At 41.0% G+C, this 116,863-nt stretch overlaps 7 protein-coding genes across 16 annotated transcripts; 3 read left to right on the plus strand and 4 right to left on the minus strand.

The window, feature by feature from the left end:
- Positions 1-4,239: 4,239 nt before the first annotated feature.
- Positions 4,240-8,358, plus strand: LOC118771264. The gene is made up of 3 exons (XM_036519212.1): positions 4,240-5,226; positions 5,971-6,647; positions 8,286-8,358. The coding sequence occupies exons 1-2, from the start codon at positions 4,240-4,242 to the stop codon at positions 6,538-6,540; spliced, it is 1,557 nt and encodes a 518-aa protein (XP_036375105.1). The 3' UTR covers positions 6,541-6,647; positions 8,286-8,358.
- Positions 7,483-12,219, minus strand: mydgf (myeloid-derived growth factor). Its single transcript, XM_036554881.1, has 6 exons — positions 12,030-12,219; positions 11,024-11,074; positions 10,724-10,785; positions 10,430-10,511; positions 9,201-9,273; positions 7,483-8,895 (listed from the first exon to the last, which is right to left on the minus strand). Exons 1-6 carry the CDS (start codon positions 12,201-12,203, stop codon positions 8,816-8,818), a joined length of 522 nt encoding a protein of 173 aa, XP_036410774.1. The 5' UTR covers positions 12,204-12,219; the 3' UTR covers positions 7,483-8,815.
- A 7,012-nt stretch (positions 12,220-19,231) lies between these two features.
- Positions 19,232-23,029, minus strand: loxl5a (lysyl oxidase-like 5a). The gene is made up of 7 exons (XM_036521561.1): positions 21,828-23,029; positions 21,576-21,684; positions 20,532-20,669; positions 20,088-20,244; positions 19,852-19,947; positions 19,413-19,528; positions 19,232-19,309 (listed from the first exon to the last, which is right to left on the minus strand). Exons 1-7 carry the CDS (start codon positions 22,855-22,857, stop codon positions 19,303-19,305), a joined length of 1,653 nt encoding a protein of 550 aa, XP_036377454.1. The 5' UTR covers positions 22,858-23,029; the 3' UTR covers positions 19,232-19,302.
- Positions 23,030-35,705: 12,676 nt separating this feature from the next.
- LOC118772844 (muscle-specific beta 1 integrin binding protein) lies at positions 35,706-40,105 on the minus strand. 3 transcript variants are annotated; one of them, XM_036521472.1, is made up of 8 exons: positions 39,922-40,105; positions 38,725-38,815; positions 37,365-37,413; positions 36,952-37,126; positions 36,280-36,351; positions 36,078-36,184; positions 35,870-35,955; positions 35,706-35,769 (listed from the first exon to the last, which is right to left on the minus strand). In XM_036521472.1, exons 1-7 carry the CDS (start codon positions 39,945-39,947, stop codon positions 35,870-35,872), a joined length of 606 nt encoding a protein of 201 aa, XP_036377365.1. In that variant the 5' UTR covers positions 39,948-40,105; the 3' UTR covers positions 35,706-35,769. The 3 variants fall into 3 exon arrangements, with proteins under 3 accessions (XP_036377365.1, XP_036377367.1, XP_036377366.1); XM_036521473.1 differs by having other exon boundaries at positions 35,721-35,766; XM_036521474.1 differs by lacking the exons at positions 37,365-37,413; positions 39,922-40,105 and having other exon boundaries at positions 38,725-38,775.
- Positions 40,106-43,216: 3,111 nt separating this feature from the next.
- On the minus strand, positions 43,217-59,550 carry atcaya (ATCAY kinesin light chain interacting caytaxin a). Of its 4 annotated transcripts, none has more exons than XM_036521616.1 (13): positions 58,556-59,550; positions 56,131-56,238; positions 51,835-51,893; positions 51,110-51,346; positions 50,559-50,738; positions 50,360-50,462; positions 49,925-50,056; positions 49,110-49,196; positions 48,677-48,775; positions 48,422-48,457; positions 47,690-47,755; positions 47,516-47,580; positions 43,217-46,569 (listed from the first exon to the last, which is right to left on the minus strand). In XM_036521616.1, the coding sequence occupies exons 2-12, from the start codon at positions 56,205-56,207 to the stop codon at positions 47,547-47,549; spliced, it is 1,110 nt and encodes a 369-aa protein (XP_036377509.1). In that variant the 5' UTR covers positions 56,208-56,238; positions 58,556-59,550; the 3' UTR covers positions 43,217-46,569; positions 47,516-47,546. The 4 variants fall into 4 exon arrangements, with proteins under 4 accessions (XP_036377509.1, XP_036377508.1, XP_036377507.1 ...); XM_036521615.1 differs by having other exon boundaries at positions 43,217-46,572; XM_036521614.1 differs by lacking the exon at positions 43,217-46,569 and having other exon boundaries at positions 46,805-47,580.
- Positions 59,551-60,243: 693 nt separating this feature from the next.
- On the plus strand, positions 60,244-88,636 carry zfr2 (zinc finger RNA binding protein 2). 5 transcript variants are annotated; one of them, XM_036520680.1, is made up of 19 exons: positions 60,244-60,322; positions 64,455-64,707; positions 65,760-65,877; positions 66,080-66,295; positions 66,440-66,750; positions 68,252-68,434; positions 68,602-68,821; positions 69,046-69,194; positions 69,452-69,571; positions 70,016-70,161; positions 71,040-71,166; positions 71,438-71,643; positions 72,342-72,513; positions 80,037-80,211; positions 85,508-85,602; positions 85,830-85,925; positions 87,202-87,313; positions 87,722-87,819; positions 88,047-88,636. In XM_036520680.1, the coding sequence occupies exons 1-19, from the start codon at positions 60,270-60,272 to the stop codon at positions 88,218-88,220; spliced, it is 3,024 nt and encodes a 1,007-aa protein (XP_036376573.1). In that variant the 5' UTR covers positions 60,244-60,269; the 3' UTR covers positions 88,221-88,636. The 5 variants fall into 5 exon arrangements, with proteins under 5 accessions (XP_036376573.1, XP_036376575.1, XP_036376574.1 ...); XM_036520682.1 differs by having other exon boundaries at positions 71,453-71,643; XM_036520681.1 differs by having other exon boundaries at positions 65,763-65,877.
- A 2,454-nt stretch (positions 88,637-91,090) lies between these two features.
- matk (megakaryocyte-associated tyrosine kinase) lies at positions 91,091-102,415 on the plus strand. Its single transcript, XM_036520686.1, has 12 exons — positions 91,091-91,148; positions 92,326-92,439; positions 92,553-92,668; positions 93,029-93,248; positions 95,911-96,004; positions 96,102-96,167; positions 98,345-98,444; positions 98,605-98,689; positions 98,935-99,008; positions 99,292-99,487; positions 99,573-99,659; positions 101,471-102,415. Exons 1-12 carry the CDS (start codon positions 91,140-91,142, stop codon positions 101,660-101,662), a joined length of 1,353 nt encoding a protein of 450 aa, XP_036376579.1. The 5' UTR covers positions 91,091-91,139; the 3' UTR covers positions 101,663-102,415.
- The last annotated feature ends 14,448 nt before the right edge of the window (positions 102,416-116,863 follow it).

Here is a 116,863-nt window from a genome sequence, read left to right on the forward strand (position 1 = left end):
ATGTATGTGTACTCTTTTTAAAAAAAAAAAAAAAATTCAATAAATTGTTTGTCTTTTCTTTGAGGTAACCTCAGCTGTCTGTGTGCTGCTGAGCTCATTTAGGTTTTGTAAATCTTGCACTGCCAGGGAGGGCTGAGTGCTGTAAATCTCTGTTTACAGCTGGTCTTTTCCCTACGGTTAGGCTCGTGTCGGTGTTAGAAAAGTTGCTTCCTAGCGACAAAGCCTCTTTTTGTTTTGTTTTGTTTTCCGAGGGTTTGGGCTTTGGTAATCTCGTTTATCAGAGTCCAGCAAACAGATGCTAGTCACAGGTCAATACCGAATGGCAGTGAACCGGAAATGAAGTTTGGAAATTCACTGATGGGACCTGAGTACTTTCCTCTCTTGTGTCTTAACCCCAGCAGGAAATGAATTCAGCTTTAGACAATCTTTTGCGTTTCTTTAGAACAGGCCTTGTATGAGCTAATGATGTCACCAATTAAAAACAGGACTCATCTTTGCCAATCTGACATTTTTATATTCCCAGACATTTTTGCAAGGTGTGATTAAAGGTTTGAATGGTTTCTCTCAAAAAGAACTTTAAGTGGCCAATTATGAAGGTTAATTACCAAACTGTACATTGCTGTGCAGTTTAGTGCATTTATGAAAAGTGGTTATGAAACTGGTTTCCATAGAAACATGATTGTGAAAATTGCCAGTATTTCTAACATTCTAGATAACGCCCTCATCCTCTGTAAATAACTAAAGAAGATTACTCCTGTAGTCCCTGTTTGCGGCATTGTCCATGTCTGATGCCCCCCAAACGGGCACACGCTCTTTACCGTTATTATTTTTGTAGCTTTGATAAAAGGCACGGATGTCATCCTGCCTTTGTTTCCTCGCCCCTACTCATCCCTGAATGGATGACTAACTGCGGTTTTGCCATCTTCGTACTCTCCCCAGCACCCATTCATCTTTCATTCCAAATATAGAAAGTTTCTTTAAAAAAAAAAAAAAAGAAGAGCTATTTTAGTCTCATCTTTGTGTGTGTGTGATGTGTTAAAAGTTATTGATTGTCCTGGTTTTTTGTCCAGAGTGGTTCAGGATTAGTTTAGATCAGGGGACACTGCAGCAGGGCCTTTCAGTGTGTAGCAGACCTGACAGCTTACTACAGAATAGGGATGGAAACCCTGAAAGGCTCAGATCTCAAATCTCCTACAATGAATGGTTAAATTTGTTATTTAACAGAAAAAAAAACATTTTAAGCATCCTGTTTTATGTCTGGTGCATTTTCCCTTCACTTTTGCATTCAAGGTTCCTCATTGACAGATGATGGTAGATATCATTTCACCTTTGTCAGCTTTTGTCAGTTAATGTAAGTTTTTAAAGATGAGTACATGGCTTGTGTTAGTCTAAAAGACTGGGTGTTGAAACGTTAATGTCGTAGGGTAGGCTATCAAATGCTGTGGTGTTACGAAACAATGCCAGCAGGGTGTGATTAGAAATGCACAAGAGTTAGCAGCACCCACTATAGCATAATACACTGCACAGTGTTGGTATTAATTTGTCCAAGTACACAACCAACGTTGGACTGTGGAGAAATACAATAATTTTAGCAGTGGAGGTGTCACACCAACAGATGTCAACACTAACATTATTACTGGTGAATATTGTGTGCTTACAATAGTAAAATGCTGTTCTTTGTATCTCCTCTAAGTGGACTCATATTAATAAATATATGTGACATGTTTTTTGAAGATGAAAACAGCAAGCAAACCAAGCAAGGTTGTTCAGAAGCAAAATAAATCTCATTTCATTGGTCTAGGACATGAGTGTGTGGGTGTGTGTGTATACCAACAGGCAGATTGATACAGAAGGACCATCTGATTAGTTTTGAAAAGTCATTAGCCTTAGCCTAAGTAATTAGCAGATTGAGTGGTACATTTTTTCTGCATTTCTGAATGCATTTTTAAGTACATTTCAGGGTGCCAAATGCAGTCAGGTTTGGTCCCCTAGCTCTACCACTTTGATTTAAAATCAGATGAAGAGCTTGTTGCACTTCAGTTTCTGCACACAGAGTGGTTGGAGTGGTTTTCTTACATAGGACTGCGAAGATGAAAGGTGTCTTGAGGAAGTGTAAAAAGTTGCTCCTTACATAATTGTTGGATCTCAGTCTCAAGTGTTCTGTACTGTCGTCTCCAGGCCTCAGCTATTGAGTTAGGATGTAAGCGCAGATACTTTTTTACCCACTGATTTTTGAGGTTTCAAACTCAGTAGGAATATGTTCAAACTGAACATATTTCTACTGAGCCACGTCGAAAACAAGTGGGGCCTGTACACAAAGGTAATGGTGTGAGCTTATGTAAGCCCTTCAGTGGTACTTCATTCACGGTGGAGTGTGTGTACAAAGGCAGGAGTCTGTCTTTGTACCAGGAGAGCCCTGATACTGTGTAACACTTGGATATGGGTGGGTTTAAGCACAGAATTACGAGAGTCATAATGGATGGAGAGGAGGTCCACCTGGGTGATAGATGCACTGTTACTGTTTTCAAAAGGCGACTGCTTCAGGTACTCAGCTGTCCACGCTGAGTACAAAATGAGGTTTTATTCTAGATTTCTCTCTTAGTCATGCACAATGCACAGCAGGCTGGCTGGTGTGTAGTGCCTAGAGGCTGAAGGAATCAAAGCTGCACAACTCTCGAGTCTAGCACAGACAAATTCTGTCATCTACAACTGATACAGGTGTATGTGCGGAGAACAATGAGAAAAAGACCATCTGGGGGGACATTCTGTGTGGGTGTGTGTGTGTGTGTGTGCACACGTGTGTGTGCATGCATAGATTTTTTTTTCCCTTATCTGATCCAGATGTGACAGCATTTCAGTATTTTTAAGTAAAGCTTAGATGGATTAATCTCCCTTGCTCCTTGTTGCTCCAAGTTCGTTTTTATTCAGATCATTGGTGAGCTGAGCATGTCTGCTTTGCACATATCACCAGTGCCTCACGATGTATTTCATTTGTGAAAATAAGTATCTTTGAAATGTTTTAAGGCATTAAGTAGCAATTTTACCTTATCCTTTGATTTTGTCACTGTGTGACATCAAAGAGAATTATTCAGAAATGGTCTGGCTTGCTGTTTAATTGAAAGAGAAGCACTTTAAAACAACAGGAGAGTGGGCAATTGAGGCTGTTCTAAGCTATCCTGTGAAAAACGCAACATTGGATGCAGCTAGAGAGGGGCTGGTGGCGCAGGAGAGTGAGTAACAGACATCCAGGGATCAGTGAGATTGTCAGAGCCTCGCAAAGTAATGCTGATTGTTGCAAAGAGGAGGTGTGACTTGAATCGCAGAGAGAATGGCAGCTGCTGCAGGAGGGATGGACTCAAAGCAAGCAAATCAGAATGACTTCATCCAGCAGAGTAGGCAATGCAGCACCTACAACCAGCTAGTAAGGGGGACAGGAGTGATTTTGAGGGCATCTGTGCTTTCACTATTAGGACGTGTTTCTTCCTCTTGCGTGGAACTCTGCCCTGCCTGTTCTGTCCCCAGCTAAAGCCCCACCTCCCCCTCCTCTTCCCCCCCAGTCTCTCGCTCTGGAATCCCAGGCTGTGTTTAATTGGTGCGTGCTGAGCCAGAACAGGAGTAATCAGATCAGAGCTGGAGCTGGGGGCTCACGTGGAGACGCGGCGTCTACCAGGGATTAAAAAGCAGGGAACTTGATTGAAGGTAGACAGGAGTCTGTAAGTGAGTGAGTGAGTGAGTGAGATAGAGAGAGAGAGAGAGAGAGAGAGAGAGGGTGGGGGGGAACGGCAGCGAGAAAGAGTGGGAGGAAGAAAGAGCGAGAAAGGGAGACAGCGCAGTGCAGGAGGGGGAGCGAGAGAGAGAGAGACAGGAAGCGAGCGAGAGCGATTGAGACAGAAAAGCAAGGAAAGAGAGAGGAAGACAGAGGCCCACAGCAGGAGAGAGGGCAGCCGGGTGAAGGAGTGAGAGGGAGGGAGGGAGTGAGGGAGGGTCCAGTAAGAGAGGGAAAAAGCCAGAGGAAAACATGAACAGGCAAAGCAAGGTAATATGAGAAGGGGGCAATTCTGAGGCGAAAAAACGGAGCGGAAGAAAGTTTTTGGGAGAGAGAGAGGGGGAGAGAGAGAGCAGGAGAGAGAGAGAGTGGCAGATGAGAAAACCAGCCTATGCGAATGGCTTGGGCGGGAAGAGGGAGGAAAACGCTCAGTCTTTAAGAAGTTCTCCTCATGCGACTGGACTGTTTACATCATGTTTTCAGACAGCAGACAGCTGGGGAAGCACAGAGTTTTTCAGCACAACAACAATCCCCAGCGCTGGCTCCACAATGGGGTCACGGTCCAGAGGGACACGGGACACATGGGGCCGAGCAGACAGGCGGAAGCCAGCCTCCTCCCGCCGGACAGGAGGAGAGAAACAGCTCCTGTGGAGGAAAAGGGAAATGCTCAAGAAAAGGAGAGGACTGAAACAAACTTTGATGGACAGAATATTCAGAGAAAGCTGCTTTTAGCCCAGCAGAAACGCTGCACACTGCCAGACTCTGTTGGCCAGAGTGTCCCCAGGGAGTCGAACACTGCCAGGTGGAACCAGGCTCCAGAACCACGTCAGAGATACAGCGTGCCTGTGAGGGAACACTTCAGCGACTATGCCTGCACCAGCCGCGGCTACCAGACTGAGCCACACCCCTCTGGAAGGAAGTATGTGCCACCCCCACCCATAGGGTTCAAAGGTCACCAAAGCTATAGAGTGCCTGGTTATATGGTGCGGAGACGGTTTTGGGGCTATGCAAGAGAGGACTGCCAGAGGGAGCTAAATTCATCTGGGCAGGCAAGTGCAGCAGCACATGGATTTGACAGACACTATGGCTCAAATTCCACCTTTCACCGTGGCCAGGAATATATCAAGTCTAATCATAGCCTTAGAGATTTGACCAAACCAAAGAATCAACCAGAGCAGGGCTGCAATGGGCCTAGCTCTGTCCAAGGACTTATCTTCTCAACAGAAGTTCCTCAAATAGAGCTGGACTGCACCAGACAGAGAGGTCTGTGTTGGCCCAGTAGTAACACAACTGACAGCCAAAATAAACACGCCAGTTCAGAGCAGGGACAGAGCAGGGAATCAGGCTTTGATGGGCCGAAGATGAGCCAGGCAGCCATCCGGGACCAGATACGACGGGTGGTGGGTGACCTCGAGGGGGTTTTAGGGGGCCTGAAACAGGTCCATCTGGAGATGAAGGAGGTAAGAATGTTTATGCATCCCTTTACTACACTGATATCGAACTTTTATTAAAGGATTAGCAGCAAACCCTCAGAGGGTTTGCAGTCACTCGGTAGACTTCTGCTGTGGCTGTCCTTCGATACTTCAGTACTTCTTAAGTTTTCCTCTTGCATCTATTAGTACCATGACATCATTTATCATAGAATTTTCATAAATACAAAACTAAAATCTTCCTGTACTTTCTGTCAGAGCGAAGGAACTGTGCTCCCTAGGAGAAAGCTAGCACAGAATGATCTGTTTTTTATTAAAAACTATTTCACAATCTCTACTGTATATGATGCTGCCAAGTATGTCCATGCTGGAGTGTGGCCGCATGCAACTGCAGTGAAGTGAAGACTGTCTGAAATATTAATAGGGGTGTCGTTTTGTTGTTTGATATGCTCCATTTACCAATTGTATGAAACGGTCGAAAGTGATGCTCGGCAGCACCTTTCGCTCACTCACTTCACCAACGGATGCTGAGAGGGGAGCAGCTGGAATAACATGGACATAATCTATTTATGGAAAAGCCTCTCTGCTTCACGTTCACCTGGTGAAACTGCCATGTCACTTGCTCTTTTCGCTGCATCTGCATCTCATTAATACAGTCTAATCACTTTTAGAAGACCGCTTGGCATGAGTGTTGCCTTGGAGGGTGTTAGGAGCGTGTGGAGCAGTCTGACTGAGTAAATGTGCACTGACACTGCATAGCCATTTCCCACACAGGTGGTCCAACAGATTGAGCTGCTGACCTCCAACATTGACCTTGGTGAAGAGGAGCCTAGCAACAGTCTCCCCAGTGACACGCTTTGCAGCAGTAGCTCCAGCGGGGTCATGGTGTCCAGCCACAAGATGATCGAAGACCGCACGTCAAGGCAGGCGGATGCCGACCACACCTCGCTCAAAAGCACCCCGACTCGTTCGACCCCCCCTGCACTCAATCCATCTGTTGTCGTTGCAAACCAGGCAGCGGCACCAAGTACAGGCGAGGACCCTCTTCAGGATCAAATAAGTGCGCCAGCCACAGCAAACCCTCCCCAAACCCCACTCAGAGGCCAAGACCAAGAGTCTCGCAGGGACAAAGATGGATCTTGTCCAGCCCTTTCCAAACCAACCTGTCAGCCAATCAGTCAGAGTCAGGCGGTCACACATGAGCCTGGAAGAACTGCTTCTAGAAGCAGGAAACCTCCTCCGTACCCTTACAACGGTCAGGTGGCCAAGATGGGGAAGGGAAAAGAGTCCTTGAAGGCGCCGCCCTACCCCACCAAGCGCAGACTGCTCTCCACCATGGTGTGAGGGGGCGGCAGAGAGCGTCAGGGCCATGGAGCTCCGCAGCGGTCGGCGAGACGGGCCTTGCCAGATGGACAGAGGGCCAGAGAGCACAAGGTGACGGGCACCTCACGGTGAGTACAGCACCAGAGCCACCTGCTGTGCCCGTTCTCTGGCTGTGCCACGCAGCTGATCCCCACTGTTAACTGGTCACATAACGGCACAGCAGCTGGTGGCCTCGCTGAGGCCATAAATGTGCCTTGTGCAGACGCTCACACACTAAGATGCTTACGCAGCCTAACAGGAAGTGAAAATAGCTTGTTGTTGTCACATGATTTTCAGTTAACGCTGTCATCAGTGCCGGGAAATTTTTTAAGATGTTGACAAAGGCTGACCAGGAATGAATCAGACCCTTCCGAGGGCCTCTGCTGGTGATGCAATCTCATTTCCACCGCATGTCTCGACCCTACCACAATCTCCATCTGCGCTCTGTAAACATGAGGTATGGATGAGTGCCTTCAGAGCACAGACTTAACAAGCGCACAGCCCACAGTGTGGATGTAAACATTTACCAGAAGTTCATGACTCACCTTTTGAGCCATTCTGCAGTGTTATTTAATAGATACAAATACCCCATGTGCACTATAATCAATTTTTACAATTGACTCGTATTTACTGCTCATTATTTATGTTGCTGTTTTTGGTCACAGTCAAAAAGACATTCTCAGTCATAATACATAGTCATTTAGAAAATATTCAAAATCATGTTAAGCACAATGTTTAAACAGTTGCCCTCTAGTGGAGATTTTTTCTCATGACAACAGCCAAGTTTCATTTTGTCCAGCTCTTAATCTGGTTTTAATCATGGAGGGCTGGAATGTATTCTAGCCCTGTATTAAACAAACTCTGTTCCTGTTACAGTTATGATGGTCACATAAACACAGAGAGACTGAAGGTAAGCACATGGAGTGATTGCAGATGGCCGATAATAATGACAAATTTGTAGTTAGGAGCCAGACCAAGAAAGCTCCAAAAACTTGTCTGTGAACTTTCTTCAGAACACGTGAGGTATACAACTGACATCTTTTCAACAAAACTATTTCTCCTTCCCTCCCAATTATACACAGATGATGGTCTGCAATATTTGTGTACCAATATGTGTACTGATATTTCATTGCTACTGAGATTTGATAATTTGGAGGAGTTGAAGGGTACAAATCAATATGAGGTTTAAAGATTTTGTGTAATATGGGAGAATATCATTTCTGTAATATAAGGAAAAAAAACTATTAGTGTTAGATTGGATGCTTAAGAATCCTGGCATCTAGCAGGTCCAGAGGAGTTATTGGAAAAATGCTTGAACAGTGTACACAATGAATTTCATCCCCATCAAAATCAAAGTCAGAACCGAAAGAAAGCTTTTACAATGTAACTTGCTTCAGTGCCTATCCATCTCTGCCCTTATACAATCTGATTGGTTTCTAATCATACCCCTGGAGGGAGGGAAATTACCACATCAAAGCATGGGAATTTTCCTGCCCTTTTTGAAGCTTGAATCAAAACATGCTGACACCCACAATTTAACCCATGAGAAATTTGAAACACACAAGTCAGTCACCCAGTCTTATGACAATATTAATTTATTTGGGATATCAGTTTCTCCAGTAAATCAAAATAACAATGAGTAGAAAAAGGAAGTAAAAAAAGAAAAAAGAATGGACTGTCCTTCTTAATGCCTGCCATTACTAAGCAGAACGTTGTTGTATCCACAGTGATGCTTACTGGTGTAGGATAAGCGTGACACTGTCATGTGATGATGGGGATTTCTGGACCGAAGAACTCTGTTCCTTGCCACAGAATGGTAAGCATATGCATAATGACTGGGTTTGCTTAAATTTGAGGCAGATTTTTCAGACACTTTGCATATATATATGTTTTTGATGTGTGTTAATTGAAAAACTAGAGATTACAAAACATTCCCAGAGTTTGACACTAGACATGTCCCCTCACATCTATTCCTAAAGCCCCAACCCGAAGCATCCCATTCCATCCTCATCATTCAGAATGCAATATACTTCAAGTCTTATTATACAGCTCAATATGAAAACAACATTTCAAATGATTTAATCTACAGACAAGCTGAAAACCACTAAGTTCAGGTGTCCATATATTTTCTGTTGAGACTGAATAACACCCCTCCTGGACCATGGTGCGCACCAGGGAGGAATGGAAGAGTGTACTCAGTTCCTTGTCAGATGTGCTCTGAAAACAGGCTCTGAACTCAGCCAGACGTCCCCGCCAGTCAGAGTTCATCGTGGCGTGTCCGTCCGATGATGGTCAATTTAGAGAGTTCTGCGCGGAACTTCCCATCTTTATGGGTCACTGGAGGAGCAAGAGAGGATGGAAAACAGTGAAAACTCAGTATCACTTGGCACAATGTTTGAACAAACAATAGGTGCACGAACGCATTAGTAGGGGAAACATAAAGGGTCTAAGCATCTGACTGACTGTTATAAATACTTTGTCAAAAAATGCCCTGGACTGATCTACGGACTTGAGAAGAGACCCTCAATAAGGCCACAATAAAGACTGGGAACCAGGGACAGAGGGACAGCTTTCACAGCCTAAGTGTCAGAGGCGGCCAGAGAAAGGGTCAGGGTAGCGACAGTGGGCAACGCTGGTCTTACCTGTGTGGTCTCCCACAGTGTACTCCTCCTCCTTCAACGGCACATCCTTCTGTCCTCCCATACCTGCCTGTGACTGGGAGGGGAGGGGAAGAAGAGGAGATGAGAGGAGCGGCTGGGGAGATGAGATGAAAGGGAGAAACTGGAGCAAGGGGGAAATGAAAGTGAAGAGTGACAAGGGCAGGGAGGGGTACTTGTGCCTCCTGAGTGCTCGATTTTTTTTTTTTTAACAGCTTGTCAATTAATTTGTCAATTCTCTTTGTGCAGGGAACGATGCCAGCAAAAAAGAAATTATGAATGGTCCCTGTGATACGGATTTCATCCTGGAAATGGAGGCACTTTAAAAGGGAGCGCTCTGAGACCACAGTACACGACACCTGATCACTCCTGAGCAGTTCTGCTGCTCCTGGACACTCCTTTAAGCCTGCTTTTTAGCTCAGCTTGACTGAAGCGAGAGCCGTCTGTAAAGCCTGGCGGCATAACCCATAGATTCTCTGAAGAAATTCAGGGCAATCCAAGAAAATTTCAGAAGCTTAGCACTTGAAAACCTGTAAAGCTACACACTGACTAAACAAACCTTTCTAAAACACTCACTAAATGTCTCGGTTCTTTTATTTACCCATTATCGCTACATTTCTGTCCCTACTAAACAGAGCTGTGAATGCACATATTAAATGGAACCATGTTCTTAACTGTAAGGAAAGGCTTTCAGAACATGTCTGGAGGTTGACAGACAACGCTACAGTCTGTAATGTTAAGGGAAAGCTGGGAAACGTACAGTGGGACAGGAATGAGTTACATTCGTCACCGACTCATTCAGAGTCCAGTGAATCGGGGGTGGTGTGGAGGGGGGTTAGCTAGATACATCCGTTGGGCTTGCACAGAAAGGCAACATCTACTCCCTAGCTTATCTAAAAACAGACAGATTTCTATTTAAGCTCTGAGGATGCGTGAACTCCCACCCTCTTCAGTCAAGTGTCTTGAGACTGCATACCCCTCCACGGTCCACTCCTATACAAACCCTTGCTGTTGCCACTGTAGAGCTGCACGAGCCACAGCAGATAAATGGTACATTCCTACTACACAAACTGTTATTGCTAATACTTTATAGCTCCATGTGTCATACAAGGATGTAATTCCAGATTCAAGCTTCAGAGTAGTACAGAGAGAGAGAAAAAGGATTAAGTCTGAAATTCCAGTCATCAGCTTCTACCAATCAATGCTGTACTTACATATGCGCTGGCATATTCGATCTTGGCTCCTTTCACCTCGGCTTTAAACTGTGTGAAAAACAGGTAGGACTTCCCTTGGGGTCTAGACAGAGGAGGAGAAAGGATTTACAACTGAACCCAGTTCAAACATCCCAGTTTTCCCCCCTGAGAGTATTCAAAGTAAGACAGGCTTGTGAGGGAATCTCAAAGGGGCACCACACAGTCACTCACCAAGGACAAGAATTATAAATATCCCAGGCTGTGTGTTTTTATATTAATGGATAGATGATTCAACACTACTCCAGCAGCACTTACCTCCACACAGAGCAGGAGAAGAGGCTGTCGTCATCACTGAGGCCCACGCTCATTTGCCATTGCTGCAAAAACATCACATCAGTGTAGCTGTAAAAAAAAGACCTCTCGTCTCCTGGACAGAATTTCTGACGCATACAGCTACCATTCTTCCTTTTCCAAGCTATCAACTTTGGTAGGAAGGAGAACTGCATTTAAAATGTATCCAAATTTTACATATTAAAATTCAAGGGCATCACTGACCATTACCCAAGTGTCACGCAAACCAGAAAAGGACCTGGTGGAGGTTGTTGTATAACTCACCTCATTGGTCCCGCCTTGAGATGCGTACGTGAAAGAACATTCATATTCTCTCTGTGAACAAAGATGCACCGGGGCAAGGTAAAACTGTTAACCAAAGTTCACCCCACTGTCGACCTGAGTAGTTAAGATCATTCTTAGCTGCCTACAACTGGAAGCAGGGTTCAGGCATGGAGGTTTACACAAACTTTCTTGATTCCACTTCACATATTCACAACAGAGTAGACCTACAGTCTAGCTTGAATGAACTCACAAGCAGCAAGACGGCATTATTAAACTACTAACATCTAACTTTGATACTATCATAATGAGGGCATGTGTATCGGATAGCTACGCCCCTAACCAATGAAAAGCTGCCCTGTCAATTGCGCTTCCGCACTGACGTGTCACTCTCTTCGTGGGTGATTTTAATTCATTGTTATCGGCTTTTCTGCTCACAAAACAGAATATTCAACATGAATTATCTGCATCTTCAAGAATTTATTGCTGCAAGAAAAAAAACATATTTTGTTCTTGTAATATGGCAAAACATAATGTCTTAAATATCATGACCACAGATAGGGAGCTGGCTAAGCGCTATCTAGCTAGTACCTCCTACAAAGTGATTCTATGGTTACAAAGATCACAGTTTTTACCAATAACTTAAAATCACTGACCTTATTCGCCTGCATAGAGTACCGACACAGAGATACCGAGTATCAACCTCACATGTATTTCACATTCGACATAGCAAAATCTCTCAAAAACCTACGTACCCATGCATGCGCATCTACTTGCTAGCTTAGCTAACGTTAGCAAAATGTATGACTTCCAAACATAACCTCAGTGCCTGGCTTCGTGCATGGTATTATGGTTACAGCAACTTTGGTTAGCTGCCGAAGCCAGCTAAAATTGTCTTTATAACTGTAGCCAGATTCCTCTACAACCAGATAGTCTTACTATGTACACTGAATGAGGAGTGGATAGCTGGCTATCTATATTAGTAGTGGATTCAGGTCCCCTCACTTACGATTTTCTCACTGAAACTGTGTACAACTCCCCCCGGTTTTACGTTGAATTCCACCGTTTTGGTTCTCTCATTCGAAGAAGATGCCAATGCCACCGATAGTATGAATATTAGCGAAACTATGAAGAGAGCTGAGGGTCCGAAACGACTAACGCTGGGAGAGGCCATTTTGGACATTTGCAGAAGTGATTTGCCACCGTATTGGCGGTAGCTTACGTGCATAGCTGGTATTTGCTCTACGATGTGCGCATGCACCCGGCAATTGAGTTGCATTGAGTTGAAATTCGTCGAAGCAAACAGGGTTCATAGATATTATAAGTTTATTCATACACCACCTCGTGTAATCTCACACGTTCATGATTCTTTTTTTTTTCAATAAATCCGTACGGCATATTTATTGTAGTAGCGTATGTTAAGATATGATTTTGCGTTTTTTTAAATGTTTGTCTCTCTCTCTCTCTCTCTCTCTCTCTTTTTTTTAACAATAAACAGTACACATCAATAAATACAGAGGCTATGCTCTAAAGGAATGTAAATGAAAATGAATGTAATGTAATGTGAAGTGTAAGAAATTACACCACTAACAGTGCATTGTACATTTTGCCCACAAGGGGATGTTGTAACTCTTCACATTAAATTCCGAAACTCACTGTTTGGAATCGGGATGTCACACACACAGACATATGGCATAGACGTTGTGCTGAAGCAGAACCCATTAATCACCTTACTGCCTGCCAGTCATACACCATAACGAGCTCCTGTGGATGCTCTAGGAGAAGAATGCCTGCGGGAGGAAAAGTAGGTCAGGAGGTCAGCAAAATAATGTCATGTACAAACTGCCACTTGTTCCGTTAACGGCCAAAGTTCAAGGTGCGTCGAATTCAACATACTTGTAATTTACTAAAAAGACACGTTTTTTGAATACGTCTGTGTGTGGACTGTGATTATTTGTCCCCATACAGTATTCTGTCAGCTGTGGGCTCACAGTGCAGCATTATGAGGAAGCTGAAATACTTTGTATGCTTTGGATTTTCATTGTTTGAAATACTGACACACAAGAACATTTTTGAAGAAATTCTTCTTAATGTAGAGGATTTGTGTGTACAGTAACAATGGATTTTGTATACCAAGTACTATGAAAAATATGTATTTCAATGCATCAGTGAAATTTAATCAGAGCATTTAGTTGCAAGCCTCTAATTAATAATAATAATAAGACTGTTCTGTCAGAACAGACCGAAACTGCATGAGGTACACAAAATAACAGAAACACCAAATGATAAAGGACTTCTATTTTGAAATGACTAAATTGCAGGTAGAAAGGAGGATACTACACATGTGTGACATTACTGATTACCAGTATGTTTCTACAGTAAAAGACACCTTAAATCAAATCTTAAGTGTGTGATTTTTTAAAGCAACAAAAGAGATCTAACAGATTTTGAAAGAGGTCAAATAATTAATAGTTGGTGCATCAGTCATAGAAATGGCAAAATTATTTAATGTGTCAAGGTGAGCAGTGTTGAAAATCATGGTGACACATGTCAAACAAGGAAAGAGGAAAACTGTTAACAAATTAAAGCTCACCAACAAGGACAGATGGACAATTAACAGGATAGCTGCTAAAAACCACAAATCTACACCTCTGTGATTCTGTCTCAACAAAACTGTACATTATGACCTTCACAGTGGGGCTTAATCGTAAGGCTACCATTCAGAAACCTCCTGTAAACAAAGTCAATGTGCATCAACACATAACCTGGTGTAAGGAGTACTAAACCTGGACTTTTGAGCAGTGGAAGAAAGTAATAAGGTCTGATGAGTCATCTTTTACTCTTTTTCCTGAATCTGGACAGGTTTATATCCGGAGAAAATTGAAGGAAGCTTTCAACTTACATTGCCTGTTCCCGACTCTTAAACATGGTGGTGGATTGGTTATGGTATGGGCAGTCATCTCCTGGGAGTGATTGGGTCTGATTATTACTCCACAGAATTACAGGAAAATAACACAAAGTCATTTTAGGTGTGGTGCAGACATTGTTTCCTCAAGATGTTGCCATATTCCAGTATGATAACATCCCCCATAAACACTGCAAAATGGATGCAGGAGCGGCCTCATGAACACCAACTGGAGGCTTTCCACCCTGAAGAATGGTCCAATATTGCACAGTTTAAGATTGTATTACAGCAATAAGGTTTCCAATAAGTTTTGAAGCCATTTTGAAGGCAGCTCATACATTGTTTTGTTTTGTGTTTCCATTATTTTATCTAACCCTGTAGTTGTTATTAGCATGATGAAATTAAATCATACCTTAATTTGACCTACGAGGAATCTGTCTATGCGTGCTAAGAGAGAAGTGCAATGTTTGAGATTAGAACCAGTTTGAGGTTGGAGGTGTTGGGGGGGGGGGGTGATGTGGAGATTTGCTGTCGAGAAACAGGGGGTTGAAGGCAAGCAAGGGCACAGTTGTGTATTGAGTCGTCTCTAGGGTTTTCATATGTAGCCTATACGCTTGACCCGGTGAGTCACCATTTATTGAGAGTGTGTTTGGCTGACTTGTGCTTTGTTGCAAATGTCTTGTTTTGCCTTCACACAGAAGCTACCCCTTTCACACACTATACTTACTGTTGGATAGAATATTGTTAGCTTGGAAGTTAGTCTGAGGGTGTGGGATGGTAGAGAGGTTGTAACACATCCTCTTTGCTGATGGCACTTTTAAAAGATGCTTTGGCAAAAACCTAAAATGGAAACAAACAAAAATATTCTCCACGCTCAAAGTGTGATATTATCAGGTGTGAGTGTGACAATATGACGCACTGTGTAAATGCGTGAGGCTCGTGCTCTGTGTCTGTTGGCGTGGTTACCGTGACAGAATTTCACAGTTGTCAGTCGTGTGAACAGCTAACGTTGACTGTGAAGCACGAACTCATCTGAGGGCATCTATCACATCTGCTTGTGCACATTTTTGTTGGGTTGGTCAGACAGATGGTGCTCTGAGAGAGTTTACTACCTCTCATTTGTGGACCGAGAGTGGAACAATGCTGGTATTTAGGACTGTGCGTGGACCAAAACCAACAGGATAGCTTCAGTCTAATAACCCCCCACCCCCACCCAATCCGGCTTGCCTCTCCACCCTGTCCCACCTGCCTGCCCAAAAATAATAAAATAACAGGATCTCACATAGCTAAAAATGGGTATGTGTTGCCCAGATGTCATACTGACTGCTAAGTATTTGCTTAGGAGCTGTGAGGGAAAAATACATGTAGGAGCGCATTCTTCTGTTTCAGACAGTCCCCTTATTAAACTATAATGATGTGTAAATGGGCTAACTACCACACTGAGGAGAGCAGGAGCCTCTGTTCTGCCCAGGTAAACACTGATCTTTCAGAACTCACAGGCCTTCAGCTGTAAAATTGTAGGGAAATGAAAAGGAAATTGAGAGTAATGTTAATAATGAGCAAACATATTTTGGTATACCTATCTGTTAGCCCATTAAAAATAACAACTTTTTTTGCTGAGATTTATAGTCATTAAGATGTATATCGCCAGTACTACTGTTTACCCTAATGTGTACACAGTCCTCTTTGAGACCCATAAGAGACCAGGACTGGGCTCCCTGCACTCTGCGGTTTTTGGACCATTTGCATTCTGCAAATGGCACTTGGTGTTTTTTTTTTTTACCCTGAATTGACAGCTATAGACAAAATCCAAGGTGGCATCCAGGTCAAGTCGTGTCTTTGGCCGCTAAGTGATGTTTGCAGCCTGGCAACCATGTGTCTGACACGGCTGTCACTGAAGGAAGATATTTTTGTTAACTGTTCCTCAAACTTTTATGGATTTTGTTTTCAGGTTTTCAGCAATGTCTATAGTTTGACATAGTTCTGCACTTATTCTAGGCGACAGAGTGACATTCTATAGATACCTGAAGGTGTGAATTATTTTGTCAGTATTATTTGTCAGTATTATTTTGTCGGAATGTTGTAAAAACAATTCTTTCATGTAGCACTACTGGCCAAACATACCACAGTCAACATAAGACATTTGCAATATAAGTAATGTAGCATGAGTCGCTCCTGGATTTATCTAATCTTATTTTTTTGTAGTAAAAGCATTGAGAAGGATCTGGCGACTCTATTGGGAAAGCATTTGTGATCGTTGGAGAGCTTTCATCATGAATCAGTGAAGTAGAAAAGGTATTGGAAGGATTTTACAGGGTAATCTTTTTGACACTTTACATGTTTACATGTTACTTTGAATACCAACTTTGATGTAAAACAAAAACTTGTATCAATAAATAATTTAAGAAATAAAACAATTTACAGTTATTTAAAAAATGTGTGATGTTCATTTCAAATTTACATTTTTTCATTGATGTAAGCAATGTGTCTAGTTATATCAGTGCCCCACACAAGTCTGTGCTTTACAGAATGTTATGGCGGGTGAGCTGTACTGCTGAACTCAGCAGTATTTGGCTTCTTTCCCTGGATGACAAGTTAGCTGTGGAATTTCTCTATTCCTTGCCATCTTAGCAGGGAAGGCTTAAAAAACCTGCTACATGACAGCCTTGAGGCTTAGCACGTTATACTACTTGACAAAACCCAACTGATCCTGTTAAAGCACTTTGTTATTCCATCATTTACCAATAACCCCCAATAACTCACCCCCTCTACAGATTCATCTTAACCTAACTTGCAGTGCCTGACTTAAGTGACTTTTTTGTCTAGTTGTCTAACACTCAGGACCTAATGTTAGCAGCTTTCTCTGGGTGACTGTAAACGATCTGTAGCCTTTATGTGTACTTACAACTGCTTTATCTCTGTCAGTGTTGCCTGGGTCATCAGTGCTGTCAGGCTATGGGCAATACTTTGTGCCAACACAGATATCTTACACTGAGAAATATGGCCTGGAGAGTATAACATGGCTCATTCTTCAGTCACCTGTTGTCTGAATGTGACGCATTTAGAGTGAAGTAGGGCATGGTGTGTCCCGGATTTTGTTGTCTTGTAGTGTTTGGCAGCAATTAACAATCCCATTCTGTGTGCTTGCTGGATATTGGAGCTGTGTGTCCTCCACACAGCTGCTCAAACAACAGGCCTTTTCTTCTTGACGCGGCATGTTTAAAATGGCAAAAATATCAAACAAGGCAATGCCCCCCTGCAGGGTGTTCTTCAAGGTGCACTGAGCAAGACACATTTCCCTGTGTTCAGAAAATTTTCTGTTAAAATGAAAACAGTGCATGATCCAAACTTGCTGTCTCTGTTAATCTCTGGTAATGGTGAATGATTGTAATTCGCAAGACACCATTTTAAATAAATACCTCAGAGGCTTGGCCTTGGTTGACTTTGTCACTGTGGGTAAATATAGGTCTGGAATTCCTAGACAGCTAGCATGGAGTTGACTTGAGGGGAGGGGGTCCTCCCAGACAGTTTAAATAACATACTGGAGCTAATCTGGCAAGCACTGACTGGTGGATAGTCCATGGTAAACCATTTGAATTTGTCTTATTTTTCACATTTTTTCAATACCCTGATGCCAACTGATTCATTATTTCACAGAGAATGTTTATTTGCTTGAAGGTGTGTGTGCCACATTCTACGTTAATTACATGCATACACAACTAGGATTGGATATTTACAGTAGATATAACTTCTTTTGAGATGTGTCCAAATGTGTTATGGTTTTGCTTGGTGTCATAGTCAATATGACAAAGAAAAACAGAAAAATAAATTACTGTATCTCATTTGCCGCTGCCAAGAGCCAATTAATTAATTACAGCGCAAGGACATACACGTTAACATTTTAAAGGGTTTGTTTTCTTGTATAGCCTTCTTTACACATTGTGTTGTACATATAACATCTTTCACTATGGCTCATAACAAGTTTGTGGTCAAGGGCACAAAGTTCAAAGTGGCATCTTGGAGGACAGCCCTGAACAGAACTTGTGGAATGTCTACAGCAGAAAGGCAGCATTTTTCAATGGGACTATAACAACAGTGACTGAGTGTTTTGGACAGAGGATTGAGCACCAAACCACAGAATGGACCAGATTGCTTTATTTGGACGAGATATGAGCAAAATAAGAAGTGCCTTATGTTAAAAATGTGAGAAATGTGAATTAGTTGGAGGCATCATTTAAAATTGATTTAGATTAAAAACAGGACATAGTTGTGGTTAGATGTTTTTATACGGTTGTACATTTCATCAGAGATATATTGGTACAGAAGACATTGCCTGAACCTGGGGAAAAGTATCTTGTTAAAATTTAATTGGTGTGGATTTTTACTCAAACCACTTCTCCCTAGCATTAGCATTTGTGCTTTTAGATATAAAATACTTGTATCACAGCTGAGCTATTCATGTAGCAAGAATGCAACACATGCATGCGTTCATGAAAGACCAATTGCCAGTCAGATAACCCAGTCTGAACATGGTTATGATCAAAGGCTCAGGCTCAGTTTTTCATTTTCATTACCACTCAGTTTTAATGTCAGTGTTTCTTGTACACAACATACTCACTTTAAAAGATCATAATTATTTCATACAAAAAACTAAGGAAAATAATCTCACTATAGTTAACCACTTGGAAGCAAAACTGTTTTACAGTATAAGGATTCAAGTTGTAATATCTGCTAAAGCGGTCTGGTTCCTTAAAGATTTTGTGGGAAATAAAGTCAACCAAACATACATGCATACATGAAACATGTTTTAAAGGAATATCATCATCTCCTGGCCATTATTTAAACATGGATATGGTATTCAGAATGCATATGCAGCCAAAAGGCATTTGATCTGATGTTTAAGGTGAAAGACACGTTTAAATAAAATGTGATCTTAAACACATTTAACCATTGTCTACCCAAAAAGTAAAATGCAGTACATTTACAAATACAGTATATTCGTTTATCATATGCTTATCAGTTTCAATTAGATAAATCACACTATTCAAATGTCAGCTTCCACAATATGTCAACGGACCTCACTGCTGAGTGGAATGATGGCAGCTACCCTTCAATAACAGAGTGAGCTAGAAATTCCAACTTTCCAAAATCCAAAAAAAAAAAAAAAATCTGTGCACCCAATGAAGGAGAAAAGTACACAGCAGATAAACACTGGGAAGCATTGGGCAATGATGAATGTTCTTTGGATTTCCTTTGAAATATTCCTAAATTTAACTTCTACAAAAAAATCTGTGTTAAAAAATCTGGTGAAGCATGTGGCACCAAAAAGTTTGTATGAAGACCTACTTCAGAAGACCTTGTTAGCAGACTGTTTTGATTAATTGCTGTGGAGACACAATGAAAGAAATACAATGATTTAAGGTACAATATCCTCTTTTTGGTTATGCTGTTCGGGCATTTCCATGCTTGCAGTAAAGTCCCCCTTACCTAGTTATCCTACAGTTGCGTGCTTGGACGTGAGATCCAGTGTATCTGATGTCACACCTCACCACATTGTTGGAAAAATCTGATTCCTGTACTTGGAAATTAGGGTTCACTGTCACCTGTGAATTGAAACAGCAGTCAAACGAACGCCATTGTCCATTCAGTGTACCCCAATTATATCAGGTGATTTATACAGTATTTGGTTGCAAAGTACTAATAATAATGTCTGGCAGACTGCCTGGCACAGTGTTGATTAACTGTATTCTTAATGAATATTATACTGTCGCAGGGTATTTATGTGTTTAATTTCGTTTTAATTTAAAATGTTATGTGTGTACAAAGCTATAATCTATGAATCAATTTGTCTGATACTACTTATTTCTTCCTGCTAAAAACATATCTCAAATTATTTACACCCACTAACTACAGGTTGTAGCCTTACCTTGAGGATGTAATTGCCTGGCGGCACATCCGTGATGTCGATCCACTGACAGTCAATATTGGCATTGTAGGTGTCATAGCAACCAGGACCCAATCCCTGCCTCACATAAAGTGCAAATTAAGCAGAGGAATTTACACCCACTTTCGCAGTGCAGTGTGCACTAATGTGCCAAGCCAATCATATTCAGAGCATTCGTAAGATGCGATTGAATTTAGTCATTAAAGGCTCCAGCCCACCTGTGTGTGCGCTGTGCAGGCATAGCGTCGACGGAAGCCTGGGTCACAGCTGGTATCCTCCAGACAGAAGCTGGCTTTGTGTCCCTCAGCCACCTTTCGCCCAGTGGAGACATCAAGGAGGTCATAGTTGCTGAATGCCTCCATGCTATGGTAGTGCCTGAGAGGGGGATGTCAAAGATGGGGATGGGGAGGGAAGAAATTTTACATGATATCTGTTTGTGTAGCTGGACATTTACTTCAGCAATTCAGGTTAAGGACCTTGCCAAAGGGCACAACAGCACTGCCCTACTGAATCAACCTTTGGTTTACGAGCCTTGCTCCTTACAACTACGCTGCTCAACTGCCCAAATTGTGCAGTAATTATAGTACAGTACAGTTACAGCAGGTGTTCCCTTTGGTTCATTTCCAGATATGCTTGAAGACGTGTGTTCAGTGTGGACTCACTGATGACAGCTATGCCATTCCCACTGGTGCCTTGGCCTCACTGGGAGGAAGTCTGCCGTGCCTTGATTCTTTACCCTCTGGGGGAACCGAAGAAGCACCCTGTAGTTAATGTCTCGGACACTTGGCTTGTATGCTGACCTTGAAAACAGTAAATGAAAAAATATATTGCAATTCCAAGGTTTTAACATTTTATGTGATTTATAGATGTTTAACTCTCACACACTGCAAAAATGGAAACAGGTTGGCACTGATGTCAGTCACCTTTACTTCAACTGAAACAATATCTTACTAGTAAAAAATGACTAATTTATTTGACAAAAAAATCTGTCATTAATGAATGTATCGTGACATGGGTTTCATTCTACAAAATGAAATGCTCGTCTTCAATACAGCCCAGAGGACAGTTCCACTTTGAGACGCATGAGAATTAATGGCAGGCAGAGCTGGAGAGACCACAAGAACTGTGAAAGCCCAGGCCGGTTGCCAGACCGTGCGCTGTTCCCATGTACTCCATCATCACATTTTACACTACACCCTACAATGCCACTGCCAAGGAAGTCTGCCAGACACATTGCCAGCCAGTCATTACATTGACAGGCTATCTGTTTTAATCAAACAAATGAGCATACAGGCAGACCCGTTTCCCCGTCATGTTGCATTTCTCACTAATTTTCACTGACACACTTATTGATCCTCTCCTAAAAGGTTTACACTCTTGTTCACTGACTGGTGACAAGGAGTTTGTGTACACTGTGGGATGATGGAATCCAATACCAGTAAAACTGGCCAGACAGACATACTGTTACTTCAAACTAGGCCCAGCGCTATGGGGATACTTAGGGGTGCATTGCACCCCCAGATGGACCTCAGTGCACCCCCAGTTGTCTCCTTATATCCCGATGTCTACACAGTATTTATGACTTTTTGTGCAACCCCTGGATTGCGATTGCGCCCCTCTGCATTTTCTCCTGACGCCGAGCCTTCTTCAAACGCACAATCACAAAATTAGAAAATCTGCAACACAAAGAGAGCAATGGAGGTTACCTGGCTAGACAGTTCTCCTCAGCCGCACACCTTAAAGCATACATCTGCAAGCGCTGGATATAAGTAGCTGCTTGAATGTAGTAAGGGTCCGGGACAAGATCTGGGAGTCCTGCAAGATAAATACGAGCATGACGGGAAAAAGTAAGATGCAATGCTAGTCGCCCGCTAGTCTCCAAAAGGTATATAGCCATTTTAATTGCATTCTGGAATAAACTCATGTTTAAAGTGATGAACCGAGATATTACACCTTACCATTCTGAAAATACCTCGTGCCGTAACCAGAGCCAGATGGACGGCGTGCAGGAGTCCTTTGTCTGCCGCTAGGTCGGTAGATGTTGTAGAAAACGGTGTTCCTGTGGTTTTTGAAGGGATTCCGTGGATCATCCCCAGCCATGTCTTCGGGATCTGCTGTTTCCTCAGAAGAAATGTCATTTCTTCCAGCAACATTGGTATTGTTATTGACATAGTTATTGACATTGACATTGTTATGTTCAGAATCGTCCACATAACTTCGAGGCTCAGCACTTTCTCTTGCGATCTCATCTTCAGAATTGTTATTTTCCGCCGTTCTAGATCCCCCGTGCCTATACGCATGGCTGCCCGGCTGCATATGACTACCATCGCGACCCTGTGTGAACTCAGTGGTTCTTGACGGTAACGCGTAAATTCCTCTTGGGACTGCTGCGGTGCTGTGATGCCTTGTCCGATTTCCTCCTCCTCCTCTTGGGACTCCGCTGCCCGAGAGCTCGGAAATTATCCCTGGAGCTGTAGCATTTTTTCTGGAGTGCGCCCGTGAGGACGTGCGTCGTGCGCCAGGGGGATCTGCAGTCCATCCTCTAGGTGATGAATCACGCGGTTGACTCCTCGCGCCCGAAGCGCGACCGGTGGGAAGCAAGTAGCGCCCAGCTTCAGACCTCAGTTCCCTGGCCTCTGGGTTAAATGCACTTTGTTGCACTGTAACAGAACCATGGTTTCTATCAGGTTCTCTGGTTTCTATTTCTAAAGTTGTTTCTCTAATTCTGGAGGGTCTACTTGTCAATCCAGATAGAGAGTGTCTATTAAATTCTCTTTTGGTGCTCAGGTAAATTTGAGAGTCCCTTCTTCGCTGTATCGGCGCGTGGTATTCGGAACCGGTGCTCAGTAAGCTATATACCTGACCATTATTCTCCCATTCAATCCTGTGCTTCCATGGTCCCACTAGCCCTGGCATCGATGGCTGTCCAGTGATCAAATGAATAAAACACTGAAGTAGGCATAGATGCAAAACAGAAAACTTTCCCATGGCAAATAAAGGTTTTCAACGAAAAACTGCTCACTTCAGCATCAATGCTGTCAATGTGAGTGTCTTCTGAAAAGTAGCGATTCATAGAGTGTGTATCATACGCACGCAATCGAATCTGTCATGCAGTTAGGCAGCATTTCCCCATCATCAAGCAGTTCGAATGTAAGTATGAAAAGGCAATGCGCCTACTTTTCATGAAATTAGAGTTTCGTGGCAGACTGGGGCTACTTTTAAAAGGATTAGTTGACTTAACTCTTTCGTTACCAAATAGACTAGTTGTGCAACGTTATTTGTTCAGTGAAAGTCAATTTTGCGCGTAGGTGATAGGCTATTCGGAGACTGCGCTGACGGATACAGCACGTGGCCGAATATCGCCAAATTAAGACGCGGCTGTTTATGATTTTAGAATGATACCTTGTGCAACAACTATGCACGAATTTATACCAGATTTGTATTTATATTTCCATTTTCATTATGGGCAAAATCTCGATGCATTCCCTGAAGGCTGTCATCATTTTATAAACATTTACTTCCATATTATAATTTCTAAAATAATTTTTATATTAAGTTGTAACTAAACAACATGGTCATCATGCGTTCTTTCTGATGTGATAAACAGATTGATATGGGGAAAATATTCAAGAGTTCTCAGGATGAATGATTTTCACGACTTTAAACTGATAGCCCAGAGGTATTTATTCTGAGACAGATGTAGAGTTAGTTGGCTAACTTGGCTAAAAGGCTACATAAGCGTTTAACAAATAGGGCAAACACATCTGGATCCGATGACTTTGTTCCTTGTGAAAAGCGCAAACAGACTGTAACATTCACCCGCAATCACGCAGACCCGTTTTAACAGTAAATCTCTGATTCTTCAACTCATCCGCCCACTACATGCGCTCTAGCTACTTCAAAGATTTCTTTCCCCCCCATTTGCCTCATGACACAGCTCCTGTTTTTAGGCAATGAAGCACTAAATTCTGTTTGCCCGTCCGTTACATCCGCTCATTCAAAGCCTCTCTGTTTCTTAATAGTCCCCAAAACACGGTTGTCATTCTTCGGTATATTTTCTAACGGGAAATAGCTGTTGCCTTGAAGATAGACTGTGGAAGGCTGCTGGCTGCTGTCATTCAGTATTTTCAGCGCCGATTAGGTCAAATGTAAACATAAGCCAACATTTCCATTTTGGTTGGTCGTATTCAACCTATTCAGTAGAAAATTGTCATTTCAAACGTAACTTAGTGGATGCAAAAAGAAATATAAAATCAGGACGTAGTAAAATGGCTATTACTGCATCGGTTGATTAAGGTTAAAATCCCAAAGGAACTGGTCGACTTGTTGGAACAGCGTCAAACCTGCATAGAGAAAGTAGGCCTACTGTATGGACACACCATCCCTTGACGTGTTATGCACCGTCTCCATCATGAAATAAGCACAGCAGACAGGGGTGCAAACTATTTCTGGGTTAAATGTGCTAGCTTGTGTCAGCGCTATGAAAGCCGATCATGCGTGTTTACACTAACGAATACCATCAAAGAAAACTAGACAGTAGGCACTGTGTTAGTCCTGGCTGCCACACTGAAACGTGGTTGTTTCATTCAAACACTAGTAAATGGAGAAAGTTCTGAAACACTGAAATGGTGGCCTTGAGGTGAATACAGTTCGGCTGTCTTCACTCTCATTTGCATAGACTGCACCGAGACTAAACCGATGGATTCAAGTCACTAATCACACATTCCAAAGATTGCAATTCGAGTCAGTGGACATCAGACTGTCCACATAGTGGCGCTGCACATTCACCAATCGTTTTGACCATTGGGTTTCACCACAATTTCGAAGACAGTTGCTTATGTATGAATAACTGTCACATAGAGTAGGCCTACATGTAACTGTTGTTGGTAGACTTTGTGAAGCGTCCAGATCCATATCTAATATTAAACCTGTATCTATTCACTTACAATAAATAAAAAAAAAAATCAGAGAAAACATTTTTTCCTGATGTGGGGACCACCAGAATGTCCCGCATCTACTCTGATATTGCTAATCGCATTATTACATTAAAGGCAAATTTAATGGTAGCTTTTTAATGAAATTTACTATGAAGATGAGGGTAACGTATTACATGGTGAATGCTCTATTCTGTCAAACAAACTATGCATGTATTTATTTGTGCTGCGCTGTTATATATTTATATGACACAACAATTAATACGTAAAAAGAACAAGTAAAACAACTGAGATAGTTGTGAAGATAGAATTGTGAAATGAATTAGGCCCTAAAGAATATTAATGTAAAGAATATAATATGTTAATGCTATATGGTAGCCTAGACCCCTTTAATTGATCCATTTAAATGTTGTATTTTCAGTTCAGTGTTATCTGCTGTTTAAATGACTATGACACTGTTACAGCCTGGCGCTATTACAACTGATCTCGACAAAGATGTCTCTTACACCCTCTGACCTACTACCTTAGGAGTAGTCTAAGGTTAGACACAGTTCTGCAACCCAGAACTAGGTTACTCTTACACAAACGGCAACATGTGTGCGTAGGAACAACTTCACGGCCAAATATTCTGTAGGTATTCCGTAACGATTTCTTAAACTTGCCATTTAAGTTGAAAGGAGTGTCACTGTTGAAACAGTGTCTGCGACCTCGTCCGCGCAAGATTGGCACTGATTGACATATATACTTGTATCACAGGTTCCCTGCAGTTTCTGCCAAATAAGGCGATAAACTGGCAGATGGCTATTATTATCTATAGTGAAACTCATGACGGCAATTGCTCCCGAACCGCCCCTTTGCCCAGCTGTATAAGAGCAACGGATCTCCCTCTCGGGCTCGGCTCAAGACGTTCCACATCGCGCTGAATGATAAATGCAAAGTGTAGCATACTGTAAGTATACATGATGCATTGAGAGTTTATTTTATGGGTGAACAAGAATCATTTGAATGAGCAAAACAAAACACCATGCCAAAAGTGTTTCCACAAATGTTGAAAGTATCTGATCATTATTTGTAAATAAAAGTATTCCATTTGTTTTCAGGTTAAAGCCTCCTGATTGTTTCACGAAACCCCGTTGCTTAATAAAAGGGGCCAAAATCAAATGGTGTTTGCTGGTGTATACATGGTAAGAGTCATTACTGTGTTGCTTTAAAATATATATTTCATTTCACAAATCTAGGTGTCCAACGCCGCTCTGATCTTTGCTTCTTGTGTGATTAAGCGAAGATGCTCTTTACTGGTTTCACTAGAAGAAAACCCAACATGGAATAATATGCTTGTCCCTTTTCATGTTACACCTGAAGGCACTTAAGGGCAACGCTAAACAGCATTACTTTCAAAACAGAAGACTATAAAATATTTTTCAAGTTTTTTCCCAGATGGTCCTCTGAAGGGCATCGTTACACTGGTCATCTTTTGGGGGAAATTTGGGGGAAAGACGACAAATAAGACATGAATCACTTACGATCGCAAAAAATGGACTTGCGAAAGTTACAAAGTTAGTCTCTGTATGTGACCAAGCTGGGTTTTTTTTGGTAAAGTTTAAGGTTCAAGTGAGAGGCAAATGGCAGCGAGGCACTAACCATGGATTTACAGACGTGGACGTACAATCGCAGAGGAAGAAATCTTTTTGAAACAAGCTCGGATCTTATGATTTTTGTATGTTTTTTTCCATTTTAAAGGTACAGTCAAATAATAAACGCCAAGCTCACATAATCGATACAGTGTGACCCGTATGCTCCACATTTGACATTTTATTAATCATTATTATTTACCAGAAAGCCTGGAATCGTTGTTCGTTTCTAATTTCCCTGTCTAGGCTATGCAGAACCTTTGACATTCAAATGAATGTCTTTATGCTTTATGAGCCCACATCTTCTTTTGGGGATCTTCTGTGCTTTTAGTTGAATTTACAGGACATTGGCGTTTTTTATTTCGGTGCTTGTCCTATTTTAGATCTTGGAAATACACGTGACTAATTGCCCCCGTGGTGAGGTTCAGATGTAAATAATCTCCTTGTTTGCCCTTTAAAAGGAATGCATGACCCACTTAACCTAGTAAGTGTTATAACCACTTTTAACCACAGGTGTCCTTCACACACTTCACCGTCAATGTTCAAGCAGCTAGAACACTGAAACACTGCCTGGGTAGTTTTCAAAAGCACTGTTTGATCCGCAGCTGAGAATAATTCTCTCAATATTAATTTCTAGATGAAGTGATGTAAGGACTAGGAACTATTCACTGTGTTGTAGAATAACAACATTTATGATAAAATAACTGCTACATTCATTTGGTGGCAGGCACTTGAGAACACCCTTCATCACTGCAAGAATGTGATTCCAATACAAGACCACATGCATCAGCCTTCTCATTTATTTTCAAAGGCATGTACTCTATTGGGATGATAACAGTATACAATCTAGACACAGACCTCTAACTTTTACAAACTTTATCCAAATTGGCCAAAAAACATGCATGTTGTGAATACATCTGCACCCATAAAATGAATGTATGTTCATGGGCCCTTGCCATCCTCATTTTTATTGTGATATTTGACAAAAACCATGTGACCTGTTGAATATTGCTAAGCACCATTTGTGACATGTGACAACATTCATCCATGTTCTGCAGTCAGTTTAAAGAAGCTGATGTTTAAATAGTGTGTGTGGATTATTTAATTATGGTTCCCAAAGATGCACCACATTTTGCATTTTGTGCATTATACCCCTCTGTAATGTTTCAAAATTCCCAAGATTCTAGGCATTCACATAGATGTCTTACATTCATTTGTCCAAAAGAGTGTAAAAACATACAATAACGTTACAGTAAACATTTATAAGTAATAATAAGTATAAAGACCAGTACCCCAAACCATTAGATATACACAAAATGACAAAGGAATATTTCAAAGGATCATGTTGTGAGCCAGTGTAGAACTTTGTTTTTATTTTTAAATGTAAGGAGTCAGATGATCTTGGATGGATCATATAGAGCAATACAAAACAAAAGCCAGGAAGTAGGAGGAAAGTGTTTGTGTTTAATGCATGATTTTATTCAAATGATCAAAATGTGAAATATGAAAACCATTTATTGTGTTGTAGATGAAATCAATGTAAATTGTTTCAGAATCAGTTTAGCCTGAATATATGGTAACGGTTCTATATGACCTTGGCCTTTGTTGATATAAATGCTGTACGAATATACATATATATTGCATAGTGCTTTTTATTAAAAAGCAAAGTCCGCATTAATTCAGAGAAGTGGACAGTCAAGAAATAAATGGGCAATACTGTAAGACAAAAACTTGGTCACTTCATCATGGATAAGAGCGCTCTGTGAAAGTAAGGGGAAAAGATATAAATAATTAATTTCCTGTTTGGTTAGAAAAACATATTTGGCTTCTATCTTGAGATAATGTAGTCAAGAAAAGAATTCAAAGTGTCTCATTGTGTGAGAGCCAGTGCATCCTGCAAAATGGTTATTCACTGGACATCTGTGACATGCTTTCTTTGAAGAGCAAAATAATCTAGTAAGTCTTTATAAAGTAGGTTGCACCCCTGCGCCTTGGTCTCTGCCTGCTCTCTGGGGGGTCACTCCCAGCATTTTTCAGACATACCTCCCTGCAACATTGCATAACATGTTGAAACTGATCAGGGCTTCATAGAGAGCCTGTGAAGTTCTGTCATGATAGTTCTTCGGCCTCTTTGAGAAATCTTGCACTTCTACTTGTCAGATGGAAAAGTCTGGGAATAGTCTTAACTGAAGTGTTCAAATTGTTATATTACACCTCATACATACGACTGTGTACTAAGCCAGATAATGTTAGCATCTGAATATTTTTTATTTTACAGAGGCATGATTTCATTAACAATGGAGAAAACCCAGTAATATTTGCTCAAACCCAGTCAGTGCTTAATTTGCACAGCCTTTTGAAATTACACACTCTTAAGGAGATAGTAACCAAATGGCTAGTCAACTGTAGCTGTTATATCTGTAATATTTGAAATGCTGACCATTATCCTAGCCTTAATGTAGTTCAGTGGTTCTGGGGGGAGATGGACGGAATTTTGGTGGTGGCTAAAAGATTATTAACATTTATTTAGCAGTAACTGACAAACCCTGCCAACTGGTATGTATTTTAAACAATTGAAATGGTTTATTTGGCAGTTTTTTTTTCATTTAAAAAGGGCAAAATATGATGAATTATGAAATATGTTTGAAATTTTAATATTTCAAAGGAAATTATGATTCTTTTAAATTAATTAAATTAATTAAAGACACAAACTGTTTAATCTGTTGTAACTCTTTATGCCCAAATGTAGACATTAATGGCCTCAGGCTCATGGCAGGATGATTGATGTCAACAGCTACATAATTAATTATTCAGTGTCCCATGGCAGTATACTTAAAGTTTAAAGTAAAGCTTAAAGTATGCTTACTCATAAAGGCTTTTTTAATGAGTGAATGAATGTACATAATCTTTATTGTGACTTGGCGATTTGTCCCTGAATGGTTCCTCTGAGGTGTCATTCACTGGTGTGCAGGAGGCATTTTTTATTGGCTACACTGCTGAGTGCAGAAATACAGAAGGATGCAAGAGCCAACTTCTAATACCTTTCACCGCTTCTGAGAAATGGCTCTCACCCACTTTTCTGAGATGTAATCGTCCTTGTAATTGTATACAAACTGCCATTGGTTAACAAACCCCACCGGCCTGATTACAGGCTTATTATTCACACGTGTGTGGCTGGAGAAGAGAGCTCTAATCTTGTCCAATGTGAGATTAACACACACAGCTACACAGCATCCCATTCTTTATTATCTGACTAAAATTACTTAAAGCAACGCTAAACTGTAAAACAAACATATATCCAGTTGTTCCTTACCTAACAATTTAGATGTGCTAATACAGTGCACACAACTGTCTCAGGCAAGAGAACCGTATCCTCTGTTTCTCACTGTTTACTCACCCTAAACATCAGAGTGTGACATTATCCCTCCCCCATTAGTTCTTTGTGCCTTCAGTACCCAGCATTCACAGTGAAGTTACTCAGTTCAGAGAGAGGGAGAAATGGTAAAATTCATTCTGGGGCTTGTACAAGACCTGGTTGTGGAGTTGGTTACAGGATGGTGGAAGAATTTCAAATGAGTTAGTTTTTTTGCTTGATAAACAATAATGTCTCCTACCAAAGTGACGGTGAGTAACTAGAAATACATTTACAAATTCAAGATTCAAGATTCAAGATTTTTTATTGCCATGTGTAACAAGTACAATGGAATGCTTACTCCCCACTCACTCCCGCAGTAACCCTCCCTAACATAAATTCTAAACTTCTAAACATAAATTCTAAACATAAATTCTAAATTCTAAAAATGTAGTAAAGTGACGTACAGTGCAGTGCAGTACAGCGATAATAATAGTGTTATAAATATTAACAATAAGGTGGTAATGGCAAAGAAATGTGATATTGAGTAACAATATAATGAAAAGGTATACTGATAAATGATAATGATAAAGTGACCAGTGCAGTGCAGTGCAATATAATGATAAATGATAAATGATAAGTGAGTGGGTAACAGTACAGTAGGTGCACTGCCTGTGGGTAAAAGCTGTTCTTGAACCTGCTTGTCCTGGTACGAATGCAACGGTACTGGCGACCGGACCGCAGCGGGGGAGAACAGTTGGTGCCCAGGGTGATTGTACTTTAAGAGGCAGCCTGAAGACTGAGCTGAAAGACATGTGTTCAAGGAAGGACAAGGAGGAGTACAGAGTGACCCCCAGGTTTTTAGTATAAGGAGAAGAGGACAGATATTTTTATATTCCCAAGATAAAGTCAACGTTACCTGATCTATTCCTCCTTACCCTCCTTTCAACCAAATTAGGAAAGAAGGTGGCTTACCTTTTGTGTCTTTTTGGGTTGCCACTCTGCAGTGACGTTATGGAGAGAATGCTGGGGGACACTGACATTAAGGCTCTCACCTTTCACCTGTTAGTCCTCAGGCACATCGTGTAGTATGACTGGACGTGAGGCAGAGTAGCGGCCAGTCAGGGGGGCATGGGCAACAGGCCAATCATGTAGCTGATCAGAGAGTATCCATCTTTATAAAAGACTATATTTACTCCCCTGACACTGCAAGAATTTTAGCTAAATATATACATGGCACACCCCCATCGGCCTGGCCAGCCTACGTCTGCAGGCGCCCCAGGCCTTTCAGCAATGTGTCACCAGAGGAACAGCTTACACAGAGCAGACATTATGGGCAGCAAGTAGGTGTGTGCGTGCGTGTGAGTGCGTGCGCCCATGTGTGGACAGAGTGCAGTAGGACGGCTTTGCTACAGGTGGGACTTGCAGAATTACCTGTTGTTGAACGCATAAGACAAAGGAACAAATAGGATCACAGAAAACTTGCATTTCATAATTATATATTGAAGTCAATACAATATAAACAACAATTCTAATTCTAATTTGGGCATTCATAGCACCACAGGTCACACATAAGGAATATCCCCTCTCCATTTCCATATTATTGGGACTACATATTGTCAAATATAAGTGACTGATTGTGTTTTTGCAATGATTATGAGGAGACAGCATTAAAACCATCTGGATCAAGGTTCACTCTTTAATTTAGACTAGACATACACAGCTGTCAGTATGATAGTTATACAAATTCCATTATATTTTAGATTTTTTTTGCAAAGGAGTATGTAGTAGACTCTTACATTCACATCATTTGCATTTCACAGATGTTTTCCTGATTATTTTTGTGCTTGCCTCAGGTGACCTATTCTCTTTTATAGTAGACACCATGCCTGTCTAGCCTGCTGTGTTGCAACAACATGCTGACAGGGTTACTCAATAAAAATTATGAACAATCATAAAGAAATAAAAGCATGTGTTCCACATGGGGTATTAAGAGATTACTGTGTTGCGAACACAATGTGCTAGATGTACAGCGTCTAGATGATACTGGTTGTGTTTTAAGACTGTGCGCAATGTGGTATGACTGTAATGTGGCGTCTGCTTGTCAGATGTTATGTAACTAAATCGGTGTTTCTTTCATTGTATTTTCACATACAGTAGGCTGCCATAGACAATGGCCAACAGTATATGCTTTCTCCTGTTGCATGTACCATAAAATGCTAACCCAGACCTGTTTAAACGAGGTCAAGAATTCTGAGGGAATTTTTTCTGCAAATGTAGGTTAGCATTTAATGGAGGTCTCAACCCTAATGCCACTGTGAGTAATTCTTGCACTGTAATGCCACTCGTGAATAGAGGCTGGGTGTCGAGATGTTCTGGGAGTATTTCACCATTCTCACACTCTCATTCTCGACTGATAGGCTGGAAGAAATCAAAAAGCACCGAAAGCCTTTACGTTTGTTTATACATTTCCTTAGAAATTTCTTAAACATGTTACATCTGAGCATATACAATAAAAGAACATTGCCTTATAATGTACATAAGAAGTCAAGCTGTATCACTTGTGGAAAAGGAATAGTGTGTTTCTAGCTACAAGGGGCAAGCTGAACACAGTTATGCAGCTTACAGTGCTGTTTGGCATTGTGGAGAGTCCAGTCAGCACGACGGCACCCTCCCAAGATGGGTTAGTTCAGCTGTCACGTCCGCACTCAATTGTCACCAGCTTACACAACATCACCGTCAAACATGTGGGACTGCCATGACAATGACAGGGCCAGCAGGTTCTGGACTGCCGAAACTTGTCTGCATTTACCAGCTCAAAGGTCAAAGCAACAATTGGACCACTCTGGGCTGGGTTTGATGAAAGAGATCTCACTTTTTTGTAATCAACATATGTAAACAAGTGGGCTCTTAAAATTTCACATTAAACTCAAACACAGCCAGTGGTAAAAGAAAGAGGGAGGGAGCACAAACAGAGAAAATGAATATAAGTAGAAACAATAGTTATACCTATATATACATATAGTGTATAATGCATGTATATACAGTATGTCTATATACAAGTATTATACATACATATATAATTAGTTATATATATATGATGCTGTACAGTACATGCATCAACTACTGTGAAGTTGGACATTTCCACTGTGCTCAACTAGCAGGCATGCCATGGAGTTATTAACCAGGGTTATTCCAGTTGCCTGTCAGCCAAGATCAAGTTTCACCTACTAAGATTCTGTACCACTGTGACCCAGTCATTACATCTGTGCAACATTCCATCTGCCACAGGGTATGTACACCCATATCCTGTGCCAGACACGAGTATGGAAACTATCACATGCTGGCTTTATCAGTATGATAATGCCTACAGGCTTTATGCATCATATTAGTAATTTTATTTACTCTTATTTGTTTGGAAGAATAAGGTCCTGAAACTAACTGTTATCCTTACATTTTACCCTTAAATATGTAATAATACACATTACAACTGTCATCATCATCAGTGTAATTGTACTGTTATATTTCATATTTTCAGAAAGGAATTAAAATTTCACTGGCCTTGGCTTTACTTTTAACATTATTTGTACCACTCATTTATTTCAGCATGTCAACAAGATGCAGACCTAGTGCACAATCTTTCACACTTCATCAGCCTTTCATTCCCTGTTTCTTCATGTATTTTCACTTGATCTGTGAGGTCATATAAGTTCCTCTTGAAGGGAGACCATACTTGTGGTCTAGGGGTATGGCAAACAGAGACAACCAGTCAGCTGCCAAATCAGAAGAATAATGTCTATGAAAATAGCACTGGAGGATCTTAATGTAACAGAACAGGGCTTGTGCAAGTAACTTTGGGTAACACATTTAAGGAATTTGTTGTAACTTGCACAACAATTTTGTCATTTCGGCAACTGTACAACTCACAATGTTGTACAAATAAGGAAAAAGTAACACTTCCTTAAAATAACATTTAAAAGTTAGGTGTATTCTACTGGAGTTTAGAGAGAATCCTACCCTTCATCAATATAGTGGTAGAATAATATTTGACAAAGTGAAAAGCTAGTAGACACAAACTACTCTAATGTGGATGTCATGCATTATTAAAAGGACACCTTCAAGATAACTGAATCTTTAAATGTAACTCACACATGAAAGCCACATTTTAAATCATGTGACTATATGTCTTATAATAGATTTACACTCCATAGTAACTTTCCATTTGTGAGGAGGGATGGAATTCAGATAGGAGACATGCTGCCTTTTAGGCATTCCTGTGTTGGAAATGGGGTATTGACTGACCCTATTTATAAATATGGAAAATCTTGTGGAAATACTTGCACGTGCATAGGGGCTTGTGGCTTGCCTAATAACCTAAAGCTTATGTTTAGTCTGAGTGACTCACACTTCTGAAAAACTAATGCAAAAGAAAAAAGTTTTCAGCCTTCTTTGGGGGCTGGGGGTACGGTGACACACAGCCAGAGAGATGTAAAGCGTCCATATTTCACACTTCAATTAAATGGAGATGTGAAAAAGATGACCCATGAAAATATTTCATATAGTGCCATTTCCACATAGAATTTCAGAGCTAAAGTTATAAATGAGAGGGTGGAAAAATAAATTGCTCAGAACACATTTTTAAGAGATAAATTTGGGTGAGGTGTTTTTTATACAAGGATTTTATACAAAGATTTTGTGATTTTTAGTCTGTTACTCTTCTGTTGATATTTTCTCAACCTACAGTGTCTGCAAATTCCTTATCACCCTACAAGGCTGCCCTGGTTCCTACTTACATAAAATGCTGAAAAGCAATGAGCCATATGTATAATAAATTCACTGTCAGGCTACTATATACACTTCTCCCGTTTTTATTTGGGAAAGGGAATTCTCTGCATCACCAATAGCTACCATACTACAGCTATGTGACCACATGCAGTTTAAAATCAGGTATGTGCAAGAGGTGAAATGTTTGCTGGGAACCTATATACAGAGTGCTTGTGCAGGTTGACATTGCATGTGGTTAAGTTTAAAAGTCACAATAAGTGAGCTCAAAATTTCACTGAATATTGAGATCAAAGCAAAACATGCACAATCACTTGTGTGCAAACTAATATAAAATTTCCTAAAATGCATACTGGATGGACAGGACTGAGATTTAAAATATTTGGATTAATTAGTTTAGGATAATTGTGATTAAGTGCCATATTTGCACCACAAACTGCAAAAGGATTGAGATATATTGGCAGTTGTATTAAAATGTTTCCACTTTGTATACTTTCAACTTTTTAAATGGAGGTGACCTTAATGAGACATGTGCTTTATCAAAAAGTAGTCATTTTCAATCAGGACCTGAAACCCATGGCCTACATCTGTTGGCTGCTAACACAGTAGGTGCATAGTGCTGGGCTGTACTACACAAACATCCTGTAAACTGCTTAATCTTGTTGCATATATATTCAACTGTACTGCATCCAGACAACTGACAACATTTTCATATTGGTACAGGGTACTGCAAAAATCCTGTTTACATTACAGATCTTACTATTCAATACCCCATGTGTAAACCTCACTGCAGCTATAATAGCATAGAAAAAAGACACGACACAAGTCTGGTTTAAGAAATTTCATTCAAAGGAGTGATAACCCCATTCAGTTGGGGACGGCTTGCTTTTACAAGAAATATATCCATTGTTTTGGAAAACACAACTTGGCAGAGCATTTACATGTCAAAAACACAGGTGGACTGTGCCATTTATTAAAATTGACTGACACCAAGGAAGATGTAACAATACAAAAATCCTGCCATCAGTTGTGATAAGTTAATGATCCTTGAAAATATTTACAAAAAAAAAAAACAAAAAAAAACACAATTACATCAAATACAATAAAAAAATACTTAAAAAAACAGACATGAGTTTTATTCTCAAAACAAAGATGCTATTTACAGCTCTATACACAGGTCTTCAGAGATGCACAGGCCCTGCTGTAAGCAAAATAAAGAGAATATGTGAGATACCAGTTTAATTTATAAATGGCACAGCAGAAACACACACACACAAAAAAAAATCTGGATTCTTTCTTACCTATAAACGATTCAACAGTGTATTCTGGATGTCTTCATACACCTGGTTATAGATCTCATCTTTAGATTTCAAACCATCCAGGTATTCTGAAATAATACATTATGCATAGCAGATTAACATTCATGGTAGAAGACATCACTGCCATAAAAACTGAATTTTGACATAACCAGATATCAAATACAGTTTGGAGTCGTTTCCCTTTGCTTACCAATGGCCAAACCACTGTTCTCCATTTCTTTCCTGTGTTTCAAATACATGGGCCACACATGACCGTCAAAGAGACCAGGGGGGTCAGGAACTGTGTACGTCCTTGTACTGAAAGTAAAGAATTACTAGGTCAGGAATTCATTAAAAAAAAAAAAAAAAAACCTGAATTACATTTTTTAAGCCGCTCAAACATAGTAACCCACCTTCTCCTCGCCTTGCACTCTTCGTATGGAATGCTTATGTAGTAGCACTTGTCATAAACATCAAGTAAAGGCCTGAATGGAACAAAAACAACTTTTAAAACTTATTCACATTTTAAAGGAATTCAAAATGAAATGTAGTCCTTGTCAAACTTTATTGGAAGTTCATTTCATAAAATGAAGAAAGGGGTATCTTTGTCCAGCATGTTGTCTAAAGGTCTCTAGTCCACATACTGTACTTATGCCATGTCAAAAACAGCCCATAGTACCTCAGGGAGCCTCCACAATCCTTATCACCTGGGGCCACCATCAATGTGTGCACTTAACAAGAGCCCAGTCAGCTACTTAAAAGTGCTTACATGTGACTGACCACATGCAGTCCAAGTATCTTTTGCAGCCCAGTCCCTGGAATCTAATCTGAAGGCTTCCTTCCACTGCCTTGATAACTAAATGTAACATTCAACAACTAGCCAAGTCCTTATGCATTACTCTGTCAGAATTCAAGTCCAGGTCCTTTCAGTAAATGAGTGGTTACTACAGATCTTCATTGCTTGAACCATTTGATGTTTATTAGGATACAGTAATCTGGGGAAAGGCACATGTCTATCGTCCGGTTTCACACTGCCATGTGGATTTAACACTAGTGGTGCATAAAAGTTAAGGAAGAAAGCTCACTTGTGGTTGTAGAGAAGGAACCCCTCGACAATCAGTATGTGAATTTCCTTCTCTGGATCAGACACCTCGGCCAGCGGTGAAACACTGACACCGTGGGAACGGGCAAACTTCACTGGATTCTCAGCCCAGCCCTTGATAGTGTTAATCATGGCCTCCATGTCCAAGGCTGTGATCACTGCAATAGAACAAAGACAAGCAAAGAAAACAGCATGATTTATTAGACGGATACACAGCCAAATGGAGAAATGAGCAGAGAAGTCACAAAACACAAGGGCTACAATTAGTACAAGCAGAAAGAGGGGGAAAGAGAATGTCTATTTTTAGTTAGAGTAATGTCATACTGCTACAGAATATTTTAAAGTGCATTAGTGGAAAATGCATTATTGGTTTCCTACAGTAAAATCCATTCTTACCATCCCACTGTCTAAAGCCGTCCTCCCCGACTTCTATCTGATCTTGTGGCTGAAATAACAGTGACCAATAAAACATTGCTGCAGTCTCAGGGTGATCAGTACCCTGGCAGATCCGATCACATCCTGAACATGAAAAGCCAAGCACATATGCAAGCCAGCAGGAATAAGGCAAGCCAAGAGTAAAAATGGGGGATGCCCATGCATGGCTATTTTAAAATGTATAAAGATTTTACAATGAAGAATAAATTTGCACTAGACCATGTATGAATGGTATTCACAGATTTAAATTAAGTGATGGGCATTACTTTGCGTCAGCAATAAATTCATTATTTTGAGACACATAGAATTGTACCAAGGTTATCTATAATGGCTAAGAAGACAACACATTTACAAGCTGGACTTTAAAGCCACCAGGATTTCTGGATCCAGTTCAGTTTTAATAAAAATGTGAGCATCACAGAAATGCTCTCATTTAAAGAATTCTGGGGCTGCCTGGACAGTGAAAGAAACAAAGCATGAGAATGTCAGCCACTCAGTTCCAGTAAATTATGATGAAAATCGGGTGCTCTGTAAAATGTGTGTGTGTGTGTGTGTGTGTGTGGTGGGGGGCTCAATTAAGGACTAAAGACCAGCATGCAGTATAGGAACAAATCACTAAAAGATGGAGTGTAAAACAGACCGTTGCAACATTTGGAAGCTAGTTGAGTCTGATTAGTTTGACGCAAATTAGACAATCATTTCCTAATGACATGCAATCAAAAACTAAGTACCCCACCACCATGCATAAGGAGTGTGAAAATCTCCACATGCAACTTCATACACAAAGTTGTATAGTTTCATTTAGGAAGTGATCCCACTAATAACCATATTAGGAAGCAACTAAGCATAAGTAGTCCCCATTTACATGTTCACTATTTGAGCAGCTCCTCCAAAGTAATGACAGTACCTTGGCCTTCCCACTAAACGGGCAAAAGGGCCTAATAACGGGGACAATTTAGCCGGAGCCTTTAGTGCCGATTCTTAAATATCTGTTACAGTCCAAATGGTTCCAGCGAAGGGACAGAACAGTTGCTTCCAAATTCTCTTAAATATTGCATTTAAGAACATACAAGTTGGCCTCATACACAAGTTTGACCAATGACTTCGGCAGATATCGCTCGGAATAACACTGAACTGATGGCTTTACTGTGCAAGCAGATACTGTGCCATCACTACTGCTGGTGACTTTTGCGCGTCACGTGACAGAGCGCGTGTGAGGCAAAAAGCATTAGTTTAGCAATGACATACAATGCACTCACCACATTGAAAACGCAACATAAAATTTTAAGTCACTACCTAGATTAGTAGAGTTGAAACTTACCTTGAAAAAGTCGTCTTGATGTACCACGCAACAGTTAGGCAATTCTTTGATAAGTCTATTCGTCAAAGTGGTTTTCCCACCATTGGTCACGCTAAATTGGAATTTAAAACAGCAGATCTGAATTAGTGCACAATACATATCAATTACACGACGCGACACGATAAATCGATTAGACAGCAAGCTAATGTTAGACTGCATTTAGTTACTGTAACGTTAGCTTTTCAGTCATTTCCCCTCTACACGTCACATGATGGTCAGCTAAATCAGCTACATAAATATATATACTCTTATACCTACATATTATATATATATATATATAGATTGTCATCAAGCTACAGCAACGAACACTAAGTTGCTAAATTATTGAGACCAGCACCTAGAAGGATTGAGCTAGCTAGCTACATTATATAATGTTAGCATCCATTTAGCGAAGCAACAAGCTAACCAGCCACGGTCTACAGTAGCTAAATTAATTTGCTAGTTAGTTAGAGCGTCCAATCAAGCCAAGTTTTCAGCATCACTTTTTTTGTAATTCTTGTTTAACAGTTTGATAAAGAGTGCTGTGTAATTTTAACTAACGTTACATGCCTAACGACATTTAACTAGCTTATCAGAATACCTAGTTAATAGCAACATTTAAGCACCAATGTACTGAATCGGTTATATAAACCAGTTTAATCAGTCAATGCATTTTACAATGTTTTACGAGTCAACAACCCTAGCTAGTTCAGTTAGCCAGGCAGCCAACATGAGCTACTTTTTTAAAGGGAGCCGAGAGCGGACTTTCTGTCTCGCGTAGAGGTCGGTTTGTTAGACTTTGAGCGGGAGATTTAAACAGCTGCGCGCTCTCGCGGATAGGAAAATTGAATGACTCGGTCAATCATATAGAACATGTAACTAATAAACCATATAATCGGATTCAAATATAGCTGATAAACTGATGCACTTATTTTGTATAATACAAAGGAACGTTTGTTGCCGAGATAATCTGACACGATAGTTAGCCTCGAAGCCTTAAGAATTCATACATTCTAAAAGAAGTGGAAATGGTAGCTAACTTAAGTTAGTTAACTCCCCTAACTAATTGTATTGACAGATTGATAGCTAACATTAGATCTTTATTTTGAAGATCTGTATCATCAGTGGTCAGTTTAAAAATATATGTAAAACTAATAATCTGTAAACATGGCTACTTACCCGCCAATGCCTATGATATATTTCATTTCTTCGATTTCTTGATTTGCTTTACAAAAATAAAATGGTTCTAGGGTTAACAAACCCGATTAAACAGTACTTACAAAACAATAACAATTTAAAATGATTGGTCAGTGGAATTTCAAGTTTTCTCTTCTCTACTCCTTTCTTCTCCTCCAGAGTAACCCTCTCCTTACTATTTCATTGATAAACTAGCCGTGCCCCTTTTACTTTATAGCGAACTCAGTATTGCGTCACTCAGATGCAGAGACCGCGTGGTTCGACGCGCTCTCTTCTCTCCAATGTGTCCTTTCTGTGCCGACCAATCACTGGCCTCTGAACGCTGGGTGGCTCCAATCATCGCCGACGCTGCCTCTGCGGAATTTGCATGGTGGCAAAGGCCCTCTTTTGCACCTGTTTTTCCATGTCCATCATTGCACTTACAGTCCCGAAAAGCCAGACTGTCCACCTGACCATTTACACCAAAAATAGCCTTAGGGCTTATAATAAGGAAAATTTTCAGAAGTCCCCGGTGTGTAACCAGTCTAAGCTGCATTTCCCCATGTTAAACTGCTGTAGCACAAATTACTAATGATACTCACTAGCTCAGTTAAACAGAAGCAAAAAAAAAAAAAAAAAAAACAGAGTTAAAAACCATGGAGGTAATTACAGTCAGTGCTAGAGAGTGGGAGTGAACTTATCAGAAGTGGATGTTACACCATTACAGAATAATTGCAAAGATAACTTGAGTAAAACAAAAATTATACATACACAGGCAGATAATGCAGTTTGATTCAAACACCTGACTTGTTTTCCCCACCAATGTGTCCTTCATGTACTGTAGTACTGTAAGGGTGAACGTGAGAATGTGTCAGGTTCACTGACAAGGGGAGACAATGACAAAGCCTATGTGCATGTGAAGGAGGGCTTAGCACACATACTAGAATGTTTCCTGTATTTAGGTGAAGTGTGCCAAGGACACAGCTACACAGCTACTATTGTCGAACTCTGAACATCTCCCAAATAACTCAGAGGCTAAAGCTGCACGTGTGTGTATGTGTGCTAGTTTTGTATTTTGGAATTTACATGTTTGGCACTTTTCTTCAGTTCTAAAAATGGTTTTCGTAAACAGGGAAAATCTTGCCCCTACCAGCACTGATACTGTCACCTTCTTGCAGTGTTTCTCCAAATAATACTGTATTCAGTCATGGTAGGCCACCTTGGCAAAAATGACAGCTGGCTTTGATACAGAGTTTACCTCATTTAGAACTTTTGGACTTATGTCTTTAAAAATCTGTGATAACAATGAATGTTAAGTGCCATTCAATGCCTCTCCTCTCCCTCTGCCTGTAAAATCGACAGCACCCCTGTGACTGACAAAACTAAATTATACTTTTGTAAACTGTATATGGACAATTTTGATATACATTCTGTATATTGGTATATGTAGCCATTGTTAGATATTCATGAGTTACATCACGTCAGCTGGGTTCCCCCTTCCATAGAGCAAGAAGAGAAACTGAAAGAATATAAAAGAATCCCAAGAAGAAAAATCCATCTTAATTGTGCCATTGTGGCTGGATATATTATCCCCAAAACTCACACTTTAGGCAGTCTGACCCACACAAAATAGAGATGAACTGTCTTCACCACCTGTCAGATTTGAGATTTCAGTCTCATATAATAGTCAAAATGAGAGACACATTTCAAACTTCATAGATGAAAATAGCAAACTATCAGATATATCCTCAAAAGGAACCTCCTTGCTGTTGGTTGCTCATTCACTCACTCATTTTGAAATATTTACAGTGGCATGACATCCATTAATGTTTGTTTGTTTTTTTATAAAAGTTAAAGTATATCATACCTCTCAAAATACCATCATCCCTTCTTTCCAATGTCAGATCAGTCATTTGTAAATGTGTCTGAAGTGGCAGAGACCTTAACTGCATCTGGTGCCCAGTAATATTTTTTATAGATTTCCTCCAAATGTACCTCTCATCACAGTACTACACAAAGCTTGTAGACACTGTCAGGTGAGTAATGAATCTGGTCACAATTATGAAGTCAGTGAGAAGCTCCTCAAATGGGATGAGCTCAGCTAGGGAAGCCAGACACTCAGAACATAATGAAAAGGACGTTTATTCTGCATTTCCTTTTAAAATAATCAAAAGAAAAGTTTGCAAAAGGAAAAATGAATGTATTTAAAATTAGCGTCATTGAATGTAAGGCTAATCGATCATCAAATCAACTTATGTACTGTGGTATGATGATGTGAATGTGAAAATCACTCCTGTCTCTTTAAGAAACATCCTGCCATCCTGCCAGCTTGGAACAGGGGTTTGGACCTTACTCATGATGTAATCTTACATCTACTTCAAGGACCTTTTTATTTATGTTTTCAAGATGTTCTACTGTGGAGAATACATGTGGAGAATAACTAAACCTGGGTCTCTGAAAAAGAGTAGTGGAATGTATTGTTGTATCAACATTTGCAACATTTGTTTGGCATTTCTTGTACATTTTAGAGCTAATGTGAAATCTGAGCAGACTGTTCTCATCTCACAATCCACATTTGTATAGGTATAGAGACCTACTCATTTCTCAACTGATTTATGTAATTGACAGCAGATGTTAATTCCATATCAATGGACAGCTCAGTTAACTCTACTAAATAATGTATATATTTAATGGCTCTTAAACCGGTTTGGAAAATTTAACAGAAATTTAAAAAAAATCCTGAGGAAACACTGGATTAATCAGTTTGAAGGCAAATTAGGCAATTGATTTTGAAAATAATCAATTCACCTAATAAGAGGAGGTGCTTTTCAATATGTTCTCTCAGTCCCAGGTACAATGGTCTGCCTGCTGTTCTGTCCTCTTACTGTTCTCTAGCGGTGAAGGATATTCTCTGTTTGGTCTGGGTGTGTGGCTGCTTGACACATTACAAATGCTTCTGATGTAATCATCAGGATTACAAACACAGTGGTTGTTTTTTCATGTGACTGTGTGTCAGAAAGCACATGAACGGTACTTGTTAATATGAGAAGTTAACTGCCATGATGTGATTCAAGGACACTGAGCCACTTATGTTTCTGCCCTTTAAACCCAGTGAGCACATGATTACACTTAGAAAAGCAACTTTAAAGCACTATGATTCAGAACATCTTGCTCTGCATATCAGACACAAATACAGTATTCAAATGATAAATTAAGTATTTTAATAAGGAGAATTGCTCTCAGCGACAACAACAGTAACAGCAAAAAGTGACATCAAGTAACAGACTGGCAAATGTAATCTTGAACATGAAAAATATGACATGGGAGAGTTATGTTTTAATTTGTTGACATTTTACATTGCTTTCAATGGTACCATAAAATTATTCCATGAGCATGAGGCTTTCTAGACAGATTTCCATCAGGAAAAGCAAATACTAGACATGAGTGGAAATATTAACTCTCACAACTTGGGTTTAATCTGAAGCATTATAAGCATTTTTGGAAAGAGTGTGAATACACATCAGTTGTGAAAAAGCATGCTCAAGGATTGCTTATTTTGAAACCTTTGAAACCCGATGTGACACAGACTATAGTGGGTTGAATGTTGGGGTTTATTCAGAAGAAATCCAACCAGTTAAATACAAACATTTTGATCGAGCTCATTTGAGTACATAGATTAATTTTTCTATTTAAAAATAAAAACAGTCACATTACAGCCAATCAGATAATCCCAGAAACCCTGTTTCTTTCATGTTCAATTGAGTCTGTATTGTATTGTAGCCTTCATATTTTATGTATTGAACTGAGAAAATGAATCAAAAATACATTTATAAGTTGCTTCTTAGTACTGAGAGTGTTCTTAAGCAGATTTTGGTAATGTTTTTAAGCCTGACATTTATCAAAGACTCATTTTAAATGGCAATTAAATGTGGTGGTAGCTCAGTCCTATTAGAACATCTGTATGAACCACACTGCAGATGTGTTTGATTTGTGCATTGCAATCCCTTGACAAGAGAAGCAGAGATCTCCACCACTCCTGGCAGTAGACTGCATTTTGAGAATACTTACATCTTTCAGCAGTAGGACCAGGTCTTACAACCCATTCACTGTTTGTTTTGGCACAGAGGCACAGTTCCAGTGAGGTCCTTTAAAAAGGGCACTTTTCAACAGCAGCAGCATGAGGAGTGTGCAAGAGTACATCATTCCCATCACAGAGGGTTGGGGTCAATTACATTTAAGTTGAGCCAACTCATGAAATGCATTGACATTCAATTAATTAACTGGAAAAAAAATGTTCATAAAATATGATGGTTGATTTTCAGTTCATGAATTAAATTTCAGTTCCATGAATTGACTGAATTAACTAAATTGACCCTAACCCTGAATCACATCTCACCAGCTGTCTCTATGCTATATCTCTTACTGAAGACTGATGGCATAACTGAAGCCCTGCACCATACATAAAAATTTAACACTTAGCTTCACATTTAACACGTTCAATGTCAGTTGGCTGTAGTGCATCATTACTGATGCAAACTCTTTTCTCCCCATTGAACAATTCCAATTGCTAACTCTGTCCAACAAAGGGAGTAAAAAGAAAATAATCAGATAATTTCAACAACAGAAAATCCCAGAGGCGCTGGACATTTATAGCAGAACCAAATAGAAATAGGTTCACACCCTGCAAATATCCATTGTCTTTGTGCTATATGTACCTGCAAAATAACTGTCTCCTTCTGAAGCCAACCATCTCACTGCCATGAGTGATTGTGTGAGATCAACAGTTATCTCTTCTCATACTGAAGATATACACAGGCATGTTCCATCAGACAGAAAGGTTCTGGAATTCTGCTTGGTCATTCTAACAAAATGCAGATAATATACCATCAGCATATCCAGAGATATTGGTGCTGACAAAACATGCCATGTTTGTTAGAAGGCTTCTAAATTTAATAACAGACAAGATAAAAGACATAATAAAAATGGTACAGGCCATACAAATGTACCAGGAATTTGACAGCACAATGACTTCATAGAACATGAACTTGTTGTGATGGAAAAGTTAAGCTGTCACACAAAAACAAAATTCTCACAGTTACATTCTATTTTCACCAAAAAATAACTCATTTAGACAATTAATTTCATAGTGCAAATCAACATTTAAAACACCCTATATACATTTATAATTGATAAGAAAAATAAAAACTATATTTTTCTACTGCCAGTTGGTCAAAGCGAGAAATATTTACAGTAGGTGATGACAATCAAGGGTAAAACATGCTATTATCCTGTCCAGATGGTATATTTTCCTACAGTGGAAATCAACAGTTAAAGATGTCAGAAACACCAAGCATCAGTAGCACTCTAAAATACAATCAATTTTTTACAGAAATTACCACATAAACTGAGGGCTACTCTATCTGATTTATTTAAACGGTTAGCTTTTGCACTCTGTTCTCTTACATCAAAATGCAATGCAAGTCACAATCCTCTTGTATACAACATGTTGCAGTGTATGAATACAACATTAAGGTTTGTATGTATAACTGCATACTGCTGTGTCTCACTTTACATTTATCTTTGAGCAGGCAATGTTGATGTAATACCCAAAGTGCACAGATGCTCATTAAAACAGAATATGAGGTAAACTTGATGACAGACCAAAGACACCATATAGTGTGATGGGAAACAAGCACAAGTGGTTTGAATGCTGAACACAGATGCCACCTCTCATAGTTTCGATGATTACAGGGCAGATGACAGTATCTCCATCAAAAGGCTTCGTTGATCATGCAGTAGGCCAGGTGGGTCAGAATCATCACTGAATGTGTATTTGTAAGGATGAAGTGCCACAGCAAGGATTAAGCACAGGCACCAGATACAATGGTTTAAGAGTCAATTTTGTGGGATTGGAACTCAGTAGGTGGTGCTTTTGCTTCTGCTGTTGCAGTGTGATGATGCTGTACACTGGCAGTAGGGGGCGTTTTCTCTCTCTCTCTCTCTCTCTCTGTCTCCACTGGGAGCGTTTTTTCCTATCAGCAGAAAGTAAGCTGCCTTTCAAAGATCTTCAGGGTAGGGCTAAGGGAGACAGCTCTCCCAAAACACACCGAACTGATTTTCCTTTAAGCACCTTGCTAGAATTACATATAAAATCAACATAGGTTGGAACAGCTTTTGCCCAGTACACTTCAATAAAAGGTGAGCAGTTCACCTTTTAACCCCTTTTTTATTTACTTTTTAATTATTTGATTACTGTTTGAGTCTGCTTCAACAGGAGTTGTAACCTATATGAATTTACCACCACTGTTGTGAGCAGTTAGAGGTAAGTCATGCCTTGAAGCATTGAAATTGGTGAGGATTCTTCACAGGAACACACAGTTCTTGTCTCCAAGAATGGATATAAGGGGGAAGTGTGCCTTCACTGGAATGCCTTGTGTTGGAATTTTGGGAGTAACATAAGACTCAGATTGTAAAGAGCTTTTAGGCATGGAGTCTGAGTGGTATATGGAGTAAAAGTGTATAAACCTTGTGGGCAGAAAACCATTTTCTCTTATGTCACAAAAATGTCAAAATGGAGAAATTATTTTCTTGTTTGACTTCCACCAACTCTCAGTTCCATGTAAATGTGTCTTTGTCACTCCAAACTTCTTCCTGCTATTCAAAAAATTAAGAAAAACATAACTGAAGGATGCCTGCTTTGTTGCCTCAGAATGTATGTTTTTTTCATAATCCTTACAGTATTTTTCTTGCAAACAGGTGGCAAATTTAAAGTAATGTTACCTTTTGATTGTAATCTGACAGTGTTTTATGTATTCCTTCTGATTTTCAAACACGAAAATTATAAACAATCTCATGAAACAGGAAATGTATGAGGAAGTCTGTAAGCATGCTTTAGTTCCTAGGCTATAAACATATTTAAAGCTTATAGAATGGTTATTGTTTGCATCATTTGCATAAATCCATGAACTGTGGAAAAAGGAGTGCTACTCAACTATATTACTGCATTAAATGTCAGATCCTTTGATGCACCCACTTTGAATACCTCCTGTTTCCTAATATTATACTTATCCCACAGCAACACCATAACTAGAGGGAAAATTTGTCAGATATTTACCCAAAAAAAATGTACAGTCACTCTTTAATAAAAGTGTCAAGGTCGCAAATGACAACGCCCCAGCACTCTAGTACAATTCCAACTGTGGCACATATATTTGGGTGACATATGATACAACTCATTGGTCAGCACAGCCCTGCTACTATAAAACACTGTCTGAAGCTGCTGCCAAAATCATACCCAATTGTTTTTCAGTCTGGAATGGCTGTGCTTGATAAGGTATTCCTCAAAATAACACTGATCGGCGGTGCAGGTCTGGGTGTTAAAGAGCGCAGCAGGTGTGGTTTATGTAACATTGGGGCTATAGTTTCTTTTTAAATGGCAGCGGTGAAACATCTGCTTTGGCGATTGAGTACTCACTACCCAGCCAAACCAGACTATGGGCTACACAGTGGGGGAGTGTCATCTGGTGGTCAGTAAATGAACTGCAATAATCCCCAGGTGGTGGTTTGATCTGTAGGGCTTTGAGTACATAGTGCTTACCTCATGTGAGGCACAGAGCTGCCCATTTACCTTACAGTCCTTGCTCTTCAATCACTGACATCGGCCTGTAAACACAAAGCATTTTGTGTAACTTTGAACATGAAAATGAGTATGGCCCCACCCCCCCGGAATGGAATCTATGCTGCCTGGAATGGAATATATTCTGTCCTTTACCGTTCTGTATTGGCTGGAGCTTGGGAGTGCGGCTGTGGTTGATGCTGTTGCTGCTCCTGCTCCATCCTGCAGGGGCAGACGATATTGCAATATACTGTAAGCAATAAATCTATATTTCAGGATACATTCACGTAGCGTGTCTAGTTTGCATTAAGTCACAGGCTGACATGCACACCACACTCTCCCACAGCAGGGGACTGGTGAATTTCAGTTCTTCCAAATATAACAAAGGAAAACAAAACAAAAAAAGAAATAAGAATATGCATGCTAATTATGCATTTGACCCATTTCTTCATTCAGAACAAAAATATTCAGTTGTTGTAGACTTTCACTTTTCTGTGTCCTTGGTTTAATTCTGCTGTGATTAGTCCATTTAGAAAACAAGTATCTACTGAGGGTTTACTGTGTGGTAAACTGCTCCAGTATGTGTGACCTCAAACCATAGGGCCACAGTGAGCGTCTCTGTTCCAGTGTTTAAGTCGGGCACTTCAGTGGGGAATGCTGCGGTATTGTTACCACGCACTGAGCTCCAGCAGCTTGAACTTGAACTTCAGCGCTAGATAAATTCTTTTCAACATCTGCCCATTTTCCATTATAAATGAAATCTCAGTTATCTTATGCTTCAGGATTATGACGTAACCCATAAACAGGATTCAGTGACATTTTTATCATGATTATTAATTAAAAAAGGCACATTTTTAAAAATCTCAAAATTAAATGGACATATATTACCTTTCCTTACGGGCTTTAATTCTTTCCTCCTCATACCTGAAAAGGTATAAAAATGACTATTAGGAACACTGCAATACTAAAGACACAGTTCCAAAGCATGCCCTTTGAGAAAATACTCACATATGGAACTGACTATCACATTAGCTGGAAAGGATTCTGTTGTTATATTTGATAACTACTGTACTTTTCGAATGTGTAAGATGAGGCCATTCGTGTTAGTCTCAATTGCTACCCTTGGTGGTAGTCAGGACTTACTGCAGCACACACTCTGGGATCTGTACATGCTCCATAGGAATGATCTGCTCCAGCTCCTCCAGGCTGTGCACGTAGCGGATTTTGTTCATAAATTTAACACTGCACAGAAGCAGAGAGAACATGTCACTAGTGTTCAATCAACCACATAAACGGATTGGTCTAATTGGTTTTCAACTTGGAGATTATTTTGGATTTGCTAATTGCTCTCTGGCATTCAATGTTCCACTGCTCAGGATGGTACAACGGATGGGTATGACGGATAGTACAATGGAAGGGATGGTACGACTCTCCCCTGGCCTACTGCACATCTGAGGTGTCTGACACACTGAAATAGTACCTATGGTTAAAGCCCAGGGCCAAATAACATTTGTGCAATACTAGCACTGTAATGCTCCTGGCTATGAGTGTGGTCCAGTGGCATTTGTGTTCCTACCTGATGAAGGGCCTTGAGATGGCCAGCACAGTGCGGATGAACCAGGAAGGGTGAGTGATGATCAGAGATTTCAGATTCTTCCTTAGCCTACAAGAAACATAACCAAAAATAAAAAAAAACAATAAATACATACAGCACCTGCTGACACTCAACAAGTTTAAATGTCATGAAAAAAAAAATGTGAGGGATTGCAATCTCTGCCTTTAGTATTGTATTGATCTGTGTTTTTGTATAGCAAGTAGCACTATACTGTATTTCATTAGAAAAAAGAGGCTTCTTATTCTAGATGACCATAGATTACCTCAAACCTCTTTTTGGTTTAGAATCCTTAAATATCTGCTGGTATTTCTTCAAGCAAAACATTTTTTTTAATTTATTTTTTTTCTAGTGGTGCGTGTGGCCGCTAGGGCTAAGTATAGTAAAAATGGAACACTTACACAACAGTCAAGATGTACCACATAACAAAATTTCACTAAAAAGAATACAAATTTACAGAAGTGGCATGGACTTCAGTTACAAAAATTAACTTTATGTTGGTGTGTTTCCAGGCAATCCTCTCAGAAATAACACTTGCTGTTGGCACAAATATCTCATTATGTTTGACAGGGTTTTCATTTCTTGTGCCCTTCAGGATGCAATTGCCGGTGATATTCCTTTGACAATTGCAATTACTTTCCATTGACTTCCGTAAGGTCTTGGCTGCACTCAACAATACTCAACTGCCAAGCGTGTCCTTCTTAAGTGCAAAGGTCATTACGCACTTAAACATGACTCATTTTTGATAGGTGGAGTAGTAACATTAAGATCTTACATACCTCCTGTCAATCATCTGGTAGCACTTCTTTAGCCAGCCTATCCCAGGCATTCTTCTCCGTGGTGTGGCTCCATTCATGTAGATGATCATATAGTCTTCAGCCACCAACATTTCTAAGCTGCTGACCACATATCTGGGGGGAGGGATAGGGGGCACTCAGTCCATGAAGTAGCTCCTCACAAAACAAGCACAGCTCTTCCCCTTTCCCTGGTGCTAATGAACTCTAACATCTACAGATAACATGAAGGACAGACATTTGAGACTTCCTCTTGAAGGACCTTTTTCCTCTTGAATGATTACAAGTAGATAGTGAAAGTCTATATAAAACTAAACACTAAATTAGTCAACTTGAGTTGAGTCTGCTCATTTTTTAGAGAAGGTTGTGACCAAGAATATTTCAGCACAATCATCTGAGTAGCTGACAGTATTCACTTACAGGAAAAGGTTCTCCATAATATAGTGATAATCTGCACAGTTGCTGTCAGGAAGGTGGCAGGCTGCAAACACAATGATGGCATTCAGACCTTCGCCGTAGTAACCTGGGGGGAGAACACGGCAGACACGTGCTGCTATGGTTACCCTGGAAATCCACTGAGTCACATTCCAATTGATTCGGCTTGACTTAAAGGACAGACCTCCGTGCGTGATGACGCGCAGGTATGGCCGGATGACCTGCATGTCGATGCGATGCTCCTGCTCCCCGATGATCACCGTCCTCCACAGTCGCCCGTTTCCGCTCGCCCCCTCCCCATCCTCCCCCGCCTGGCCTGCCCTGTCACCCGGAGGAGCTTTGGCTGAGGCCACCGGCGTGTCGTCTGAACACAGCAAACCACGGCTGTTCACCCACGTCCAGTCCAGAAAGGTCACATTCCAAGCTCATGAATTCATACCATGCCTGGTCATGTGTGACTAATTGCACAGTTTGCAAAAGTGTGACAGTAATTAGAATTGCAGTAGTTGAATGCATTAACATTTTAATGTGGAGTAATAATGTAACCTCATTTGTATGACCTTCAGTCTCTAGCAATGATGATAAAAGGAATTCAACACTAGCTGAATTTTGCTAAAGTGATCTCGGTCCAAACAACCTTCTTCCCAGTGTGTGAATGCCCAGGCCTGACCTCAGATATGTGGTGTATGCTTGCTCATCAACCCCAACCTCCATAATCCCTGGCTCTGGACTGACCTTCCCACTCCAGCTCATTGCCGTTGGTGATGAACTCAAGAGAGTCTGTCTCATCGGGCGTCTCAATGTCATCCACATTGATATCTAGGTCGTCAGGCGTATCCAGGAAGTCGTCAGACAGAAGAGAACCCTCGCTGTGGTCCAGGGATAGGTTCATCTCAGGGGCCACAAGTGTGCGGCGCTTCCGATGGGCTGACCCCCCTCCTCCCCCACCCACATTCAGAGAAGCGGGCGGAGCTGCACCAGAAGAGATAAGACCCTGTGTCAGAAAATAGCTCTCAGTGCTGAGTTTAGCTTTGTTTCACTAGATCCTGTATGATTTTCACAAATACCTCTCTAACAGTGATCCTCATCTTCTAAGGATCCTTATATTTGTTTCTTCACAAGTGTGTAGGTTACAGTTGATGCAATGTACTAATGAATATTCAAAAAGGCACGGGTCCACAGCACACAATCATACTTCCATGTATTCAATTGTTTTCTTTTTTTGCAACATGAATAATTGTTTAGTGAAACAATTTAGCTGATTCTCAGTAAGGTTACTGAGATATGCAGAAAGCATGCATAAACATTATCTAACGCCTCTCAACACACCTCATAATTATGTATCGCATGTGTATGTTTCTTGGGCAATGACACACTTCACAGTTATTTACTGCATATTGAACTTGGTTGGGTGATTGCACACTTCGCTATGTACTGCGTGCGGACATCGTCCTACTCACAGGTCCTCTCATCAGTGAGACCGCAGGTGGACTCCATGTCTCCGTCCTCTGGAAGGGGCCTGGAAGAGGGGCAGAGCGCAGTGTGACACCGCAGCACCTGCTGCTGGAAACCACCCAAAAGCAGCAACATGCCGCCTGACACCAGCACAGCATGGTGCAGGATCATGGCAGCCATGACTTACACAGCTGCTTGGTCATTTACTAAGGAAGCTACACTTTACAGTATACAGTATGTACAGTATTTCCAGCACAGTGGCACCACTGTCACTGGTACATAGATAATAGCTACAATCTGGCTACTCTGTGGGTAGTAACTATAGTCTACACACAATTACAGCAGCTAAAGAGAAAGGTAGTAATCAGTATCTCTCCGAGGAGCTCTTCCACTTCCAGCAGTGCCACAGAATGAAAAGAGAAAGGAGTAAGCCGGTGGCCCTCTAATAACTGCCTCTGCTGGGCCGAGGCGGACACTCCTGCCATTCCCACTCAAGAGGAAGAATAGCTGGAGAGGGAAGTATTACTAGGAGGCAAAAACAGCAACAAGAAAGGGCATGACAGACAAACAAATGGAAAGAGCCAGAGAGACATTCACCAAACAATTCACCGCTGTGCACAGCTTCTACTCACCCCCCCCCCCCCCCCCCCAGCCTGCTAGATAAAAACTGTGTGTATCTGAGTGACGGCAGGGTGATGTTTTACCAGAAAAATCAGCATCACTGGCAACAGCACCAGCAGTAGCCTCAATGCGCTGTGTAGAACCGCACAGTCTGACTACCCCTCTGTACCAAAGTACACAGACTGATTATTCTGCTGGGCTGAAAGGCTGTGCAGAGTGAGCATCCCTTTACATTAAACTATACCCCGCAGACTGATTATCAATCTGTACAGAACCGTACTGCGCAGGCGGATTATCACTGTGCACAGAGCTGAACTGTGCTGGCTAATTATCACTGTGCATAGAGCTCAACTGTGCTGGCTGATTACCACTGTGCATAGAACTGTACTGCACAGACTGATTATCACTCTGCAAAGAACTATATTACACAGGTTGGTTATCACTGTGCAGAGAGCTGAACTGTGCAAATTAATAATCACTCTGCAAAGAACTATCTGATGCTGGCTGATTATCACTGCGCATAGAACTGTACTGCACAGAGTGACTATCACTCTGTATAGAACTAAACTGCGCAGACTGAAAATCCCTCTGCATAGAACTGTACTGCGCAGGCTGATAATCCCTCTGGGTAGCATGCTGCTCTTCTCACAGATAGGCTTCTCATTACAAAAAATATTTCTCAAGTTTAAACACACAATGCAAGAAAGAAGAGGGATACAAACAGCATGAAAAGGAAAGGTTTGCAATGTTCCTACAGCATAAGTAGGCCATGTCAAAGCAAGGCAGTATATGCAATTTGGAGCAGCCTGTACTCACCTACAGATTGAGTCTAAAGATGATTCACGTTTCTTTCCGTCTACAGTCTTAGCCTAAATTTTGCAGCGTCTTCTCAGGAAACTCAAGTTGCGAAACGCACACTTTGTCACATAAACACACACACACAGATACACACAGGGCGCACACAGAGGGACTTGGCCGTATGATGCATCTGCTGCTCCTTTTCTTCCTCTAAGCCTGTCCTGCCTCCATTTTCCTCGGATGATGCTGTGTTGTTAACTGCTGACTGTGTCACATGATGTAGGGCAGTACCATTTAAGGGCAGAGCTGCACCTGCTCTTTTCTTACACTGAGGGAGCCTCATTCATCTGTCTCCCTCTCGCTCCCTCTCCCTCTTCTTAACACTTTCCCTTTCTGTGTTTCCTCTCTTCCTCCCTAGTCTACCAGTTATTCCCAGTTGGCATACACAGGGGATGGGTGGTGCATGATAAGTACGGGGGAGCAAGGCAGCCCTACCGCTCCAACCACTGAGCCAGGGATGCTGGCAGACTATCACTTTTCCCTTGAGAGAGTCCCTTTCATAATCAATACTGAAGCTTGTTAGATTTGGCATGGATCTATATAACCCTTTTTTTTTAATGCGATGCTCTCTCTCAAACAAACTTTGTTTCTGAATTTTCATGTGATATTAACATGGCCAAATGGGTGAAATAATAAAAGTAGGAATTACTGTACTGCATGCATGTTTCTTCTTTGTGTGCTATAAACAGGCACAACAGATGGCAAATAGATGTGCAACGGCTTAAGCTTTATACTGTTTACTTTTAATGAATATAGCCCGCTGCTGCCATCACTTTGAAACTCACTAAAAGACCCCACAAGGCAACGGATGGAAATTGTTCTCTCTCCCCCTGGCCTCTACATCTGAAGTGCGTTACTTGGAACAAAATCTTCCCTGCAATCCTTCAATGATCAACACCAAATGATTCAGCTATTTCCCAACTCCATCATCGTCTGCCTCTAAAGGAAACAACAGCTTTGTGGCAAACATTTTTCAAGGTCAAGGTTCCTTCTTTTTTCTTTTGGCAAATAAATTTCTGAATGTACTTGTTATGACATTCAGCCCTCTAAATTCTCCACCACAGGATGAACTTATATTTTGGGATATTTAGATACTGCACACGATTTTGCACTGCTCAGACGTTTTGGTTTAAAGTAAAAAAAAAATACACCAGCATAAAAGAAACATGGTGGCTCTACATTAAATAATTTCCAACTGTGGAAGAAGTATAGATCAAGTACATCACTGTGGACCAGCATTGCCAGCAAACCACATCATTCTCTCACTGCTGAGATCCATGATTCTGATTTTCGCAGATATTCCGCAGTTATTTTTATCAGGAGGACAATTAAAGACATTATCAAATTATAGGTAACTACATATATATATGTGGCCTGCACAGAGCCCTGACCCCAACCCCATTGAACACCTTTGGGATGTATTAGAACGCCGATTGAGAGCCAGGCCTTCTCGTCCAACATCAGTGCCTGACCTCACAAATGCTCTTTTGGCTGAATGGGCACAAATTCCCACAGACACACTCCAAAATCTTGTGGAAAGCCTTCCCAGAAGAGTGGAGGCTGTTATAGCTGCAAAGGGAAGGGGGGGGGAGGGGGACTCTATATTAATGCCCATGGTTTTGGAATGAGATGTCCAATAAGCTCATATAGGTGTGATGGTCAAGTGTCCACATACTTTTGGCCATATAGTGTGTGTGTGTGTATAAATTTATATATATATATATATATATATATATATATATATATATATATATATATATATATATATATATATATGTATGTGTGTGTGTGTGTGTGTGTGTGTATAAGAATTTAAATTATTCCCCACACTTCCAGTGTTTTTCACACATTAACCATCATGTTGTCATAGCAACCAACAGTCTCCATACTTGTACATACTTTTTTGTTGCCGCATTATTAGACACAATTTTAGTATCTTCAGTACCATACATTCTGTTTTATGCACATTTACATTCGAATGACTGTTGACATGCATTGTCTTATTACATTAACCACTCATAACCACACTATATAAAGTTTTCTTAGGTCACTACAAAGCTGGCCCAGATGGGAATGAGTATCATCCCTCATATCTGGATTATGACTTACATAATCATTTGCTGCTAGATATGCATTATAACAAGTAGAATGAAAGTAGTGCTGCTGATGTGCATTCTATCATTATGAATGTTTACAAAAACAAACAGCAGCTGTGACTGCCTGTTGCTCATCATTCAATTATTCTAGCATTTCTAAACAACACCGACTACAATCACGAAAGACACACACAGGATATAACTGTATTGTATATAATTATGAAGTATGTTTCAGCATACGACCTTCATCAGGAAAAGGTGCTGTTTTGTTGGCAGTCTTGCCAACAAAGGTTATTATAAGGTTATTAATGAGTTCCTATGCTGTGGTAGCAAACACGAAAAGACCTATGATCCTTCGGTATGAATGGATTGTGCCCTTCTTCAAGCCTCTGTCAAAAACAGGGGATCAAAAGGATTTCAGCAACTAAATTTATTAAAGAACTGCAATCAATATTTCAGTACATAGAGATGACTTCAAAAAAAGGAAGGTGTTCTATTGGAAATTGTTACATATGCACCTCTGTAGTTAACTTACAGGCTTACATGAAAGTGCAAACTCTTCCTAAAAAAATTTTTGGTTTATCAACAAGAACAGCACCATGAACATTCAAGACAGCCTCTGTTTAGAAAAGCCGCATGAACCCCAACTCAACTGAAAATTCATATAGCAAAATGCTATCCGTCCCCTAAGCCCCGGCCAGTCAGAATGGAAATCAGAGGGCCCACCTGGGGAAGTCCTCATCCTGCCACTCGTCTTTCACTTCCATGTTCTCCATTCGTAATGTTGCCTCTGTGGTGCCCATCCTCCGGTGAGGAGGGATGGGCTTTAGAGAGCTGCAAGACAAAGAGAGATCGCATATGAAAAAACAAAGGTATGGCACGTGGAAATCAGCACTCGGTGACCTTCAGAAAAAAGACTAAAGAGCCCTGTTTAACTTCCTTCATCTGAAAGAGTTCAGTGAAGTACTTCTGTCTACATGTGATAGGGTAAAAGGTGTAACATCTCGTAATAACAAATATGCTTTGTGGAAAAGCACAAAACATCAATGGTAATGATAAAAAAACATCAAAAAAGGTACGGTAAACAAAGACTACTCATTACTTTTGTTTGAGGAAAAGAAATTTCCTTTGTGTCATTTTTCAAATGGGTCCCAAAATGCAGGTCATAAGACTGTCGCATGAAGACCATGTGAAATGCATGTGACACAGGTACCCACCCCCACTTCCCTCAATGCTGACCAGAATATGAGCTTCCTACAAAATCCTAAGTGAAATTCCAGAGGCCAGGAAAAACCAGTTATAATCCTTCTGCATCTCCCCCTAATCCTCACAGAAGTAGGCACCTTTGAAGTCTTCAAGCTTATCCTTTATGCCACCCTGACTTAAGGAGACAATGTTTCTGTTTTGAATAACAGTTTGACCTATTTCAAGGACATTGTGCTTACTGCCTTCATATGTGATTTATGATCCATCATGGGGACGTCATTAGGGCATCACCCTGTCTCAAATCACCACAGACTGATTACATCTCATTTACTCAATTATTTTCACTCTAAAGTGCCTCTTTGTCTGCTGCTAGCTGAAGCATCATCATTATTCCATTATAAATGCTTATACCTTCCATGATGTAACTCTGTGACAGTAACTTTAACACAGCTGCTTCAAATAAAATGTTGAATTTTTTTGATGCAGTGCTGTGATTCAGCACTTAATTTACAATAATTAAATGCTCTTTTGTACACAGCGTCATGTCAATACGTATTTTGACGTACAGCAGTGTGTACGTGAACTCAAACTTCAAATCCAAGTATCATCTAGATTGGACTGGAGTGATGGACAGATTCCTCAATGCTTAAATAACCCTGCAAATGAAAGTATTTTGTATGTTGTAAGCACTTCTACATTTGAATGCTGCTGATGCATGTTAATTGAACTGAAGCTCTGTTTTCTCTTAGCACCCCTCCACTCATGTGGAACAGCATCAGTGCCCGACTGAAAGGCACTTAATGGCCAAGGTTCCCCAGGTCAGTGGTGGAGGTATTTTTGGTAACAGACATTAAGGGAAAACATTGCTAGGCACACATGTGCTCCTGCAATTGCATGTCTTTTGTTGGGAAGAGAGGATCTAACTTCATCTACACCTGAAAATGCAAATTTGGCCAAAAGAAAATGTTGATTAATATGAACTACATTTTTTGACATTGCTGGACAGATATTGTTCACAATAGCTTACAAATTGGGGAGGTTGGGGATTCGTAAAGTCACAATACCTTACAAATGTCATTAGTAAATGACACCGGCCAGGTCTGCAGATTTTTGTATTTGTTGGTCATGCATTTTGTCTTCTTTCTCTTGAACAAGATTTAAATCATATCCCCACATCCACTGGCATATGATGGCAGTACATGTTTGACAGTAAAAATGGTCACTGTATAATATGACATGATGCTGATGCATGAAAGTCCCAAAACTGAGACGTGTCATTGATGCCACATATTTACTCCAAGGGCAAAATAATTGAATTGAGGTCAAGTATCTCTATATGTGATAAATGGCACATGGAGATAAAACTTGCTCTTTATGAGGAATAATTACAGTAGAGTGATATTGCAAGTTCCTGTTCTATGACAAACAATGACAGCAACATAAACAATGAGGGAAACACAGCCCCTTAGAAATGTCATTTTTGAACACCAGTGACGTGACAAATGTGGCAATGTTCTTATAATGTGTGCCAGCTACTGATACCCTGCAGATTTAAAATGCATATAATACAGTATGCTAATATCCATGGAAACAAATGAGTAGGAAAATCAGGACAGGAAGGTAGTGCTGCTGGGGCAGAATTTCATTTACAAGTGTAGAAACATCTCCTCACTCTGCTAGATGGAAAAGACACTGTCTCTCTCATTAATCCTGATTAGCAGCATTAAATGGAGCATTAAATGTTATCTAATCAATGGAGAGCGGCATGTATTTGAGATGCATTACACAACATAAAATAAGTATGTCATCCACACAGGCACTAGCTTGGTTTAGAAATGAGTGGCAGGTCTGTGGGGAAAAAGACAGTAACACAACATGCTGTCACAGAACGATTGTTTTAATATGAGGAACAGAATGAGGGTCTTGAAGCGGAGGCAATACTCACATTTGCTCTGCTTTTTCTGTCTCTCCTTCTTCAATTCCTGTTTTTCCCTCTCCCCTGTGGTTCAGTGACGCTCAGCCTGGATGGTGGACAATGTTCTCGATTCAACCCGGTGGTAATACATGCTTTGTTTGGAGGTGTTAACCCCGCTCCTGGGCCCCGGGGATAGCTGGAGGCAGCAGCAGGTGTGCGTAGAGAGAGGGCAGCTTCTTTCCACCCTGAACGGATGAGGCAAATGCGTACCCTCCTGGCGCGTGGGTGGGAGAGCGTGAGAGAGACTCGGAGTTGTTCTCGGCGGCAGCAGCAGCGGCACTGAGGGATTTTTCAGAATACCACGCGGGTCCCAGTGCTCTCTGAATGCACACCCCTTGCCACTATCACAACTCTGTTTGATTCTCTATCTGTCCATCCGCACGAATAAATGCTCACAACCCCTATCTACCTATCTCCGCAGGTAAGAACCCCAACACGTCAGACTGAATCTTTCTTTGATCATACTGTTAAATATATTAATGATGTTATAAATTCCTTTCTCTATTCTCCTAATCTCCCCCATAGACCCCCTGTCATTCATTCTTAGAGCTGGTAAATGAAAAGAACGTCCAATGTCTTGTTCTGTATTCCCCTCACTGTTAATTCAATTTTTTATTCCCATGAATGTCCTGTATTCCAGTTATTCTGTCGATGCAATATGTACTTACAGATTTGTTCTTCATTGCAACTGTTCCCAGGCAACGACACCGTGTTGCCCCCCCTCCCCAACACACACACACACACTCACAGAAATCCGCTCCTATCAAATCTCTGCCTGCTTTCTCTGTCTCTCATAGCCTCCATCCCTCCCTCACACCTCCCCCTTCTCCCTCCCTCACTCCCTTTCTGCCCAGCTGCAGGGTGCTGTGGGTAGTGTCAGCCAGCAGTGGGACTCATTCCCTGCTCATGAAGGCTTCTGAAGCGGAGCAGCAGCATCCTTTCTACCCCTTCCATTGGCTGATGGATGTATCACGCTCTGCGGTGTGTTTCCACAGTCTATTTATACATCGGGCCGCAGAGCTCTACAGCGTATCCACGGGGTGGCAGTGTACATACCAGCCTCCTCCACCCTGCAGTTGATAACGTAAGCTCGGCACGAATAGCGTTTTTTTTCTATCAACGTTTTACATTCTGCTGCAGGAGTACGGGAACGAGGCAGAATGTGTTCTGTTGTGATTTGTCAACATAAAATATTACTTTAAATTCCATAAGCACTCTGGGGTCCTTTCAGTTATAACGCTGTTATTTATGTTGCTCGGGTTAAAACAAATACTTCGAATCCTTTAGTAAGCCATCTATATCACGCTGATATTAAACATCATATTTCATTTTTTTTAGAAATACCTGACAATCTTCTAAAATGGTACCTCGGCTGCAAAGTAAGTTGGCAAACCAGTAAAAACACAATTAAGCTCATGTGCCGGTGAGTTAGCTGGTTTACAGCGGCAGACTGAACCCTGCGCAACTTGCTAAACGAAACCAACATATTCGTAAATACAGGGGAAAGGATCCGCGTGTAAAAATTACATTTCTGTGACTATGTGGTTTAGCTTTCAGATAAACCAGTGATGATACTATGCACTCCTGAAGTTAAAAAAAAAAATCCACGAAACGCGCGACCGGGTTATTGGTCAGACACGTGACGGCGAACGGACCCAGCTCGCTCTTGCCTGAAGATGCCAAGATGGCGGCGAGCAATTATTATGGATTCACGCATGGTGCCGGTCCGCAGTACAGGTATTGAAAATATGCCGTGTCAGGACAGCATGCACGCATCCACGATGAACAAGGGAGGTCGTCCTTGTAGTGTTGTCAGACCTTAAATCATCTTTCGGGAATAGTACTGAGAGGCCGTGATCTGTGAGGAACGTATTACTTGCACACTTGACAGATATCAAACCCAGTCAGCTAGGTAGCAAGCTAGCCATTCAGCAGGATCCAGTAGCAAGCCGGATTGTTGCAAGAAAATATACTCGTGGCTGAGACACGTTTGCAGAGTTGTGAAATATGGACAGGCTGCCTTTTATGAAACTTCAGTGTAGTTGGAGAAGAGGCGCCGTAAAACAGTCCAGCAAGCTGGACAGCTAGCCAGCTAGCTATATTATATCGCTTGGAAACGGTAAAATGGCGGTACGGGTGCATCCAGCTGTGGGTCAACATCCTATTTGATAACGTTATTCAGATGGTTGGCTATCGCAATTAGCTCACGACTCTATCCAGTTTGAATAATTGATTCGTTTTGGTAAACCCGTTGCTGTAGCTATGACGTTATCCCGGTGGATGACTGCATATACTTCTATTAGCTAGATGCATTGTGTAGCTAGCGAGTTTATCAGAGTTAGCAAATGGTGCGGTCTGGGTGCTAATAGTGTTTTGAGGGTAGGAGGCTAGCATTCAGAGAAACTTCATTCGCCCAGCAAGCTGATTAGGTACCTGTAGTGATGTTTACCATAGCCACCTCCCTGGGCTACCTCTTCACCAGCAAATTACCTTCGCGCAGCAATTAAGTCACGTGGCGTATTTGCGAGAAAGGCGAGATGGCAAACTTGGCTAGTAGCGAACTACTTAGCCAGCTGCTGTGAAAACGACCTATCCATACTGGTAGATAAAATGTTGTACCCCAGTATTGCCAACAATTGCATGTAACTAGCCAATAGCCTTAGAGATTGCAGCTTTGCTGATTTTGCGGTTTGTTGACCATAATTCGTCATCAATAATAATATAAAATATGATGATGTAAAATTCAGTGGAAACCTAAGGTGAGGGGATGTGATGATACTTCTGTGTCGGCAAGGAAAAGCAAATACTTGAACTGTCTGTGTGTAAGAACCTGAAGCAGAATGCACTGCATTCAATACCATGGATAGTGGTAATACTCCGTTAAATCACCCTATTGCCACCTCCGTGCAGAGTTGCTGCGATGCAGATCGTATGTCAGTGGGGAAGGACGGTCTCAGTCGGTTGCTGGTGTCTTTTATCGAAATATGGATCTAAGAGGGATTCAGATCTTTACTGATTTTGCACACACTGCCGAGTGAATATAATAATTTTATATGATAACTGTGCTTCATGTTTACAAATACTGAAGTAGTTAGCTGTCCATACTGAATGTCAGTTGAACGTTCTGGCAAGTATACAGGAGAATATGTAATTTAACTTGTAAATTGTCAAGTGGTTATGGTTTAACGTCGTTGCATATGTGTTTGTATTTAAATATAGCTGTTGTTGTTTAATTGTAGTTTTTTTGAACAAATCTGGTTTGAATATAATATATAATACAAAACTAAAAGACTAGACAAGACTAAAACTCCATTACTGCCATTTGCTTTGTTATTCTGACAAGACTACAGTACCTAATAATGTCATTTAAAGGCTATCTTACAGAGGCATTTGCAACCTGTTACTTTTAGATAAAGGGTTCCTAATTTGCAGTGACATTTTTGAAGTCCCTTTCTCCCTGACCATGGCAGCATGCTGACACAGATTATTTTTGAAAATTTGCAGTCAGCTATAGCTGTCTCTTTGTATCATATTTTTGGATAAAATATATTAATGATGTGACATAATTTTTGCTTTGATAATTCTGTGCTCTAGCAAGGCAGGTTCAGAACTAGGTAGTTTTTTCCTCTCGCAGAGTTCAGATTCAGGGGCGCTGCTTCATGATCGAATCTGAAAGGCAGTTGGCTTGATTTCTGAGAATCTGGTGTTCCTCAAAGAAACCTGCGGAACTCCTGGAATATATGCCACAGATTCTTATCCAGGAAGCCTTTTGAGTTGGGGTCAGATGACTGCTATCATTCAGGCGGTGAGAGAGGGCCTCAGAGATGGGCACAAATGGGGACATTTAGTAATGGCTGGCACAAAGAATGGGCAGCCGGTGCAGCTGCAATCGACAGACTAGTGTAATCAGATCAAGACAAAACCAGTGACTTCTACAAAAATGTGCTCATCTGTTGTGGATATGCATTCTGTGATGTTGGATCAAGCTTTTTCCCAGACTGGAAAGGGCTGTAAAAATGAGTTTGATTTTGGAGAGTGGAGATATTTCTGGTGAATGTCCTACTGTTTGTTAATTGCATGTGACATTTTGAGGAAATGCTGAACGCGAGTGTTAAGTGCCTGTGGCATGTATCGCGGTATACCAGAGCCTCTATAACGCAATGCCTGGGGCATGCATGTTTAAGAAAGGGTGTTGTCCCTTGTCTGGTCTAGGGGAATTTTGTAGTGTCTAGACCTATTTATAGATTCACTTAACTGGTAATGTGCTAGACATGTACACTGAAGCCCAAATTACTGTAGTTTTTTTATTTCAGAACGTACACGTGGAATAATGTACTGTGAGACAGGTATCTTTCCAAAAGAGGAACATTAACTCTTCAGCAAGCAAAATGCACTCAACAATCCTTTTGTTATAATCCTTTACATATATAAGGATTCAAGAATCTTTGTGTAAACTGTACCCATATTTAATATTTTGTTGACCTTACGGAATACCTGTGTCCCATTTGATTTATCCTTGCTGCCCAGTTAGGTGACCTTTCTGCAGGTATTACTCTCTTTAGTAATTTATCCAAATAGACAAAAAGACACATGTGAAGATGCTGTTTGTTTCCATTCCCATGGGGTGACAACTTTGGGAATGGGTGCATTCTCTAACTTGTCATCATTGTCAGAAGGATTTTAAAGCTACTTTAAACCAGTGTGTCTTGCTTGAAAACGCAACTGCAGTCAGTGTTTGTGCTTGTACAATGTAGGAATCATTGTAGGCTATATGAGAGATGTTGTACAGTAAAATCTGAGAGAGAAACATGGCAAAGCTATTGGCATGATCTTTCTTTCCTTCCCTGTCCTTCCTTCCTACGCAAAAATGAACAGTTACTCTTCCTACCACTTCCTACTACAAACCTTATATAACAATCTCCACAATATTGTAGTACAATTGTGAATCTTTGATTACTTTGTGTTGGTTTTCTTGATAAACTTTAGACTTTTTTGAAAGTTGAACATTGTGACTTGCGATTAAACTAAGTGGATATGGTGATGCAAAGTGCACCCTGTACTGTTCTCGTCTACAGAACTTGTTTACATCAGGGATTGTGACTTGCCAGCATTGTTGCATATTCATGTGCAGAACTGTTGAAGTATAGCCTGCCATTACAACTATTACACTTTACGTGAAGTTGAAATCTTTACCTATATCTGACCTTCCTGGTATGCTTATCATTTTGCCATGCAGGGCTAATGACTGAATGATACAGACCATGCAATACATTCAGAATGTCTGTCAGGACATTTTTTGTGTAAACTGTTGTAGCCTGAATTATTTATAATTGTTACAAACCTTAATTAGCGGCAGTTTCTCCTTCCTAATTTTAATGCATCTAAGTGTGTCTGCAGCCTCTTGAGGCATGGTCTAGCAACCACCTGTTGTTAGGCCTGGATCTGTGTTTAAATTATACTGTCTTCTCCGGGATGTTATCGTACATATTTCTCTCTGAGGAACAGGGAACTGAAGGTTGTGTGCATGGGCAAAGGCTGCAACGAGAGCACTGAGTTCTAAAAGGATTCAGAGGCTTTGAGTCAGGAGCATAGTTTTTTGTTCATTTCTACTTTCATGACTTAATTTTTGAGTTGGTTCTACTAAATTGCGCAAAATGGGTCAAAGATTGAGGTTTCACTTGGTTTCATACTGAACACTGAGATCTTGGAATCAGCCTTGCTTAACTTGAAAGAGAGAGTTGAATTGTGCCAATTCGAAAAGATGTTGTGCTGAACTAGTTTCATTTACAGGCGTGCCTGATTGTGCATGTTGGCCTTGTTGCTCATACGTTTCAGTCTGACTGGTTGTTGTTTTGGCCTTCTCCTGCAGCACCCAGCCCGCTACTGCCTACTCCCACCCAACAACAGCCAGCTACAGCGTCCAGCCGGCTCCTGGGGTGGCCCATGCTGTGACCGCCTCCTATGCTCCTGCCACTGCACAGACTGCCCGTCCTGTGGCATCTGCCCCCTACCCAGGCTACCAGACCCACCCCGCCCCTGATTATGGCTATGGGGCCCGACAGCAGGACCCGGCACCTCAGCCTACCACCACGCCGCAGACCTACCAGGTATACACTGAAACGGTCAGTCCCTTTTCCATTCCTAAGGCAGTTTGCTGTCTCTGTTTCCTGTATTCATTACTGTGCTCCTTGAGGTCCCCAGTTAGTTTTGCTTATCAATATGTGGTTGTTAAATGAATGGGTGTTTTGTGAGAAACAGATTTTTTTAATTCTCTTGGAAGAAGTTGGTCTTTATGCTAGTGTTTCCACTAGCAGATGGAATGGGATAAATGACTATCACTTGACTGGAAATGTTTAGTTTTATTTGTCACAGCAAAGAGGAGTCAGAGAGCTCTATAATCTGCACACATGCTACAGTTACTTGTTCTTTGCACACTTTTAAATATGAGATTGACAATTCATCTGGCTACATTATTATGCTATTTTGTGAACGCTTAAGTTCGAGAGACCAATACAAGGTGATTTTGAGAAAATTAATCATATTTGATATGGCTGTCAAATGTGCATTTCTATAAAAAGCCCAGCTAGCTAGCCATTCTATCACATTTTAATGTGATCAAATACAATTGTAAGGTAAAATGACAGTCGCTGAAGCAGCTAAAAGCAGCATGAACACCCTAAACTAAATAAAACTACAATAACTACAACTACAACCAATAAATGCGTTGCACTCTGTGTATGTGTCTATACACTTGTTTTAAAAAATGGAATGATTAACAGGAGTCAGCAGGTTTTGCATGAATAAATGAAAATATGCAAAAACTTAATGCTACATAAACACGCTCTCTTATAAAATGAATTGGAGCGCTCCCCCACATCCCTGATTACATATGTCTGAAAGGTAAAGCCAGTAACAGATATGTTAGGAAATTCCACTTTGAGTGCCACTGTTTTAGAGTAGACAGCGGAGCCTTTGAGGGATAAAATGGGTTGATTAACAAGAGACGTTTTCTGTTGTGCTGATTCCTGAATGTTGAGTCAGTAACCGAGGATCCATATCACTCAAAGACTGATAATTACCAGTTACAGATACACTCTTGTACACTTATTCTCAGTTGTGTGTTATCCTGTATAATTGTATTGCAAATAATGAGTTTGCATCCTTAAAAAATCAGCAGGACAACTACAGTTATGGACGTGCAGCATCTGCCACTAACTATGAAAATAAACAGTACTATCAGACAAGCGCAGCACCCGCCCAGCGGACACCAACAGAAACCTACTACCAGACAGGTGAGGGCCCCCGTTTGATCTCTTGCCTACCTGTGTCAATGTCCTTGGTTTTAAAAGACAGCACAGTGTAGCTGGGCATCTGATACTGAGTTTTTGTATTATTAATTTAATGTTGTGAGTGTTTGTCACAAACAGTCCCTGTTATCCCACCACCAAGTTGGCTTTTGCCTTTCTTTGTGTAATGATGCATCCTTGCTTGCAGGTGCTAAAGGTGGTTACAGCCAAGCCAGCACAGTGTACAGCCAGCCTCCACCCCAGAGGCAGGTCACGGCCTTAAAACCCATCGCCCCCGCCAGCTCTGTGTCCACCACTTACAACATCTACCCAGTGTCCACAAGTGTTCAGCAGCCTCCTACGCCCATCTCCTCTTACGCACCCAGCTCCTCCTACAACTCCACTGCTGCTACTTCCTACTCGGGTAAGAAGGCAGGTCTGTCCCCCTTAGCTTGCTGGTGGTACTCTCCATCTACAGCCTAGGATATGTTTGCGATCACTTTTTGGGGTTTACTGTAGCCTTTCAGATGAAAGTGCTGTTTCTACAAACTGCCTCCTTTCCCATCAGGCATCAGCTACTCAAGCTATGACGCTAGCGGCTACACCTCCAGCCCCTCCTACTACCAGCCTGCCCAGCTGCCCCCGCCCCAGCCCCAGCCTCCCCCACAGCAGCCTCAGCCGGCCCTGCAGCAGCCCCCCAAGCAGCTCACCAGCTCGTCCTGGAGCAACGCAGGGAGCAACATGGTGACCACACCCACGGTCAACACCTACAAGAAGCCCATGTTCCACCAGAACAAGATGCAGAAACCCAAAGGTCCCCCCAAGCAGCCCCAGCTCCACTACTGTGACATCTGCAAGATCAGCTGTGCTGGTCCACAGGTAAGCCACAGCATCCAAAAACCTAAACCCATAACTTAAAGAGACTTTTGTCTGTGAGTTTGTCTGTGATCTGTGGTTGAGTATACATGCCCGTGGTTTATATTAAGAATATATTACAGTGATATCTGCCTCTGATTAGAAGCTAACAGGGATTTTACAGGGATAGCCATGACATCACAGAACACCAGTGCTGATTGTGTTTCCCTGTGCCACTGAGACATAGATGATTGAGTGATTGGACAGCAGGCTTCCTCAGTCTTTCTTATGGTGTTTGGTCTAGTGCTCCTGGAGCACTTTTCATTACTAGAGCAACAGTGGCAGTTTTAGCGGTACTTCATTGGCTCACAGAGCTAATATGTAACAAAATTACATGCGGGAGCACACCTCCAGTTTTCCGAGGCCATGTGAAATGCTTCTGGGGGAAAAAACGCCACTCGTATCTATTCAATGTTGATATCACAGCGACAGCACTATGCTGCTTCCATGTGGTAGATAGAAACACATGGCTACAAAGATAAAGAGTGAAAACATACGCTATGTGTTTTTCAAAACTAATAGGTAAGCTAACCAACATATAGATACAAGTGATATTTTTCTGCCTCGGAAGCATTTCACTGAACTTTGGAGGTGTGCTCCCGCATCAGGTTTGACTAAAGGGAAACAAATACGGGAGGAAACCTAATGCCACATATCCGGGATAGCTGTTATTGCGCTAAGAATAGCTATGCAATGTATCGTGACGGCTATATTGCACAGCCCTATTGCCTTGTTGCATTTACTTGTTTGCTGTATTGATGATACTGTATGTTGTTCTGCACTTATGTAGTATTCCGACGTGCCTTTGTTGACCACACATGAGCGTGTTGCTTGTGTATTACTTAGTGACTATGCACTGGTTTATCTCCTCCAGATCTTTGACTGAATTTTGTTTATAAAGTATTTTTTCTAAACTATTATTGAAAATAAATTGAAATTTATTTTAAAAAAGTGTTTTTGGGTTGAAATGAATTATTCCTGTTTTTGTATTTAAAATGTATACTGTTGTGGGTTTCGTGCATCTGTTATTGTAGCTACTGTAAGCTTATATTTGGCAGTGTTGTGCAGGTTTGTTCAGGCAGGCTATTACAATCATTATTACATTACATAATTGTCATTTAGCAGACCCTCTTATCCAGAGCGACTTGCACAGGTTACAGTTTTATACATTTAAACAGCTGGATATTTACTGAGGCAATTGTGGGTTAAGTACCTTGTTCAAGAGTACAGAAGCAGTGCCCCAGTGGGGAAATGAACCAGTGGGCTTTCGTTTATGAGCCCTGCTCCTTACCATTGTACCACACTGCCACCTCTATTATATTCCTAGTCTGACTGTGCTGTAAAAAGTATTCTAGAATGGGGATGAAAGTTTTTTTCTTTCTTTTTTTTTTTTTGTTTGATGACCATTGATGTTTGTTTAGCTGTTTTGTATTGAACTGACCTGATTTATTCCTTTGTCCTAAAGACGTACCGGGAGCATTTAGAAGGTCAGAAGCACAAGAAGAAAGAGGCGGCCCTGAAGTCTGGTACCCAGGCGACCAACGGGCCACGAGGGGTGCAGACCCAGCTGCGCTGCGAGCTGTGCGACGTCTCCTGCACCGGTGCCGATGCCTACGCTGCTCACATTCGCGGGGCCAAGCACCAGAAGGTACAGTAACTGCCCAAACGTCTCCTGTGTTGAACTGCCCTCTGCACAGTGAGCTAGCGTTACCACAGGACACAACTGACAGTCGGCTTCACGGTCTACCCCATCCGATCGTATTGATGTATCAGACATTTCATCTCTTTATGCTTATGTTTGTCCCACCCCTCCAGGTGGTCAAACTCCACACAAAGTTGGGGAAGCCCATTCCCTCGACAGAGCCAGTTTTGGTTAACTCCGCCCCCGTTGCTACAACTACAACAGCTGGTAAACCTGCCTCTACTGCTGTCACGCCAGCTGCTGCTGCAACGCCAGCGAAACCAGTGGTGGCAAACCCCAGTAAGGCTCCTCCGCCGGTCAAGAAAACCACCGCCCCAAAAATTACCTTTGTTGGTAAGTCTCCTCGGGAGCAGTGTCATTACTTCTTATTTGTCCTGTACAATGCTGCACAAACGTGAATAGAACAGAACTTGAACTGTCCTTAAAATTTGACATCATCTTTAAATTGCCATTTGCTATAACTAAATTGATCATATATTTTTTTTTTTCCCCTTAGAAATTTGTCTTAATTTACTGCAAAGTGATAGTGCCCGTTTTGCCCTTTTCTTTGTTTTAAGCTAACAAGCCTGCTACACCGCCAGTACCAAAGGTGGAGGAGGTGAAACAAACTGTGACAAAGTCAGATCCACAGAGTGATGATGAGGATGGGGATGGGAATGGGAGCCAGGGCGACGTGCAGCCCGTGGGGCACGACTACGTTGAGGAGGTAGGACAGCTCTACCTGTGCCACAGAGGAAGTTACACTTGTCATGCTAGTTAGTGTGTTTCACTGTGTCACTATTTAGGATTTTTGGAATAATCAGGAAATGTGAGAAAAGGCCTAGGCCAGGTCTAGAAAAGGCCTAGCTAAGACTTGCTTAGCTACTATCTTAATGACCCCTGTTTTATGTCAAGTAGTTCTCTTTGTGTGAAATTTCTGATTTAATGTTCATGGTGTTTTGATCGCCAATGTGTTCTCTTCAGGTTCGTAATGAGGATGGCAAGGTGATTCGCTTCCACTGTAAACTGTGTGAGTGCAGTTTTAATGACCCAAATGCAAAAGACATGCACCTGAAGGGACGCAGGCATAGACTGCAGTACAAGGTAAGAGGCTTCACGGGTAATTCATGCACAAGTTCTGTTTTATTTTTACCTTATTGCAAAATTAAAAGCTTTGCACAATGTAGTCATGTTTGTGCAAATGTATGGTGGTTGGAAGATGAAGTTTGTGGGTTTTGCCAGAAGGTGGCAGCCTTGCTCAAACATGGTGTTTAACAGTGGCTGACATCATTAATGTAATTTTTATTGATAAATATTCCTTATTCATGACAGTGACTACATATGAAAGGACTACTGCAGCATTTTGAATATTAGCTGCTAAATATTTTCAGTTGTTTATTTGAAAACCAGTGGTATGGTATTGCAGTGTTTTTTATTTTAATGTAATAATGAAAGCTCAGATGTATCATTGTTGAATTGTGTGGTAAATGTATGTATTTTGGCCAATGCTGGCAAATATAACATGCCGGAATGCCTTCCTGTGTGTAGAAAAAGGTGAATCCGGAGCTGCCGGTGGAGATCAAGCCCAGCAACCGCGCACGGAAACTACAGGAAGGCAAGCTGAGGAAACAGAAGCAGAAAGCTGTGCTGAAGAGACAGCGTGATGATGAGCAGCGCTGGCACATGGAGATGAGGTCAGACTAGCAGCTCTAGCGAATGAAGATGAAGTCAAGTGAATATCACTGACACCTGGAGATGAGGTCAGGCAAGCAGCTCTGGTACACGGAGATGAGGTCAGACAAGCACCACTGGTACATGGAGGTGAGGTCAGGCGAGCAGCCCTAGTGCACAGAGATGAGGTCAGACGAGCAGCCCTGGCGCACAGAGATGAGGTCAGACGAGCAGCCCTGATGCACAGAGATGAGGTCAGATGAGCAGCACTGGCGCACAGAGATGAGGTCAGACAAGCAGCCCTGGTACACAGAGATGAGGTCAGACAAGCAGTGCTGGCGCACGGAGATGAGGTCAGACGAGCAGCCCTGATGCACAGAGATGAGGTCAGACAAGCAGTGCTGGCGCACGGAGATGAGGTCAGACGAGCAGCCCTGGTGCACAGAGATGAGGTCAGACGAGCAGCACTGGCGCACAGAGATGAGGTCAGACAAGCAGCCCTGGTACACAGAGATGAGGTCAGACAAGCAGCCCTGGTACACAGAGATGAGGTCAGACAAGCAGCGCTGGAGCACAGTGATGAGCAGACAAGCAGCGCTGGCTTAGGGTGAGGAGGTGAAAGCATGGGAATTCCCTACGGTCAGGGTACAGGCAGTTCCTGTTCCCCAGAATCACATGCTGACTGCCACTGGGGCCTTCCCAGTATATAAAATTAGAGAGCAACTGACCATTACTATGGAATTGCCCAGAATTTCTGTAATTTCACTCAAAAATCCATACATAAGGTGGCTGTAGGCCAGTGTATCTGTTGTTTTAATCCCTGACGATGCCTAGACTCATGACTCTTAGACCTGAAGAGTAAGGAGGTTATACTGAAACAGGCATTTTTTCCCCTGAACAGGCGCTATGAGGAGGACATGTACTGGAGGAGGATAGAGGAGGAGCAGCTCTACTGGGGAGAACAGAGACGCAGGATGGTCCCCCCTCCACTGATGAGTCGGCCTGGAATGCCTGTGCCCCCCCTTCTGGTATGTGTCATTACCCTGACGCTGAACTACATACGACCGGGATCAAACAATGTATTACATTTTTATAGAGACCTATAAACCTTTAGATTTTAAGATTGTAGATTTAAGATGTCACGTTTGTTTTTGTCTTGTGAAAACACGCTTATTCCCTCGTATATAAGATTTTTGGCCTTTTAAACCTTCATTCCGTTGTTCAGCACTGCTAACGTCTGTGTCGTTGTGGGCAGTGTAGTAGTGCCGGTTTGCTCTAAGAGGGCCTGGTTTTATTCAGCTCTTTTCCCCTAAGCCCGCCCGCCGGCCTGACTCCCCTGACGACCGCCACATCATGGCCAAGCACTCCACCATCTATCCAGTGGAGGAGGAGCTTCAGGCCGTGCAGAGGATTGTGTCACACTCAGAGCGTGCCCTCAAGCTCGTCTCCGACTCTCTGCTGGAGAAGGAGGGTCCAAAGATGGACGAGGAGTCCAAGGACAAAGTGTAAGAACTCTCAGGGGAGCGTCCCTCAGCTCCTCGTCTTTCACTCTTAGGTTGTGTCCAGCACACGTAAAATTTGCTGTCAAAGGAGCTTTGATAGGCCTCTCGTCTTCAGACTGTGGCACATGCTGTACATTTCCAAGAGGAAGTGCAATGTGCCTTGATGCAAAAGTTGGCTAACGATTTGATTGCAACTGTTCTAACCCGCCCACACTGGTTCTGTAAAGCACTATGGGCCCATGTTCTCACAGTAAGTCTGTGAGCTCTGCATTTGGTTGCGTTGTACGAGAAAAAGGAATAGAGAACAAACAGACAGTCACTCATTGTAGTGATCATATTTTCCCTCTTACTATTCCTGAGCCATTCTTCTTCCTCTTTGCCTTCTGGTTGGGGGAAAACTTCACAGAGGTTGCTTTTAAACGTCTATGACACCGGCAGTGGTTTGTTTGCGTAGATAATCTGAAGATAATAACTGCATGAAGATGATGCCTCTAGGTTTGAAGATACACGTATAATGTACCTTTGCCTTATTATAGTAGTCCCTTAGATTAGTTCACCTAGCAAGGTACAGTGAGTACTGGCCCCTTGATGTTACTGGTAAATTACACTTTGCAAGCATTGACCATGGTAGATGTCAGATATCACTGTCATAGGAGTGGTCCAGTGGCTCATGCTGCCTGCTGCCTGTCCCTTCCCTGTAGCAAAGTGGACCCCCAGGCACGGATGTTGAAAGGGGTCATGCGAGTGGGAATCCTGGCCAAAGGACTGCTCCTTCATGGAGACAGGACTGTGCAGCTCATTTTGCTGGCAGATAAGAAGCCAACCACCTCTCTTCTCAACACCATTGCAGAGCAGCTCCCCAAAGAGCTTGCGGTAAGGTTCTCCCTCTCTCAGTGCATTTGTGGGATGACTAGAGAAGTTGTCTTGTTGGTATACTTTTGCTTCTGTAGGTAGTCACACTGTACAAGACTCTACCTAAGAAATGTGATGTGTGTTTTTGGTTGCAGATCTGTTTTTTCTCCCTCTAAAAGATTGATTTATTCACATTAAATCCAGAGTAAATAAGAGGCTTAGAAAATGAGGAAATTTTCAGAAAATATGGAATCGCTGCAGTACAGTGCCAGTTCAATATCAGACTGTTTTCATAAAACTCCAGTATTCACCTTCAGCAAATGGATAGTTTGTGACCGGAAGCTTAGTAATGTAACTTGAGTAGGCTTAGCCTCTGGTAAACTGGACTTCCAAACCTTAACAAAATGTTTGAAAAGACAGCTATAGCATAACAATGTCCCTATATGTAAAAGGAGTAAAACCTGAATAATCAATTTGACAGTCCACTAGGGTGTTAAGATATTTATGTAATGTTTAAACAGTAAGAATCTGAAGGAAATCTAAACTCTATTTTTAATGTACTTTCTACCAGTGTGGCAAACCTATTAGGCAAGCTGTCACAGTGTGTTCCTGCATGTCTCTTCGAAAAGAGGAAATTAAAGGCTCCCATGAGCATAACAGCCACTACACTACTATGTATGTGTAGTGTTTCCTCTAGTTCTATTTTAATAGACATGTGACAGACAGGGAGTGCAGTGGTGGCCATTGTGGAAACACTGTGTGTGCATGCGTGCGTGCGTGCGTGTGTGTAAAAACATTGGAAATGTGAATGTCGGAAAGGGAAGCCAAGTGGGTTGAATTGTTAATGGCATGTTCTGTCAAAATATTTGTTCCTTTTAAAAGCCTTGATTTCCCCCCCCCCAAAACATAAAGTATAGTTTAGGCTGAGGGTTAGGGACAGTATATTTTAAATGCAACTGTCAGAAAAATCATAATGTCTAAACTATATTTCTGTTGAGTGCTTGTAGGCATTACTCCACCTGAAATTTAAAAATTCACAGAATGTCTTTTTTCCGTCAATAGTTGGAAGTAGAGGTAAACATAGAAGAGTGTTTGTAATCTGGAAAGAGAGAAGAACTCATTCTCACCTGAAATTATATTTTTGTAAAGCAATAAGGTCAAGACAACCAATACATGTGTGCAGTAGATGAATATTTATTCTGAGAAGCATTCATCTTTATGAAACGAGGCTTGTTTGGGGACTGTGGCCTGCCTCATCCCATAGGTAGTCATTCATTTTCAGTTATTATTTTGGCACCTTTGCTGAAAAGGTGAAAAATCTCACATTAAATTTTTATTTACATTGTTCATTTAGCAGACACTCTTATCAAGAACAACGTAAAAATACATACAAAAAGTATTCAGTGTATTGAAATGTTTCACTTATTGTATTTTTTTGGTGTCAGTGGTAGTTATATATCAGGTGACATCTGGGGAATTCTCGGTAGTTTGTAAACAGAGTAAAGCAATACCAAACTGACTGAGACTCGGGAAGCCTATTGTTCTTACTGGAATTTTTTCTCTGGAAACTCTGTTTCTCTGCCGCCACACGTAAGCATCACCTATCTGGATGACATTTAGTATGAATATGTGCGTGTTATTTTTGGGTGCTCATGTCTAGTTTGGCCACCAGTGTATTTTTAGATGAGTGTACACCACTCACGAGCTGAAGACGGCAGCAGACCTGATGTGTATATACAGTGCCCTCCATATTTATTCACACCACTGACTAAGTGGGAAACAAAAACATGCTGCAGAAGAAAAAATGTTCATATTGCTGTTTTTCTGCTTAAAATCGTTAGTAGTATTGCACATAACATATTAATGTTGTTCTCATGTAATACAGTACATCTGATTCCAGTAAACATGAGAGTTACATTTATTCACTCCCGAGTAGTTAACATGCTGTCAGTCTTCCCTGGACTCATTCTATTTGTAAACTGCTTCTGTGAGTTTGAACCATGAATGTTTGTTGGGCTTAAGGTCAGGTGATTGAGATTATCAGTTTATAGCGTATGTTCACAAATGTTTTTTTTCTCCAAAAAACACAGGATCACACTTATTCAAGGCCCTGTAATTAGTATTTTGTAAGTCCTTTTCAGGCAAGATCCTCTCTCTAGTGTTTTAGAGGAAGGATTTAAAGGAACCTGAACCATAATTTCATTAAGTCATAAAAACGATCCAATATGTACATTCTTTTAATTTTTTAATATCACGTTTTTGTTCCTAGGTAATGCTCTATAATAGCCACATTCACACTGCTGGGCTACGCTTGTGCCTACCACTGACTTTTCTCATGGAGCTTTGAGAGCAGCTCACGTTGCTTCAGCGATCCAGCTGGAGTAGGGGCATGGGTCCTCAAATCTGAAACTGATACACAGTCACCAAAGATTAATTTGGCAGTGACATCAAACAGCACTCTTCAAAATTGCATAAACTGACAGTGAAGTGACACTGAAGGTGCTCCCTTCCGCAGCAGGCTAGGCTGCCTGTTCTACATTAAAAAATGGGGGAAGGTAGTGCATATGTTTGTTTAATCACCAATAATATATGTGTGTATGTCTGTCTATGTATTATACATAGGTACTCCCCAGGGTATGTAAGTCTTGAGCTAAATTCAACTTTACATAAATCCTCCTATAAACCCAGTAAACATAAATAGTTACAGTGGCGTAGAAAGACGAAGCGAGGCTATAGGAAGGAAGAATGCCATAGAGTAACGCATAAGGCACTTGGCTTGTTATTAGTTCACCTTTTTGTAAAATCAATCTTAATTGTGCTGCATCAATGTGTGGAAAGCACCCAAGTGATGATAAAGAGTTCAGGACCTCCTGAGAAGCTTACAGTGGTTGAACTACTGTGATAATGAAAAAGCAATTGGGTGTTATGTATGAGGTGGAAAAGTTGCTTACATTGTGAATGGAAGATCAGAATCAATTGTGTATTCCGCTTTGAGCTAAACTGAATTAGATTAAAATTTATGAAAGTATTGTCAGCTATTGAACTAACTTAACAACTAAATTATCTAGCTTTTGTATTCTTCTGGTGCTACTATATTAAGTTTTTTAATTTATGAAAAAGCACTGTAGGAGCTGTGAAGTTCAGTGAATACTATTTGTATATGCAGTACTGTGTGTCTTATAAATTCAATTTACGTAGCTCTCCAGGAACAGAGCTCTTGCATATCCTAGGGAGCACCTGTGTACAAAGCCAGTAAGTGGCAACATTTTTGCTAGCTGAAAACTAAACTTGCCAACATCCTAAGCATAGCAAGTAGTTGGAACATTTAATTTTTTTTCCTAACAATGCGTGAAAACAGCTAGCTATCCAACGACCTGCATGACAGACAATGCACAAAAAGTAGTTACTTTTGCTCAAATTGGTCATATTTTTAAGTTTTACGTTAACAAGCTATCTAGCTTCCCTCAAGTATGTGTCTTCCTCTTGAGAACAGTAGCAGATCTGGGAGGGATCTGGTGTGACTTGGGGAGTGAAAGAGCTCTTTTTTGAGCTTACTGTTGAAAAACATGGGAGCTGTTGGCAGAGTGTTGTTGGCTCTGACAGAGCTGTGGTGTGATATGGTGTGGCTTGGCAGTGGAAAGACTGTCAATGTCTTCCTTTCTGTAGTGCTGGTGTGTGTCTCATAACAGCATTAGCCAGTTTTGCTGAACATTTATGGGTCAAAGTTTAGAGCTGTCTTTCCGTCACCATCTTTCATGAGCCGTGGACAGTATGGCAGCCAGTGTGTTCAGACATGCACTTACCACTTGTGAACTTGAGACTATAGGACATTTGAAATGGGGTGAGTTTATACTAAAATTGTACTAATTTCAAATGAAAGCAGTGTTGATACGTCTTTTACAGACCAAAACCCATAATAACCGCCAAGCCACTGAAACCAGTATCTGGGTGGCCTATTTTTCTGGCACGCATCTTAACAGCATTGCTGAATTTCATTCCGATTTTAGGGCATGGTTACTGGCAATAGTCTTTCAGTAAACGTAAATACTTTGTGCCTTATGGAGAATAGATGATGATATGCTTAAAGCTACTTTTCCTTTATTGTGATTCACATAGCTTTGAAATCGGGCAACAACGACAAACAATTAATTTACCGTTGTGTTGATTTATGCATCTGAACTGGTAAGAGTCCAGGTTAGGCATGGCAGCCATATTGTGACTAAGGATTTATTCGGTCCAAAGCCTTCTTCGCTCATCTTTACAGAAAGGTTTGTGTGGCATCATAAAATATGCTTGGCATGTCTATATGGCTCATGTAGAATGTGGTCATGGAAGGTCATCTATCCTGTTAATTGACTTACATACACCCCATTGTTTTGGTAGGCTCATAATTGTATGAGCATTATACATATGAATAACAGTGGATTTGGTCACAAGCTGTACCAGACATATTGTGTATGGAAACATATGTTGATGGCCTTTCATTGCGATCTTTAACTTCAACAACCTTAAAAGCAAATTTGTTTAATTTGCTTATATGCAGATTTGAATTCTATTAGTCCAGACAAATACGCACCGATTTGCTCAAATTTCTTTTAAACTCTTTGTTGCACAACCTTCTGTCTCTACACTAACGTATTACCATTGCGCCACACAAATCCATTTTGGCTTTAACGCCTGTTTTGAAAGCCTCACAAAAGAAACACATTCTTAATATATCTGGTATGCTTGGCATCTTAGCATTAACCTCCAGTTTTCCATCCGCCTCTTTTTTGGTCCCATATTGGTATTGACATCATTGCCTGATTTTTATTCAGTTACAACACACTTACTCTCCACAGTATGTAAGTGTGTGATGTCACATGCACAGCGATAATTTTAATAAAAAAAAAAATTATAATTTTAACAAGTTGCCTACTCCTCATTTGTTTATGATTTTGGATAATCGTCTATGCTATGTAGTAATGTTCACTTCTCCAGTACACCTATGTGGTATTGTTTGAGAAAATTGAGGGCTGCAGCTCAAAGTTAAGTGCTATATATATTAATTATTATTATTAAAAATGGTAACAGACAGTGGTCAGAGAATGCTACGTTAGACTGTCTGGACTAGCGCTTTCCGCGGCAAGTGAAAGCCAAATTGTCAACAACAAACTGACACAGCAAACGCTCAGGCAGTACCTCTTTTAATGCCAGTTGCCATTCAGAGTTTATAAAGTGCACAGTTGATGACACATATGGTGCTATCATAACACTTGAAAATATGCCCTTGGTCAAAGTGAAAAATTCAGCTCCCTTGAGTGTAGTCTAAACTTCACACTTTATTACACAGTTCTAGAACAGCGGTATTGGTGAAGTATTTCCTACCTCACAACTTGTGTTGTCAGTCAGGAATTTCTGCTCCCGATCCCATTCCTGCAAAGACCACTGGGTGCCCATATAAACTGGTTGTCTTGCCATCTTTGGCAGATCCTTGCTACTTGTAAAGATGACTGATAAGATTGCTTAAGATCTTTATATTCCCCTTTTCATTATATTTCCCATTTCATTTAAAAAAATGTCAAATTGGCACAGGTGTTATGTGTAAAGATTGTTTTCAGCAGATGCACAGCCTTTGTACAGTAGTACTAGCTGCAAACAGGGATTTGTCAGTTCAGTTAGTAACTTAAGATTTGGGAATGATTGGGCTACTTATAATCTTGCTTTTACAGATCAGGAAAAATTTGAAGTTGTTAATAACCCTGCACCCCCCACCCATACTAATACAGGACCTTGGGCAAAATGATATGAAATTTCAGACATCACCCAACCCTAGTTCAGATTGCCTTTTAACACATGATGCTTTGTCCATGGCCACACCCAATATGGTGACAAAACAGGAATTTTGCTAAACATTCCACATCATTGCTTGATAAGTGTCTTATTTTTCATTTTTTGATTTGTGTGTGGTACTTTTCATCTCTGAGTCATAAGACATGCTGATTATGTCTGTTGAACATGTTTTTTTTTTTAACATATCAGTAACCTTTTACATCATTCAGTAAGGTATGTCACATTTGGCACCTTCATCAGGCATGGGGTGTACATGTGTGTGAACTGGTCATGGGTTCAGGTCCTTCGTCACACCTGGCCAAACCCAGTGTGGTAAACTTAACTGTTGTTTCTATATTTTATTTAGTTTTATAAACAATACTCCTGTGTAGCCTTTGTCAGCATAAATTCGTATTTGTTGCTTATTTCAGACATTGAGTGTATGTATGGAACACATTTGATTTTGACCACAGCTTAAATCCACCATATTATTCATTAGATTATTCATTAGATGTGCTTGCCTGCAGCCTCTAGATTTTAGAGTTTTGGTTGCTGGTATATAGGTATTACTATCGTTTACACAAAATGTAAGTATTGATAGTTAAGTGGTAGAAGTGACTTTGGTTTGTGTTGCAGTGGAGGGTTGCCTGTGACAGTTTCACTTAATTGTGGCACCTGCCTTTGATGCAGCAAAGTTCAAGTTGGTGTGGAATTTCTCTCAGGTATTCTTCCACGATTCTTTCACGATTGTCTGAGGGAATCTTGTCAATGTGAATTCAGCTTTAAACAGTGACAGTACTGACTTCATATAGATACACCACACTGTCCCTGCAGCTCAGATGGAGAGCTTTTTGTTTTCAGGTTTGATAGGCTATCATGGAAACTCTTTGTTATTTGTTCCCGTTTTAACCTCCCAAGGTACTCACAAGCGGTATTGTTATGTTTTTTTTTTTTGTTGTTGAACTAAAGAATCTTTTCTTTGTTATCGGAATTTCAGGAATTGTGAAACCCTGGTGACGGGCTTGTCAGATGACAGCTCCCCAGCATCTATTCAGTTACCCTGTCACTGACAAAGCGGTGTCAGATACTTAGCTATACATTTTCTGTCACAAACATGTTTTCCAATGGTACAGGCAGGCCTACCTACAAATAAATGGATAAAAAGTGTTGTCTTGCCATTCCTTGATCTTCCCTCATTTTCTTGTATGATTTTATTGTTTATAATCTGTCCTTCTGTTCATAATGAGAACTGTTAACTGATCTTTAGTACCCCTGCCTGGTTATGACACCACAATCCTACAGAGTGACACTGGGGCAGTAGGTCCATTCCATTCCCCCTCTTACCTCCCCTCCCATCTGTCTGTGCTCTAAAACCACACACCCCTTCATTGGGTGTGAAGAAATGGATTTTGCAAATCCCAAATTTGACTGAATCATTTTGTAACCTGCAGTAATCCCTGTGCTTGACAATTGCTCTTTGGTATGGCATTGTCTGACTGGATCCTGAGAAGCAAAGTAGCTTCCAGATTGAGCCATGTAGATGTTTTTTTAATGCATATGTACATGGTCATGTGCAGTGAAAGTTTTCAACCAGACCATGCATTTGAAACTATAATATTTAACTGTTGTTCTTATGATTGATCAATACTAGCACCCCTCCCCTTTAGCCTTCCCACCCCACCCTTCTCCCCTCCTCTGTAGTGAGTAATGCGAAGTGTCCTTTTAACCGGCAGACGTTTTCTGAAGATCAGTATGAGGTGCAGGCTCACCCTGAGGAAGCCAACATCGTCATTTTTTCCAGCAAGGAGCCCAAAATGCAGGTGACCATCTCTCTTACGTCGCCCCTGATGAGGGAGGACCCTGCCGCTGAGAAGGACGCAAAGGCAGGAGACAAAGCGGCTGAGAAAGGTTAGAGAAGCCCACCGCGCTTGTGTGTCTGCAGTTCAAATTCAGCTCACAGAAAAAAAAAAACCCTGTGACGCAGTCACTTTGGTTCTGACCAGCTAGTACAGCTGTCCTTTTGTTTTCCTCTCCCCAACTAAATGAAATGAATTGGCTTCGTTTTTATATTTCTCTCACCACTCATAGTTTAATCAGCCCCACAATTATGCTGTGAAGCAGGGATCTCTGACCTTTCTGTGCCACAGAGGCGAGTGTCGCCCTGTTGATCCATGTTTAGATGGATTGTGAGACCTGTGTTGAAGGGGTTCGACTGAAGGGTTATATGACTCTAATGCCCAGGGATGAGGGCACTCATGCTGGCACAAGAACAAGGATTGCTTATTAGTTAATGGATAACGTATGTCTTCCCACTTGGCCACCTGTATGAATGTTTATGATCTTTTAAAATTAACATTGAAGTGTGGTGCATCTGGTGGTCCCAAACCCAGCTTCCCACTTGATCTCTCATCCCTGACATCAAATGGCATTAGGTAGGGTGTTAGTAGAGATATGATCCGTTGTGAAGTTAGTCTCTCCTTTTGGATTACAACTAGGGAAACCCTTTTTTACAACATATTTTTCTCAGTTCCTTTTTGGTTTTGTTAATGAGTGTTGTTTATCTCACCAGTAGATGCACAGGTACTTATTTTAGTATCTTTTTTGCGTGTGTATTCTCTTCTGGAACAAAACGTAGGTTACGGATGTAACCATAGTTCTGTTAGTTAAGGGCTGCACCAGTGAGCCCATCCTATCTTGTTGGGTTCATCCCTTCCCTCTTGATATCAGTGTGACTTTTATCAAATTAGTAAAGGGGGCAGGGAGTGATCCAGTATAGCCCCCTCTCCTGTATAAGGGTGGATTTATCCCAGCTCTGTCTCTTGGAATTCTGAGATTATGCGGACAATGACAAGAAGATTGGAGGATGCCTTCAGTTACATCCGTAACCTCCATTCTATAGCACTGGAACAGTCTACAGTCTTATCAGATTGGATTCCCTCTACCCAGTAATGTCCTCTTTCAGTGTCAGATGGGCTCATCATAAAACACGGAAGCCCCAGCATCACACAGCATCAATAACAGCAGCCAATAACGTAGCATCACTAGTATCTGAAAATATGACATTGAGGCAGTACAATCTGGCAAAGGTCCCAGGTAACACCCAGCATGTGGTGGCACAGATGACTGGCAGTGGAACACCTGAGAATGGCGCAGGTCATTGCCATAGTTTAGGTGGCAAACGATTTAAAATCAGAGGGCAAAGGCTTACCAGCAATGCCATTGGCTGTTGTAATGGCCTCCACAACCCATCTGGAAAGGTGGACTTTTGACATGGCCATTGCAAAGGTGTGTTCTCCAAAGCAAGTGCGCATTTTAGGTGTGCTCCTCGTATGTTCAAGGTCTGCACCCTGACCAGACAGAGAATGCTCAGAGATAGCTTGTTTCTGGAAGACATTGGAATAAGATGTACGGTCACTTGCCAAGCTGATAGCATCCTCTCAACCTCTCTCAACCTCCGGACCTAACACAAAGCGCCCTGCACTTACTAACAGTGGAGCTCTCAGTCTGTCTTCCTCGAGATAATTTACACCAGGAAGACCACTTTCAGGGAGTGAGCTTCTGGTAAAGGATCAAAGGCAGTCCTGACAGTACTGTGTTACTTTTATGCCTCAAGATGGGACTTTTGGGCTGAATGAAGGCAGTGCACAGAGAGAGAGGCACGTGTGATCTAGGGGTGTCCCATATACAGCATCATGGCATGCAGAAGTGACGCCCATGAGCACTTTCAAAGTGCTGTAGTGGCACCAGTGGTCCACAAGAGATTGCGGCACACGCTGCACAGTAGTGCATGCAGCCACATGCCAGTTGGATACAGAGAGTCGGACACTGCACAACACCGGGCACTCTGAGCATTTTCTGCACACGGTGGGAGGTCCACCTCTGCCTTGCCAAACAAAATCACAATTTTAACGGATCCAAGCTGGCTGAGGTCTCCATCTCAGGGTTCCAGAAAACTCCTGGTTGTGGATTCGTTTTTGCTTCAAGAACTGTTAGTAAAGCTTTAGTGAGTGGCTCTGGCAGTGAATGTGCTTGTTTCAAGCACAGGTTGAGCCCCATGGCCCAGGCTTGTTACCTGCCGTGCCAGTTGCCAACAGTGACTGGAAGCTCCCTTTGGTGGAACAAATGGCTTCTGTCTGCCCAGGAAGGAGTGGGTAGGTCAGCCAGGATCCCCTTTATGCTCTGCTGTCAGCACCCTGGGACTTGCTTGGGCACCTGTGAGTTACTCAGAGAGCATCAATGGTATGCACTTATCCTCTGACGGTGTTTGCCTCCTGGTGCACTCTGGGACTTGTAGTGTGAAAAATAGTCACGGTAGGCATATGTCTGTATAAGAGAATTGCATTCTCTGTGTGGATTCAGAGGATGCGGTTGAGTTGAGGATGAGCTTAAATGTGTAACTGGTGATTTAAAAAGTTGAATGAAAAGGGAAAGCAATGCAAAAATGTAAATATCAGCAAAAGGTTATGTGAAGTTAATGGTTTATATATAATTGAGCAAAATAAAATATTTATGTGAAAATATCTGGGAGAATGTATTGGGAGTAAAAAAGTCTAATTTAGAAAGGGTTTGCATTCAATGAAATAGCTGACTAGCCAGACATGTGTTGCATGGTGGCATCAAAAATTCATTCTACATGGCAGCTATCCACCTATGAGTGTGAACCTATCAATAAAGTGCAGATTCAAAGCAAAGTTAACTTGGCTAGTCAAATGCCTAACTGATAACCACTATTGAGCAATTTATGATGTGACCATGTGCCACAAATGGCAACCTAGCAAACTCACTACTGACCCAGCTCTCCAGCCAACTATTACTTTGCATAACAAGATTACCTACATGCTAGAAGTGATGTTCCTCTTCCTCATAATGATTTTCTTCATCTTGTAGTTAGAACCAGCTAAAACAAGTCAATTCATAGAGCTGTTATTGCAGTGTCAGATAATGTCAGGGAGGTATGGAGCTGTCATTGAGGTCTCAGTTAAAATTAAGAATTTTTGCTGGCAAGCTAGCTAGCAAAATGGAATCTAGTTAGGTAACCAGCAGACCAGCTAGAAGTGAGTCATTTTCATCATCATCAAGATAGCTAGCTAAACACACCAACACTACTTGACAATACCGTGACCGCTCCTTGCATAGCCACAGGTAACTAGATGGTTCTGTAGGAGTTCAGTAGACAGGAGTTTGGTAAACTCACACGTGTTTGTTTTGTTGCGGTTGAAGGTCTCTATGGCAGCCATTGTGTGTAATGAACATGGAGTATACAAACTCTGGCTCATGTAGACAAGTAGCGCTGCCCTCAAGCACAACAAGCAAGCAACTGCTAGCTACTGACAGAAGTATGAGGTGGTGATACCTTAAGAGAATGCACACTCTTCCAAAACAAAGAGCCTTTTTGCCGCCACAGCACGCTCATTAAAAACTAGGTACCTATCTGGCAAACATTAGGGAAGTAGAGGACATGCTTGGTTCATAGATAAATGAAAAACACAGCACACAAGCACACGAGACAGACAAGCTAAGATATAGTGTGGAGGCTGTAGCCAGATAGGAGTACCGGGCAGCAAACTATAGAAGGATAAAAAAGCACTTGCAGATACAGGACAGCCTGGCTTTAAAATCAAGGCTATATACTCAGCATACTACACTAAGAGTTGCTGGTCAGAGGAATGCCTATGTCTGCTTTTAGTAACCAGCTTGGTATCTTACTGACTCAAAGAAACACAGTCTAACCAAGCCAAGGAATGGAAGGTGAAACTGGGGATTGATCCACCTAAGTACAGAGAAGGGGGCCTTACCAGATCTCTTGCCCCCAACTAGTGGTACTGCTTTGATATAATACAGTGGGGAAGGGATGAACCCAGTCTGAAAGGGCTATCCACATCAGCACACCTTTTCATGCTATTTACCTTGCCTGCAATGCAATTGCCGCAGTTTTTAGGAATAAGAGGGTTGTGGTTTGGAAAATATGAAAGTGATAATTGAAACAGATTAGGTCAAGGATTGGCCTGCTCAATATGTTGCCTATTGTTGATTGCCTATATAGGTCTGATATTCCTACTCTTCCCCTGAACAGTGAAACTGTTCACCATTCCACTGTGAAACTAAACCTGTTGACATCCATGTGGTTCTCAGCACATGCATCTTTTTTTTTTTTTTTTTTTTTACCGGAACAAACCTCTTTATTCCTAGTAGTTATGAAACAGTGTAATCATTCTGTTTTTCGATACATATATACATTGTAAGTCTGTCTTAATTAAGAAACTTTAATTATTCTTTTTTTTTTTCATTTTTCCATTTTCTCCCCAATTTGGAATGGCCAATTCCCCGAATTTTATTTTTGGAATGCTCAATTTGTCATTGATGTTCGGTCCCATTGCACAACCCCCACTGTCAATCTGGGAGAGCGTGGACAAGCACGTGCCCTCTTCCGAGACACGTGATGTCAGCCGCTGCTTCTTTTCGCACTGCGGTCCACAAGCTAAGCTAGCACAGAGATGAGTCGGAGGAAGACATTTCATACGCAGCTTTGGCATGTGGACCACAGGCACCCGATCGACCAGCAGGGGTCGCTGTTGCTAATGGGACCGAAGCCCCTGCCGACGTACCCACCCCTATCCCCAGCGGAACGAAGCCAATGTGTTCTGCCTGTAAGCTCCCGGTCACTGTCAGGTAGTGACACGGTCGGGATCGAACCTGGGCCGTAGCGTTCAGTCTACACTTGGAATGAGTGCTTTTACCGAAGAAGCTTTAATTTTTCTAACATTATTTTTATTGTCTTGTAAAGGGAAACATCAGTTGGGGGATTTTTCATTTCTAACATTGTACTGTCTTAAGCGCTAAAAAATGATGCTGTATTTTGAATACCCAGTTTCCATTCTTTGAGTTCAGTGATTGTAGTGGTATTTGGCCTGGCGTGCAGTGTAACAGAATGTCCTCATCTGTCACTTTTGTAGAACAGATATACGGGAATCAGATATGAATTTTGTGCATACAGTGTCAGACTCCATCAGGTTAGCTTAACTGGACTGAAAAAGGGTAAAACATCCTTTATTAGAAGAATAAGGATGTTTGTGGTTATAAAAAGCAGCTCACCTTTAAGGCCTTTGTTGCTCTGAGAAGGTGAGGACCCAGATAGCGTATGTGGGCAGAATAGGAGTGGGGAATGCACAGTATGAAATAAGCGAGTTTTTCTTGTGTCTTCTAGGGGTGGCTGAGGCAGAGACAGATCCTCCAGATGTATTGGACAAGAAAAAGTGTCTTGAGTCCCTGGCCGCCCTTCGGCATGCCAAGTGGTTCCAGGTGAGGGTGTACTGTTGGTCCCAAATATTGCTCTTTGGGGGGAAAAAAAAAAAAAAAAGCTGGATCTTTGTGAATCACTAGAATACCTTCATCTGCATTAACCCATCTGTGGAGTTTAAAACATATTGTATTCTGTTTTATGAATGCTTTACATGCTTGAACCTTAATACCTGCATGTATGTGTTATACGTATGATTCATGAGTATTGTATCCTGTTTTGGGTACAGGCCCGTGCAAATGGTCTGCAGTCCTGCGTGATCATCATCAGGGTACTACGGGACCTGTGCCAACGAGTGCCAACCTGGGGGAAGATGCCAGGATGGGTGAGAATCTAGGTTTTATAGAAACAGATTTTGCATGGGTTGTAGAGATTGCCTTTCAAAGTATGTGTTGTTTATATTTCAGTACATAGTATTTTCTCTTTTTCTTTTTCTTTTGTAAATTACACATCAAAGGTATAATAACATGGCTAAGAATGAAATCATAGAATTCTTCATATTTGCAAACATAGTGTTAATATCAGTGGACAGCTTAGCTGCCTGGTACATTGATGAATAGCTGAAATCTGATTATTTCAACATCCTGTTTTTGTTACGGTTCAGCTTTCCACCAAATTTCCAGTATTACTCTACACAAGGATTCATTCAGGATTATTAAATATGTCCTTTCCAGATAACAAGGAATTAAGATTGATAAAGGGTTTTTTTAGTGTCCTAGCTTTTCTTATACCTGCTGGTGTTTGCAAGCTTCCCAGTTTATGTATACAAATATTTAAGCAATGAACAGGGAGCAGCTTATTAAAAGGGTAGCAGTGCAAAATGTATGGTCATACACATTTGCACAAATTTTGAGAAGTTTAAAAAAGAGGTGTGAAAGAGGTACAGGTTTAACTGCGTGTACTCAGGTAAAGACACACATTAAGCCATTTTATTTATCTTTAATTTTGCAAGTGAATAAAATATTTTGGTCTGAGTTTGACTTTGTATTTTATCTATTTCAGTGTGTTTTGACTTTGATTTCAGTGACTAATAGACTTAAAGCTGGAATTAGGTGTTATGTTTTTTAAATTCTGTGGTAAATACAGTTTAACCCATTAAATGGCTATGCAAGGCACTTACAGAACAAATGTCACAAATGTAAAATTTACAATGGGTATCAAGTACTGATACTTGCACTACTGAGCAATCCAAACCTGTAAGGCTGAAAATCAATCACTTCTTCCATTGATGAAAAGGGTGGATGGATTATTGACTGGAGGAGGATGGTTAGGTTTCGGAATCCTCAAGCAACGTGTGTAAGTGCCAGACACCAGAATTAATGGATAAATGTATATAAAATGTCATTTTATGACCAAAGTTTTGCAAGTTCTGCAATGGGAAAGAAACTCCATAGAAGACAGTCTGCAGGCATAGTTTTGGACATGACAAGTTTGCCCAGTAATTTATGGACAGTGAGCTGACTGCACCTACCTAAAAACTATGTCAGAACCCAGTGGGCTCCAACTGAGCACTGATGCAATAAGCATGCTGTTAAAAAGATGAATGAACACTGGAAGAGTGCTGTGGAACCTGAATGTAAATGTAAATCTCCTCTTGGCAGGCCATGGAGTTGCTGGTGGAGAAGGCTATCAGCAGTGCATCTGGGCCACTTAGCCCCGGAGAGGCCATGCGCCGGGTTCTGGAATGCATTGCCACTGGAATTCTCCTGCGAGGTGAGCGTCTGATATCGCTGCTGCTTGGGGGAAGGAGGGTAACAATACCAGTCTTTATTGCATTGGACAGGTTGGTAGCACCTGCATGCTGTGCTTAATTTTTTCCCCATTTTGTACAAAACTTTGTGTTTGGGTATGTTTTGATACCTGCATCTGCATTTTCAGTTTCCTAAGCTTTTTCAGTGCTTGCTATGGAGACCTGTAGTGAATTTAGTGTGTAAATTCTCTAATAATTTCATAGGAATTGGAAATCACATAATTTGTGTTAGACTATGTTTAATTTGCTATTGTCCAGCAATACTGTTGATGGAGCCATTGTGTGGAATGGTTTCTACATTCCTCTGTTTAGCCATTAGTGTAAAGGTATAGGATTTGTGTGGGAGTTAGCTCTCTACCATTTTTATACAGATGGCCCAGGACTGCTCGACCCCTGTGAAAAAGACCAAACAGATGCTCTTGAAAGCATGACCAATCAAGCCAGAGAGGACATAACAGCAAGTGCGCAGGTAATAGTGTTCATTGTATGTTGTATTGTTATTATATAATATTTTTAGACTGTCACTTTCAACATGTAAATCTTCACCAACATTGATTACAATTTTTGTGTTTATCGCTCCACTTCGCATAATCATTACTACATAACAGATCATGTAGTTGTTTCTGTATTCAATTGTGCGTTTTAAGTGAACTCATCCTTTGGACCTCAACTGAACTAACTTTCTCTCCCTGTCAGCACGCATTGCGATTACTGGCATTCCGGCAGATCCACAAGGTGCTTGGGATGGAATCGCTGCCGGCAGCCAAGGCCGGTGCCCGCAATCGCAAACGAAGAAGGGACGGCAGCGAGACAGGAGAGGGGGAAGGAGAGGGCAAAAAAGACAAAAAGGAAGATGCAGAGGAAGCCTGAACACTGTCAGGGCACCATACTTCTTAATGACATACATCCAACAGCCTTCAGTTTCTTTTGTTTTAGATACACTATACATCTATATGATCATAAATTCAGTTTGCATTTTACAGGGAGAGGCTGAGGCACTTATTCCCCACACATAATCTACTGTAGATGTCATTAAAGAATTGTGCTTAAAATGGGTTTAAATGTCACTAAAGTTTAAAGAAAATAATGATTGCATCATTCCATTACAAGCATATTTGCCCCATAGCTACTGAATACTCCATCTTACAGTACTTGTACCAACCACTGTTACTTTATTTACTTATTTTTAATAGTGCACTTTCTGTAACTTTACTTATGTCTTTTCTTATGAAAAGAAAAGCTGAAATCCCATCTGCAAAGGCCAGTTTAAGTGTTTTTAATTCATTGAAGACAACTTTTTTTTGTAAGTTGCATGCATGGAGCTGTGTGCAGGGGAGAGAAGAATGCGGCATGCTGGGACCTCTGGAAACGGAGTATTCCTGTTTGTTTTACACCTGCTCCAGAGTGATGACTTGATTCATGCTTTGTAATTATAAAGAAATAAGGGGACAATTTTTAGAAATAAATGTCAGCTATTATACTGTTTACAGTGCCCAAAATGGAGAGGTATAGGAATTTTGGGGGGAAAAAACATCAAAACCGTAAATAAGGTTGAAAATGGCAAAGCAATGATGTTCACTGGAAGCTTTTTTTAAAATGCTAAGCTATGAAGCACCACCCTGGAATCAATTGCTCCTTTGGTAGTTGCGGGTGGCTGTTTCCTGCCAAGATGGTGTCACTTGTAAAATTGACACAAGCAGAAGAGAATGTGGGTGGCTAAGGAAGGGTGCGTGTATGGATAATGACACTGACCCTTCCAAAACGCACATATATGCCTCACTGCTGTTTGAGGAATAAGAAGATGGCCCAAAGGGACACTTGGTGAAAGAAAAAGAGTGAAATTTGAAAGCTTTAAATGTAATCATAGAGTAATGACTTCAGTGTTGAAGCTCTCTGACCAAATTGAGCTCCTTTCCTTTGTCTTTGTAGACTGTTTTTGGTCAGGGAACAAGCACGCTGAAAGGATGCAGCACTTTGGAGCAAAGACGGAATTACGATATGCAGTGACGTTTGGTGAGATACCAGTCCAGGACTACTGTGCCTATCGGAAACCTGTTGGTTTTAAGAGGGGTGGAGGAGGAGAGAAGTGTACTTGTGTTAAGAGGAATTTATGACTTTGGGTATCCCATTTCCTTGTGTCTGCAACATGGATTTGTGTGGTATGAAATGGGCAGTAGGAGATTTCATACATTTGGTATGAATTTAGAAAAAAAACCTTAACAATAAATTAGATCTTAAATGTAATGATGTACTGGAGAGTTGTTACCCTCAACAATGCATAGGTCTAGGTGTACTGAACTTGTGCATTGTGTGGTAATTTAATTACAAGGTTCACATTAACATCTGATATATTCCATTTTTTCCTCTGACTTTTATTTTAGTTTTGAAGAGGGTGTTACAATCAACTTTGTTTTGTATGTGTTAAAGGACAGTGTGTATGTTGCTTTAATATTATTTGAATGTTGTTGTAGTGCTGCCTAAAATCAAGAGAAAAATATTAAAGAAACTAAGTTCAACATTGGTTTTGTTTCTATGATGGATACTTACATCGGGGATATGTTGATCTGATTAGCAGCATTTAACTTTGAAGTGATGTCATACGTGAGAGCAAGGAATGCAATTTAAAAAAAATAAGTTGACAATCGATAAATTAGTTTATTTACCTTTTTGCACCATTATAGTTAATTCATAATAAACGATATAAATTCACCGAAGTCACATGCGGAAATCTTGTAAATATAATACTCGGATATTAACTTAAGGATATAGATTGGGAAGAAGAAGATAAGGAAACACTGACTCAACAACATTTGACTGCATAGCATTGTCATATACAAAATCCCCCTCCCGCCCAATCCCGTTCTTACTGTGTGGTTAAATGGACGCAATCACTTGAAAGGAGCTGTAAAATGAGGAAGTGTGCACTTGTTTCTGTCCTTTTGGGTCTGTTCGCCTGCCAGCCACTGACAGGAGGAGAGTATGATGCAGTATTTTGGTCGGTCATCGTGCGTTCGGCATACGGACATTCGCGCTAGAATCAGGACGTCACAGCTGGGTTTCTGACTGAACCATAGACGACAGCATTTTGACAAGCATCTCAGAAACGGCGTGGTAAGTGAGGGACGTTCACTCATAACATAAGATGACAAGAGGCCGCGTTAGAGAAAATGTATTGGTTCTCACATTCGGCTGCTATTGAATGAGGATACTGTGACTATGTACTGTAGTTTTAGCAGGGTGTCGCGTTGCCTAGCATGATTATTTTGAAGTGTTGGAAGTGTAGCATATTTACGAATGCCGACTTTTTCCCTCTGTGGATCAGTACTATACATATCGCATACAGCTTTGTAAGTATCACACGGTAACGCGATAGCAAGAGTTCTGCACGGATTCGCAGTAAATCGTAGGTTTCTCTTGTAATTGTAACAGGTGAATGCGTCGGTGTGTTTACCATGAATTAAGCTGCTGCACTTAACTGCCTTTAAAACGTCGTTTTGAGGTGGTCAATAATGAGGATGACACAACTTTTTATTTATGACGTAGAAAAGCCACACATGGTCTCTTGATGGGTAGAATGAAAGGTTAGTGGATGAAAGGGCGGGAACAAGGAAATACAAATCCATCCTTGATTTTAATAACACATGGAATAATCTCTGTTCTGATCTACAATACCCTAAATGTCTTGAACGTGTACATTGTTTCTGTGGATTCTTAAACGTGACATTTGCTCTCCTTGGTCAGGTTCACTCTATATACCTATGAAATAGCGTCCAGACGTCCAGCTTTAGGATGGCAACAGTAAGTCTTGGGATATGCCTTTTAAAATTGTACAAAACCAAATCTTTTTTGTTGCCATGTGCACTTGAAAGTGTAAAGAGTGTAAAGAAGAAAGAAGTGGGTGTCCAGTTTGTTTATATATATACACTGGGGTTCAAAATTATTGGGACACTCACTTTTTTTTCTGAAAACCCACAATATTTTTGCTGCATATTCCATCAGACATTGGGAAAGTCATATTTATGTCAATGTCAATTTCAGCTTCATCTTCTGTGACCATGTTCCAACCTTGTTAGGTTTATATAGGCTTCAGTATGAGTGTTCAATTAGGGGGCAGGGCAGTGTTCAATCAGGCCTAATTGAAGTGATGGTCATTTTTGTTCATTTGTCTGCACTCAATAAGTATGTAGGTACCTTTTAAAATTAAGTTAATGTCATGGAATTGTCAGTTTGTTTGGCAGAATTAATGTCATACATATTATTAAAATGTTGAAAATAAGGGTAGTCATCAGGCAATCATGTGCCAACCACATAGAGAGATGTTTTGGAAATGTTAATAGTTGCCAAAACATGTAACTGTATTTGCCACACCATAAATTAGGTTCGAGTGATAAAACTAATAGCTACATGGACACATCCACACTTAACCACAAAATGCCCCAATAATAATTTTGGACCCTAGTATGTATATAATATATATATGTATATGTAATAAATGTAAATGTAAATGTAAATATATATATATATATATATATATATATATATGTATATATTCCAATCTATAGTTTAATGTTAAATTTTATGTTAAGAAATCCACACTGTTAAAAGGGAAGATCTATTTTACTTCTGTAGTATGTCATGACAACCTGAGCCTTTTATGACTCAATTACTGACCTCATATTTTGAAGAGGAAGTATCTACATCATACTGCAATGAATACTATTCGATTCAGTTCTCACAAACATCTTGTACACTTCTCTTTAATATAGAGGTCATTGTTAAAGCATCTGAACCCCCCTGCCCTTGATAATTTTAAGAATTACCTGATGTAGCAGGGGTATTACAGTGCTCTTCTTTGTTCCTTTAATTCAAAGTTTAGTTTTGGCACTAGAACAAACCATAATTAATTGATTTGACATTAATGTTTACATCAGTACATGACTGGCTTGCACTGGCTCTGTCTTCTGTTGTCTTAAAGAAAAGGTGGGTGCCTGGCACTCAGTGCGTTGCTAAGAATGACCACACCAAGCCCAAAGCCGCTGAGCTGGCCTACCGCAAAGGGGACATTCTCACCATAGTGGAAATAGGAACGGTATGAACTGACCTTGCTGCTGTGACTATGTTTTGTGAGTGGTGGCCCTGCAGATAAATCCCCCTTCATCATGAGTACACATTAAACGAGGATCCTCTGCTACTGTTCTCCAGGGCAAGGGTGTGTACAAGGCCAAACATAACAAGACAGGAGCGGAGGGCTTGATCTCTGCCAACAATGTCCGGGAGCGAGAGGCCATTCGAATAGACCCATGCCTCAGTCTCATGCCGTGAGTCTTCGGGGATGTACAAGAACACTCAGCGCTACCAGATCACCATGGACAAACCTGACACATGCCATATATCATTACATGTGACTCAGTAGTGTCAACAAATAAACTTCCTTTTACATGGTGGGGATCTGGGGAAACAACACTTAAGATGTTTAATCGCATGCATCATTTTCACACAGCAGGTTTTCCTCATAACTGCTAATCAGCGGTTAGTGTCAGTTAGCTTTGTTACTGTTAAATGTTTTTGAAAGTCACATTTGTCACAGGATTCATGACCAGTCTGTACTTCCTTTAAATGGTCAGTTTTTGAAGTGTGGCCTCCGTGGTGATGATCCATATGACTGTGATCCACGACAGCTGGTTTCATGGCAAGATCTCGGGGCCAGAGGCTGTGAACAAGCTGCGACCCATGGAGGATGGGCTGTTCCTGGTGAGAGAGTCCATCCGGCATCCTGGGGATTACGTGCTGTGCGTCAGTTTTGCTGGTGAGGTCATCCACTACCGGGTTATCTATCGTGACAACAAGCTGACTATTGACAACGCACAGTTCTTCTACAACCTCATCGATATGATTGAGGTGAGACTTTCATTTTGGAATTTAAATGCCAAGAACTGTTGATGTGACCATTGCTGAATAAGCAACCTAGTTACGTTTCATTTTGCGTTTTTGATTCATTGATGATTCTGAGGTTTGAAGACTGCTCAAGAGAATTATGGTGAATTTCCATACAAATCTTGAGCTGACATTGGTGGATTTCTCATATTTCTCACAAACGCTTTGCTGAATCTTGATAGATCTTAGCAGGTGCATTCCTTCAAAAGGCTGCAAAAGATACTCCTTTCTATTCTGAAAATGTTGCTTTCCCTACTGTTGTGCCTAGATTTAAAGCTCTCCCCACTATAATTGTCATGTTTTATGTCATTAACCATTAAAATCTATTTTTTCAGTCACAACTGGTAGATAGGGGAGTATACAGACTTCGCTCATCAACATCTACCTTCATGGTTTATCTGTCCTTAGCTTTCTGAATTTCACAACCACTGGATGGTGCAAGCATGCGTGTCAAGCGAGGGAGGGGGGGTGTTGAATTTATAGCATTTATTTCTGAAAACATTCAGATCAAACAATACAATGCCTCTCTATCTATGTGTTCCAGGCCTTGGGGCCTGCAATGACTCCTTCATTTAGCCTGACTCATTTCCTCGTCCAATTCATGTGATAAGCCCTTTCAGGAAAATAGACACTCTCTGCTCTCCCACACAGAGTACAGGCCACCAGAGACGGATCGTATTTCAAGATTGGTAGCCTTAGAGTTAAAATTAGTATTATTGGCCAAGACATCAAAGAGCACTGACTTTTTACATTTAAAATGACTCAACAATCATGTCTTCATTCAACATGGCATTTGCACGTAAATGATGTGACATGGGTGGTTTGCTGAGACTTAATACTTTTAGGATTGATGTTGCCAAGTTTACTGGGGAAGACTTAACTGCTCTGTGCAGTCTTTTCAGAGAGTAAAAATAGGTAGTTACCACAAATTTCCGTGTTAACTGGAAACTACTAACTTCACCACTTTGCTTTGCCTTTGACAGGGATTTCCTGTTTGATTGCGTGCACCTTGCACAACACAGAAATTCACAATGCATAAATGTGGCTTTTACTGATCTCCCACAATGTTGAGTGGCCTGCAGCACATTTTAGTAATGCTAGTAATATCATATCTCCCATGTCATTACTTTTACACCAACCATTCTGGAAACAGCCTCTGTTAACTTGTTAACTCAGACATACTTGTTAACACAGCCATACATTTCTGTAAAGTTGTGAACATATGTGTATCATGAAAGCTGAACTGAGCCAACACTGATTTTTCAGCAGCAATAAAATTCTTCAGCATGTTTCAACTCATAACATACTTCAGACTAGCTGTACTTCAATGATAGAATTCAGACTAACAGGAACCTTGACTAAGAGACAATCTGGAAGTTTTTTTTAAGTAAACCCTATAATCTGAAACCTACTGCTTCTATTTTTGCCCATCACCTGTGTTTCTTCCTCTTCATAGGGTGAGCTTGTGCAGTAACTCACTTCCACCTTCCCAAGAAAATCAAACAGTTGCAGCTGATATTAACTGTGGATATTAAAAAGGGGATACTGCACTTGCTTACATTAACAAATATCACTCTTTTTAAAATAAATGCCTAAATTAACATGTTAAAATCAACAGCCCAAAATACTAATTTAATTTAGAATTGAAATTAATGTAACACTAAATGTGCTTATTAAGCTCTGCTGCAGTCATGATGAAGTACATTTAAAACTACACCCTGCAAATATAAAATTATGAATGGATCTTGTGTATGTCTTTGGTACAAAGATGAAGGTGTCCTCAAAGCAACCACAACATCTCTGTTTCTCAGAAGATGCCTGAGAACATGTGTGCATACATTGGTTTTGTGTGTGTGTGTGCGTGTGTGTGTGTGTGTGCGTGTGTGTGCGTGTGCGTGCATCCATGCATGCATGCATGCGTGTGTGTGCATGTGCGTGCATACATGTATGTGTGGTGTGGAGAAGGGCGTATGAATAAAACAGCCTGCCTGCCTGCACTGGTGTGAGTGAGACAACAGCTCCATTATCACCTTAGGTTGTACTTGTAAATCCACATCTGCATGCCTGTCTCTGGCACTGCTACAAAGACCAATGCAATTTAACTGGTGCAGAGTTCTGTTTGCAAATTGCCCTGCACTGCAGGCCTGAAGCCCTGTGAGCAGGGTTTGTGCGTTTCAGTCTGAATATGTTGGGTGGGCAGCGGCTGTGCCACACTAAACTCAATGTTCCTCAGTTCACTTCTGGGTACACGATGTTCATTTACCTGAGGTGATTTACCAAAACCTTTGAGAAAGCACAGTTTTCACTTTTCATTGATGGCCATCTACTTTCTGCTTTTACTTATTCACTTTCATTCATTGAGACATATAATCATATATGGACTCGCTATACCAAGCTCAGTGAGTTATAACATGCTGACAAGAAATTGTCATTTGTAACCTTTTTAATGACAAGTTGTGGAAGGAATTATACATCTGAATAACAGAAATAATACACTGCATTGTGTCAACATATGCATTAAATACATGCATTGTGTCAACATATGCATTAAATACATGAGCTACTGAGAACTACTGAAAAGTAATGCAAACCCGTAGGCGACAAGTTTTCTCCTTGTGTCTTGCAGTTCTATACAAAGAATAAAGGAGCCATCGCCACTACTCTGCAGAAACCCAAACAGAAAGAGGGCACCAAGTCGGCAGAGGCGGAGCTGTCTAAAGGTAAGCGCAGATCGCAGGTGTTTAGCTTCACTTTCCTCAGCCCGTCCCAAAGCTTCCCAGTCTGGACATCAGTGACGGTCTCGTCTGTGTGTTTCAGCTGGATGGCTGCTGGACATCGAGAAGCTCACACTGGGAGAGAGCATTGGAGAGGGGGAATTCGGAGGTCAGTTTGTGCAGTCATGGCTCTTGTTGTTTGAAACAAAAGCCAAACTGTGGAAATGCGTCTATGCAAACTATGGAGGACAGATAACAGATAAGAAGTTAGTAAGTAAGTACACATATAGTAATGTCTGTAAAATCATGGGACAGAACTTGGAAGCACAGAAGTATGGTGTGTGAATACCTAAGCTGAATTTATATATTTATGTTTTACGTAACCACAACCACATGCCTAGTTGTGCATCCTTATGTTTGTAAACAGGATGCAGTATTTCTTTGTGTAGCAATATATAACCAGAAGGGCAAAATTCTTTAACAATGATCCTGAGTGGCTGAGTAGATAAGGCATTTGTTTTCAGAGTAGGCTCTGAGACCTGCAGTGGGGGATCAAAGTTGGCCATTTTCTGACAATGACCGTGATCACACAGCTGAAACTGACTTTGTCCTGCTGGGAATAGGGGTAGATAGGTTGGCCATGGCTTCTTTGTCTCACTGCTCTCAGGCACTGTTATTTTTTCTTGTGTTTGCGAGTTGCTTAGAGGAGGTCACTGGAGTCATGCATATGCTGTGGTGCATTCTGTAAGTCACAGTGTGAAAAACAGCCATTGGCTACGTGAGAGTGTATTGAATGATTGGATTCGTCTGTCCTCTGTGCTCCTGTGTGAACTATCTCAGTGAGATGAGCCTTAATTGCCTACCATGGGCTTTTCTAGAAGAGGTTTGCATGAAGGAGCAAAACCATTAAGAAATTCTTCAACAATGCAAGAGCATTCCTCGTTGTGTTCATGACAGTATGATGCTTGCAAATCTATTCCTTTTCTTGTTCTCAAACTATTTCAGCTGCATTTTCCAATATGTTGCACTGCATTATCCCCTACTACAATTTATGCTATAATAATTATGTGCTGTAATAGTCCAATGCATCAGTACAGAAGCTGTTTTGGTACACTAATAAAATGAAATTGAATATGCCACCAATTCAGTAGAATCTCATCAAGAATGTAATGTACTTTAAATTCTGAAATTAGTTTTGGTTACAGTGGTGATTAAGCTGCATGCATTTATTTTAGGTAGTTGCCCACAAGCACTAGCTTGGGGTTGGGTAATCTGCAGCCATAGGGCTTCATGTAGTCCTTTCAGGGCTCCAGGTTTGGCTGATGTAGAGAGTGTGAAGGAGAAATACCATACCTTACAAATTGGAGTAATGTTTGTTTAGAAATAATACTGTTGTGTCCTGTGAAATACGTAAAACAGCTGACAGAATGCAGACATAGATGAGGGTGCTCTTGAGCTGGGAGTGCTGTGGTTATTCCAGTCATTTCACCAGAAGTTTAAAACCAACAAAACCGTCATGTATGTTAAGTAAAGTACATATTCTATCATGTTCCCCTTGTATAAAGTGTAAAAAACATATTTAGCATACAAATGAATACACGGATTAATTCTAAAAGACAGTTCTAGGATAATGTGAAGTAAATATTAGATTTTTGGGGTTTGCTGAGCTTTCTCACAGCATAGAGCCTATCTAGCTGGATAAATTGTGCTTTGGTGCAGGCTGAGTAAACCAGGAGTGGTGTCCTGCTACTTGTCCCTGTTCACCAGGATCTTCACTGTTTCCTTCTGCAAAATGGTTGCATTCAATCGGTGTGCATTAGCTAGCTTGCTGATTTTACATATAGGCATTACATTCATTTTCCATGATCAGATATAAAATAATGTACCTCCTTTAGCAATGAAGCCCATTATTTACCTTGTGAAATCCATTTAAAATGCAACTTGTAAAAACAAGTTGAACTATGTGGCTATTTAGCTACAGTTAGCTACACCTAGCTAGCTGGATAAAGTAGCCACAAAAGGCCTTGAGGCTGTGTTGCCTATCCAACCAAACAATGTCCATTTGGTTGGCTAGGCAACAGTGCATATTCCGTGTTCCAAGTATTGAACAAAGCCATACAAAGCAACCTAACTTGCATAAAGTACTACATGTTGACACTGTATACGGCATCATAGCTGTAGAAGGACACGGTGTGAAATGTTTTTGGTAGGAAAGCATTAGCGTACCCATACGAAATCCTGATTGATAACACATCTGCATAATGTCACATGCTGAATATTAGATTGTAGAAAAGTGAAGGATGTGAAAGACTGGGTGTGAAACTGTGCCCCCTTGTCTGTCCATAGCGGTGTATGAGGGGGAATACATGGGCCAGAAGGTGGCAGTCAAGAACATCAAGTGTGACGTCACAGCTCAGGCATTCTTGGAGGAAACCACAGTGATGACGTGAGAGTCTTTGAGGACCTTGTCTGCTTATGCTCCCTATAGAGACAATTGCTGAGACCACCAAACTGAGCTTTTCTGTGTCTTCCTCTCCTCTTCCTCCTTTTTGCATATTTTTCTTTTCCCCTCACTCCCTATTGCCCCTCTACACTTTTCCCTCTAGAAAACTCCAGCACAGGAACTTGGTGCGGTTGCTAGGAGTTATCTTACACAATGGACTGCACATTGTCACTGAATTCATGGCTAAGGTAAGGCTCTGGCTTTTCTGGGCATAAGGGCTGTATTCAAAATCTTTACACATTCATCTGTTTTTATCATAAAGATGGGGGTGATTAGCAGGAGTTTGTGCATTCAGGCTCGACTCCTTATCACTTTTGCATTAGCATCAACATTAACATTATTAGCATGTTAAGATAAGATTGGGTTTTTCCCCTGTATGTATGTGTGTATATATGCAATTGTGTGTATATGTGTGTGTCTATTTTTATCGCAGGGTAACCTGGTGAATTTCCTTCGCACTCGAGGACGCTCTATGATCACCACAACACAGCTGCTTCGCTTTGCACTGTGAGACCTTTTCATTTCCTCTGTCTCCTCCCCTCTGCTTTCACTCATGCTGAATCTTCCTTTTACTGCCTAAAATATTTGATTGAATGCCATATTTGAACTGATGTCAGAGCGAGGCAAAATCTAAAAGAAGGCTTGTTGTACCCGTCCGTGGTCCAAAACCAAATTCCTGTTGATGTGTCTCCATTTGAAACAGTACATTTCCATCTGGTAGTTTCTTAAAGCTATCAGCACTCAGAGATGTATAGATAGATATAGTACAGTCTATCCAATGGGTCCCCAGGGACGTGTGTGAGGGGATGGAGTACTTGGAGTCCCAGAAGCTTGTCCACAGAGACTTGGCGGCTCGCAATGTCCTGGTGTCCAGCGACAACGTGGCAAAGGTCAGCGACTTTGGGTTGGCCAAAGTGGACTCCAAGACTGCAGACAATGCAAAGTTGCCCATCAAGTGGACCGCCCCTGAAGCCCTGAAGAAAGAGGTGAGATCCTGCTCGAGTTAAGGGCTTGTTTAGAGGTGAAAGCGCTGGTGTTAAAAGACACTGCTTTGTTGTGTTTGTCCTGCAGAAATTCTCCACCCGCTCAGATGTCTGGAGCTATGGTGTACTTCTGTGGGAGACATTCTCCTATGGCAGACAGCCCTACCCAAAGATGGTAAGGTCTGATAATAAAAGTTAGCATAGCCACTACGTCATGTCTGGACAGTGGCTGATTCTGAATTGCCACCACAGTTTGTTTTTCCACTGACAAAATCTCAGAGTATCTTTTTATTGTATTGTTTGCAGGCTGCTTAGAGTGACCACAAAGAGACTTGAGTGTGATCTCATTCTGCCCACAATGGAAACTTTGCACACTCATTATCTGCAGCTGGCCTTGCACGGGCCTGTTTCCCCTCCCATCAGTAGTAGATAATCTATTCTATCAGCCAAACGCCACTCCTGAGCTGATGCACCTGATGGTATTAACTTTCATGAGAAAGCACTCTACAATGTAATCTCTACCTGGTGTACATACCTGCATGATACCTGTCTCACTGCTGGATTCTGCTGGGTGTTCTTACACAAACCTGGGGAACTGCAAAGATCAGCCTGTGCGGTCAGGCAGATGTCAGTGCAGGAGCCAGGGAGTGGGAGGAGTCTCCCCAAAGAACATCCTGACCTGCTCTCCATGTGAAGTAAACGGCTTAGGTGCCCAAAAATGTCACATGTCCTGCCCCCAGGACATAGGTTATAGACTTGGTTCAGCGTGAACGGGCTCACTTCTTTGAAGGTAGAGAGCCAGAGATGAAAGTGTCATTTGCTATGTTTGCTTTAAGGGTACCAGAGTCAAACCATAAGAGGCAATGTGAAAAAAAATTGTGATGAGTAACAGGTGTAGTTTGCACTTAATTCTGAGAGCCTCAACTTACTTAATTTTATATACTATAACAGGACATAGTGAGTTGATGTGCTGAATTTCTGTGCTTTTGAATGTATTTGTTGGTAGCTTAATGGAAACATAACCAGTCATAAAGGATTTCAGGATTTCTCTATTTGTGGCCAAGATGCACTGAGGATCTTTCACCACAAGGGGGCCATCATGGACAGACCTTGCTGAAAATACAACACACTTGGAATCCTTCCTAAGCCAGGCTACAGAGTGAATCAAATGTCATTATTCCGAGTTTGTACTTGGATCCGTACAGGTTTCTGACTGCCATGTAGTAAACTGGCTCATTGATATGCACTACTCGCATTTTGGCATCATTACAATGAATGTAATCTAGGTATTGCATGGTTCATAGTATTTATATGATATCAAATGTCCATGTTCAGAAGCCTTTGATATATGTGGCAGGTTTTATTTGTTATTTCCTGCAAGTTTATGATCAGAGCCTTGATGTTATAATGCTGACAGACACTGAAGATCAGCCTGTAAGTCACTGGCAGCTTGCCCTGTGGTGACAAGATGGTAAGCTGTTTGGGCACCACAGTTTCCTGTTTTGAAGTGCAACAGTGCTACTAACTCATACTCATCACACAGGTATGCAGCCCAGAAAAAATCAAAGCAATGGCACTAAGCAGGTAATAAAGGCAGGGATAAACTGGGATTACAGCTTGCAGGCCTCGTTTCTATGGCAACAGCTCCTTATGATGGCATTGAGCCAGGATGGGTCAGGGTGAGGGGGAGTTTAGGATTATCTTACTTAAAGCTCCCTGTGACACATAGTCTCTCTGTCAGTCTTCTCTACCTGTCCGTCTTTTTGCCCGCCCTCCTTGCAGGTCAGTGGGTTCACTTTAGCATGGGATGTGCGGTGTGACGTAGGGATCCGGATTTGTTCATGGAAAAATAATGCTGAACGACATTCGGATGAGAGGCGAAATCCCCCCCTTGTCCATCACCCTACTTAGCTACAAAAGACAGGTGGATGACCGCCCTGGTGACCCTGTGTCTCAGTCTTCTTCTTATGTTCTCTTTGTGTCCAGTCCCTGAAGGAGGTAAAGGAGAAGGTGGAGCAAGGCTATCGCATGGAGGCTCCTGAGGAGTGTCCCCCCAGCGTCTACACCCTCATGAGGGCCTGCTGGGAGGCCGACCCTGGGAAGAGGCCCTCTTTCCGCAAACTCCGGGACAAACTGAAGAGAGAGCTGCCCAGCTGTGACACAGCCACGGGGTCTTGAGACCCTAAGCCAAAAAGCTCCCGGGGGGGCGTAGTTATTGGACACTTGGGTTCAAAGGGGCCCATCACCCTTCAGAAAAAAATCAGACCAGCTTCTATAATGTCTGAGCATTTTAAATAAGCAGAACAAAAAGTATGGAGAATAAGTGTCAGTTTCTGTGGGTTTCAACTGAACTTTGCCATGAGTCCAGTTAATTATGCTAATATTTATGCATTTATGACATACTGAGGAGACAGAGGTCTGCTAATAGTGTTGATCAGGGAATACTAACCCTGATCAAACAAGATGTAATGTGTTCAGTACGATTCAAGCAATAATGTGCCAAAATGAAAACAATGTACAGTATATATACACTGCCTTATAAACAGCTATAAGATGTAAATACTCATTGCTGTCAGTGTTAGGAATATGTAAAACGAAGGTGCATATGAGTGAAGGATACTAATTAAAAACCTTAAGAGATATTTCCACATACTTCATTTGTAAATGGTGCATAGCTGCCAGTGAGGGCACAGGTTGGTGATGGTGAGCTGAGGAACTCTGAGAAGTTAGAGGCTGTCTGGTCTCCATCCCAGATCACCATGGGCAGACTTTCCGTTATAGTGGGAATGACTCCTTCTCACTGTCCTCCTGTTGCTGGGAGAGAGAAAGAGATGGAGAGAGAGAGAGAGAGAGATAAAAACGCTTATCCAGGATTAGCGCTCAGATCACCCATGTCTGCTTGTCTAGTACCATAATTGTCCAGCAATATGCCCAGGGATGCAGGACTTAATATTCAGAATCTTGAATGTTATTTCTGATACAAGTAAGGAATTACACAACTGTCAACAGCATGTCTGTGTGGAGGCTTTCCTGTCACCAGCTTCTGCAGTTACAGGGACTGTGACAACACCCATAACAACTGAGAAACTTTCCACACAATTCACCTGAATCACTTTTAACCTGAGGACTAATTCACTCAGTCGGGTAGTTGTGATGTTTGTTCTATTGAAGGGGTCAGTGTGTCAGGTACTCTGACATTCAGACAGAATTAACAATAATCACTCATTGGCTGTATTTCTGAGCCTTCCATTCCACTGTAGTATATTACTACTATATGAAATTATATTATTTGATTATGCGTAACATTTCAAGTGCTGAGCTGAGTAGCTGCACTGACAGAGTACAGGGAATTAGTGGCAGTTACATATTCGTGGACTGGGTGAATATCCCACATCACTGTAAATTGTGCTGAGATTCTTTGATTAAAGGTTGTAATGCATATGAATTTTAGCCGTTATTGTAGCATGATGTGATGTTCAAATGGTGATGTAGGAACAATATCTTATCATGAGATGCAAAGCAGTATATTAAAATCTTCTGTTCATTTAAAAAGTCAAAAGGAAGAGAAATTATATAATCAGAATCTGAATTGCAGAATTAAACACAATCTTGAGGGTGAAGAGCAGGTTTTCCAAACTCCAAAATAGCACCGATTAACTCAACCCAGATTACTGTTGGGAGAGCTTATTTTTTGGATTGTTGTCACGTTACATCCCAAATCAAAGATGTCAGTGGCTTTAAAGCTTTCTAAGCCTGGTTTTTGTCTTTCACCCATGGGATGGAGTACAGATTGAGTCCTTATCCGCTCTCCTTTCATTAAGATAGGGGCTGTGTTGGATTTGCTTTGTGTCTCTAAAGCCCCTAATTGGATGAGTCGAAATATTAAAAGGAATAATGAAAAATAGAAACAACTGGAAAATTTCAGACATATTAAAAGATTTAAGATACATTTGCTTTCTTTATGGTGAAATATGCTGTAGCTTATTGCAGAAGAAATTGTGGAAGTGTGATTGCTGGTAAATCCCCCCCCCCCAACCCTCTAAGGAGCAGGTTCTGCTGGGGGCTGCAGTGATCCTGCTGTTAAAGGGATGTCTGTTACTTTGCTGGCAGGTCATCTGTTTCAGACAGAGAGCAGTGGCATTGGTATAGCACAAGCAGCGGTGGAAAAATGCTGCTAGTGTAGAACCACTCAGAGATATGCTGGTGAGTTTTCTAAGGCAGTACACACTAAGGAGAGACGGGTAAAACACTTCATGAACATCAAAACGCATTGTGAATCTAAGCTTGTGACTACACATTGAAAAGCATCAAAAGAACTGCAGTCAGGAGAAATAGTTTTTTTTGGAACTGGAATACAGAGCATTGTCTACCTCTGTCCTGAGATGGGATATTCAAAACTTTGACATTTGCACTGATTGTGAATTTCAGATTTGGTACTAATATAAGCTTGTTCTTTACAAGTTAGAAAGGATTTTGTTGTCAGTCCTAAGGGAATCCAATGTGTACTGGCCCCAGTGATTTTTCATCACCGCTGTGGGAGCTACATCATTTCTATGCCCTTATACCCATTTGAACTTTTGATAGTCATATGCTGTAGGGTTGACTTTAAAAAGTCAATACCTCGCCTCTCATCTGACAAAAACACCCTCTCCAAGCAAGTGGACATCAAATAATCTTGAAATTCTTGCCAAATCCAGTTTCAAGCAAGGTTTAACATACAGTAATGGAGAGCCATCAGGCCATGAAAAATAACAATTATTATTATTATTATTATTATTAATAATAATAATAATAATAACGGAAGCACAATGTGTTGAAAGAAATAGCTGTGTAGCTTGAAATAAGTTGGTGAGTTTCTGAGTTTGTGTGCACTGGAGTTATGGTAAGTGCTTTGTTATCTTTTACGTCTACATCAAGATTAGTATGTGTCAGGTTAATTTGCAGTAGTCCTCGTAGTGATCTGACTCTTCTAGGTTTGCATGTTCTAGGCTTAAATTGTGAGAATGTGGGATTTGGAATTGTGAGAATACTTGGAAAACCTAAAAGAGTTTGGTGTCCAAACAAGTGCGTCACCTTACTTCACTTTATTTTTTGTGGTGATTGCCTTCCTTTATTATTTTTTCATGTTTTATTGGTAACAAAACACTGTCCTTCCAGATGATTGTAATTTATTTGTGAGGAGTAACTGTCTACAGTAACTCTGTGCTTGAACTTCAATGGTGCACAAACAATCCTCCCTGTTGAGATCATATTGTTTCCCCACACCTCCTGGCATGCTATTGCATACCATGCATGGCTACCTTCTGAGATAAAATCTTGTCAGTCGGTCTTTGAGTATTATGAGAGGCTCCTGTTCTTTGCTCAGAAAGGGACAGAATCTTAATTGACAGTTACGTATTGTATCGGTCTCAATCAAGAATTGTGCACCTTATCTGCAATCCCTCCTTTTTCTGGGGCATGTCATTAGTCCTGAGCATTTTACCTGAGGCGCTGACCCAGTCAGGGAGCCCTCTGTACTCTGTGGTGCTGACCTGGTTTTGACTGTCCTCTGTTGTAGTTAAGGAACTAGGCTTGCATCTGGTGCATGGCACAGCCACTGTGCCCTTAAGAAAGGTGCTTCGAGCAGACCTGCTGCAGTGAATATCAACAGATGTTACGTAAAAATGATAATATGCTAATTGATGGCTCTGTAGGTTGCCTTGGATAAGCATGTCTGCTAAGAGAATATATTATGTAATATGTTCAGAGAGGAAGGGTGTAGGGACACACAGGCCAGGTGGGGACACACTTCTTAGCCACTCACAATGAAACTAGGGCAGATTGGACGCCCTGCCAGCAGAGTCTTAAAGCTATGGGCCTTGGCCAAAATGGAATTACACTCATTATTGGCTTCTAATTAAACAAGCGCAGTCGTGATTTATATAATCCAAGCTTATACACTTAAAACAGAGACTGCTCTTTTGACACTTCTTAATCTGCTCTTGGATCTTTTCTTTAATTTTTTATTCCTTTCGAGGTCCAGGGAGCAACATTCCTAGATTCTACGCAGACAACAAAAAAGACCTGGCCATCACGAGATCAGTGTATCTCCTTGGCCCTGGGCCAGAAATTGATTTGAAAGGGGGTAAAATCAGGTTATTAGATGTTAGGGGTTGTCTTGCAAGAGAAAAAACAATCATACACCGTCCTCTTTCTCACCTCTAAACCTTTCTGCTGGCTAAGGGAAATCCACCAATCCCTTTAGAGCTTTCATGCTGACAGCCTCTGTCTCTACATCACAGCTCATGTTGACGGCCTGCCACCAACCTGTTCCGTAGGCCTGCTGCTCTGCACGTTTGAGACATGCAGTGATTAGAGAGCACAACAGCACTCTCTCTCTTTATTTACCCTCTCTGGCATGAGCCACACATTGGGGGCTACACCAAATGGCATTCACACTGTGGTCCACTGTGTTTCAGTACCTACATGCGCTCTGTGTCTTCCACTAGACAGGGTTCAGTTGCCACTATTCAATTAATCAGATTTGTCAGTACAATGCTGCTGGTAATTAGCAGGCACACTGAGGTCATCAACATCAGCTGACAGGAGTCAGCTGATGGCAGTGGAACCAGGCCTGGAAAAAGGGGATTCTAGAGGGTTTACAACTTAGGTAATGGTAACCTCTGACTGTTTGTATAACACCTGATGGTATTAGCTTGGCATTAGGGACACAGCAGCAACAAGCCAAGCAGGTCAAAGACGAGGCCTTCCAATTAGTTCTGACAAGGTTCTCCTAGTAAGGGATGAAATTACATTATCATCTCTAGGCAGGAAATTGGTCGTACCCATAACAAGTAACATTGAAGCTGCTTGCTCCATATGCCCTTTCATAGAACTACAGGCTATTACCAAGAGACTAAGTGAGACATATGAAGTGTCATCAGACCAAAGACTCTCTCCTTGGAAGCCACCATAAAAGTCCCAGCATTGGGGTATGGGGTATTACCACTATGCACCAGAGGGCTGTCATGGGACACCTTTTCAGTTCTCTGAAATGAGAACATGAGAATATTGTGATGACAAGGTCTTTCAGCCCATCTTGGCTTATCACAGCTTGCTTATATCTAAAATAGTAACTATAAACTGTATATTTTGTGTAAATTTGCTATTCATAGTCAAATTATTTCACATTTGCAATTTCACAGATATGAAACATTTTTCACATAATATGTAAAACAAAGAACAAATTGCTTTAAATACCGGACACATGAAACAGCATTGCTCACATCTATGTGTGTCAGTAAAACAAATGGAGATTTAGTTAGGAGAGGGGGACTAGTGAAACCTTTCTCTGCAGCTAGCAATAGAAATTGAAGGGTATGTCCTCTGCAGGATTGTGAAGCAAAAGAAAGGGGATTGGGTAATATAAGATGCCAGTTGTTCACCTGGCTTCCTTTGAAACTGAAGTCTGAAGATTTGTGTAGGTGTGTGTGCTGACACCGCCTCCATCTACCAGTCTTTTTGTCTGCAGACTACATCCCTCTTTCTGTATCCTTTTTGCCACTATAATCTTGCTTCTTTGCCTGATGTGGATTGTACTGACTTTAGCCATGGTGCTTGTCCTTTGACTGTCTTTTAGATGTTTCTGTTGGTCTTCATTGGGGTCCCCCTCTCTCTGTCTTTTACATGTCTTTTAGGCAGAAGAGATGGTCACCTGCTAGATCAACATGCCAAGATGGATGAAAAGGATGGTTTTCTGGCCAAAGTTTAGAACATGGGCCAGGGCATTACTACATTACTACTAAAACCAAGGCTAACATGACAAAATTACTCTTACTTTTGCTCGAGTTTCTGGGGGCTCAATACCGTGTCCCTGAAACTACAAAGGCATGACAACGAGCATGTCTGCTTTCCTCTGTAAAAGGCCATTAATGGTCAATTAGATTACAGATATAGAGACAGATAACACTGACTTCTTTATTCATGTATGTCACACATTCACCAGATTCACTAGTCAAAGTCAATTGCCGTGTAAGTGAGGGTAGACCCATGCTAAACTTCAACCCAAGATCAGTCAGACAAGAGCGAATGAGCAACAGTTGTCAACAGCAGTTACTTAAGAACAGAATCAAAATCAGAAGTAAAGAATGATTTAAAGTTAATATGTTACAATCTCTCACCTGTAAAATCAGGGCTGCCTGATTGTGTTTATTTCTGCCATTTGTCTGTCCTACCTTTATCAAGTGAGGGCAGTAGCCTGTATGGACGAAAAAAACCAAGTCACCACTTTACATACAGGGTAACATAACTGAGATGCTGATTGACCATAGAATGATTACCAAAAAGGTGAACCCCGACATGCATGAACAATAACTGCTTGTGAAATTAATTTGAAAAAATGTAATAAATACGTATTTAAAGGGACATGCCATGTCCTATTTATGAAGAGGGAGGGATTAAGGAAGAGCCTTGTGGAATTATGATTTTGATCTTTGTGTGTTTCTTCTGAATTGGGCCTTCTTAATCCCCCTTGGGTACCCTCTAATCCAGTGCCATAAGGCGGAGACAGAAGGAAGTGATCAGGCAGTGAAGACAGAAATGCCATGGGGATTTGTGGACAGACTGGGTGGCTCTCCGTGTCTGACCCAGACGAAACCTCCCAAACACCAGCAGTCACACAGGACCCTCGGCCTACTCTTCATTCACTCCCCACATTCACTGTCTTTCTCACTCTGTGCTTGAAATGAATCAACTGAAAATAGAAGAGAACAGTCTCATATGTGCAGTTCTGACAAAAAGGCGTCACTGAAAGACATCACACAAAATAACTTCATATCTTGATTTAATTTAATCCAGTTAGTACCTTTCCAAATGAGTGGCTCTTCATGTGAGCAATACTAACTAATGCCAGGGTAACGAATCTTGTTCCTAAGGGCCAAAGGTTTGAAGCTCCCTTGCCCCCCCAAGCACTTAAGCAGTTGATTGAATTATTTGCTGACTTATCTGAGCCAATAACAACGTTTCACTGTTCTGAAATAGTTCATTCAATAAAAACTGGAAATCTTGACTGAAGACTCCCAGAACTTGCATTGACCATTGCTTTAATGAGTAGGGAAAAATTACACTGTGCTGGTTTCCTTGATCTATGAGATCCCTCAATATCTACCTGTCTCCGTATATATAAAATAAATCTCTGCCAGAGAAGCCTTAATGGAATTCAATCCAGCCACTATCGACCTGAATCTGAATATCTTAATGATATAAACTGCTCTGATAAGGAATTATGCTTAATTATGTCTTAATCGATAGATAGACAGATAGATGGATGGATAGATAGATAGACAGATAGATAAGATAGATGTGTGTGGTTTCCGTCAGACTTGACAAGACTGCTGAGGATTAGACTGTAAGTAGCCCCCTGGGGGAGGAGTTTGAGAACAGGGAAAGGTTCAGAAGAGATCTCACAGGGTCTACTCAGGCCGAGTGTGGGAGGGGAAGGATGAGCTGCCACTCTTCACTGCGGAAGTGTAGGTTGCCGGGGGGGGTAATTGATTGACAGGTATTGTAGCTAATCAACACATAATGTGCCAAAGTACGTCAATGTTTCCTAGGGACTCTACCTTCTTAATGATGTTAAGAGTATCGGATTAAGTGATAAGGCAGATCATTTCCCGATACTCTCTGGTTCACAACAAGCAGGGTGGCAACTGTGAAAAGAAAACAGGTTCACATCTTCTGTCCACTGCTTCCGAGAGGAAGAGAATGAGCTCAGTCACAAGAGCACAGAATCCAAAATACATCACAAAACTACATGTAAGGCACATATCAAATACTAGAAGTAGCAGGTGTTAGGGGCATGGATTGAGGTGGGGTGGAACTGAGATACAGTCTGAAGAAGTGGGTCTTCAGTCTGTGAAGAAGTAGGGAGAGGATGCTGATGAGTGGTGCAATGAAGGGACTTTGGCCAAAGTAACCTACTCTAACCTGACAGAATGGTGTCAGTTGTGTTCTGCCACTGCAGACACTTGATCATTGATGGCTAATGACCCAGCCCAGATGGGAATTCAAAATATCTTGGGCTTTAGGGCTCAGCCTGTACATGTAACGAGCACCTTTACCAAGTGAGCCACTTGGGAGCTATAATTCATTTTTGTTAAACATGAGTATGGCTGTTTAATTATGTGCATCCTGAGCTATTGTCTTGGAAACTGTCTTTCATCCTTTGGGTTTACTCAGGACCACATAATGCTGCTTAACATGAAAACGACCTGCTGATACAGATTGCAGCGAAGAACTCTCTTTGCATGAATGTCTGTGAAGGATTTGCCCTATTTTTCCAGCTTTTAAAAGCGGGGAAAGGTACCAAGTACCAAGTGGGAACTACAAAGGATTCCACCCTGTTGTACAGCTGTGATCATAAAACCAAGTGATACATTAGAGTGACTGATTGTCAATAGCCAGCTATCTTCCAAAGGTAATATGATTTTTCTTAAAACGATTACTCCCCTCTGAAGTCTGCGCACATTCTCTGTAGCATTCTTTACTTCCATGTAGGTTTTTCCATTAAATGGCTATGAGAAGATCTGCTGTATATTTTGAGACTATGGTTTTTTGTGCCTTTCTACTTTGTACAACCCTTTTTCGGAGTCACCATTGCAGATTACACTCACTGAGACAAGCTGAGCAGTCCTGCAGGAGCGCTGAAGTGAGATGAATGCAACTTCCAATGCACTCGCATACAGGCCAATGCCTTTATTCTCAGTACACGACCCACACTGCACCACAGTGAAAAGGGCACCAAGTGGAGTGCAGGTGTTACCCTACTGACGTCATCAAAGCAACTTGTGGGTGCCTGATTAATTGCAGGGTGTCTGTGAGTGGTGAAACAAAGGAACCCCAGCCAACTTATCCACCACTATCCCAGTTTGTTCCACTAATGTGGGCTCCCAAATATTGTCAGCAAATGACAAGGCTGACCTTAATCCTGAGCTGCAGAGTTCAGCCTCTGCTGGAAACTGTGAATTTTTACAAATATAAATTACTGAATCATCATTTATTTACTTATATAACTACTAAAATATTTAAGTTTTCATATTTTTAATGTAAACTTAAATTAGTAAGCAATATTATTGTTGCAATATTATTGCAATTTTAATCTTGTCTACTTTCCTTTTTTCCTTGTCACTCAGGACATATTTACATATGTCTTGCATTAATGAGTTTCTGTGGAGATAATCAAACTTTTCTAAATGTCAGTAAAGCATAAATTACATATCAATTTGTGATATTTTCAACCACTGAATATAAGCAGTAAGGAACTGCTCCACCAGAGGGAGCACTGCAATGATCCATAGAAAGTTGTTCTTCCTGGGAGACATGATCAATGAATACCATTGATTAATCCCTTTGAAAATGGATGACGTACTATGAATAAGTCATCAATATAAGTTTTCTGAGCTTCCAGCCTCTTCTAGGCATGTACACTGTAAAAATGTACAGAAGTCCAGGACTCACTCCTTAAGGCACTGTGCATTGTATATAGATCTAAGAATACTGTCTGTATATTTTGGCAGCTTTACTACATAATGTCATTAAAACTAACATTTTGGATTTATTTGGATTCTCTCTACCTCATCAAAAAGGTCTAAGCTTCTATGTAATAATTCACAGTATATAATTTAGAAATATAAAGTTTTCCTTATACTGTGGATATCAGCTGTGAGGCTTGTCTCAGTCACTCACAAAGTTGATCGATTTACATTCCCATGATCAACTCTCGCCTGTGGTCCTCTGCATATATAATAAGTATCCATATTCTATTCCAGCTTTCACAATGGCCTAATAATGAGGACTGAAATGTAAGCATAAATGTATTTAAATATTCTGCATGTGTCATTTTTTAATGGCTTCTCATCTTCAGTAACTGACAACCAAAAAGAGGACATATGTTCCCAGGTCAAACTCCCTGACATTTCTGGAATTCAGAGTAAGGGGTTATGAGGGGACATATACCACATTGCCTTCTGAAAGAGTGAGTTGCTTAGTTGGAGAACTGGAAGATGAGCCCATTTTGTGGGTTTAGTTGGAGAACTGGAAGATGAGCCCATTTTGTGGGTTATGTACATATGTACAGAAATTACAGTACTTAAGCATGTGACTGTGTGCATGCATTAGTCATATCATTTACAGCTTCTTACTTAAATATCATAAATAATATAGTATGTGTATATATAGTACTGATGGTATTTTACTTGAATGACACAGTGATAAGTGGATCATAGATCATTTTTAAAAATCACACTGGTGTAAATTCAATCTCAAAAGGTTAAGAAGATTATGCTGACCTGTCAATTTAATTAGGTTTTATCTGTAAACACTGGTAATCCTGTTTCCATTAATGATTTGGATACATTGTTGGACTACATAGTCAGGGCATGCCGCCATAATGCAAGCATCATGGATCCTGTGCTTGTGTGACAAGCTCTTTTGAATTACTGGAGATCAAACTAGGCTGAAGGCTGCCTTTCGTCTGTGTCCTTTATATTCTTGTCAATTGTTGCCAGAACTCCATTTTTGGGAACTTTTGGTAAAAAATTTTGTACTCCCCACTTCATTCCTTAGGTATCCTTTGCTATCTGATGAATTACACTGACTATTCTTCTCTTAATGACCAATACATACTTTTTTCAGGATATCAGAATTATATCATGCAAACAGTGATTTTACAAAGCTTTTCCAGGGAAAGGCAAATAGCGGCACTTTGAAACATATGGCATGACCGTTTGAAGTACTGGTGAATCAGCTTCTGTCATGAGGTGCATGCGCAGCCAGTCTCTTTCGTGTTTAAAACTGAACTCTCCAGATTCTCTGATCCCTCTGTGCAGAGGATTCTAAACACATAACAACCTGAAACCTTAAAAAGATTGAAAGACCTTGAGACATTAAAGGGCACTCAGGAGACTAAGATGCCAAACTCTTAAATATGAAGGCTGCTCCTATTGAATGCATTCATTTGCATCACTGTAATGATGTTGATGAAAAGCTAAAGTCTTCAGTTAATTATAGCCTCTGGTGTACAGTTTTGAGCTATGGTAATGGATAATTTTATGTTATCAATATCTGAAATCATATCTTCAAGTCAAGTGTTTCAAAGGTTCCAGTGGAAAAAAACACACACTTATTCATTAGTAACTAGAAACAATTATTTAAAAGTGGTCCTAGAGTACACCATAAACACCACTTAGGAACAGGAAACAGGACATGTATATCACCCTAACAGCCTAACACCCAATCACCGCACACCCCTCCCTCCTTCTCTAGCAAAAAAGAAAGAATTGAATTTAATTCTGTTTGCCATATAGCGTATTAGTTGCCATCTGGAGAAATGGTGTTTAATTAATTGGCTATTTGGATGGTCTTGAAGCCATACGTTTAAAAAGAGGAGCTTGAGCAGCCGCCTTAATATGCTTATCTTCCACGAGATTAGGAAAGGAAGGAAAAAGAAAAAAAGGTGTTGATACTGTAGTGAGCAGGAATATCATACCAAGGACTATCAAGAATATGTGGCTCCTCAGTGGCTGAACAAAACCAAATAAACTGTAGGAGGACAGGCAACACCTGAGTTTGTAACATTTCACATTATTTCATTAATTCATGCCACATTAAAATATAATGTATACATTATTAATATTTCCACCTGTTCTAACTACAAATTTTCTTATTAAAAGAAAATGGATATGCATTAAGTATTCATGATTTATTTTACATCTTGTAAAGAAGAATTACTTTACTTCTTACTGAGCCAAATAAAAGAACATCACGTCCTTTATTTGGCTCAGTATTCTACTATGTATGACCTTATACCATACCAGCCACTGTGAAGACTGCAATGCTATGGTGCAGCCACTGTCTGATCACCCTTTGTCCAGTGTGAAAAGTGTCTCTTCAATAGGTGTCTTACTGGTTCACTTGCTAATTCTATCTGTGTTCTTCGTCTGTGTTCTTCAAGCACATTGTCTGTGTTCTTCAAAATGCTCTCCCTGTCTCTTACAATCTCGTACAGCATGCACTGCAGAAAATCACATTTCTTAAACCGCATCTCTTTGGCTGGTCTTAAAAAGACTGTTGTAAGATGTCAGATGGAGTTGGCTTCTGACTTATTTTAAAATGTGGAAGAATCAGTGGGATCAAGGCTAAATAATTCTTGTTTTCAGAGGAGCTGTACCCTCCCCGGCTCTCCTTGTGGTTTGTGGTACAATTGGAGGTGTCAAGGTGGTGGCAGGAGAGGGGGCTCATGATGAATGCATTGTGGGAGAGGAATAAGACAGGAACCATGAGATGCCTTCTCCACTTCAGACCTGGAACTAAGATGATGCAGGGAGGAGCTGGCTCAGCCAGTGTGTCCACCACTGGACAGAATTGCTTGGTTACAGTTATGATGTCAACACTGGCTTTGTAATTTGATATCCCCCTAATGGTTTCCTGAATTGATAAATACTTACAACAAAAACGTAAAGAGGTTTTTCAAAGATACCACAGGGCAGCTTATATTGATTAAAAATTTGTTTGAGGTCATTCAATTTTGTTAACTAGTTTTAATCAATTAATTGATTAATGTGTTGTGGTGTTAATTAGTGAACAATGAAGCCTGACATACAGATGTTGAGCCTTTAGACACACATGAAGCAGACAATAAGCAGTGCATTCTCTCCTTCTAACATTATTCTGTTTTTGCAGAGCTCTATTTGCCCTTTGATTTTACATTTCATACATCAGTGTTCAAATTATGCTTTTTTCTGATTTTGATCTCAAGCTAAGTTTTCAAATTACAGGACTTAAAATCCTGAAAAATCTACAGATGATAAATAGCCCCTCTGATTATCAAGTTACTGATATGTAGATGCTTTATAAATTAAAAGGGACAGTATTGGCCATTTGACCTTTTAGTATTTTCACTAAGAACAAAGATAATTTTGAAAATTGTATAGAATCAGACTCAAGTGCTATTCTGATATAAGATGTATCAGATTCAAGTTGATTCACGTATGATTTTTATTGTGCAGCCACATGTCCCAGGAGAATGTTCAAAGAGTTAAAATGGAAGTGAGCTGGTGCAGTCTTTGAAAGAGAGATGATCCAGCTTTCACACTCTTCCATTCAGAGAACGAGTCACTCAATTAAGGACTCATGGTTTTAATAGGTCCGTTAATCAGCAGCTCTCTCCACACAGACACACTTTCCACTGATCATTTTTAATTTGTTGGAATTCTATAGGCTAATGCAGACCTCAATGAAATCATTCTGTGAATCAAAAGTTCTGAATGTTCTAGCAAACTGAGCTGGTGCTTGTGGCCCGATGAAAAGATTCATTCACCAAAAGAATGAATAATTTGTGAACTGCACACCACTAGCTACGAAACTTGCCATCTCTGCCCGCTGCAGCTTGCTTTTAAGTAGGCCAGTGTGAGTGACGATAGTGAGCTGAGCTGAGATGACACAGTCACTGCACAACTTGACACACACAGTCGAAAAAGAATATGGAAAACCACTCAGAACCTTATCTAAGCGAGCCTGCCTGATTCCAGCTCTATAGTGGACAAAGGGTATGTGTATAACCATAATGTGAGGGACCAGAGGATCACATGTGCTGTCCCCCCATCTCACAGCTCTTCCCGTCCCTCCCTTTCCATCCCCCTCTCTCCAGTAAGCTGACACAGCGCCTTTAAGCGTTATCTGCTTTGTCCCTAATAGGATCAAAGGAGCTTATATTGTCATCTGATAAAACTAAGCAGCTTGATAGCTGCGCTGCACCTTCTTAACCAATTTGGACTCAATTAGGATAATGAGGAAACAAGCAAAGAAGTATAGTAAGTACAATATATTAACATGATAAAATGATTGTTATCCTGAGCCTCACTTGTTTGCTGCTGAGGAGAAATCAATATGTCATCTAACAGGGATGCTCTGCAAAGGTAATCAGGCAGGTTTTAATGTAAGTGGGGGCTTTATTTTATACTTTACTGAGACACATGTATACTTGATTAGTACCTCTCCCTAACACTTTGACCCTACATACAGTACACATTTCATATTCTCAAACATGTTTAGTCAGGTACAGTTTTACGCACTGATTTCTGCTCAGGAACTTCAGGACATGTCTGCCCTGTATTGTGATCCTGTATTGCTATTGCAAGAAACTCTCAGTTTATATTTATTACAGTAAACACACTTTACCTTTTATTGTTTTTTATTATTTGGATAAATGTTAAAACATTGAAATATTGTATTGACAACATAACTGCATTTTGCTAAAATTGTTTACCTAGTTTGTAACATTTCGTCCTGTCTCCCCTTATGAAATCTTCCCACATCCTGTTCTGTGTGAGAATCTCGATATAATGGGGCTGCCCATAATGCTATTTGGCACCTCTTTATTGAAGTGACATGTGACTGGTGTCCTGAAGAACTCCCTGCAGCTCCTTCTGACTCCAAAAGGTGTCAAATCACTAAGTCAATTAACAACTCAGTTTGCTCTGTCTTTTACTCTCCAGTAACTGTCTGTCTCTCTGTCTGTCTGTATGTCTGAAGACAAAGAGGCATAGATAAACAAGCGACCTCAGTCTGAGAATGGCAGCCTCACGCTGTCCTTTGCTGGATGCAGTTGGATAGATTCGGTACCTTCCACTGATGACACTGGAACAAAGAAATGCCCGGTTGTACAGGAGGCCAGATGGCAAGCTTTGTGTCGTAAAGCGCTTGCTTGAAGGTGGAGCATCCTTGACCTCCACGGTGATTTCCTGCTGTGCTTCTAACACAGTTAACAGTAAGTATCGACGACCATCTGGAATTCTGTGAAAAACTTGTTGGCCTCTTTGTTGGTTCTTGGAGCGAAAGTTCTTTGGAGTGATAGAATCTGTATGATGCACTAAGAACTTCTGATCCTTGGATGCTGAGTCTGCTCAATCTGCTCTGTGTACTGATGTTTGGAAATGAGAACAACCTCCGGAAAGGGCGAGTGCGTTAACAAGAACTTGGATGAATAGAAACTAACCTGATGCTACTGAACCACAAGGACTTGCTGATCTCATAACAGCCAATGCCCAGTAATTCTGAAATGGTTGTATGGAACCAAAATGACACTGTTGCTTCATCCTTAAAAAGAAACTGGTTGGATATACCAATTATTTACAACCTATCACAAAATAAAACTGTTAGAAAAGAAGTTGACATGAAAAAGTTGGTTATTTCATTCTTCCCAGGAGCAGGATACTATACATACCAGAATACATAATACAGTTCACTTACTTCTGAACAAAGCACAGGACTCCCATGTGTTGCATTTATGTTACATTTTGTCCTTGCCGTCAACATTTTTAAACCAAGTATGATTAGTCTTAACAT

This window comes from Megalops cyprinoides, chromosome 2, assembly GCF_013368585.1.
Source record: "Megalops cyprinoides isolate fMegCyp1 chromosome 2, fMegCyp1.pri, whole genome shotgun sequence".
NCBI lineage: Eukaryota > Metazoa > Chordata > Actinopteri > Elopiformes > Megalopidae > Megalops > Megalops cyprinoides.

Bases quoted from the DNA above. Each gene is read 5' to 3' on its own strand.
- LOC118771264 (XM_036519212.1), top strand. From the start codon at position 4,240: ATGTTTTCAGACAGCAGACAGCTGGGGAAGCACAGAGTTTTTCAGCAC. The intron at 5,227-5,970 runs GTAAGAATGTTT...TTTCCCACACAG, and splicing joins TCCATCTGGAGATGAAGGAG to GTGGTCCAACAGATTGAGCT.
- mydgf (XM_036554881.1), bottom strand. From the start codon at position 12,203: ATGTCCAAAATGGCCTCTCCCAGCGTTAGTCGTTTCGGACCCTCAGCT. The intron at 11,075-12,029 runs GTAAGTGAGGGG...CTTTGTTCACAG, and splicing joins ACAGTTTCAGTGAGAAAATC to AGAGAATATGAATGTTCTTT. The intron at 9,274-10,429 runs GTAAGTACAGCA...CTCCCCTCCCAG, and splicing joins TCGAATATGCCAGCGCATAT to TCACAGGCAGGTATGGGAGG.
- loxl5a (XM_036521561.1), bottom strand. From the start codon at position 22,857: ATGGGAAAGTTTTCTGTTTTGCATCTATGCCTACTTCAGTGTTTTATT. The intron at 21,685-21,827 runs GTAAGGTGTAAT...TTTATCTTGCAG, and splicing joins CACGAGGTATTTTCAGAATG to GACTCCCAGATCTTGTCCCG. The intron at 19,529-19,851 runs GTAAGGCTACAA...TTCAATTCACAG, and splicing joins CAGGCAATTACATCCTCAAG to GTGACAGTGAACCCTAATTT.
- LOC118772844 (XM_036521472.1), bottom strand. From the start codon at position 39,947: ATGAAATATATCATAGGCATTGGCGG. The intron at 37,414-38,724 runs GTAAGTTTCAAC...CTGTTATTTCAG, and splicing joins ATCAAGACGACTTTTTCAAG to CCACAAGATCAGATAGAAGT. The intron at 37,127-37,364 runs GTAAGAATGGAT...GTTCTATTGCAG, and splicing joins CGGCTTTAGACAGTGGGATG to TGATCACAGCCTTGGACATG.
- atcaya (XM_036521616.1), bottom strand. From the start codon at position 56,207: ATGGGCACCACAGAGGCAACATTACGAATGGAGAACATGGAAGTGAAA. The intron at 50,057-50,359 runs GTAAGTGAATAC...CCCTCCCCCCAG, and splicing joins ATTATGGAGAACCTTTTCCT to ATATGTGGTCAGCAGCTTAG. The intron at 48,776-49,109 runs GTAGGAACACAA...GCTTCTGTGCAG, and splicing joins ATCTCAAGGCCCTTCATCAG to TGTTAAATTTATGAACAAAA.
- zfr2 (XM_036520680.1), top strand. From the start codon at position 60,270: ATGGCGGCGAGCAATTATTATGGATTCACGCATGGTGCCGGTCCGCAG. The intron at 68,822-69,045 runs GTAAGTCTCCTC...CTTTGTTTTAAG, and splicing joins CCCAAAAATTACCTTTGTTG to CTAACAAGCCTGCTACACCG. The intron at 71,644-72,341 runs GTAAGAACTCTC...CCTTCCCTGTAG, and splicing joins GAGGAGTCCAAGGACAAAGT to CAAAGTGGACCCCCAGGCAC.
- matk (XM_036520686.1), top strand. The intron at 99,009-99,291 runs GTGAGACCTTTT...ATGGGTCCCCAG, and splicing joins CAGCTGCTTCGCTTTGCACT to GGACGTGTGTGAGGGGATGG. The intron at 99,488-99,572 runs GTGAGATCCTGC...TTTGTCCTGCAG, and splicing joins CTGAAGCCCTGAAGAAAGAG to AAATTCTCCACCCGCTCAGA.